The sequence below is a fragment of the Erinaceus europaeus genome, chromosome 18 (genome assembly GCF_950295315.1).
Source record: "Erinaceus europaeus chromosome 18, mEriEur2.1, whole genome shotgun sequence".
Lineage (NCBI taxonomy): Eukaryota > Metazoa > Chordata > Mammalia > Eulipotyphla > Erinaceidae > Erinaceus > Erinaceus europaeus.
In genome coordinates this window covers 39,812,896-39,957,074 of record NC_080179.1, presented here as the reverse complement: position 1 = coordinate 39,957,074, position 144,179 = coordinate 39,812,896, and the positions used below count along the sequence as shown (strand labels likewise).

Genomic DNA, 144,179 nt, shown 5'->3' with positions numbered 1-144,179 from the left:
GGGGTCTCTGTTTTGTAGATAGTTAGGAGACCTATTTTAGGTATATTACAAAGGGCCCATGACTATACTAGTGTTTTTTTTGTTTTTTTTCTCTGATCCTGATATCTGATATGCAGGTGGATCCAAGTTATTGTCTGGGGAGATGATGTTATGGCTGGAAAAAGGATCAGAAAGCTGGATCAGGGAAAAGAGTAGCTCCCAAATATGGGAAAGTTGTATAAATATTGTTGACTGCAAATCCCATCAATTTAATCTGATCTGGGGACCATATTCAGGTTAGGTGGCTATGTGATCTCTGCATCCCTGTAGATCTGAACTTGCATTGTGAGGTCATGAGCAGAAGAAATGTTCCAATCTTCCTCAGGTGGAAGATAGAGTATGTTGTCCACCCTCCTGTTGGAGGATGTAACATTCACTACCATGGTTGATCTATGTTTAGGTCATCGTCCTATGGGGGCCCACAGAAGGGTCTGTTGTATTGTTCCTGATAGAGAACAGTGGAGAGAGGGATTTATTGAGGTATAGGCCCATCATGTCTGTTTGGGAATCTCAGGACCTCCTCAGGGCCCCAGCTGGTGGAATGGCCTGATAGTGACTAAAGAGTCACCATTAAAGTATGCCAGTATCTTGTCCTTATTCAGCTTTTGTAGTACTTACTTTGATAAGGTTAGCTTTGGAGTGACTGAGGGAAGTACCTGAAAAAACACCATAAAGTTCCTAATGAAATAGTGTCTACTTAGAAGTAGATAACCTCCTCACCTACCTCCTATTACATTTCCCTCAGTCACTCCAAAGATTCATTCTTTTGTTGTTGCTGTTGTTGTTCTGTCATCCCATTTAGGGGCAGTGGGAAAAATTAAGTTAAAAATGTTTTCTCAAGGAGTTTGACCTTGTGTGTGTGTGTTTATTGCTACAATTTATATCTCGTATTGAATGACCTTCATTTTTCTTAAAGACAAGTATGGGGTGGTTTTACTCTTGTGCACCATAGAGAGAATTGTAACGTGTATTTGTGAAGATATAAAAGAATTCAAACTGTCTTTGTGAGAACACGGATATTTATCCTTGGGGGATCTGTACCTGTATATATACTACACCTTTATCCAATCATCCATCATCTGATTCTAGTATTGTCTCTTTAACTATACAGAGCAACATTACTGCAAGTATAGCAGTAATTATACATTTATGAATTATTTACTTTATGAGCCTTGGATAAATACCCAGAATAAGAATGTTTTGAGTCATGAGTAATTTTAATTTTGTTGAGGAGACTAGAAGTATGTGGTAATACTCTTGATTATGTTAGAGTGTGCATATACCCTGTGGAGTGTGCCAATTAGTCTAAAAAGAATAATTTCCCAAACAAGTTCTTAATTTCTTCTGACAAAACATATTTTTATAATTATACTGGAATTTATGTATTCCTGTTTTATTTAGGACTGCAGCTACTTTAGGGAAGAAACAGTCCTTAAGAAAAAAAAAAAGTAACTTGCTCAGTTTCTAAATCACAGAGTCATAAAACAACTACCTCCTAAATGTTCGATCAGCAGTGTTATATTCCTTTCTAAAGTAGTAAGTATAATGAAATCTGACTATTATTTGAATACCTTATTTGCTATTCCAGTCTACTTTGATGTGCTGCAATCATCCTTCCAGCATTCTCCAGCTAACAATTGTTGGACCAGCTGTTGGACATCATTATTAATTCCACCATTCTCTTCTAAGAGGTGGAAGGTATGGGCAAGAGTGTCTATTGTGCTCTATTAAATTAAGCCTCAAAAATACCTTAAGTGGTAATAATAACACATCAGTAAGAGTCTATGATTGGTACTTCAAGAAATATTTGACATTTTTATTTTGGCATGTTAAAATAGATGAGGGGAAGCATGCCAACACACTTGCCTGAGCCCTACATATACATATTATACATATACATATACATATACATATACATATACATATACATATACATATACATATACATATACATATACATATACATATACATATACATATACATATACATATACATATACATATACATATACATATACATATACATATACATATACATGCTGAAGTCAAGTTTCATCACCTCCTCTTTTGCTACCCCCAGAGTTGTCCTTAGCAATGCGTTATTTATTGCCAGGTTACTTGCAGGTTGTGTTTTATTTTTCTGTGGCATAGTCCATATTCTTCTTGATTATTTTCTTCCTTCTCCCACAGATGTATATCATACTATTTTTTTTTCTGAGTATGCTCCACACTTTGATTTGATCAAGCTGCCAGTGAAGTGAATTCAGTATCTGCTATCAGTAATGTGCTGAATAAATAACACACAAACCCTGCTTTGAAGGATTCGTTGCTGTATAGCATGCTTGCATGTAGTAGACAAGACAAGACCTCCAAATGTAGTGGAAAGACTGAAAGATGGATCAGATTTCTTCATCCTAACTTAAAAAAAAAAACCTGTCGTGTTACTATGTTTTTATTTTTAGACAACCCTTAGACTTCCAGAAAAAAAAACTGGAAGAAAAGAAAACATGACTGTGAGTCTTCATTAATCAGAAATGTTATTTAATTAGGTTATTTTGCAAGAGAAGTATATTTATTATACATCATCTCTAGGGATGGGATTTTCAGTATTTGGAAATGAAGTCAACTTTCCTATCTTCATTTATTTCACTCCAATCTCTTGATTTCCTCCTTTTCCATGCATTCATTTCTTTACCTCCTTTCTCATGCATTCATTTCCATACATTAATTTCTTTACTACAGTAAGTGTCTTTCACATATCAGCTTTCCTGCATCTCAGCTGAGGATATGATTCTGTCTTCCTCCAGTGAGGTATTTTCGCTGATATAATTCAGTGCTTTTTGTCCTCCTCCACATTGCTTTAGACAGTTATCTTCTTACTGGGTAAAGTGTTCCAAGAATTGAACCTTAGCTTATATGCTTTATATTAATAGATATTTGTTAAACAAATACATAGCATTAACTTCATGAGTGTGTTTTTTTTAATTGCCTCCAGGTATATTACTGGCTCCCTATGTTTGCAAAATGAACCCATTGCTCTTGCTGATAATTTTCTTTATTCTGTTGACTGAGACAGAAATTGAGAAGGGGGTGTGTACACTAATTTATGGAAACACCAGACTGCCAGAAGTCGGGCCTCTTTTCCAGGCTTTCTCTTCCTGTGGGTTCTCTGAGGCTACTCCCCTCCCCAGGACCACCACTGCAGCTTCTACCAGGACCAGTACACATGGAGCCCCACTCTGGTAAAAAAACAAACAAACAAAAAAAGTGAACCTTTGGGGGGCTCTCTCTCTCTGGGACTACCATGTGACCAATAAGAAAGTAAGTCAGTCCTTACTGTAATAATCTGAAAGTAGTAAAGAAAGTTCTGACCATGATATTGCAATGGAGATCAAGTCTTCGTGGTTAACAGCAGCATGGAACTCTATTGTGTATATGTACCATAATTTCCTTAGCCATTCATCTGTCCTTAGGCATCAGGTTGCTTCCAAATTTGGGCTATTAAAAGTCCTGCTGCTATGAATGTTGGATTGCATATGTCTTTTTGGAAAGGAGTTTTAGTTTTTCTTGGATTAAAAATTTACTAGATGGATTACTGGATCATAAGTCAATTTATAGAGTTCTGATATATTTCTAGACTGTTTTCCATACTGGCTAGACCAGCTAAGGCTATGTTGGAAAGATCCCCTTTCCCTCAGTCTGTCTAGCAGTTGAGGTTTTTATATTTCCTAATGTGTAATTTTATCATAGGTATAAAGTGGCATCTCATTGTTTTATTTATATTTCCCTGATCATCAGTGACTTTGGACATTGTATCTGTCCTTGAAATGTCTTCTTTGGAGAAGATTCTGTCTATATACCCCCTTCTCCTAATTTTCCAGTGAAGTTGTATGTCTTTTTATTGTTGAGTTTGGTCAGTTCATTGTTTTTGTTTTTTTTTTTTATCATTCTTCTGTCTGATGTAAGGCACATAATTTTTTTCTCCCATTCTGTCAGGGATATCTTAGTTTTGGTAGTGATTCCCTTTGTCCTGAAAAAGCTTTTAAGTTTTAGGTAGTCACATTGGTCCATGTTTGCTTTTTTTTTCTTTTCAGTTGAATTTGATTCAGTGAAAATGATGCAAAAATGTAAATGGAAAAGAATTGTGTCTATGTTTTCTTCTAAGTATTTGGTACTTTCTAGTCTTTTAAATCTTTGGTTCATTTGGAATTAACTTTACATGATGAAATTCAAATTTTTTTTTTTGCATGCTTCAACTCAAATTTCCCAACACCATTTGTTGAATCAGCTCTCCTTTTTTTTTTTTTCTTTCTAATTTTTTTTTCTTCTTTTGGCTCCCAGGGTTATTTCTGGGGTTCTGTGACTGCACTACCAATACTGCTCCTAGAGATCACACTTCTCCCTTGTTTTTGCCCTTATTATTATTGGACAGGAAAGAGAGAGATTGAGAGAAGAGGGGAAGACAGAGAGGGGGAGAGAAAAATAGACACTTGCAGACCTGTTTCATCTCTTGTGAAGCAACCCCCTTGCAGGTGGGGAGTCAGGGCCCAAACCGGGATCCTTGTGCCAGTCCCTGTGCTTCATGCCATGCGCACTTAGCCCACTGCACTACTGCCCTGCCCACTAAGTCTTCCTTTTTCCATCTGATTTTTGGGTGCTCTAGTAAAAACTAGATGTAACAGCTGATTTGAGGGTTTTCAATTCTATTCTGCTGATTTGTATATATTTTGCTTCCAATGCCAGGATATTTTGATTATGATGGCTCTTTAGTATTTTTTAATTTTATTAGTTATTTAATAATGATTTACAAAATTATAAAATAACAGGGATATAATTCCATACAGTTCCCACCACCAGAAAGCCCTGTGTCACATCACTTCCACTGGAAACTTCCTGATTTTTTTTATCCCTCTGGGAGTATGGACCAAAATTCTATTTTGGGTGAAGAAGGTGAGAGTTCTGGCTTCTGTAATTGATTCTTCAGTGGACATGGATTTAGGCAGGTGGATCTATACCCTGGCCTGTCTCTCTTTTTCCCTAGAGGGGTAGGCTCTGGAGAGATGAAACTTTGGGACACATTCAGTGAGATCATCTGCCCAGGGAAGTCAGGGTGGAATCATAGTAGCATCTGCAACTTGGTAGCTGAAAGGTGATAAGATATAAAGTAGGACGAATTGTTTAATAAGCAAGAACCAAAAGGTAGGTGTAGAGCAGATTAAATTATGTATCTTTAGGTGGGAAGAAGCTAGGAAATTGGGGCCAAGTGGTGACGCACCTGATTAAGTACACACATTACATTGTACAAGGACCCAGGTTCAAGCCCCTGGTCCCCAACTGGGGGAAAGTTTTACAAGTGGAGAAGCAGGGCTGTAGGTATCTCTCTGTCTCCCTCTCTTATCTCCTCCATCCCTCTCAATTTCTCTCTGTCTCAATACAAATAAATAAATAAAATATTTTAAAAAAGAAGCTAGGATGTCTATTTTAGATATGTTTCATGGGGCACATGATGCTTTCCTTTGCAGGTGGGGACTGGGAGCTTGGACCTGGGTCCTTGTGCACTGTAATGTGTACTCAATCATGTCCGCTACCACCTAGACGCAAACATGCATCTTTATTAATCAACTTTACTTCAACAATAATGTTTAATATAAAAGTTTTTGATAACAAACTAACATTGGTCATTAGGAAATTCATGGAACATTTTTGCACAGAAAAATATATCATGAATTTTCTGACAACTCAAGAAGACTAGAAAACTAGACTCATTTTTTTTTTAAATATATCTCTGCTCCACTAGCTGATGTCTGGTAACATTATGATAATGTAAATGTTTGGGAAAGCCTATCTTGTCCAAGTATCTTTACACAGTTCCTCCTTTAATCTTCATATAACAAGGTAATGTCTTAACAAGCCCTATCCTTTTAGAAGGTTGAGAAAACATACATGCAAGGAATTTACTTGCCCAAAGCCATGGAACTATTAAGTTTTAGTGTATGATTCTAGTTTTCTTTCCCATGCATGTCTGTATTCGTTGACTTGTCTTAATATGGTATCTGAGTGACATTAGTACTTATCTTACCTGCCAGTAGTGTTGACCCAGTGCACTGAGATTAAGTGGAGCTTGGGTTGGTGGTGGAACTTGTGCAGGCACCTATTATGGGGAGATAAGAAATTAGATGCATATGTAATCTGCTAAACCATCATTTCCCCAATAAAATTATTATTTTGTTTTTGCCGGATGGTTGGGGGGAAATTCAACTCTCAGTCACAATCAATATACTTTTTAAAGCTACTTCTTACTTATAAACTGCATATGCATTGACTCATTTAATCTAAGGACTAGATAAAGTTGCTACTTTGATCATTGGTAGGTACTCCTTTATTATCTCTATCAGTAGCCATCATTCACCAGGAGAGTAGCATTGTTCTGTTGTAAGTTTATGTATAACAATTGGTATAGTGCTATACGCCTATTAAGTGAAGATTAATATTCTGTGCTGTGAAAGCTATAATGATTAAATCAGGGCAAAAAGCTAGCTAATTACCAAATATCAGTCTTAGTCACAGAAAGGATATCAACAGATGACAATGTATCATATAGAAACTGATCATCCGAACTGGACCACAATCAATTAGGGCTCTCATTATCTAAGTTCATCTCATGTTAATACAGAATGGCCTTGTTGTTTCTAGTCAGTTTGGAAAGCTCACTTGGGAAGTGGGTGTCGGTTATCATATTTTATTAAGTAATTCATTTATCATATTTTATTAAGTCATTAATTTACATTCCCTTAATAACTCTGGTATTTTTATACTTTCTTTCTGCTTCTATTCTGAATAGCAGTAGTGCTCAGTGTTTATTATGCAGGAAAAGCAAGTCAGTCAATTGTGCAGGAAAAATATGAACTTTTTGCAATACTGCTATTATTTATTTCAAGTAGACAGGCAAGTCATTTTCTCTGATATGGACCTGTAGTTAACCTTACACTGTATATATATATATATTTTTTTTTTTTTGTAAAGAGATGAAACAATTCCAGAGAATGGCTAGGAGGGAGCTTCCAGCAATTTTGATGCCTGAATTTCTTGGTTGAAAAGTTGTTGAAGGCTTCTATGAATCTGTTAAGTCAAGCACATTTTGTAAAATTTAGAAAGAAAGCAGAGTGTGCATGACTTATAGTGTGTGAAACTTTGCTCTCAATTTTCTCCCTTTCACTTTCTTATCTTTTAGCTATTTTTTTTCTTAAAGCATAATAAGACTAAGCAGTGGAATATTATCTTTCTAGTCTTGACTGTCCCAAGAAATACTTAATTTCTTCTTCTATACTGAATAGCAAAACATTTTCCTATTTATCTTCTTACTACAGAATTATATATAGACAGTGATTCAAAAACTCCAGTGTACATTAAAATCATATGAAAGCTATTATTATAATCCATATTCCTGAAATTTACTTTAATTTTAATGACCTGATTTAAGATGATATCCAAGGAGCTATTTTTTATTTCTTATTAATAGTTTGTTATAAGATTAAAATATATAGTTCCACACCACACCCACCACCAAAATTCTATATCCCTACCCTTCCTAAAATAACTACCATAGTTTATTTTTATTTTTGCTTCCAGGGTTATTGCTGGGGCTCAGTGCCTGCACCACAAATCCACTGTACCTGGAGGCCATTATTTTTCCCTTTTCTTTGCCCTTGTTGTTTAAGTTTGTTGCAGTTATTATTATTGTTGTTGATGATGATGTTCTTGTCTTTGGATAGGACAGAGAGAAATGGAGAGAGAAGGGGAAGCCAGAGAGGGGGAGAGAAAGATACACACCTGCATAACTGCTTCATCCCCTTGAAGCAACCCCCCTGCAGTTGGCGAGCTGGGGGCTCAAACTGGGATCCTTACACCAGTCCTTGCACTTTGTGCCATATATGCTTTACCCATTGCACTACTGCCCGACCCCCAGCTACTATATTTCTTATGTCTTACAAACAGTTTTCTTGCTTCTGTTGCTTATTTGTTTGTTTTTTGGAAGTCCATGTGAATCAGATCTCTAGATGCCACATATGAGTGAGACCTTCTGGTATAATTCATCTGGAAATATATGATGAGTAAAATATGGTGAATTCATCTGGCATATACCTAAACTAGACCTACTACCTTTTTCTAAAATGGAGATCCCTTAACTTCTTATAGCCAGTCATCTGTTGATGGGCATTTAGGCTACTTCTTTGGCTGTTGTGAATAATGTAGCTATGGATATCAAGGTGCATATGTCTCTTTGAATAATATTTGCATGTGCTTTATTTCAGTGTAATTTTAATCTGAATTTTCCTAATGACAAGTGAAGTGGAACATTTCATGTGTTTGTGGGCCATGTGTCTCTCTTCTTTAGAAAACTGTCTGTTTAGTTATTTGGCCCATTTTTTTTCTTATGTTACTTTCGCTTCTTTTGTTGATCTGTACCAATTGTATATAGATGTTTGATATCAATCACTTGTCTGATGTGTAAATATCTTCTCCCATTTACTCATTGTCTGGTCATATTTGTGTACTTTGCTTTGGATGTGAAGAAACTTTTATTTTCATGTAATCCCATTTATTTGCACTTGTTTTCATTTTCCATATAGAGGTGGTAAAGTTCCCAAGTACATCTTTGATGCTTAAGGTCCTGCAAAGTTTTACCAACATTTTTGTCTATAAATTTTGGAATTTATTATTTAATATAGTATATTTTATGTCTGTTTATCATTGTGCTTTAAAGCTTGTATATGCTTTGGGATAGAGAACATGTTTCATATGTTATTCCATTATTTGACAAAAATTACAAAACACTATACATCTGTCATTATCTGCATTTTATCTCTTTTTTAAAATATTTATTTATTTTTTTATTCCCTTTTGTTGCCCTTGTTGTTTCATTGTTGTAGTCATCATTGATGTCATTGTTGTTGGATAGAACAGAGAGAAAATGGAGAGAGGAGGGGAAGACAGAGAGGGGGAGAGAAAGACAGACACCTGCAGACCTGCTTCACCACTTGTGAATCAACTCCCCTGCAGGTGGGGAGCCAGGGGCTCGAACCGGGATCCTTACGCCAGTCCTTGTGCTTTGGGCCACCTGCGCTTAACCCTCTGCGCTACCACCCAACTCCCCATTATCTGCATTTTAATTTTATCCAGATTAGTTTGTTCAGTTTAACCACTTGAAAATTTAAAATGAATAGCTTTAGGAACAATTGAAAAAATTCAACCATTGTATTGATTTCAAATTTAAATTTAATTAATTGAACTTATTTAATTTAAAAAAGTGCTCATGAAAGTTCTTCTTTCTGCAAAATTATGTCGCTACTAAAATTGAAGGCCACCTAGGCTTAGCGAAAAAAAAAAAGACTATTCTTAGGGTGATCACTAGCCCTGTGGCTGTCATTGAAATGTATGTAACTTTATCTTCTAAAACTCAAACATTGAACCAATTGGGGACTTAGAGATAATGGAATGATATTGCTAACAGCTTCCAAAGTGGCAGATTTACCAAGGTTAACGGAAATCTGTGCAGAATAGCTTAACAGACACACACAGAGCTGAAAACGTATCAAATATGTCCATATCTGAACATCATTTTTCCTTATTTTCAATTATAACAAAATGCTCAAATTCTTATTGAACAAAACCCATCTCTAATATTTGTATCTTATTCCTGAAAGTGTTTAGCATTTTCTGTTACTGTTTACATGAAATGCACTGTAATATAAATGGTTTTCATAAAATTTGCCAACTTCAAACCACCTGCTGTGTGTTGACAGCAGCAGAAACAATTCTGCTCTAGCAAAATAATATTCAATTGCAATATCTACTGTCAGATCCACAAATCGTTCTCTTAGGTTATGTGGTTTGTTGAAATAAGACCATATTTACTAATACTTTTTTGCTGTCTCTCAGTGTTCGCAGCATTATTTGTCTTGATTGATTCCACTGAGGAATGGGACTAGCAGAAATGTGATCTCATTCAGAAGCCTCATTTTCCTGCAGTTTCTATGGGAAGTTGCAATTGAAAAGTGTATGGGTCAGAGAATGTGCCAGTGGAAATAAGTCCTATGACATAAAGTTCAGTGTAAAATGGAAATAGCTGTCTGCCTGTCCTGCCAATCCTGCTGCCATTTTGCCAACACTGACTCAGTACAGCACTTAGCATTGCACTGAAGTGGTAGGCTAGGGGGTCAGAATGAAATGGTTTAGAAGTCCTCCATTGGTAATCTGGTATGAGGAACTACTTTTACAGATAGTCAATCCTTTTTTCTACATATCAAGTCATGTTGTAATTATTTACAGGAAAATTATTTAAGAAAAAGAATAAATGGTATAATTTTTATTCAGTGAAAATTCTAAAATAATAGGTCTATTACTAGTAACTGCATAATAGTACTGCAAGTTTCAAACACTCAAAAGGTTCCCAGGGGCCACTATGAAGAGTTAAGCCAATCAACTCTTTTCCATAATGTTTATAATATTTTATATTCCCAACATAAATAATGATAGTTATTCAACCATTTTTAAAATGATAGACAACAGAAATCACCATCACCATGTTAACTAAAGGAACACCTGTGCTGTATCTCCTATGAGTAGAGTAAGTTAAAAGTTCTTTGTGATGAAATATATCCAATATCTTATGATTTGTTATTTAATTGTTCATAGAGGCAGAGTGAAAGGAGGGCGGATAGAGAAGGACAAAGAGACAGAAAGAGGTCTGCAGAAGCATAGTTTATCCCCCCACACACATGTGGGGACCTGCTGCCTTAGCACAAGTCCTGGCACATATTTGTGTGTACTCAACCTGGTGTACCACCAAACAATTCCCAAAATAAAATTTCATTGTTTTTAAGTTTTAAATGTCTATTTATTTATATGAAATAGCAAGAGAGGAGAGAAAACGAAGACTATAACACTTCTTGGTTCTGGCATGGGACTACAGCATCTGGAGAATCATGCTTGCACAATAGAACAACACCAGCAAACTGGGCTAACTTCAGTGCCCCAAAGAGCTGGTATTTAGCTTCTGTAGGGACCTCAGATAATCTACAACAAAATAGTAATTAAATTAAATAAACTGTGTTCAATTGCACAGTCACCATGTTAAAGAATAAAGGAAGGTAATCCAGCAGAGTGATCAGGTGATGCCTCCCTTGGACTAATAAACAAGCTAGAAAGCAAAACACCTTCTTCCCCATTGGGCAACAGCCTAAAAATCAGAAGAGACTTGAAATTCACCAACTTCCAGATCCCCCAAAATTACCAACTCAAACTTCCAACAAAATATGGTGGCAAAGAAACAGGATGTAAAGCAGGCTAGAATCCTGGGTGTGGTCTGGGGAGACAGCATAATGGTTATACAAAAAGGATTTCATGTCTGAGGCTCCAACGTCCCAGGTTCAATCTGGTGCTTTACCAACTGACCCTCTACCACAATTTTCTTAACCATTTATTTATCTTCCCTTGGTTTTTGGGGGTTGCTTCCAAGTTTGGGTAATTACAAATCATGCTCCTATGAACATAGCTGTGCTTTGATCTCTTTAGATTGGTGTATCTTCCTCTTTTGGATACATTCCCAGAAACTAAATTACCAGGTCATTGGGTAGGACAATTTCTAGAATTCTGAGATGACTCCAGGCTTTTTTCCATAGAGGTTGGATCAGTTTGCATCCCCACTAACAACAACTTGCCTTCTGTAGAAAAGCAGACTGACGTTAGTCTCAGAGACAAGGCTTTGAGACCTCAGTAAATCACTCTGCTTTGGCCTTGCAAACTGTAAGAAAGTGTTTTCCAGAGGCAGGTAGTGGCACACCTGGTTCAGCACACATCTAACCAAGAATGAGAACCCAGGGTCAAGTCTCCAGTCCCTACCTGCAGCAATGAAGAAGAGCTTCAAGTATCTCTCCTTCTCTTGCCTTTAGTCTATGAGCACAAGCTCAAGAGCTTCAGAATCAGGAATATTGTTCTTGCATGACAAACCCACCACTCAGTGGTGATTTCTTTGTCCCCACCCATTTTTTTCTACAACAAATAGAAATTGAGATGAAAGAGGGAGATAAAGAGGGAAAGAAAAAGAAAGACACCTGCATCACTGCATTACTGCCAGTGAAACTTCCCTCCTACAGGCTGGGACCAGGGCCTTGAACCTGCTATGTGTTCTATCTTCTGCACCTCCACAACCCCTGAATTAAAAATATTTAGTTATTGGGGTATTGTACTGTATCTATTATTCAAATCTAATTCAAAAAGGACATGGTTTACAAAGTATCTTTCCATAAATTATTCAGTATTTCTTATTTGTTTGCTCCACTTCAAGCCAGAATTTTTTTTCTCCAAGTAAAAAAAAGATATCATAACAACAAAATGAGAAGGTTAAGAATTGAAGAACACGGCATGGATAGTGGAAATATATCACAGTGGGAAAGAGTCACATAAATCATCCGGATTGCATGCTGACTTCTATTAAGTCTCAAAAATATGATAATTATTAGGCACTTAAAAGAAGCACGCCTTTCTCATTGTGATTGCTTTTGTTCCTGTACCACAACTATTATCTCTCTGTTCTTTAGTAAGTAAATCAAACCTCTGAGGTCTGACTTTGTAATCATCCTCTCTATAACTTTATGAGATTCACAGTTTTGCACCTTTCCTGAAAATGGCACCTTTTAAATATGACGTCTGCTACATACTTAAGATCAAACACAGCGAAACTCTCTGACCTTTGAAAATGTGGGTGTTACAGTGAGTTGGAAGGACAGAAATCAAAGAGGAGGTGGATGAAATAAATTATTCTTTTATGAACAGGGTTGATCGTTTCTGAAGCTACACATTTCCAGGAAAGTTTTCTTGATTTCCAAGGTCAGTAAGCAGCAAGCCAGGAAAAAATCCCACTAATTCACCATTCTGGGCACAGATGAATCTGGTGGCTCAAGTATCTGTGGGGTCTGTGGCTTTGGACAGATCTCTTTTACTTTTCTAGAAATGTGACTGTTTAGCTTGATGATCCCTTTTGGAAGGAGATTTGTATTTCCAGAATTACATGCAGGAGATGCTTATGACTTGAGTTCTAGGGCTGAACTGTATTTATTTGCACATCAGGTACTTATAGGCCAAGAGGAAAGGAGGACATATGGCCAAAGGTGAGCAAAGAGGATTATTGGTACACAGAAACTGATCCATGTTCCCATGCATCCCTGTCTCACAGACTGATCTCATGGTTTATGCATGCTACTTTTTCAAAGGATCTTCACTCCTTTGAATGAACAGAGACTTGTTAGGAGGAAATGACTCCCTACTACACCTCTATCCCCCTGGACACTTATTTTTCATCTTATTTTAATGAAAGATATAGACAGAGAAAGAGGCCAGAGTACAGCTCATCTTTGGTTTATGGTGGTCCTGGGGATTCAACCAGGGACCTCAGGCAAGAAAGATATTAGTACAACCATTGTCTAATCTCCCCAGCCCTCATTTGATAAAGATTTTGATTGGGTAAGATGGAAAAAAATGTATGTATATCTGGATCATTAGTGTGGACAGAGTCTAGGTGTACTAGGTAATGCTTCCAGTGAAATTAAGATATGATGATAAGGACTCCAGCTGTAGCAAACCCAGTTAAGCGAACAGAGTACCAAATGCCAGGACCCACTCAAGGAGCTCAAGGATCCGGGTTCTAACCCCCACTCAGCCCAGCTTCCCACCTTCAGCGGGAACACTTTAAAGTGGTGAAGCTGGTCTGCAGGTTTCTCTCTCTCCTTCTCTCTCTCTCCTGCTCTATCTCTCTCTGTCTCTCTCTGTCTCTTTCTCTCTTTGTCTCCCTTTCCTCTCTCAATTTCTCTCTGCTTGCTCAAGGTAATTAGAGAACTAAAAGCTGAAATAGCTGAACTGAAGAAATAAGCTTTGGGAAGGGAAAGGAGACTAACAGAAGCAGAAAACAGAATTAGCCAGAGGATGAGCTATAGAAAACTAAAAAGAGATGAAAGAGCTCAAAAAGAGATTGAGAGACACTGAAAAAAACAACAGAGACATATGGGATTATCTCAAAAGAAGCAACATTCATATCATTGGCCTGCCAGAAGAAGAAAGAGAGGAAGGGGAAGTAAACATTCTAGAGAAAATTACAGAAGAAAACTTCCCAGACCTGAACAACAGAAAGGACATTAATATTCAAGAGGCCCAGAGAGTTCCAAACAGAATCAACCCAGACCAGAAGACTCCAAGACACATCATAGTCCAATGAAAAGAAGTAAGGATAAATAAAGGATCTTAAAGGCTGCAAGAGAAAAACAAAAAGTCACATACAGGGGAAAACCCATAAGACTGCCATCAGATATCTCCACTATAATACTTGCAATATATCAAAGCAAATAAAAAATTGTTGAATAATGAAACTTAAATACATTAAATACACAATATCAATAAATGTAAATGGCTTAAAATCACCCATCAAAAGGAACAGAGTAGGAGGATGGATCAGAAAACACAACCCAACCATATGTTACTTGAAAGAATCCCATCTTACCCAACAAGATAAACACAGACTTAAAGTAAAAGGATGGAAAACTATCATACAGGCTAATGGACCACAGAAAAGGAAGGAACAGCCAGTCTAATCTCTGACACAATAGATTTTAAATTAAATAATGTATAAAAGATAGGCAAGGCCATTATATAATTAGAGGATCATCAGCCAAGAAGATTTAACAAGTATTATAATCTATGCACCCAATGAGGGACCATGTAAATACATCAAACACCTACTGAGAGAACTAGAAAAATACATCAATAGTAATAAAATAATAGTGGAATATTTTAACACCCCACTCTCACACTAAAGACAGATCAGCGAAGCAGAGTCAACAAAGAAACAAGAGAATTAAATGAAGAGATGGGAGACTAGACCTCCTGGACATTTTCAGAGATCTTCACCCCCCCCAAAAAATGGAATACACATTCTTTTCAAAACCACACAACACATACTCAAGGATAGACCACATGTTAGGCCACAAAGACAGCATCAACAAATTCAAGAGACTTGAAATAATCCCAGGTATCTTCTCAGACCACAGTGGATTAAGGCTAACATTTAACAACAAACAGAAAATTACTAAAAGACACAGAATTTGGAAACTAAAGAAGATACTTCTTAAGAACCACTGCAAGAAATTCAAATGTTCCTGGAAACAAATGAAAATGAAGACACAAGCTATCAAAGTATTTGGGACACAGCTAAAGCAGTATTGAGAGGGACACTCATAGCCATACAAACACATATTAAAGAACAAGAAAAAGCTCAAATAAATGGCCTTACTGCACACCATAAGGTCTTAGAGGAAGAAGAACAAAGAAACCCTAAAGCAACCGGAAGAACAGAAATCACTAAAATTAGAGCAGAAATAAACAACATCAAAAATAAGAGAACCATACCAAAGATCAATGAGGCCAAAGTTGGTTCTTTGAAAAATTAAACAAGATTGACAAACCCCTAGCGAGACTCACTAAAAAACGGGAGAACACTCAAATTAATAGAATTGTAACTATAGAGGAGCTCTCATCACAACTGACACCACAGAAATCCAGAAAATCATGCGAAACTTCTATGAAGAACTATATGACACTAAGCTAGAATATCTTGAAGAAATGGAAGAATTCCAAGGAACATATGCCCTTCCAAAACTGAACCAAGAAAAACCACAAAGCCTAATTATACCAATCACAGACAAAGAAATCAAAACAGTTATTAAGAATTTCCCCAACAACAAAACTCCTGGACTAGATGACTTCACAAAAAGAATTCTACAAAACCTTCAGGAAACAGTTAATACCCATACTTCTAAAGCATTTCCACAAAATCAAAGAAACAGGAAAACTCCCTTTTACCTTTTATGAAGCCAACATCAAGGACATCTTTGATGAAATAAACCCAATTACAAGGAAAACTAAAGCAGAAACAAACCAGTGGGACTACATAAAATTGAAAAGGTTCTGCACAGCCAAAGAAACTATCACACAAAGAGTCCCCTCACAGAATGGGAGAAAATCTTCACATGTCATACATCAGACAAGAGACTAATAACCAAAATATACAAAGAGCTCAGCAAACATAGCACCAAAAAAGCAAATGACCCTATCCAAAAATGGGCAGAGGACATAAAAAATCTACTAACTGCAGAGGAGATCCAAAAGGCTAACAAACTTGAAAAATTGCTCCAGGTCACTGATTGTCAGATAAATGTAAATAAAGACAATACTGAGATATCACCTCACTCCTGTGAGAATGGCATACATCAAAAAGGACAGCAGCAACAAATGTTGGAGAGGCTGTGGGGACAGAGGGTCCTTTCTGCACTGCTGGTGGGAATGTAAATTGGTCCAACGTCTCTGGGGAGCAGTCTGGAGAACTCTCAGAAGGCTAGACATGGGCCTTCCATATGACCCAGTAATTCCTCTCCTGGGGATATACCCCAAGGACTCCATAACACCCAGCCAAAAAGATATTTGTACACCTATGTTCATAGCAGCACAATTCATAATAGCTAAAACTTGGAAGCAAGCCAGATGGCGAACATTAGATGAGTGGCTGAGAAAGCTGGTATATATATACACAATGGAATACTATGCAGCTATTAAGAACAATGAACCCACCTTCTCTGACACAACTTGGATGGAGCTAAAAGGAATTATATTAAATGAGCTAAGTCAGAAAGATAAAGATGAGTATGGGATGATCCCATTTATCAATAGAAGTTGAGAAAGAAGAACAGAAAGGGAAACTAAAAGCAGGATTTGACTAACTCTGGAGTAGGGCACCAAAATAAAAACCCTGTGTGAGGGGGAGGGTGGGCATTTGGCTTCCCAGGGCATCAAGGTGTGGGAGTGGGTGGGAGGGATGGGACACAGTCTTTTATGGTGGGAATAGTGTTTATGTACACTCCTATTAAATTGTAATCATATAAATCACTAATTAATATGAGAGGGGAAAATTGATTGAATATCTCAAACTTTTTAAAGCACAGACTGAGTCTTTTTAATTCATAGGCTGAATCTTTGATATGTTGACTCTCTCAGAGTCAATGTATCAACAGAGACAACAGAAGCAACCGGTGGCACAGCTATATACAAGATGTTGGGTATTATACAGCAAATCCTAATAAAGGGACTTTTCAAAGTTAACCCAATTACCAAATAATGTGATGATAACAATAACTATCCACTGTCTTCTTGAACCCTAAGACAGCAGGAACCTCACATTTCCATTATAGAGCCTAAATTTCCCCCATAGAGCCTATGTTTCCCCCAGTCCTGGTACCTTAGGGTGGGGCACACTTTTCCTGCATGCTTCTCTTGATTCATATCAAATAATATTGCATCCACTGATCACAACCTAATCAAAGCAACGACTGTCACCTCACATGCTTCACTTCAGAGTGTGTCCAGAGACTTCAGGTGTGGTATGACAACTCTTCAGCTTCATTACTCGGGTGAGACCTTTCCTTTCATAGTATTCTCTAATTCCACTCCAGGTGATTCACTTCCTAGCAAGTACAAAAACCTAGATATAGACCAGGTCTCCTGAGATTGAGCATATGTTTGCACGTATCCATAAACTAGGGAAAAATATATACCTGAAAGCAAAAGTACACAATAGTCTGCAGTGAGTACCCCCCAACTCTTCATCTGTATGATTCCATGATTGGTCAACAATTTGTTTGGCTTTCTATGTTAAGTCTCTTTTCAGCCACCAGGTTCCAGATGTTAGCATGATGCCAACCAGACTTCCTTGGACAGACAACTCCACCAATATGTTGTGGAGCTCCACTTCTCCAGAGACCCACCCTACTAGGGAAAGAGAAAGGCAGACTGGGAGTATGGACCAATAATCAATGCCCATGTTCAGTGGGGAAGCAATTACAGAAACCAGACCTTCCATCTTCTGCAACTCACAATGACCTTGGTTCCATACTCCCAGAGGGATAAAGAAAAGCTATCAGTGGAGGGGAGGGATATGGAGTTTTAATGGTGGGAATTATGTGGAGTTGTACCCCTCCTATCCTATGGTTTTGTTGATGTCTCCTTTTTTAAATTAATTAATTAATTTAAAAAATGAGATATGATTGGGCAAGACAAGATAAATTGGATGAAAAAGAGAGTGTAATGATATAGGCCATAGAGAGATCAGTAGTCAATCAAGAATACATAGAGAGGATTATTTGTACAGAATATACATCGAAACTTCTACAACCATATGGATTCTGTTACGTCTTTCAGAATAACTTTGGGTCATGGCTGTCCTGTGAAATGACCCTGAATAACTGAGTAATGCAGTATTTTTATTCACATAGAACTCCAACCTTTGACTTGGTTGTGTGAAGTTTCTCATATGGCAGTCCTTGCTAGAAAAATAATTGGTATCCAGTTTTTATCACTGAACTGACCTTCAGGTTGTCCATTACATATATCTTGTTTTCAAGATTTTTTAAATAAATTATAGATAAGATTAAGGTACTATAGATAAAGAAAAACAGATAATGAGTAATAAAGTAATTTTATTTTATGGTTCACTCCTCCATATATCCTTCAAACACTAATTAACAAAAGGCATAGATTTACCTTGCCTGATGAAACAGTTCAACTAAAATTCTGCTAAACTGAGTTTACATTACACTGAATGGCTTTAGGGTGACATTTTTCTTTCTTTATTTTTTTTTTTCATGATGTGACATCACTTTAATACTGAAAGGCATAGAATAAACTATAGTGGGTCCTGTAGTAGTGCAGCGGGTTGAGGGCACATGGCCAAAGCACTAGGACTAGCATAAGGATCCTGGTTCAAGCTCCAGGCTCCCCACCTGCAGGGGTGTCACCTCACAAATGGTGAAGCAGGAATGCAGATGTCTATCTTTCTCTCCCCCTCTCTGTCTTCCCCTCCTCTTTACATTTCTCTCTGTCCTATCCAACAGCAGCGATATTAGTAACAAAATAATAATAACCACAACAATGATAAAACAACAAGGGCAACAAAAGGTAAAAAAAAAAAAAAAAAATAGCATCCTGACCAGTGGATTTGTGGTGCAGGCACTGAGCTCCAGCAATAATCCTGGAGGCAGAAAGAAAGAAAGAAAGAAAGAAAGAAAGAAAGAAAGAAAGAAAGAAACTATAATTGATTCCCTGCCCTAATGGACTTATTTATAATAGAATTTCAGTGCACCTCACTTCATTGTATCAGTATACTAAGCTAGTAGAAAACTATCATATTTTCTGAAGGGATATTGCAATCATTCACTTCCTTCCAAAACTGTTGTGTATATCAATATATCTAAAATAAGAAGACTCATAAGATAGATTGTAGTAATTGGTCAAAACTCATGTAAACATCTCCATTATTCAATCATCTTGTCATTATGGGTATAGACTATCTACATAAACAAGGACTATTTTGTTCTTCACATACTATAGAAATGTGGAGGACAAAATGTTGTAAATTAACTTAAAAGGAGGTATGGGGGTTGGGGCTGCTTGTGGTGCATATAGAAGAATTCACAGCGGGAGCTGGGAACTGGTTTAATCAATACACAGTTTATTAGGGTGAAACAGGTAAACGGAAAAATAAGCACTTATCAAGGGTTAGGCATGTGTTAAGTCTGAATATGGTTATGAAAGTTGAGTCCCATAAGATAAACAATTATCAGGCCTGGTAAATGTTGCTCATGGCTGTAGAGGGGTCTAAAAGTTTACCAGCTAGCAGAGTCACACGTGTTCAGTTCCCAGGAGAAGCAGCTGTGGTGGATACCTGACCAGAAGAAGCTTCTGACCAGAAGCAGCAGCAGCAGCAGCAGCAACTAAAAAGAGCATCATGTGCTCCAAGTCCCTGCTTTTATACATTCCCTTCTCTGAAGCACCTCCTCAGGGTGACTTCATTTGTATGCTAATAATCTCAAACTCCTGCTGGGGTCACCACAATAAAATAATGTATTGACATTTGAAATATGCAATGTATGTCAAATTTTATGAAATTCTGGAGGTAAAGAGTAGCAGTAATAAAGGACATAGATAGGGCCCGGTGGTGCTGCACCTAGTTGAGTGCACAGGTTACAGTGCACAAGGACCCAGGTCCCCACCTATAGGGAGAAATGTATTTGATTAGTTATGCAGGGCTGCAGGTCTCTCTCTCTCTCTCTCTCTCTCTCTCTCTCTCTCTCTCCTCACTCTCTCTTTCTGTCTGTCTGTCTCCCTCTCTTCCCCTCTCTATCAAGTCCTTCCTTCTTGGCTGTCTCTATCCAATAAATAAATAAAGATAATAAAAAAGGTTAAAATAAGAAATCACATATATGCTTTTAACTGTCACATATATGCTTTTATCACTGGGGCTCAGCTTGCATGACAAATCCATGCTTCTGGCAGGATATTTTTTCTTCCCCTCCCTCCTCCTTTTCTCTCCTCTCCCCTCTCCTTTCTCTATTCCCTTTCCCTCCCCTCCACCTCTGGATCCCTTCTCCTCTTTTGTTTTCTATTATTTTCTCTATTTCATAGGAGAAAGAGTATTTTGTGAGGGCAGGGGAGATGTGGGACAAAGGGAGAGAGAAAGACAGGATTCCAGCACTTGCTCCTCAGCTCCTGAATCTAGCTTCCCCCTGTAGGTGGGAAGCAGGAGCAGGTCTTTGTGTGCAGCAACCTGTGTGCTCAACCAGGTATGCCACCACCCAAAAACCAAGAATGGAAAGTTTAGTAAGTGTGAAAGTGGATTGAATTAGACAACATAGAGCATAGCAGGAGAACCAATTCTTGTTTATCGAGAACCACTTATTAATTCTTGTGTCTTTATTGTGCAGAGACTTTGACATATCTCTGTACAGCATTTATAAAATATCTTTGTTAGATTATGTGATATGTAACAATGCATCATCATATAATGTTATTCTGAACACAAATTATCAAATGTTAAAAAATTGAATAAGTATTATGAATGTCAAAAATTTGCATTGTATTCATCCTATTGCTAAGGATATATTATTTGAAAAGCTTTATGAAATGACGGGTCAGGAAGTCAAATTCTTTTCTCATATTAAAACACTGCTGAATGTACCTAACAGAGTTTCTTTTTGCCTTTCTGGTCTCCCCAGATCACTATGCATGTTGTGTAAAAAAAGAGACAATAAGAAAGATCAAACACTAATCCTTATAGGGAAAGCCTGAAGTGAAATGCTTTCAAAAAAGACCTATATTGCTCTGACCTTCACTCTTAGATTCAGATAATAATTACTCCACCTCAGAAAGCATCTAGGTGGCAATTAATAGAGCTGATCTATCATAGACTTCAGTAGATATGCCATTGAGCATGGTTAGCGAAGGTTATTCCCATCCATGCTGTGGACAGGATTCCATCTCTAGGCATTTTAATCATCATAGTGCAAAGGATGATTCTTACTATTTAAGACAACTTTCATAAACACTGATATTCTGTTTGAAATGTGAAAAATAATCTTGGTTTTGTAGGTGCCAGTTTAGGCACATAAAGCTATATGGGGGGTGGGTGGAGGCAAGATGGAAACTTGGAGCCTTAGCTGCCATGAGCTCTAGGGGACAGCAGTTTGCAACACGTGATCCACTGGATAGGGTAGGATACTGGGCTGTCTGTAAAAGGTGAACACGGGCTGGTCAGAGTGACACCAAAATACTGTCCCATAACTCTCTCCTAGGCTGACAAAGGCAGGTTAGGAGGACAAAGGAAAATCCTTTGATTATTTCTGAGCACACCACTCCACCCCAGTACCAGGCCCCAGGAGCAGAGCAGCTGCTCCTAGCAGGCTCCCAGCTGAGCTATTTTATTTACCAAGATTCCTGGATCAACAGAGGTGCCACTACAAGCCTCTTCCTTTAACTTCTCTCTCTCTCTCTCTGTCTCTCTCTCTTTTTTTAGGTAGTTGGAGCTCGATTTGAGTGACAAAATATGGGATCAATCAGAACCTCATCTCTGCCTGGGAAAGACTACTACCTGGAGGTTTTTTTTCGTTTGTTTGTTTGCTTTTTTTTTTTTTTTTTGGTTTTTTTTTTAAATACTTCTTAAATTGGCCATCTTTGTTCAGGCTACCTGCAGCCAACGGAGCAGTCCAAGCTGCAGACTAACTGTTAGGGGTTTTCTACTCTATTTTATTTATTTTGTTACTACTATTATTATATACACGTGTCCCTTTTCCATTCACCTACTTCAGGTTGACCAAAATTAACCATTGTTGTTTTTCCATTGCTAGGTGACTGGGTGTTCTATCATTGTGAGAGGAACTTGTTTCTTTTTACCTCTTCTCTCCACTCTCCTTTTTTTCCCTCCTCCTAGCTAATTAAAAACAAAAACAAAACAAAAAAAAAACCTCTTTCCTTTGACTGCTCTTCCTTTTTTCTTCTTTCTTTCTTTTTATTATCTTCTTCCTTCCTCTTTCTTTTGTTTTCTGAATTCACTGATACTAAGAAATCTGAATCGGAGTGGATGCTATGTGTGTGTGTCTTCTCTAATTCCCTTTCTTTACTTTCTATCCCTAGAATTTATAGTGGACAGTATTCACATAAAGGTCTATTCTTGCTTTCCCTTTTTGCTGTCTCTTTCTTTTTCTTTTGTTTGTTGCTATTTTTTCTTGGACTGGAGGTGTTGTTTGGCTAAATAGTATTGGTTGAACTGTGTCGTTCCCTGAAGGTTTTGTAAAATTTGTTTGTGAAGCCATCTGGTACAGGGATTTTGTTGTTGGGAAGATTCTTAATAACTGCTTTTATTTTTTCCAAAACTGAACCGAGAACTAAAAATCCTCAATGCAACAATCACAGACAAAGAAATCAAAACAGTTATTAAGTATCTTCCCAACAAAACCTTCAGGAAACAGCTAATATCTACACTTTTAAAGCTCTACCACAAGATGGAAGAAACAGGAACACTCCCTTCCACCTTCTATGAAGCCAACATCATTCTGATACCAAAAGCAGATAGAGACACAACAAAAAAGGAAAACTACAGACCAATATCTCTGATGAACATAGATGCCAAAATATTAAAGAAGATCTTGGCCAACCATATATAGCAGCACATCAAAAAAATTGTTCATCACGACCAAGTGGGATTTATCCCAGGAATGCAAGATTGGTTTAACATATGTAAGTCAATCAATGCCACTCACCACATCAATAAAAACAAAGGCAAAAACCACATGATTATCTCAATAGATGCAGAGAAAGCCTTTGACAAAATCCAACACCCATTCATGCTCAAAACTCTACAAAAAATGAGGATAGACAGGAAATTCCTTAAGATAGTGAATCCATATGTAGCAAACCTACAAACAACATCATACTCAATGGATAGAAGCTGAAAGCATTCCCCCTCAGATCGGGGACTAGACAAGATTGTCCTTTATCACCATTACTATTCAAGGTAGTATTGGAAGTTCTCGCCATAGCAATCAGGCAAGAGAAAGAAATTAAAGGAATACAAATTCAAAGGGAAGTAGTCAAGCTCTCACTATTGCACAGATGATATGATAGTATACATAGAAAAACCTAAAGAATCCAGCAGAAAACTACTGGAAGTTATTAGGCAATATAGCAAGGTGTCAGGCTTCAAAATCAAGGCAAAAATCAGTGGCATATCTCTATGCAAACACTAAATTTGAAGAAGATATCCAGAAATCACTCCCATTCATTGTTGCAGCAAAATCAATAAAATACCTAGGAATCAACCTGACTAAAAAGTGAAAGACTTGTATACTGAAAACTATGAGTCATTATTCAAGTAAATAGAACCTGATTACAAGAAATGGAGACATCCCATGCTCATGGATTGGAAGAATTGATATCATCAAAATGAATATTCTACCCAGAGAGAATACTGGTGGTGAGAATGATGTGTATTTACACACTCCTTTTAATTTGTAGTCATATAAATCACCATTTAATTAATATGAGAGTGGAAAATTTGATTGAATGTCTCAAACCTTTTTAAACACATACCGAGTATTTTTAATACATAGTCTTTGACATGTTGACTCTCTTGAAAGCTTAGATCAGGGAGAACAGAAGCAACTGGTGGCATAGCTATATGCAAATAATATCAAAAGACAAATTCTGGTGATGTTGGGTATTATACAGCAAATCCTAACAATGGGATATTTCAAAGTTAACCCAATTGCCAAATAATGTGGTTATTGCAATAACTATTTATTGTCTTCTTAAACCCCAAGACAGCAGGAAACTCCCACTTCCTCTGTAGAGCCTATATTTCCCCCAGTCCTGGAACCTCTAGGGTGGGGCTCATTTTCCTGCATGTCTCTCTCAATTCATACCACATGATATTGCATCCGCCGATCCCAACCTAATCAACGCAAGGAGTACCACCTCAGCATGCTTCACTTCAGACTGTGTCCAGAGACGTCAGGCATGGAATACCAACCCTTTAGCCTCATAACTCTAGTGAGACCTTTCATTTCATAGTATTCTGTAATTCCATTCCAGGAGGTTCACTTACTAACAAAGTCCCAAAACATAGATATAGACCAGGTCCCATAAGATAGATCATATGTCCACATGTATCCATAAATTAGTGCAAAATATATACCTGAAAGAAAAAATACAGGATAGTCTGTATTGATTCAGTATAAAGTTCATAATGAAATAGTGTCTACTTAGACTTAGATACGCTCCTCACCTACTTCCTATTACAGTTCTCTCATTCATTCCAAACTTAACCTTATCAAAGCAAGAACTACAAAAGCTGAATAAGGGCAAGAGACTGACATATAGTAAAGATGACTCTTTAGTCACTATCAGGCCACCCCATCAGCTGGGACCCTATTCGGGGAGTCTTGACATTCCTAAATAGACCTGATAGACCTAGACCTCGAATAAATCCCTCTCTCCATTTTTACTGGTCATTTCTATCAGGAACAACACAACAGACCCCTTTGTGGCCCCCGTAGGACCTTGCCCTCAACTTGGAACAACAACAGTAGAGAATGTTCCATGATGGACAAATGCTCTATGCTACACCTGAGTAAGATGGGTCCTGATATTGGGGCAGCTTGGAATGTTCCTATACATGACCATAAGAATGTGAGCTTAGATCTAGAGGGATGAACAGGTCACATAGGCTCCTAAGCTGAATATAGGACCCAGTCCAAATCAAATCAATGAGGTTTACAGTCCACAATACATATACCCCTTCCACATATTAGGGAGCTACCTATTCCTTGATCCAGATTTCTGTCCCTTTTTCAGCCATGACATCACCTCCCTAGACAATAACTTGGATCCACCTGCATATCAGATTTTAGGCTCAGAGAGAAGAAAAAAAAAAAAAAACTAGTATAGCTAGCTACAGGCCCTTTGAAATATAACTAAAATATGTCTAATATCTCTCTATAGAATGAAGTTCCCCCAAAACTCTTCAACTGCACTATTCCAGCACTTAGGGCCATGATTGGTCAAAAATTTGTTTGACTTTGTATGTTAACTTTCTTTTCAGCCTCCAGATTCCAGATGCTAGCATAATGCCAAACAGATTTCCCTGGACAGAGGACCCTACCAGTGTGTCCTGGAGCTCTGCTTCCCCAGAGCCCCACCCCACTAGGGAAAGAGAGAGACAGGCAGGGAGTACTGATTGGCCAGTCAACGCCCATGTTCAATGGAGAAAGAATTACAGGAGCCACACCTTCCACCTTCTGCATCCGATAATGTACTTGGGTCCATACTTCCAGAGGGATAAAGAATAGGAAAGCTATCAGGGGAGGGGATATTATATGGAGGGTGGGTACTGTCTGGAGTTGTACCCCTATTATCCTATTTTTTTTAATATCTCCTTTTTTAAATAAATAAATAAATAAACAGGAAAATGTTAAAAAAAAAACTATATCAGGAATAGTTCCACTGAACCTAAATGAAATATGAAGATCTGACTGTTTATCCCTCCACATATCCTCTTGTGACCCCCAGAGATACTCAAACTACTCTGAAAACCAGACGTACATCTAGGAACCCTTTCAAAATTAAAGTCACACTTCCTACTTATAGAATGTTACATACACATAGGAATGCATGTAACTGTAGAAATGCTACATAACTGAATCTATAATTGAGCTACCCATCAACCCAACAGAATATTAAGCCTTCCAAAAAAAAAAAAAACCCACAAAACTTGGAGCTAAGCATTAACCAGTGTCTAAGTCTAGGTATTAAAAAAATAGTTTTGCATATTTGCAAACCAAAAGTTTCCCAAGTTACAAGGATAACAGATTACTATGGTTTAGCCTATAATTTTCATTATAAAAGCAGGTTTCCAGGAAAAACAAACAAACAAACAAACCCTCTCTTGCCCTGCCACTGAAGACCATCGTTTCCCTCCTATATTCTTTTATTGTCTTGCTTGATCATTTATTTTCCTTTATCTTCCACACACGAGTGATATCATGCAGTACTCTTCCTTCACCAGATAATTGTTTCACTTAGCACAATAATTGCAAGAGCTTTTCTTGTTGCAAACGGTAGAATTTCATCTTCCTCTGAAGTTGGAGGTTCATTATTACCATTTCCAATTATTTTACATGACTATTCCTGCTTTGTGTTCCCAGTATATACTCCCTTCTCTGCCAACATATTTTTAAGTAGTTTTATTGTCTTTATTTATTTACTGAATACAGGCAGCCATAAATTGAGAGAGTAGGGGAAGACAGAGAGGAAAAAAGACAGGGAGAAATCTGAAGCCCTGCTTCACCACTTGTGAAACTTTCCCCTTCAGGTGGGGATTGGGGGCTTGAACCCTGGTTCTTGTGCACTGTAATGTGAGACCTTAACCAGGTGCACCACCACATGGACCCTATCAACATACTTTCCTTTCCCCTTTAAAGTCAGTCCTGACTTCCCACTCTGTATTATTATTAATTTCACACACACACACACACACACACACACACACACACACACACACACACACACACGTGTGTTTTTCTTTATTACTCCTTTTTTCTTTATTAATCTTATAGAATGACTTCCAGAGTCTTTTACATATGTGCTACTGCTCAACCATCTCTATTTCCAAATTTTTATTCTCCATTTTCATAGAAAGCAATGTAGATAAACCAAATATTTCACGTTCTTCCCTTCTTTCTTTCCCCTTTCCTTCCTTCTTTCTTGCTTCCTTTATTCCTTTCTTTCTTTCTTTCTTTCCAGAAGTAAATGAAAGAAAGTGAACCAGTTTGATATCCCAAATGTATGCACTGACTAGGTGAAGATGTTGAATTAGTGGTAGGCTTTTCTAATTGCAAAAACAAGACTGCAGGAGAGGAATCCAATCTTAGGAGAGTAGTGTTTTGTGCACAGATGGAGCCCAATACTGTCTAAAATAGAAATAGGAATTCCTTGTGCAACCTCCTTATTTTCATACTTTGGAATACAGAGATTATTAGCTCTTCATTGATTTGTTTCATAATGATAAAAGTTATCAAGGCACCCTGGCTATTCAGGCAATCCAGCATGACCATAAAAAGTACTGAATGGTGTCATCTTATCTGAAGAAAGAAAGCAAATCCAAAGGAAAAAATATAAAACCACAAATTGCCACTCTGTCTTAGAGAAGCCTTGTAATGAAAATGTCCAGAGCTGTCAGTGCTAATGGGTAATCCAATACTACATGGAGCCAGTTTTATTCCTATAGCTTCAATTTTCTCAATTCTATACACCCATAAAATTCCAAGGATTCATATTGTACTTCAATATAAATTTCTAAGAGGCCAGGGAAAATATGAATATCCCTAAATTTTAAAAACATATTTATTAATTTACTTATGATTTTTTCATTTCATAGGACAGTGAGAAAAGAAGGAAGTGGAAGTAGAGAGGGATTAAACAAAGTGACACCTACAGCACTGCTTCACTATTTATCAAGCTTCCTGTGTACAGATGGAAACAATGGATAGATAAGGAAGGGTCCTTGTAGGTGGTAATGTGTGTGCTCAACTGGGTGCACCACTGCACTGTCCTAAAATATTCAGCATCTAGAACAACTGAAGCCATCCACAGTGTCAACTAGCAGTAGCAGTAGGTCCTTTTAATCAAATACAACTCGTTAATTAACACATGCCACTTTGTTGTATCCTGTTAGTTTTTCCTAAGCTACTAGGTCATAAGGATATACTCTTAATATTTATTCTTATGGAAGTTTAAATTTCAAGTCTTAATTTTAGTTATTCCAGAATAAGTTTTATTTTCATGCAAGATAGGAGGTGGAAATCTCTACTCTGGATTTTTTACATGTGAACAGTTAAATATTCCAGCATTGCTTATTGGAAAGTCTACATTTTCTGCTTTCCTTGTGTTTTCAAAATGTCTGTTTGACTACACACAGTATGTCTATCATCTACATACTTGGTTGGATAGCTAGCTACCAACTATGAACATCATCATCATAATTAATCAGTAATGTATCATCAATCATTTCTCATTCTGTTATCAAACTCTTTAGCACTTTTAATTTTTAAGAAATTGGTGTCAACATGTTTTTTTATCACTATTTTAACTGATAGAATTCTTGGGGCAGAGCCAAGATGACGACCTGGAGGCAGCTGCTGGCAGAAGCTCCAACAACAACTGCTGGAAAGGGTAGGATACCTGGCCTTCAGCAGGATGGTGAATAAGGGTTCCTAAGTGTGATACCAAGGAGGTGACTATAGCTCAATTTGGGTTAAAAAAAAACAGAGAAAAAAGAAAGGAAATTTTGTGATTATTTATGAAGTGCACCCCTTTCCCATACCCTATAACCAGACCCCAGGGGCTTGAGAGCTGCTACTAGCAGGCTTCCCACTGAGCTTCTTTCTTTACCAAGATTCCTGGCTCACCAAGGTTCTAATTTCAATCCTTTTCCCTTTCTGATTCCCTTTGCTCTTGTTGTTTTTCTTTTAAGTGGTTTAAGCTCAATTGGAGTGACAAATATCTGACCAATCAGAGCCTTATCCCAGCTAGGAAAGACTACCTGAAGGTTTTTTGTTTGTCTGTTTGTTTTTTAACAATTGGCTATCTTTGCTCAGGCTATCTGAGCCAATCATGAGTCATCAAGCTTCAGACTGACTTGGAGGGGTTTTTAATAGGTTCTATTTTATTATTAATACTATATATACACATGTGTCCCTTTCCCCCCTTCAGGTTGACCAAAATTAAATTTTAGTGCATTTTCCATTGCTAGGTGACTAGGTGTCCTATCCATTGTGAGAGGAACTTGTTTCACTCTACCTACATCCTCTATCCACTCTCCCCCTTCTCCCTCCTACTAGCTAATTAAAACAAAACAAAACAAAACAAAATCTTTCCTTTTATTGCTCTTTTTTTGCTTTTCTTTTTTTGTTTCTCATGCTTGTTTTCTTTTCATTCTTCCTCATTATTCTTCTTTCTGATGTCACTGATACTCGTTTGTGAATTATTTTGGGGAATAAATCTGACTCACAGTGGACTCTCTTTGTGTGTGTCACTTCTCTGATTCCCTTTCTCCTCTTGCTACCCTTAGAATTTACAGTGGACAATAGATTTACATAATTGTCTATTCTTGCTATCCCTTTTTCCTGTCTCTTTCTTGTTCATTTGGATCTGGTTGCTAATTTTTCTTGGACTGGAGGCACAACCTAATCAAAGCAACAGCTGCCACCTCAGCATGTTTCACTTCAGACTGTCTCCAGAGACTTCAGGTGTGGAATGATAACTCTTCACCCTCACTACTCGGGTGAGACCTTTCCTTTCACAGTATTCTCTAATTCCATTCCATGTGGTTCACTTCCTAGCAAAGGCTCAAAACCTATATATAGACCATGTCTCCTGAGATAGAGCATATGGTCACACGTATCCATAAACTAGGGCAAAATATATACCTGAAAGCAAAAGTACACAATAGTCTGCAGTGAGTACCCCCCAACCCTTCATCTGCACTATTCTAGCCTTTAGGTCCATCATTGGTCAACAATTTTTTTGGCTTTCTACGTTAACTCTTTTTTCAGCCACCAGGTTCTAGATGCCAGCATGATGCGGACCAGACTTCCTTGGACAGACAACCCCACCAATGTGTTGTGGATCTCCACTTATCCAGAGACCCATCATACTAGGGAAAGAGAGAGGCAGATTGGTAGTATGGAACCATCACTCAATGCCCATGTTCAGTGGGGAAGCAATTACAGAAGCCAGACTTTCCACTTTCTGCAACCCACAATGACCTTGGTTCCATACTCCCAGAGGGATAAAGAATGGGGAATTTATCAGTAGAGGGGATGGGATATGAATATATGATGGTGGGAATTGTGTGGAGTTGTACCCCTCCTATCCCATGGTTTTCTTAATGTCTCCTTTTGAAAATAAATAAATAAATAAATAAATATTTCTTATTGTTCCTGTGGTGTTTCCTCTTGGTTTTAGATAAAGTTTATTTAATTGATTTTCCAAGTATTTAAGAAATGCTCTCATTGCTTCTATTTTACCTAAGGGGAATTCAGTATTGAATATCTTTAATCATTATTGTTCCTTATAATATAGTTGCATTTTTTTACTTTTACTTTTTTTTTTTAACCAGAGAACTGCTCAACTCTAACATATATGTAGATGTGGTGGATTTTGGAGCCTCAGGTATGAAAGCCTTTTTGCATAACCATTATGCTATCTACCTCCACCCCTGAGTCCAAGACTTTATTCATTGCTATACCTCCTAGGTCACTCTATCAATTTTTTTAATTAAAAAAGATGAGTTTGCCTTATTTAAAAAATAATTTTAAGCTAACTTTTATTTTTCTTTATTACCAAAGCACTGCTCAGCTCTGGCTTATCATGACACAGAGGAATGAACCTGAGACTTTGGTTCCTCAGGGATGAGAGTCTCTTTATATAAACATTATGCTACCTACCTTTTCTCTGCATTATTCTTGAAAGTAGAATATCACATTCTTTATTGTCAAACACAGAACACATTATAAACAAACAATAATAATGTTAATAAATGTGTCAAAGTAGTATGCATATCTTGGAACTATATGAGATAAATAGACATATTTTTTCATGATAAAAACACACTTTCCTTTATTTTATTTATTTACTTTTTTAGTACCCACAACATGTGCTATGCTTGCTTAAAGACAGTGCAAAGTTAGTCATATTGGATGGAAGCTTATAATCATATTATTAATTTTTTAAATTTTCATTTGTTTTTGTCTTGAAATAAATTTAAATAAATATGATTTAATTACACAGGGATACTTCTATGATCCATTAAATTGTATCCTGGGAATCTACCCAAAAGAAGCAAAAATACCTATATTTAGCAGCACAATTTGTAATAGACAAATCTTGAAAACAAAGGCAAATACTGAATCTTTTCACTTGTAAGGGGAACTTAAGAAATAAGCAGTGCCCATGTCTATTCATATTTAGCACACCATCCTGTGTAACCTCTGCATCCCTGTCCACCTGACAGCCATGGTCAAAGCTCTGAACATTCTAGGTTGCACTCATTTCTGGACCAGTCTTCCTTGTGTGGTGGGTATTTTGAACCAAGCCATCTTTGAAAATGGTGCAATCCCTACCATTCTTGCTCCAAATTAAGGGCAAAGTCAGATCTATGAAGTTTACAGTTCCCAGTATTTATATGCTTTCCCTGCTGGGAGTGATTCTCTCCCCTGATCCAGTTTTCTAGCCCTACTCCCAGTTTTGAGGCCATCTTCCCTCTCAATAATTTTAGCCCACCTGCATGCTATCTGTCAGACTCGGGCAAAAATTAGTCAAGTCATGGGCTCCTTGGGATATACTTAAAATTTACTTCCTACCTTCTTCCAACATGAAGACCTCAAATCTCATCTGCTATGTTATTACCTTTATATTCAGGATTATTAGACAGTTTGTTCTGCTCTATATCTTAATACTTTTCAGCCACCAAGCTGTTGCTGGGGCTCACGTGGAGTGACTCCAACCAGGCGGTAAGTCTCCAACCCTCCCTCATGGGCTCTAGAGGCTGGGTGAATTCAGAAAGTTGCGTCGGGGAACATTCTGGTACAAACATTAGTTTATTGGGAGAAGAGTACAGGTCTTTATACTGAGTTAAATGAAGGGCATTTGTCACATATGTCATAAATTACAGGTTCCTCCTTAAAGGTCAGCTTGCCCCTATGGTAGGGGGGCGGCATGACAGAAATTGATGAGATACATAAAGGTCAAGACAATTAGTCTCCATGATGCAGGCAAGTTAATTATCCAAAGGTATTTGAGATAATCATAGGGATTAAACCAGTAAGGTGAAGTAGGGAAGAAGAAAAACAAAACAATGTAAATCACAGATATCAAGGGGCACAAGGAAATGGAATATGAGATCTCACTGCCAGGGTGTATGGTAGCATGTGTTATCCTATATGATCAAAAGGTGAAGTGGATGTGTGAACTTTGAGTGAACCCTAAAGCAGGCAACCATTTGGCCTGCTAGCAATGGGAACTAAGTTTGAGAGGCTTGGAGGATTTCTATGAGCTTGAGAGACTAACAAGGAGAAACTGAGTCTGGGAGACTTTTCCCTCTTGGCTCATCTCTATAAGGAGAGAGGCTAACAAGTGAGGTGTCTTTCCAGACCTCCATCCAAGGATGGGAGAGCTCTCCTAAGCTCTACCAAGCTTCCACATAGTCCCACAAGTTGTAGATGCTACCATGATGCCAAACTGACTTCCCTGGAAGATAACCTCACCAATGTATCCTGGAACCTCACCTTTCCAAAGTCCTACCCTACTAGGGAAAGATAGAAACAGGCTGGGAGTATGAATCAACTTGCCAATACCCATGTCCAGCAGAGAAGCAATTACAGAAGCCAGAACTCCCACCTTCTGCTCCCCATAAAGATTTTTGGTCCATATTCTGAGAGGGATAAGAAATAAGTTAAATTTCAATGGAGAGGATGAAATACAGAACTCTGGTGGTGGTAATTTTATGGAATTGTACCCCTTTTATTCCACAATCTTGTCAATCATTATTAAATCACTAAAAATTAAAAAATAGAAATAAGGAGAATAAAATCACAAATCAAAACTTAAGGTAGGTATGGTATATCACATGAAAGCTAAGGATTCTGGGAAAAGAGAATGAGGCAAGATGGAGAGGAACCTTGAGGTCTTTTTGCATGGCGACCAGTATAACTGTTTTAGTTTCAATTTTTGTAACATATAATAATATTCTTCCTACTTTATGCTGTCTTATAATAAATTTGATAAAGATGCTTCTTATATTTATAGCTATTTTCTTCCCTCCCACTTAAATACTTCAGTTTAGAGCAATTTGATAGATAAAGCAACATATAGAGATAAAGATATTCAGTTTTCCCATCTCTGTCTGGCCCCCACTATACATATGCATGGTCTTTCCTGTTAGCAATGCCATTATCCACAGGGTTACATATTACATACCCAAATTGTGTCTGTTTTGTTCTAGTCTATTAATAAATGTTCAATTATTTGTTGTACAATTTTACAATTTGCTTTAGTTCTATAATTCATTCTAAGTTAACTTTTGTGTAGAAAATATGTAACTAGATGGAGCCAAGCGTAGTGCAGCAGGTTAAGCTCACATGGTGCAAAGTGTAAGGACTGGGTAGGGATCCTGGTTCCAACCCCTGGCTTCCCACCTGTAGACGGTCACTTCACAAGTTTTGAAACAGGTCTGCAGGTTTCTATATTTCTCTCCCCCTCTCTGTCTTCCCCTCCTCTCTCCATTTCTCTCTGTCCTATCCAACAACAAGGACAGCAATGACAACAACAATAACAACAACAAATGATAAACAGCAAGGACAACAAAAGGGAAAATATATGTGACTATATTTTTTCTATTATATTTACTGATGCTTCAAAATGTTAAAGACTGCCTTTTGAACTGAAAATACTTGAAAAACAGGATTAAGATAAAGAATGTAGATGTCACGGACAAGATGGTTCCACCGGTGCAGGTCTCTCCGCTCATCAAGCTTGGCCGCTACTCCGCCCTGTTCCTCGGCGTGGCTTATGGAGCCAAGCGCTACAGCTACCTGAAGCCCAGGGCAGAGGAGGAGCGGAGGGTGGCGGCGGAGGAGAAGAAGCAGCAGGATGAGCTGAAGCGGAGAGAGAGAGAGCTGGCAGAAGCCCGTGACGACAGCATACTCAAGTGAGCCCACCTGCCCCTTCGCCCGTCGCCTCGCCTGTCGCTTCCGCTGAATGAAGCTCCTTGTTGCCAGAAAAAAAAAAAAAATAAAGAATGTTTGTCTTTGAAACACAGAAGAAATATAAGGGATGCCAGTCATACGAGTTGGTTTATATTTCAGGCTCAAGTGAGAGAAAATTCATAACCTTAAGAGTTTTGGAAGATTTAACATTGGCATTTTCAGATATTCTCATGTAGGAAGTTAACAAAAGAAGAAGCTAGTGTGAGTTCTCAGCTCGCCTGGGGGAAAATGTATCCAGTTATGGGGCTTTTTAATTTGTGCTTGTGATTTATCAATACAGCCTAACTAAATGCCTTATTAATTCAAAAGATGTCATGATTTTAATTTGTTTTATATCTTTTATTGCCTAGGTCAAATACTTTACTAATAATCACATGCGTTTTAACGATTGAAGCACACATTAAAATACTTGACAGACTGCCTGTTAATCTGCACATTGTAGCCCACTGTGCAGTTTCTGATGGAATTTCACATTTTATGGTGCCGCCTTTGAATTTTGATGATTTGGTTCAATATTGTTAGCTGATAACTTGCCTTTTTGGGGAATTGAGTGCCCATTAAAAGTGACATGCTAGGGTGTGTTTGGATTTAGCAATTGAGTTTATAATTGTATACACTCCACTAATCAAAAAGGTTTTTTTGCTGAAATGAACTTTGAATTCTATGTGTTTAGGTTGTAAAATAATTTTCTTTCTTCCATCTGTAGAACAAAATCATTCAAAAACCTTAGTGGCAAAATGATTGTTATTTATAGACAATTTAGAAAACATTTTCTTTTGGAAAAGATAATGTCTTGAATAATACTGATATGTATAGAAAGTAAATCAATATTTGTAAATTAGAAGTTATAAAGAAAATTTTCATAATAAAATCTTCAGCATAAACTATAGAAAATTCTAAACACTATAGCAATATAATATTTTGCATTATTAATTATCCTCAATATACAGCCAGCTACCCAATAACACTCTTTTCTAAGATGGGGGGAAGCTAGTTTTTTTTTGCATTATTTATTTATTTTTCTATTATACTTGATAGAACAACGAGAAACTAAGAAAAGAGAGGAGTAATATACCTGCAGAACTGATTCACTACTTGTGAAGCTTCCTCAATGAAAGTAGGAAGTGGGCATGGGGGCTTGAATCTGGATCTTTGATCATGATAATATGTGTATTTAGCCAGGTGCTACTTGCCTGCCCCCTCTTTTCTTTCTTTATAGCAAAATCTATCTATCTATCTATCTATCTATCTATCTATCATCTATCTATCTATCTATCTATTTTTTAAATTTCCTACGTCATTTTACTCTGGGACCAACAAAATTTTAATATTGATAATGGGAAAACAACCTTTCCAATCTACATATCTTGAAGGTTATTTCTTGGGCTCTCTATATACATTAATTATTTGGCAGGATATGCTATCCTTGAGGCTGTGACTGAGACATATGCTTGGTTGAAAAACATGAAAATTTATCAGGTGTCTGAGCAGAAGTTAATCAGAGGATGTATTTTTCAGTAAATTTAGTAAAGTGGAAATTAGTTTCACCAATGAATAACTGAATGTGTAAATTGTAGACTTGAAATTTAGGTTAAGCTCTATGCTGATACTGTACATTGTATGCTTCCTAATTATTGAGTAACAGTATATATCATGATAACTGATGTGGTTTTGTTTACTTTAAAATTATATGATTTCATTAACTCTATTATTAAAATCATGTAGAAAAAGTAAAACTTACAGTATATTAGTATTTACAGATGGCCTATAAGAATGTAGGGAACATCAATGTATGGTGAATATTTTGCAAAGTAAGTTCCTTAGGTTGTTATTTCTATTGTTTTTTTTTTTTTTTTTGGTCACAGAGTATGTTAGTAATTTACGGGTCTCAGAAAAATGATAAAACTTAAATTGTTCATAACAGTTAAAAGTACTGATGTTTGGGGGTATGGTGGTGGCACACTCTACAGAGTCCACAAACCTAGATTCAAGCCCTTGGTCTCCATCTGTTGGTCAGGGATAGAGAAGCTTCATGTGTGGAGAAGCAGTGCTTCAAGTGTCTTTATCTTTTCTTCTCTAACTCCCCTCCTCTATTAATTTCTCTCTGTCCCTGTCATCAAAATAAATGAACAAGAAGAGGGGGCTTGAAAAGCCTATGGGAACAGTACATTTATTATGCAGGCAATAAGCCCTAGTGATGACTCTGGTGCCTAAAGAAAATACAACTACTACTACCACTATCACCACCACCACCAGTACCACCTCTAATACTACTAATAATAATAACTGTCATCTGACACTTTTTATTATCCACTAAATAAATAGGATGACTGGGAGTCAGGTGGTACCGCAGCAGGTTAAGCACAGGTGGCACAAAGCACAAGGACTGGATTAAGGATCCTGGCTACAGCCCCTGGCTCACCAACAGCAAAGGAGTCACTTCACAAGAGCTGAAGCAGGTCTTCAGGTGTCTTACTTTCCTCCTCTCTGTCTTCCCCTCTTCTCTCCATTTCTCTCTGTCCTATCCAACAACGATGACATCAATAATAACTACAACAATAAAACAAGGGCAACAAAATAAAATACATAAATAAATAATTATAATAAATAAATAAATACGAGGATCATGTTAAGGTGTAGTATTGTAATATAATCCTACCAAATCCTTATTGAATTTAGAGCAGAGTTTATAAAGAAAGGGTAAGCCTGGATACTGTCCTTGCTAGACCACCAGGCTCAGGGGATTTCAGTGATGCCCTTCTTGCTCTCTCTCTCTCTCTCTCTGTCTCTCTCTCTCTCTCTCTGAAAAATGTATCCTGGGTAAGTGAAGTCCTTGTGATGACCAAAGAAGGAATCATAGTGCATTTGAATATTGTTGACTTTAGAGAAAGAGATTAGAGCATGGCTGTAGGGATATATTTATTATTAAATTACCTTTCATTTCAATGCCAAGGAAGTGTATTGATTTATTAAAAAAATAAACAGACAAAATTTTCCTCATAGTAATTATCATTGCCACATATGACTGTTTGAAAATAATTTTCTTAAAGAATCATGAGACCTGAATGTACACATAAAAGAAAAATGTCTCACTTTCACTCACCATGTCTTCTGCCATAGAAAAGATATTAAATAGTAAGTCTGACTTATATAGCCTGACAATATATTAAATAGTTATTTATATGAAAAATACTAAATAGGCATTTTCTTTAAGAAACAAAGACATTTTCATTACAATAGTCAGGAACAATATTATGTAAGGATTTCTGACTTTGAAATTTCCCAGACTTCATGCTCATATCTTTCTTTTTTTTAATTTTTTAAATTTTTATATTATTATTATTTTAAGAAAGGATTAATTAACAAAACCATAAGGTAGGAGGGGTACAACTCCACACAATTCCCCCACCCAATCTCCATAACCCACCCCCTCCCCTGATAGCTTTCCCATTCTCTATCCCTCTGGGAGCATGGACCCAGGGTCCTTGTGGGTTGCAGAAGGTAGAAGGTCTGGCTTCTGTAATTGCTTCCCCACTGAACATGGGTGTTGACTGGTCAGTCCATACTCCCAGTCTGCCTCTCTCTTTCCCTAGTAGGGTGTGTCTCTGGGGAAGCTGAGCTCCAGGACATATTGGTGGGGTCTTCAATCCAGGGAATCCTGGCCAGCATCCTGGTGGCATCTGGAACCTGGTGATTGAAAAGAGAGTTAACATATGAAGCCAAACAAATTGTTGAGCACTCATGGACCCAAAGCTTGGAATAGTGGAGAGGAAATGTTAGGGGGGTACTCACTTCAAACTCCAGTGCACTTCTGCTTTCAGGCGTATATTTTGCAGTAGTTTATGGATACGTGTGAACATAAGCTCTCTCTCACAGGAGTAGCATCATTATTTGTCAGTATTTTTTGGTTTATGATATAAATCTTTCCTTTATACTCTTCCATATTAACAATATGTTATAATAACAAAATAGACACATTCACAAATGCATACATGCACATCTCTTTATTTTTAAATCCATCTTTTTCCTTTATTCATATCAAAATAACATATGTCAATATAAAAGGTTCGATACAGACACCCTTCTTTTCAGTTCTGTACTTTTGTCGATTCTATTTTCACTTTTCTCTCCACCATTTTACCTTCATCTATCTTGTTACTGTTTTTCCAAATATAAGTGCATAACTAATTCATACATGTATGAACTTTCATGTGAATGATGCTGTCAGTGCTTAATAAAAGAAAATCTTATGAACTCACAGAAATTCTTATTTTTACTATTTATATTTACATTATTTTTAAAATTTTTTTATTTATAAAAAGGAAACATCGACTAAACCATAGGATAAGAAGGGTACAACTCTTATTATCACTTTTGTAACCAAAACTCATTTCCTATTAAAGAAGTCATAAGTCAATACTTATTTGCATGGACTGACATAACTGATATGTCTACATATATTCCATTCACATTAGTAATTATTTGATGCTTTCTAGTCATACCATAAAAAATTACCAAGTAATATGCCAAATATTTTCTTTTCTTTGGGTGGGTAATTTTTATTCTAGGTTGGACATACCTCCACAATACTCTTCCTATATTTGCTTTCAGCCCATAATAATTCCATATGAATAATACTTAAAAAAAACAGAATAAAAGAAAAACATTTTGAAAACCTTTGGCATATTTATCTATGTTACCTTAGTGATCAAAATAAAGACCACTTAAAACATTCTTTGTAGCTCTGTATATAAAAAGGACTAGTATTTCCAAATTCTGTATCCTTATTTAAATTTCATTACAACTTAAAGGACAACTTAAGTTCACTAACAGACTAAAAAGTTGACTATATTTTATAAAAAATATAATAGGATAGTGAATTCTGTTTTAGCTTCAAGTAGTATCTTTACTATTTTGCTAATACTATCACTTATCATCCCTTTTGAGAATAGCAGTTACATCTCTAAATGTGAGAAATTGATATAGAGTTTAATAAACAAATGCCCAGAAATGCCTGGAGAGCCTTTCCAAACCCATCAGGTGGTGGTACCAATAAATCACTATTTCCTTCCTGGAAAAATATCAAGTGGGATAATAATGTGATGAGGTCAAAATAGAAGTACAACATTGGGTGGGAGGGTGGGAAGCCAGTAGAAATAATACTGACAGAGAGGTTCCCGGAAGATGGTGGACTGAGAAGCTGCTAGTGGCTTGAGCTCTGACCACATCTTCTGGAAACAGTAGGATTTTCTGCCTTTAGTAGGCCAGTCAATAAGGGGTCCTAGCGGTGACAGCAAGGAGGTGACTATAACTTAATTTAGGTTAAGAAATAGAGTAGAAAAAAAGGGAAAATATTTTTTTCCTTTTAATTATTAAGCACACCCTCTCCCCCCACCCCCCGAAACCCCTAGAAGATACAGTGGATGGTAGATTTGCATAGCTGTCTATTCTTGCTATCCCTTCTTTCTTTTCTCTTTCTTCTTCACTGGGATTTGGTTACTATTTTTTCACGGACTGGAGAAATTGTTTGGATAACTGGTAGTGATTAAACTGTTTCAATACATGCTTCAGTTGCTACTGTAATTCCTGAGGTTGGTGAGTGCAATTGTCATAAAGGTATTTAGTACAGTGTTGCATGTACTCAAGATATAACAGCTGAGGAACAATAGAGCATAAAAAAGAAACACATAAATCAAAAAAATGGGTAGATCAAAAACAAATAAAACTGCTACTCCAATGAATGAAGACAAGATACCAGAAGAAACTACAAATCAGCCAGAAGTAACCATAGATAAGAAAAGTATGCAAGCAATAATAAACTTATTAATCACAGAAATGAACACAACATTGGAGGAAAGGAATGGCAGTATTAGGGAAACAACAGTTGAGACCACCAAGGAAAATACTGATAATCTTGAGCCAACATCATACTCAATGGACAGAAGCTGAAAGCATTCCCCCTCAGATCGGGGACTAGACAGGGCTGTCCACTGTCACCGTTATTCTTCAACATAGTATTGGAAGTTCTTGCCATAGCAATCAAGCAAGAGAAAGGAATCAAAGGAATACACATTGGAAGGGAAGAAGTCAAGCTCTCACTATTTGCAGATGATATGATAGTATACATAGAAAAACTAAAGATTCCAGCAGAAAACTACTGAAAGTTATTAGGCAATATAGCAAGATGTCAGGCTACAAAATCAATGTACAAAAATCAGTGGCATTTCTTTATGCAAACACTAAATCTGAAGAAGACATCCAGAAATCACTCCCATTTACTGTTTCAGCAAAATCAATCAAATACCTAGGAATAAAGTTGACCAAAGAATTGAAAGACTTATATACTGAGAACTATGAGTCGCTACTCAAGAGCATAGGAACTGATACGAAGAAATGGAAAGATATCCCATGCTCATGGATTGGAAAAATAAATATCATCAAAATGAATATTCTCCCCAGAGCCATATACAAATTTAATGCAATACCCATCAAAGTTCCACCAAACTTCTTCAAGAGAATACAACAAAAACTACAATAATTTATCTGGAACCTGAAAACACCTAGAATTGCCAAAACCATCTTGAGGAAAAGAAACAGAAATGGAGGCATCACACTCCCAGACCTTAAACTATATTATAAAGCCATCATCATCAAAACAGCATGGTACAGGAACAAAAATAGGCACACAGACCAGTGGAACAGAATTGAAAGCCCAGAAATAAATCCCCACACCTATGGACATCTAATCTTTGATAAGGGGGCCCAAAGGATTAAATGGAAAAAGGAGGCTCTCTTCAATAAATGGTGCTGGGAAAACTGGGTTGAAACATACAGAAGAATGAAATTGAACCACTTTATCTCACCAGAAACAAAAATCAACTCCAAATGGATCAAAGATCTAGACGTCAGACCAGAAACAATGAAATACTTAGAGGAAAACATTGGTAAAACACTTTCCCACCTACACCTCAAGGACATCTTTGATGAATCAAACCCAATTGCTAGGAAGACTAAAGCAGAAACAAGCAATGGGACGACATCAAATTGAAAAGCTTCTGCACATCCAAAGAAACCATTAAACAAACAATGAGACCCCTCACAGAATGGGAGAAGAGCTCACATGCCATACATCAGACAAGATACTAATCACCAAAATATATAAAGAGCTCAGCTAACTTAGCACCAAAAAAGCAAATGACCCCATCCAAAAATGGGCAGAGGATATGAACAAAACATTCACCTCAGAGGAGATCCAAAAGGCTAACAAACATATTAAAAACTGCTCTAGGTCACTGATTGTCAGAGAAATGCAAATTCAGACAAAACTAAGATACTACCTCACCCTGTAAGAATGGCATACATCAAAAAGGACAGCAGTAACAAATGCTGGAGAGGTTGTGGGGACAGAGGAACCCTTTTACATTGCTGGTGGGAATGTAAATTGGTCCAGCCTCTGTGGAGAGCAGTCCGGAAAACTCTCACAAGGCTAGACATGGACCTTCCATATGATCCAGTAATTCCTCTCCTGGGGTTATACCCCAAGGACTCCATAACACCCGACCAAAAAGAGGTGTGTACTCCTATGTTCATAGCAGCACAATTTATAATAGCTAAAACCTGGAAGCAACCCAGTTGCCCAACAACAGATGAGTGGCTGAGAATGCTGTGGTATGTATACACAATGGAATACTATGCAGCTATCAAGAACAATGCACCCACCTTCTCTGACCCATCTTGGACACGCTAGAAGGAATTATGTTAAGTGAGCTATGTCAGAAAGATAAAGATGAATATGGGATGATCCCACTCATCAACAGAAGTTGACTAAGAAGATCTGAAAGGGAAACTAAAAGCAGGACCTGACCAAATTGTAAGTAGGGCACCAAAGTAAAAACCCTGTGGTGAGGGGTAGATATGCAGCTTCCTGGGCCAGTGGGGATGGGAGTTGGTGGGAGGGATGGGTCATAGGCTTTTGGTGGTGGGAATGGTGTTTATGTACACTCCTAGTAAAATGTAGTCATATAAATCACTAGTTAATTAATATGAGAGGGGGAAAATTAATTGTATGTCTCAAAGTTTTTCAAAACACAAACTTAATCTTTTCAATATATAGGCTGTGTAATTGATATGAAGACCCTCTCAAAAGCATAGACCTAGTAGATCAGAAGCAACCAATAGCACAGCTATATACAAGATACTGGGTACTGTACAGCCAACCCTAACAAAAGGACTTTTCAAAATTAACCCAATTACCAAATAATGTGATGATAACATTAATTTTTGATTGTCTTTTTGAACACTAAGACAGCAGGAACCTCACATCTCCACTATAGAGCATCTACTTCCCCCAGTCCTGGAACCCTTGGATAGGGCCCACTTTCCCATATGCCTCTCCTAGTCCATATCAAATAATATTGCATCTGCCGATCACAACCTAACCAACACAATGATTGCCACCTCAACATGCTTCACTTCAGACTGTGTTCAGAGACTTCAAGTGTGGAATGACAACCCTTCAGCTTCATTACTTTGGTGAGACCTTTCCTTTCATAGTATACTCTAATTCCATCTCAGGTGGTTCATTTTCTAACAAAGTCCCCAAACCTAGATATACACCAGTTTCTGTGAGAGAAAGCATATGTTCACACGTATCCATAAACTACTGCAAAATATATACCTAAAAGTAGAAGTACACTAGAGTTTGCAGTGATTACCCCCCTAACACTTCCTCTCTGCTATTCCAAGCTTTGGGTCCATGATTGCTCAACAATTTGTTTGGCTTCGTGTGTTAACTCTCTTTTCAGTTACCAGGTTCCAGATGTATCAGGATGCCGGCCAGGCTTCCCTAGACTGAAGACCCCACCAATATGTCCTGGAACTCCGCTTCCCCAGAGACACACCCTACTAGGGAAAGAGAGAGGCAGACCGGGAGTATGGACCGACCAGTCAATGCCCATGTTCAGCGGGGAAGCAATTACAGAAACTAGACCTTCTACCTTCTGCATCCCACAATGACCCTGGGTCCATGCTCCCAGAGGGATAGAGAATGGGAAAGCTATCAGGGGAGGGGGTGGGAAATGGAGATTGGGTGGTGGGAATTGTTTGGAGTTGTACCCCTCCTACCCTATGGTTTTGTTAATTAATCCTTTCTTAAATAAAATATAAAAAAACTTAAAAAGATAAAAAGAAATAATACTGACATGTTACAAGTAGGAGGACTGACATTCCATTCTTAATTGACTCTCAGTAACAATTCAAAGTTGTACTAGATAGTATAAGTAGTATCTGCATTATGTAATTATTTTTAGTTCCAAAGAGCATTCCCACTTTGTAGCTGAAGAAGCAAAGATATATATAATGAGAGTCGACTTCCTGATGCTTGTTACCATGATAAATTTTGGGTTATTTTATTTCAAACTTACACTTGGGGACTTTGAGAAGTTCTAATATTTTCAGTCTATATTTTTCTATACTCACTAATTAAGGAGAAAAAAAATGTTCTGAAAATGAGATGCTGCTGTCTTCTTAGAATTTATTTTCTGTTTCTTTATTGCTTGCTAATTTCTTCTGTTTTTTAATTTATTATTAGAATTTTAATCCAATGTTACTTTCTAATTTTTTTTTTTTTTTTGCATCCAGGCTTATTGCTGGGACTCTGCCTACATTACTTACAAATACACTGCTCTTTTTGGCCACTTTTTTTCATTTAATGAATAATACAGTGAGAAACTAAGAGAAGAGGGGGAGATAAATAGGGAGAGAGAAAGAGAGACACCTGCAAACCTGTTTCACTACTTGTGAAGTGACCCCCTCACCCACCCAGGGGTGGGGACCTAGGGGCTCCAACCAGAATCTTTGCCTGGGTCCTACAGTTTCTTCCTTATTAATATAGATAACAATACTGAACTTGATAGAATATATTTTTTTGCTCTTTGAAAAAAAAAAAACCTTCTATATGGCCTTGCACATTAATGCCCAAACAGCTGTCTTCACTCTTTTACCTTCTGCCTTATTAATTCATATTAGTATCCTTTGGATTAAAAATAATCATATATTGGCCTTTATCTCATTTTTAAATTTTTATTTATTTCTTTTTAACTCTATTTATAAATTGGAAACCCTGATAAAAAAATAAATAAAGAGGGGTACAACTACACACAATTCACACTACCAAAACTCTGTATCCCATCCCCTCCCTTGATAGTTTTCCTTTTCTTTAACCCTCTGGGAATATGGACTCAAGGTCGTTGTGGGATGCAGAAGGTGGGAGGTCTGGCTTCTGGAATTGCTTCCCCACTGAACATGGGTGTCGACAGGTTGATCTATCCATACTCCCAGCCTGTCTCTTTTCGTAGTGGGGCAGGGCTGTGAGGAAGCAGAGCTCCTAGACACATTGGTGGGGTCATATGCCCAGGGAGGTTCGTTTGGTATCATGGTAACATCTGGAACATGGTGGCTGAAAAAAGAGTTAACATATAAAGACAAACATTTTTTATTATCTTTATTTATTGGATAGAGACAGCCAGAGATCGAGAAGGTAGGGGACATGGGGAGAAACAGAGAGACACCTGTAGCACAACTTCACTGCTTGCAAAGCTTTCCCTCTGTAGGTAGGGATCTGGGACTCAAATCTATGTCTTTGAGCATCGTAATATGTACACTCAACTAGGTGTGCCACCACCCGGTTCCATATATTGGCCTTTCTCTACTGCAGACATACAATGTCTTGATGATTAGATACAACTTATTATGTACTAATTCCCAAAGTATATTTATAAAACTTGAGGCATGAAGTCATAAACTAACTGGTATAAAGTGACTCAATATAACAAAGGTAGAAGCAAAAACTAATATGAAACATCAAATTAACTGGTAATAACGAATTAATTCTCTTATTTAAATCAACAAAAATTGGACTGGGTGGTGACACATTGAGTAGAGGACAAATTCTACAGTGTGAAAAGACCTGAGTTCAAGCTCTCAGATCCTACTTATTGGGATGGAGGTGTTGAGGGGGGACTTCACAAGTAGTAAAACAGTGCTGCAGGACACTCTCTCTCTCCCTCTCTTTCTCTCTATCTCCAATTCCCCCTCCCCTCTCTTCATTCTATGTCAAAAAACGATTATATAAAATGTAATTAAAACACATAAAATATTATAAATTAGTATTTTCTTTCTCAATTCATGCTCTAATTATCATGATTTTTGTTACCATAAGAATATTTATGGAAAAAAAGTAGACATGCAATAAAAGATCTTAATAGTACTTGTGTATCTGATTTATCTCACTTATTATGATGTTCTCAAGAGCCATCTATAAGGTAGAGGGTAGATAGCATAATGGTTATGCAAACAGACTCTCAGGTCTGAGGCTCCAAAATCCTAGGTTCAGTCTCTTGCACTACCAGAAGCCAGAGTTGAACAGTGCTCTGGTTAAAATTAAGTTAAATTTAATTTAATTTAATTTAAAAAAAAGAGTCATCTTTGGTTCTGCATTAACAGAATTCCCTCCCTTCTTATGGGTGAAGCACATCCATAGTATAAGTACACCAGACTATTTTTTCTCTTTTGAAGGAGATATAACTTATCTTCATATCTTGTCTATTGTGAATAGTTACACAGTGAATATAGGAGCATCCTGTTTAGCCTATGTTGAACATATATCCAAATTTCTACAGTGATCATTGGCACATCTGGGGTATCTAGGCAGTTCCTCACCACCTTCTGTCTCCTGCAAAGGAGACAGTTCCCCAGGTGGCCAACAATGTAACCTGGTTAGTGCTGCTCAGGGATGATTTTGGCTAAATTCTTCTACCCAAGATCAACTTTATTCATCTAAGATTGTGGGCTGGTTTATCTCCTCACATTATTGAAAATGAAAAAGAGAGAGAAAAAGAAAGAGAGAAATAGTTATTTACGTAGCCATGCTGACACCACTTGAAAATATGTGACAATAAATGAGTTTTCAAAACTTACCACTGGGTATCCAAAACTGTATATTGTCATTTAGTGAAAGATAACCTATCTTTCTCCTGTGAAGCTTATGTCATTTTGGGCTAAAGATGTCATCTGTCACAAAAAAAAAGTTTCAAGTATTAGGAGCCAAGCTGCAAAATAATTGTAAGATGATTCATCGCCTAAATTATACTTAAAGAAAATTATATTTTTTACTAGATATATCTATAACAAATTCACACATCAGATACAAACTAACCTTTTCTGGGGTACATATCAGACATAAATTAGCTTTTATATTATATATGCAGGGAACATGCTGCCTCTTCTTTTTCTTTTTGTGCTGTATTCAGAACTGTTCCAAAAAAACATGTACAATAAATGTCTTTGTATATAATTTTTTCCTTATTCATTACAAAAAAGAAAAGGGATAGTCACAATATACTTTGGTATAACAAGTTACTTATACAAACACAGGAGTAAAATGTTGACCAAGCTTTTAGATAAACAAGAGTATATAGAGATAATCATAAAATTGAGGTCAAAGGAGGAAATCTCTCCTTTCAACGGAGCTTCTAAATCTTTGTCAGTTCATCAGAGAAGTGTCTAGAATTGTCTTCAAATAACAGAAAGACAAGCTACTACTGAAACTGCACTAACCTACTACTTCCATATTTATGTATCAAAGCATTTCACCTGCCAAACTCAAATACCAAACACACATCAATGCCTGACCTATAAAGTGACATGATTTATCATTGCCCCTGAGTGTTCAGTGTGTCACAGATCCACATATGTGTGTACAAGTGGGATTTGATGTGTTGTCAAAAGTGTGGCTGGTAGGAGAATAAAGATGGGATGTCTGTGCTGTATCTGCCTTATAAAGATTATACAATTTCTGGAGGTGTACAGACCACTTTTCACAAATGGAAGTTACATGAAAACTAATATGTTTTGGAATTACTTGAAAATATCAGTATCAACGTGCAAAGGATGATCTTGTTAATTTATGAGTTTTCCTCTGTAGCCCCATGTTAGTTTGAAAATATTTAACAGAAAAAATAATTTTACTGTGATATATACAGTGAAATTCCAGAAAAATTATAATATTGTAGAAAAAAAGCAAACAACTACTTCAAATGAGAACTCATGTACTTAAAAATACATTATAAAGCACTGGAAAGATTCTGATGAAGACAGCATAATGCCATGAAAAAATAGATTAATGTGAAGCTGAAAAAACGAGATCTATGGCTTTTGTAAGGCATTACAGTATTTTATACAGAATAAATATAAATTGATGATAGTAATATAATCATATTACAAATATACTTTATACTCAATTTTAATTTCCTATATACATATGTAATATGTGAAATAAGAATTAAGATTTTAGTTTTCACCCCCAAAAATTGAAAGCATGCTTATTAGTTTTAAGACTCTCTATAACTGATTTTATATATAACTAATATCTCACTCTTAATTTATTTATTGGATAGAGAAAGCCAGAAAAGGGAAGGGAAGGATAAAATGGGAGAAAGACTGAAAAACACCTGCAGCACTGCTTCACCACTTGTGAATTCATGGAAGCTTTCCCACTGTAGGTGGGGACTTGGGGCTTGAACTTCAGTCCTTGTGCACTCTAACATGTGTGCTTAATCAGGTTCACCACCACCAGGCCCCTGTCTAGCTCTGAAAAAGTCATTACAGAGTAGTGAAACCCATGTGAGAATGTGAGGACAAAAAAAAAGGGGGGGGGGAGAAAAGGAATATATTGGGTTTAGGAATACTAACAAACCACATACTCCTAAAAGGGAAATATAAAGAATAAGCTAACTACATTGCAGATAATTTCCACTATAACATGGGCACAACTGGATCACATTCTCTGAAGCTGCATGGATATGCCAGTGGTGGATGAGAGTGTAAAAAGAGTTCAGAGTTAAGAATATTAAGGAAAGATGCTGGAATTCCAGGAGACTGGAGCTAAAATGGGTGAAAGAGAAAGGAGCTTTGTTAGCATGGACTGAGAACCCAAGTTACCCTGTGGACTGTAGGACTAAAATGGAAATTTAACAATATCTTTATACTATGGTGCAGAAGCAAGCTAAGTAAGCTTCAGGTTACAGAATAAATACGAGTGGTTGTGGTGGTTAGATATTCATCTGGGTTGTGGTCCTCGGAATCTTGTCTTTCAGGAACAGGAATGAAGGAATGGGGAGGCTTACTGGAATTCCTGATGCTGGCATTTGCGTAGGTGGCCTCTCAGCAGAGGTAAGCCTTGTTACTGGCCTCTCTTGTTAACTCTAGTGGCTAACAACAGAAAAAGACCAGGAGACCATTTTAATCACAAATGATCTATTTTTATTATACAGAAGGCAGGGTTTAAGTAGCAGAAGGAAACAAAGGACATTTTTCACATGATGGGTTTTGAAGGTCAGAACATTCATGGTGAAAGTTCTAAGGAATGAAGAGAATTGATAGTGGTAAAGGGGAATTCCGGAATGATTAGTGGCAAGAGAGAAGCAAACAGAAAGGAGCCTTGAAGGCAGAGAGATAAGATAGATGATTTAGACCAAGTGGAGGAGGAGGTGAAGGAAATAGAAAGAAGGGCCTTTTGGTCAAAGCAGAATGGAGTATGTGTGATAAAAAGCAAGTGAACTATCGTGAATTTTAAGCAGGTAAACCATTTGGTTTATAACAAGGAAATGAGTTAAGTGTTACAGGATGTAGGTTCTTGTGATGCTTGGGAGACTGACAAGGGGAAACTGAGTTAGGAAAGCTTTTCCCTGAAAGTTCGACCCCTGAAAGGGAGAGGCTGACAGGTGGGGTATCTTTTCAGATCTCCATATGATGGCAGTTCCCATATGCTCTTACCATGCTTTCACAACTAACCCCACACCCCTGCAGATAATTTTTTCTGAATTATCTTTAGTTTCCCTCTCAAAAACACGGAGCTTATCAGACACCTTTGTTAGCAGGACACACAGCCCCTCACTGATATAAGAGAGACTGTGGGCTCATAAAATCTATCTTGAAGGACTTCTCCAAGTATATTATTATGTTTAACTTCCCACAACAACTTATATTTGAGTCAGACAAAAAAATAAAAAATAAAAATAAAAACCACTTTAAACTGTAAACTGAATCCATTAGAGGGGATAAACTTCTCTTCTCTCCTAGTGAAGGGCCGTTTGGATTAAAGTATTTTCAGTGAGAAATGAATGTGGCCTGAAGACATTGTCAGGGAATTGAGACACTGTGCAATTTCAGAGAACAGTGCTGGCTGATTAGCATCATTTGAAGTATGCAAAAAAGTAAAAGAGCAGTGTGCCCCCCCCCCCCACCAATGAATTTGGTCGCCCTCAAGCCTCCTTAGGTCTCACCAGGAGTGTTTTAGTTACCTTATCTTTTCTCCATTGCCTTTCCCACCAATTAACACCATACAAAAGGAAAACCTGCATTACAGATACAATGCCAATTAAACATAAAGGGCATAAGTGATCTTTGGTGCACAGTTACAGTAAAGCAAAACATCAAACTCATTTTGGAACACAAAGTATAAGTTACATCTTTGCATTTTTCTTGGACCACTCATCAATTGTTAAAAGATCATGAAACTTGATTGAGCTAGTAGATGTTTGCTATTCCTATCATTATGGTTAAGGAAGAGGACTGCACACATAAAATCAACTTTGTTGTATAACTACATATTTTTTGTTGTTGGGAAGATTCTTTTTTTTTTTTTAAACAAGAAGTTTATTTAAACAACAAGACGCTTGACTTGAAGGGAAAACTATCTAGGATTCATTTCTTTTAGAGTAATTTACCCCTACTTAAAGACAGATTGCCCTACATGTAACAGCTACGTACAAAAAAGTTATAAAATTGTCCTTGGTTTTACAATGATAAATGAAAAACATTAAGATTCTCCAATCAAACAAGGTATGCAAGAATTTTTATGTTGTTCTTTTTGTTAAACATTGAGAGCAAAATAACTTACTGGAATATAAAGATAAGAGCTGAATGAGCATGCCACTAATGGAGAAAGGGGGTATTTTCACAGAACCAATATTTTCCCCATCCCATCTCCATTTGATGTCAATCAAAACATACCACTGGCCATTGAGTTAAAAAAAATGCAATATGCTTGTGCACATACACCAGTTACTTTATGTACAATAAAGGAATGGGGAAGGGGAAAATGAAAGAATAGAGAAAAACTATACTGTAGTAGTCAGGATGTGGTGGAACCAAATTGCGGTTTTCTAATTGAGAATGTCTTCTTGGTCTGGAGGAACAGAGAAGATTCTTAATAACTGTTTCAATTTCTTTGTCTGTGATTGGTGCATTTAGGTTTTGTAGTTCTTCTTGGTTCAGTTTTGGAAGGGCATATGATTCTAGGAATTCTTCCATTCTTTCCAGGTTCTCTAGCTTGTTGAGCTATAGTTCTTCATAGAAGTTTTGCATGGTTTTATGGATTTCTCTGGTGTCAGTTGTGATATCTCCTCTATCATTTACAATTCTATTTATTTGAGTTTTCTCCCTTTTGTTTTTAGTGAGTCTGGCAAGGGGTTTGTCAATCATGCTTAATTTTTCAAAGAACCAACATTTGGCTTCATTGATTTTTTGTATGGTTCTCTTATTTTTGATGTTGTTTATTTCTGCTCTAATGTTAATGATTTCTGTCATTCTGGTTGCTTTAGGGTTCCATTGCTCCTCTTCCTCTAAGCCCTTAAGGTGTGCAGTAAGGTTGTTTTTTTGAGCTTTTTCTTGTTCTCTAATATGTGATTGTATATAGATGAGTGTCCCTCTCAGTACTGGTTTAGCTATGTCCCAAATATTTTGATAGCTTGTGTCTTCATTTTAGTTTGTTTCCAGGAACATTTGAATTTCCTGCTTGAGCACTCCTCTGATCCAGTGGTTCTTAAGCAGCATGTTGTTGAATTTCTAAATTTTGTTACTTTTAGTAATTTTCTGTTTGTTGTTGAATGTTATATTTACTCCGCTGTGGTCTGGGATTATTTCAATGATTTTGAATTTGTTGATACTGTCTTTGTGGCTTAACATGTGGTCTATCTTTGAGGATGTTATGTGTGGATTTGAAAAGAATGTATATTCCTTTTTAGGGGGGTGAAGAACACTGAAAATGTCCAGGAGGTCTAGTCTGTCAGTCTCTTCATTTAATTCTCTTGTTTCTTTGTTGATTCTCTGTTTTGTTGATTTGTCTAAGTGTGAGAGTGGGCTGTTAAGGTCTCCCAATATTATTGTATTACAATTGATGTATTTTTGTAATCCTTCAGTAGGTGTTTCATGTATATAGATTATCACTCACTGAGTGCATAGATGTTAATAATTATTAAGTCTTCTTGGCTGATTGATCCTCTAATCATTATGTAATGGCCTTGTCTATTTTTCTTACTTTAATTTAAAGTCTATTTTGTCAGAGATAAAAAAATGGCTGTTCCTGCCTTTTTTTTTCATTTCTTTTATTCTTTTCTTTTCTTTTTTCGTGGTCTATTAGCGTTTATGATAGTTTTCCATCCTTTCACTGTAAGTCGGTGTTTGTCTTGTAGGGTCAGGTGGTATTCTTGCAGGCAGCATATGTTTGGGTTGTGTTTTCTTTTTTTCTTAATTTCTTTATTGGGGAATTAATGTTTTACATTCGAAAGTAACTACAATAGTTTCTACACCCATAAAATTTGCAGTTTTCCATATAATAATACTACCCCCACTAGGTCCTCTATCATCCTTTTTGGACTTGTATTCCCCCCCACTCCCCCAAACCCCAGAGTTTTTTTACTTTCATGCAATATGCCAATTCTAGTTTAGGTTCTACTTGTGTTTTTTGTTTGTTTATTTGTTTGTTTTTCTGATCTGGTTTTTCAACTTCTGCCTGAGAGTGAGATCATCCCATATTCATCCTTCTGTTTCTGACTTGTTTCACTTAACATGAATTTTCAAGGTCTATCCAAGATCAGCTGAAAACGGTGAAGTCACCATTTTTTATAGCTGGGTAGTATTCCATTGTGTATATATACCACAACTTGCTCAGCCACTCATCTGTTGTTGGACACCTGGGTTGTTTCCAGGGTTTGGCTATTACAAATTGTGCTGCTAAGAACATATGTGTACACAGATCTTTTTGGATGTGTGTGTTGGGTTCTTTAGGATACACCCCCAGGAGAGGAAGCATCATAGGGTAGGTCCATTTCTAACCATCTGATAGTTCTCCAGACTGTTCTCCATAGTGGTTGGACCAATTTACATTCCAATCTGCTGTGCAGGAGGGTTCCGTTGAACCCCAGGTTTGTGTTTTCTCATCCATCCTCCCACTCTATGTCTTTTAATGAGTGAGTTTAAGCCACTGACATTTATTCATATCATGGATTTAATGTACTGTAGTGCCATTATTCGACAATTTTTTTATTTGCTCTGATATGTGGCATATATTATGGTCATGCTCTTGTTTATTTACTTTTAAAATGTTTTTTATTATCTTTATTTATTGGATAGAGACAACCAGAAATCTTGAGGGTGATAGAGAGGGAGAGAAACAGAGAGCCACCTGCAGCATTACTTCATCACTCACAAAGCTTTCCTCCTGCAGGTGGGGACCAAAGATTTGAACCTGGGTCTTTGCGCATTGTAATATGTGCACTCAACCAGGTGCTCCACCACCCGGCCCCCATGTTCTTTTTTATAAGAGGTCTTTTAGAACCTCTTTCATGGCAGGCTTGGTGATGATTGACTCCTTTAACTATTGTCTGTCTGAGAAGGTTTTGATTCCTAATCTCGTTTGAATGAAAGTCTAACAGGATATATTATCCTTGGTTGAAACCCTTTTTCATTAAGGGATCAATAGATATCTTGCCATTCTCTTCTGGCTTTTAGAGTTTGAGTGGAGAAGTCTGCTGATAATCTTATGGGTTTTCCCCCGTATGTGACTTTTGTTTTTCTCTTGCAGCCTTTAGGATCCTTTCTTTATCCTTACTTTTTTTCATTGTAACTATGATGTGTCTGGGTGTTTTCAGATCTGGAATGATTCTGTTTGGTACTCTCTGGGCCTCTTGGATCTTAATGTCCTTTCTGTTGTTTAGGTCTGGGAAGTTTTCTTCTATTATTTACTCTAGGATGTTTACTTCCCCTTCCTCTCCTTCTTCCTCTGGTAGGCCAATGATATGGATGTTGCTTCTTTTGAGATCACCCCATATATCTCTGTGTTTGTTTTCAATGACTCTAAATATCTTTTTGAGCTCTTTTACCTCTTTCTTAGTTTTCTCTAGCTCATCATCTGTCTGGTTATTTCTGTTTTCTGCTTCTGTTAGGCTGATTTCCCTTCCCTTAGATTCTTTCTTCAGCTTAGTTATAGTATTAGCTTGTTCTGCTAATTGGCCTTTTATCTCAGCTATTTCAGCTTTCAGTTGCCTAACTACCTCAAGTTAGCTAGTATTTTCCTTGAGGATCTCATCTGTTGTTTCCTTAATTATGAAAGCCATTTACTCCATAGTTGTCTTCATTTCTGTGTTTATTAGGTTTATTATTGCTTGCATACTTTTCTTATCTATGGTTACTTTTGACTGATTTGGAGTTTCTTCTGGGCTCCTGTCCTGATTCATTGTGGTAGCCATTTTATTTGCTCTTGATTTAACCATTTTTTTATGACATGGATTTCATTTTTTTGTTCTTCCATTCTTCAGTTGTTTTTTGAGTACAAAGCATGCTGTACTAAAGACATTTCACAAATGCAGTCTCCACCCTCTGAAATTACAACAATAACAACTGAAGCAAGGATTGATGCAGTTCAACCAATACAAGTTAGCCGAACAACACCTCCAGTATAAGAGAAATAGCAAACAAAACCAAAAGACAAAGAAAGAGAAAGAAGAAAAGGGAGAGCAAAAATAGACAATTACACAAATCTACCGTCTACTATAAATTCTAGGGATAGCAAGAGGAGAAAGGGAAGTATAAAACAGAGGCACATACACAGAGAGTCCACTCCAAGTCAGCTTTCTTCCCCATAATAATTCACAAATGAATATCAGTGAATTCAGAAAGCAAAAGGAGAAGATGGAAGAAAAGAAGAGAGAGATAGAAAAAAAAGAGCAGTGAAAGGTTTTGTTTTTTTTTTAAATTAGCTAGGGGGAGGGAAAAAGGAGAGTGGAGGAGGGAAGAGGGAAAGAGAAACAAGTTCCTCTCACGATGGATAGGGCACCAAGTCACCTATCAATGGAAAAAAACAACAATAGTTAATTTTGGTCAACTTGAATGAAGAGGGAAAAGGGACACGTGTATATAATAACAGTAATAATAAAATAGTAAAAAATTCTGTCAGTCTACTGCTTGGACTACTTCAGGTTGGCTGCAGACAGCCTGAGTAAAGACAGCCAATTGTAAGAAGTATCAAAAAAAAAACCAAAAAAAAAACCTCCATATAGTCTTTCCCAGGCAGGTCTGAGGCTCTGATTGATCAGGTATTTCATCACTAAAATAGAGCTCCAGCCCCTAAAAAAAAAAAAAAGAGAAAGCCTTAGAATGACACACCAGGTGAACCAGTAATTTTGATAAAGAAAATAGCTCAGTGGGAAACCTGCTAGGAGTGGATGCCCAGCCCCTGGAGGCTGGTTCTGGGGTGGGGAAGAGGGGTGAGCTCAGAAATAAACAAGCCAAAGTTTTCCTTTTCTCTCTCCCCCTGGCTTCCATTTGCCAGCCCAAGAGTGGGTTATAAGACTCCTCCTTGGTGTCACCCTGACCACCCCTATTCATCCTCCCACTGATGGCCCAGTATCCTACCCTATCCAGAGAATTCAAGGTCGCAAGCCACTTTTTTTCTGGAGCTCACTCCAGCTGCTGCTTCCAAGTTGTCAGCTTGGCTCTGCCTCCCCTATACTTTTTTTTTAAACTTATTTATTTGAAAAAAACAAACAAACAAAAAAACCTTATTTATTTGTTCTCTTTTGTTGCCCTTGTTTTTTATTGTTGTAGTTATTATTGTTATCATTGTTAGATAGGACAGAGAGAAATCAAGAGAGAAGGGGAAGACAGAGAGTGGGAGAGAAAGATAGACATCTGCAGACCTGCTTCACCACCTGTAAAGCGACTCCCCTGCAGGTGGGGAGCGGGGGCTTGAACCTGGATCCTTACACTGGTTCTTGGGTTTTGAATCACCTGAGCTTTACCTGATGCACTAACACTCAACTCCTATAACTATACTTTTATACAGCATACACGTATTGTAGACAACAGACACAACACATATGGACATACACTTGTATATAGTTACATACATATGTACATGTATAAAGATGCATATGTGTGGATTTACTTCTGGTTTAATTTGTTGAGTATTATTTCTTAGCATATTCTATAACTAAGTGGCTTAAAACTATGTTTTTCTGGGTGTCACTTATTTAAGCTTGAATTAAAATGGCTTTCAGCTCGAAGGACTCCCACAGGTTGCAGTTAAAGTATAAGACAGGGCTGTGATCTCAGTGTCAAGCTCAGCTGGGAGAAAATTTTGTTCCAAGTTCATCTGAGTTTGGCAAGATACAGTTTCCTACAAGACCTCAAACTGCTAACAGTTGCTCAGTGGTTGCTGGTTGGAAATCACCTTTAGTTCTTTCTCATGTGACTTTCTCATGTGACATCCTACTTTATCAAAACTAGCAAGCAAGACCAAGTTGGCTAGTGAGATAGAGTTATATAATCTTTGGAACATAATAAAAAAAGTGATACATCATTTATTCTACCCATATTCTATTAGAACCAAGTTTTCTTAGTAATTTTACTTGCATGTTTCTCATAAAAATCCATTTTTAACATCATTACACCCGTTTTTCTGATGAGGAAGATGAGTTCCATGATTCTAGGAGGTGGCTTAGCAGATAAAGTTAATGTGCAAGACTTTGCAAGTTTAAGACCTTGAGTACTGTTCCTGTCCTTAAATTATAGACAATGTCTGTCTAGCCTCTCTGTCTTTATATCTCTCCCCTCTCTTAAATAAACAAACTTTTAATGAAAAAACTCTAAGTGGTTTAATCAGTTTCACAACATAAATAAAGGACTGAATTAAACATTGACTCCACAGACTTCATAAATTAGATGGTTTCTATTCCAATGCCTCTCACATTCATAGTTCTTTTGAATAACATCCCAAGAACAGTCATCTAATTAAAGATTCCAGGAAATAAAACTTAGATATATTCAGCTAAACTCAATATGGGTACCTTTGAGTTTTTAAAACATATTTGTGCAATGTATTTATTTGATTTTTTATTATTTTTTCCTGAGGGGGATAAGGGTTTACAGTACAGTTATTTGTACATAGGTGCAACTTCTCACCCACCCATGGTGTCTGCCAAACTTTTCCACCCCAGATTGAAGCCCTTTCCATCATCATGCACCAGGACCCCAAAGTCCTCGTCACCATTTCAATTCTCTACTGTCCCCATAGTCCTCTGCTTTAGTCAGTTAGTTTTCTCACTACAGTGTTCATAGAAGACTTGATAAGTCAAAAAGACTTAGTTCTAGATACATTCTAGAGTGTTAGATAAAGGGCAAAAAAATTTTGGAAAAAAATTTCTTTCAACAAATGATTTATTAAAATGTCGTAAGATCCCACCATCCAATCTCCATATTGGTGGGGATTGTGTGGAGTTGAACCCCCCCATCCTATGATTTTGTTAGTCTCCTTTCTTAAATAAATAAATAAATTAAAAAAAATAAAGTGTCATAAGATCCAAAGCACAGTGGAGAGTAGAAATAAATTATGCCATTTATAATGATACATTGGACCTATATAAAGAGTCAATTCATTAAAAAAATACTGCTCACTTAATTTTTTCTAGGTATTGTGTTGAACTTCCAGTGTAAAAAAAATAATGAAAGAATATCTTACCACTGTATCCCTCTTATCCTACGGTTTTGTTAATGTCTCCTTTCTTAAATAAATAAATAAAAAGAAGCACAGCTTATAAATAAAAAGAGAAGTGATTAAGTATTAAAGTGAATATCCAGTTCTATGAACTCCTAACTTCTGAGGCTAATATTAATTGGCCCAGAAAACAGAACTACAGGGGGCAGAGTGGTAGAGCAGCAGGTTAAGTGCACATGGAGTGAAGCACACAGACCAGCTTAAGGAACACAGTTCTAGCCCCCTGCAAAGGGTTCGCTTTATGAGCAGTGAAGCCACTCTTCAGGTGTCTATCTTTCTCTCCCTTCTCTGTTTCCCCCTCCTCTCTCAATTTCTCTCTGTCCTATCCAACAGCAACAGCAATAGCAACAATAATAATAATAACAACAAGGGTAACAAAAATGGGAAAAATGGCCTCCAGGAGCAGTGGATTCATGATGCAGGCACCAAGCCCAGCAATAACCCAGGAGGCAGGAGGAAAAAGAAAAGAAAAAGAAAAAAAGAAAGAGAGCAGAACAACCAAAAGGAAGAAAAAAGCCCTTGTCTTTCTAATTATGAACCTTCTGAATGGAATAGTTGTGCTTAGGTCTTTTTCAGCCTGTCACTGCTCTTGTTCTTCATTTTAGGTAACAGTTTAACCCATCTTCTCTTTCAGACCCAGACACTTGGTGAGAACAGCGATGAAGTTTAAACATTTGATTTTTTTCAAAGCCTCTCAAAGGATATATATATATATATATATATATATATATATATATATATATATATATATATCCAAGAAAATCTGTTTTTAGAAAATCCCAAACAGTTGAGTGTATATATATATATATATATATAGATATAGATATAGATATAGATATAGATATAGATATAAACTTCTGACCACATTGTGGAAGAATTGCTGAAGTTAATTGTGTTTGATGACTGGGGCAGAGTGGATTTCTCAATTGGAATTCTTCAGTTAAAGAAACAGAGTAAATATACAACTATTTGGATTATTACTGTGGTTGTGTTATTCTTTAAACACAATTATTTAATCTTTGCCCTCTGAAGTAGAAATACAAAGACAATGTAATAGGGAAATAAATAATCTCATAATAACCCTTAACTTGATATCCTTAAAAATATATTACAGCATTTGATCTAAACAAATGACATATTTCCTTATATTACAGTACCTTAATGGAATATATACTTCTAAATTATTAGTAATTATTGTTATTAAAGTGAAGTGCTAGAATTAGATAGAAATATGTTTGATCACAAACATTATCATTTTCTATAATGAATTTAAATATGTATTTGATAAAGAAGAAAATAGAATAAAATTATGCATGCTGATTTTTTGGAGTGCTACAAAGGCAAATATAATTAACTGAGTATTTGTTTAAAATCCTACATAGTTCTCTATTTTTTTTTTTGACACCTGCAGACCTGCTTCACTGCCTGTGAAGCGACTTCCCTGTAGGTGGGGAGCCAGGGGATTCAACCGGGATCCTTACGCTGGTCCTTGCGCTTTGTGCCATATGCGCTTAACTGCTGTGCTACCGCCCGACTCCCTGTTCTCTATTTTTTTTAATTATGATAGATTTGGCTTTTATTTGTAAAAATAAAAATTTTGCTAAGGTAACATAATTGAGTAAATTAATATAACTTTTTTTACAAAATTAAATAAAGTTTTTTCACCTTTTGATATTCACTTGGATCTAAATTCTATAATGTGTAGTATCCAAGTCCATTGATTTAGCTAGGTAGAGATAGGAGAAAAACCTTGGACATCTGCTTTCAATAGACAATTGATCATGAAATCATCAGTAATCGTGTCTCTCCCTCTCCCTCTTGCTCTCTGTATCTGAATAAGGAAGTGATCTGGGAGCAGTGACAAGGTACACTTGAAAGCCTCCAGTTCACAAAAAAGAAAAGAGAAGGAAGGAAAAGAAATACAAAGTCAATCTAGTAAATTTAGTCTCTCTCTTTCACACACACACACACACACACACACACACACACACACACACACACACACACACACACAGTAACCGGTTAAGCTTTATCAGTGTAAGAATCCTGGAGAAAGCTATGTTTGCATTTCTGCTGTGATGCTGATGTATACAGCCTGCCATTCTGGTGCTAGTCTGTCCTATGCTCAAACAATCAATTTTCCTTCATGCTAAAAATGCTATATTTTCTCTCAATTGTTTTATTTTTCTATATTATCATAAACATCAGGTATTACTTGGAACTATACTTACATGGAACTCTGTAAAATAGCTCTATCTAGGGGTTGGGCGGTAGCACAGAGGATTAAGCACACATGGCACAAGGACTGATATAAGGAATCCGATTTGAGACCTGGCTCCCCACCTGCAGGGGAGTCACTTCACAGGCGGTGAAGCAGGTCTGCAGGTGTCTATCTTTCTCTCCCCCTCTCTATCTTCCCCTCCTCTCTCCATTTCTCTCTGTCATCTGGCAACGACAACATCAATAACAATAACAACAGTAACTACAAGGGCAACAAAAGGGAAAATAAATAAATATTTTTTAAAAATAGCTCCATCTTCAAAGCTTCTCTCTAATTACTCAAGAAAGATCTACAACATCAAAGTATTGACTGCTTCAACATTGGCAGGTCAGAATGGTCTGGGGCATTATGTCCCATCTATCTTATTAAAATAAATAGATTGAGGGTTTTAAAGGCAAGGGAAGCAGAAGTCCTAAAAAAATGTATGAGTTTGGTTTTATCAGAAGAAAATGACTGAATTTGGAAAATGGCCAAGTTATCAAGGTTAACAATCATATCTGGGCAAAATATGTGTATGCCTTGGGATATTTTTAATGATCACTTTCTTTTGGAATATCATATCCATTTTCACTCTCTAAGTCCCTTAAGTAAAAAGCTACATAGAAGAACTCAGATCAATGGAATTTCAGTGGAGTCTAAAGAGAAGCTGGAAGGTCGTTGAAATATTTCAAGGACAGAGATGCAATGTTCTCCCTCACCATTAAAATGAACATTCCCATCTCATAGTTGAAAGACTTTGTAGAAACAAATATTCATGTGTCGAGGGAAACTTACTGGGAATTTTCATTATTATAAATATGTCCAAGCAAGAAGATGTGTAATATCTCCTTTGAGACTCCCTTGGGCAAAGCTAGCTAGGGAAAGATGTCAAGGAATAACAACAGTGTCATTTTTTACTGTGTTTTAATGTGCATCCAAAGTGGCCTCTAGTTTTCACCGTCACCTTGTCGTGGAGGTCATATGGTGAGACTTTAAAAAGAACACTATGAGGAGTGAAGAAAGGTTATTCATTGTGAGCTGGTATGAAAAGAGTTTTGTAGAACATAATTAAAATTCCTTAGGGACATCTGGGACTGAAATGAAAATTATAATTAATCTGGAAAGTTTGTAGATACATTTTGCTTGGCAATTTATACCGGGGGTGAATGGTACTTAGTAAATCATGACACTGTAATGCGTGCTAAGCACTGAGTATCTACTGTGTGATTCCAGGTGGTTTTGTAATTAATGGCAGAAGAAAAATAATGAGCATTGCCAATGAGCATTGCTAGTCAAAAATATGCAGAAGAAATATTATTTAAATTGTTGTTCTTACTGTTTCAGTGCATTTACTCAACATTTGTATCATACTTTTCAAGATTTTTCTTAAAGGGAATGTGGCAGTTGGTACAGGGATGGTGTTCCAGAGGAGTGAATAGTCACAGAGAACTCTCCACTGAGACAAGTGGAAGCATGCAGTTTAGGAATTAGGAATCTCCAGCTAAGTGTAGAAATCTTCAAGGATCAGGGTGTTAGAAATTGAGAGGGGCCAAAGTAAAGATCATAAAACAGTTTAGAGAGCCAATAATCTGTGCTCTAGTGTGATAACAGTGGTAAAAATGGGAACCAGTTAGAGAAGAAGACTGTTCCTTATGGGACATGATTCTAAAGATCACATGGCCACTGAAGACTCTTTTTGGGGGGAAGATAGGCTTAAAAGCTGCAGACACTGTTTGACTTACTGTTGGAATCCTAGAATAAATTAAGGAAAGATGCTTATTAAACACACTGTGGCATATAAATTAACTAAAAGAATTTGATAAATGATAATAATATTTATTTTCCCCATTTCCCAAAAGTAAAACAATTCAGAAAGTAACAGAGAATTTTAATGACAGTAAATTAAAATTTTACTAGAGCATTTTTTAACAATTGTACAGTAGACAGGAAATTTACTTATTTATTTATTTAAATTTCTTTATTGGGAATTAATGTGTTACATTCCACAGTAAATACAATAGTTTGTATATGCATAACATTTCCCAGTTTTCCATATAACAGTACTAGCCCCACTAGGTCCTATGTCATTCTTTTTGGACCTGTATTCTAACCCAACCACCCACACCAGTCTTTTACTTTGGTGCAATACACCAGTTCCAGTTCAGGTTCTACTTGTAATTTCTCTTCTGATCTTGTTTTTCAACTTCTGCCTGAGAGTGAGATTATCCCTTATTCATCCTTCTGTTTCTGACTTTTTTCACTTGACATGAATTTTTCAAGGTCTATCCAAGATCAGCTGAAAACAGTGAAGTCACCATTTTTTATAGCTGAGTAGTATTCCATTGTGTATATACCACAACTTGCTCAGCCACTCATCTGTTGTTGGACACCTGGGTTGCTTCCAGGGTTTGGCTATTACAAATTGTGCTGCTAAGAACATATGTGTACACAGATATTTTTGGATGGGTATTTTGGGTTCCTTAGGATATATCCCCTGGAGAGGAATTGCAGGGTCATAGGGTAGGTCCATTTCTAGCCTTCTGAGAGTTCGCCAGACTGTTCTACAGAGATGTTGGGCCAATTTACATTCCCACCAGCAGTGCAGGAGGGTTTCTTCATCTCCACAACCTCTCCAACATTTGCTGCTGTTACCTTTTCTGATGTATGCCATTCTCACAGGAGTGAAGTAGTATCTCATTATTGTCTTTTTTTGCATTTCTCTGACAGTCAAAGACTTGGATCATTTTTTCATGTGTTTCTTGGCCATTTGGATCTCTTTTGTGGTGAATATTATATACATGTTCTCTCCTCATTTTTGGATGGGGTTATTTGTTTTCTTGTGGTTGAGTTTGGCAAGCTCTTTATGCATTTTGATTATTAGCCTATTGTCTTATGTATGGCATGTAAAGATCTTCTCCCATTCTGTGAGGGGTCTCTTGGTTTGGGTAGTGGTTTCTTTTGCTGTGCAGAAGCTTTTTAATATGATGTAGTCCCATAGGTTTATGCATGCCTTAGTCTTCTTTGTAATTGGATTCATTTCATTGAAGATGTTTTTAAAATTTATGCGGAAAAGAGTTCTGCCAATATTTTGCTGTAAGTATTTAATAGTTTCTGGTCTCACATCCAAATCCTTGATCCACTTAAAATTTACTTTTGTATTTGGTGAAGTATAGTGGTTCAGTTTCATTCTTCCACATGTTTAAACCCAGTTTTTCCAACACCATTTGGAAAAACCTCAACCATTTGTTGAAGAAACTCTCCTTTCCACATTTAATAGTCTGGGCACTTTTGTCAATGATTAGATGCCCATAGGTGTGGGGGCTTACTTCTGGGCTCTCAGTTCTATTCCACTGGTCAGTGTATCTATTCATGTTGCAGTATCAAGCAGTTTTGCTGCCAATGGCTCTATAATACAATTTGTGATTTGTATTTGGTGAATATAGTGCTTCAGTTTCATTCTTCCTCACGTTTCAACCTAGTTTTTCCACCATTTGTTGAAGAGACTTTGCTTTCCCCTTTAATAATCTGAGCAGCTTTATCAAAGATTAGATGTCCATAGGTGTGGTGGCTTTCTTCCGGCTCTCAATTCTATTCCACTGGTCAGTGAGTGTTATCATGTTCCAGTACCAAGCAGTTTTGGTGACAATGGTTCTGTAATACAATGTGAGATCACAGAGTGTGATGCCTCCAGTTCTGTTCTTTCTTCTCAATATTGTTTTAGCAATTTTAGGTCTTTTCTGGTTCCAGATAAACATTTGTAGCATTTGTTCTATTCTCCTAAAAAATGTGTTTGGGATCTTGATGGAGATAGCATTAAATGTGAATATGGCTCTGGGTAGTATATTCATTTTGATGATCTTAATTCTTCCAACCCATGAACATGGAATATCTTTCCACTTCTTTGTGTCTTTTTCAATTTCCTTAAGTAGTGACTCAAGGAGTATTCAGTATACAAGTATTTCACTTATTTGGTTAAGTTTATTCCTAGATATTTTATTTTTGTTGCTATAGTAAAAGAAATTGATTTCTGGATTTCAACTTCTTCTAACTTAGTGTTTGCATAGAGGAATGCCACTGACTTTTGAATGCTAATTTTGTAGCCTGACACCTTACTGTGTCGCCTGATGATTTCCAAAAGCTTCTTGCTGGATTCCTTAGGTTTTTCTATGTATGCTATCATGTCAGTTGCAAATAGGGGGGTTTGACTTCTTCTCTTCCAATCTGTATCCCCTTTATTCCTTGTTCCTGCCTGATTGCTATGGCAAGAACTTCCAACACTATGTTGAATAGTAATAGTGATAGTGGGCATCTCTGTCTAGTACCTGATCTGAGGGGAAATGCTTCCAGTTTTTCACCACTGACTATGATGTTGGCTGTAGGTTTGCTATATATATAGCCTCCACTATCTTGAGGGATTTCCCGTCTATTTCCATTTTTTGTAGTGTTTTGATCATAAAGGTATGTTGTATTTTATCAAAGGCTTTCTCTGCATCTACTGATATGACCATGTGGTTTTGGTCTTGCTTTTATTGATGTGGTGGATCCCATTGATTGGTTTACATATATAGAACCAACCTTGCATCCCTGGGGTAAACCTCACTTGGTCATGATGAACAATCTTTTTAATATACTGCTGTATAGGTTAGCTACAATTTTGTTCAGTATTTTAGCATCAATTTTCATCAGAGATATTGGTCTATAGTTTTCTTTTTTGGTTGTGTCCCTGTCTGTTTTTGTGTATCAAAGTGATGTTGGCTTCATAGAAGGTGAAAGGGAGTATTCCAGTGTCTTCAATCTTCTGGAGACTTTTAAAAGTAGAGATATTAGTTCTTCTTTGATGGTTTTGTAGAATTCATTGTAAACCCATCTGGTCCATGACTTTTATTTTTAGGAAGGTTTTTGATAACTGTTTCAATTTTATTAGCTGCGATGGACCTGTTCATGTTATCTAGTTCTTCTTTACTTAGTTTTGAAAGTTCGTAGGTATCTAGGAACTCATCCATTTCTTCCAGGTTCAGCAGGAGAGTAATTTAACCATCAGCCAAAAACAGTTTCAAATCTTCATGCTTTTGTTTTCTGGTATAATTAAATCTTGACTATAAACTTTTGTCTTTAGTAAAACTATATTTGTCCACCGTTGTTTATGAAATTGGGGAATACAGTTTCACATTTTTAGTTGTATCTATGGTTTAGTGCTTTTATCAGCAGTCCTAATCCCATCACAAAATCAACTTGACTTTCCACTTCCTCTCATCATTCTTGCCCTTCCCCTTCTGGGAACCACCATACTTTTTATGGTGGTCCAAGAGCTATTTTTGTTGCTTTATGTTACTTCACTTGCTTGTATTATTTATAAAACACATATGAGAGAAACTGTCTATAATTGCCCTTAACTTTCTGATTTATTTTTGCTTAGCTGAATCGTTGTAGGTTCTAATAATGTTGTCATAAAATGCAAGATTCCTTCTTTTAAATAAATCAGTGATTTTCCACTGGTATATAAACCTCAGCTCTTCTATTTGTTTTTCTCTAGAAAGACCATCTTTCCACACCATGACTGTTATGTATAATGTTGCTATGAACATGAAGGTGCAAATATCATTTCAAAGTACTATTTTCATATAAATATCCAGAGGCAACATTTCAGATCATAAGACAAAATTTATACCATTTTCCATAGAATATAGACCAATATACATTCTCATCAATAGTATACAAATTTTCTTCTTCTTCAAACTTTCATTGATGTTGTTAATTCTACTCCTTTCAAATAGCTCACCCCCAAGTGGTTTTTATAAAAATGTGGCTCTACAAAAGACCCTGACTACAATGGGAAAAAATGATCCTTGACATTGTACACCTAAATAATAGTAATCAAAATTGTGTAACACTGGGTCAAATACAGCTTGACAAGCTAAAATAATACAATAGGAGAACATTATCAATACACATATATATGGACAGTTAATTTCTAAAAATGATACAACCATATAAGGCAGAAAGACCATTCCTGAAATGAGTGCAACCTAGCTTTAACCATGGAATGTGAGTTCAGACCAACAGGGATGCAAAGGTTTCACAGGCTTCTGTGCCAAACATGAATAGACATGAACCCTAAGTCAGATCAATGGGGTTTACAGTTAATGGTATTTATATACTTTTCCCATATTTGGGAGCTTCTTTCTGCATCCGATCCAGCTTTTTAATTCTGTTCCCAACTCTGGCATCATCTTCCCAGAAAACATATATATATATTTTGCCTCCAGGGTTATTGCTAGGTAGGGCTCAGTGTCTGCACCATAAATCCACTGCTCCTGGAGACTATTTTTTTCCCCTTTTGTTACCCTGGTTGTTTTACCATTGTTGTAGTTATCATTATTGTTTTTATTGCTGTCGTCATTGTTGGATAGGACAGAGAGAAATGGAGAGGAGGGGAAGACAGAGAGGGGAAGAGAAAGTTAGGCACCTGTAAACCTGCTTCACACCTGTGAAGTGACAGCCCTGCAGGTGGGGAGCTGGGGGCTGAAACTGAAATCCTTCCGCTGGTCTTTGCGCTTTGTGCCACATGAGCTTAACCCACTGTGCTACTGCCGGACTCCCACAGATAATACTTTCAACCTACTTGAATGTTAGTTCTCAGGCTCAGGCAAAATTTAGTAAAGCCTAGGGCCAGGTGTTGGTGCACCTGGTTAAGTGCTCACATTACAGTGCACAGGGACCCAGGTTCAAGGTCCTGGTCCCCACCTGCAGGGGGAAAGCAGTGTTGAAGCAGGGCTGCAGGTATCTGTCTCTCATTCCTCTCTATCTCCTCCTATGCTCTTAATTTCTCTTTGCCTCTATCTCATAATAAATAAATATAGTTTTAAAAAAAGTAGTAAAATCATGAGTTTCTTGGAATATACCTAAAATAGATGTCCTACCTTCTTCCAACATGAAGACCCCAAATCACATCTACTATATTCTCACCTCTAGGATCCTGATTATTAAGTAATATTTTCTGCTCTATACCTTAATGCTTTTCATCTACCAAGTTTCAGATGCTGCCATGATGCCAACATGAGTACCTTAGTCAGATGATCTCACCAGTTTGTCCTGGGAACTTCACCCTCCCAGAGCCCTGCCCCACTAGGGAAAAATAGAAACAGGTTGGAGGTATGGATCCACCTGCCAACATTCGTGTCCAGCAGAGAAGCAATTACAGAAACCAGACCTTCATAAATCCAGAACTACAACCTGGTGGGGGGAGATAGCAAAATGTCTGTGCAAAAGACTCATGCCTTCATGACTGAGGCACTCTCTATCCATCTCTCCCACATTCCATTATATTGTTCTCTCTGTATCAATAATTAAAGTAAGTAAAATATTAATCAATAACATATACATTATAAAAAAGAAGAAAGCCTACTGACTAGACATGATATTTGCATATCTGGAGTATTATAAAGGGCTATTGTGCAAAATATTCTAAAAGCTCATATAACTAAAAAAAGAAGAATCCTATTAAAATTTATGGGAAGATGATCTAAGCAGACACTTCTCCAGAGGAGGTAAAGGTGGCCTATAAGCATAAGAAAAAAGTGTTATATAGTTTAACAATCATAATTTTCATCATTTAAAAAATAAATCAGGTAGCAAATTAAGCAGCTATTGAATTTGTAATTAATCTTTTCCTAACATTATATATTATACTTTATTTTATGAAAACAGTCTGCTTCTTATTCAGTGAAATTAATAGCCATTTTCTGGTTTATAACCTATGGTTTCAAGCCATAGCTGGTTAGTCTAGTCTAGCCAAATCAGGTGGATAAATTGGTTTGAGTGTAGGTTTCCCCCTAAATTAGAGTGAACCCAAGGAGAAAATAATTTATATTCCTTTTTCTTAACTCCATGTATGCAAAAAAGAACAATTCATATTTCAAATCTGAACTAGATATCATTTTTCTTTTTCTTTTCTTTTTTTTAAAGAAAGGATTAATTAACAAAACTATAGGGTTGGAGGGGTACAACTCCACACAATTCCCACCACCCAATCTCCATATCCCACCCCTTCCCCTGATAGCTTTCCCATTCTCCATCCCTCTGAGAGCATGGACCCAGGGTCCTTGTGGGTTGCAGAAGGTGGGAGGTCTGGCTTCTGTAATTGCTTCCCTGCTGAACATGGGCGTTGACTGGTCGGTCCATACTCCCAGTCTGCCTCTCTCTTTCCTAGTAGGGTGTGCCTCTGGGGAAGCGGAGTTCCAGGACACATTGGTGGGGTCTTCAATCCAGGGAAGCCTGGCCAGCATACTGATGGCATCTGGAACCTGGTGACTGAAAAGAGAGTTAAAATACGAAGCCAAACAAATTGTTGAGCAGTCATGGACCCAAAGCTCAGAATAGTGGAGAGGAAGTGTTAGGGAGGTAATCACTGCAAACTCTAGTGTACTTCTGCTTTCAGGTATATATTTTGCAATAGTTTACAGATACGTGTGAAGATATGCTCTCTCTCACAGAAACTGGTGTATATCTAGGTTTTGCGACTTTGTTAGAAAGTGAACCACCTGATGTGAAATTAGAGTATACTATGAAAGAAAAGGTCTCACCCGAGTAATGAAGCTGAAGGGTTGTCATTCCACATGTGAAGTCTCTGGACACAGTATGAAGTGAAGCATGTTGAGGTGGCAATCGTTGCGTTGGTTAGGTTGTGATCCGCGGATGCAATATTATTTGATATGGATTGTGAGAGGCATACGGGAAAGTGGGCCCTATCCAAGGGTTCCAGGACTGGGGGAAGTAGGGGCTCTATAGTGGAGATGTGAGTTTCCTGTTATCTTAGGGTTCAAAAAGACAATCAATAGTTAATGTTATCATCACATTATTTGGTAATTGGGTTAACTTTGAAAAGTCCTTTTGTTAGGGTTTGCTGTACAGTACCCAGTATCTTGTATATAGCTGTGCTATTGGATGCTTCTGATCTACTTGGTCTAGGCTTTTGAGAGAGTCCGCATATCAAATGCACAGCCTATATATTAAAAAGATTCAGTTTGTGTTTTGAAAAACTTTGAGACATACAACTGATTTTCCCCCTCTCAAATTAATTAACTAGTGATTTATATGTCTACATTTTGCTAGGAGTGTACATAAACACCATTCCCACCACCAAAAGACAGTGACCCATCCCTCCCACCCACTCCCACCCCCCCACTGGCCCAGGAAGCTGCATGTCTACCCCTCACCACAGGGTTTTTACTTTGGTGCCCTACTTACAATTTGGTCTGGTCCTGATTTTAGTTTCCCTTTCAGATCTTCTTAGTCAACTTCTGTTGATGAGTGGGATCATCCCATACTCATCTTTATCTTTCTGACTTAGCTCACTTAACATAATTCCTTCTAGCTCTGTCCAAGATGGGTCAGAGAAGGTGGGTTCATTGTTCTTGATAGCTGCATAGTATTCTATTGTGTATATATACCACAGCTTTCTCAGCCACTCATCTGTTGTTGGGCACCTGGGTTGCTTCCAGGTTTTAGCTATTATGAACTGTGCTGCTATGAACATAGGAGTACACACCTCTTTTTGGTTGGGTGTTATGGAGTCCTTGGGGCATAACCCCAGGAGAGGAATTACAGGATCATATGGAAGGTCCATGTCTATCCTTGTGAGAGTTTTCCAGACTGCTCTCCACAGAGGCTGTACCAATTTACATTCCCACCAGCAATGTAAAAGGGTTCCTCTGTCCCCACAACCTCTCCAGCATTTGGTGCTGCTGTCCTTTTTGATGTATGCCATTCTTACAGGAGTGAGGTGGTATCTTAGTTTTGTCTGAATTTGCATTTCTCTGACAATCAGTGACCTACAGCAGTTTTTAATATGTTTGTTAGCCTTTTGGATCTCCTCTGAGGTGAATGTTTTGTTCATATCCTCTGCCCATTTTTGGATGGGGTCATTTGCTCTTTTGGTGCTAAGTTTGCTGAGCTCTTTATATATTTTGGTGATTAGTTTCTTGTCTGATGTATGACATGTGAAGATCTTCTCCCATTATGTGAGGGGTCTCTTTGTTTGTATGATAGTTTCTTTGGATGTGCAGAAGCTTTTCAATTTGATGTAGTCCCATTGGTTTGTTTATGCTTTAGTTTTCCTTGCAATTGGGTTTGATTCATCAAAGATGTCCTTGAGGTGTAGGTGGGAAACTGTTTTACCAACGTTTTCCTCTAAGTATTTGATTGTTTCTCGTCTGACATCTAGGTCTTTGATCCATTTGGAGTTGATTTTTGTTTCTGGTGAGATAAAATGGTTCAATTTCATTCTTCTGCATGTTACAACCCAGTTTTCCCAGCACCATTTATTGAAGAGAGCCTCCTTTTTCTATTTAATGCTTTGGACCCCCTTATCAAAGATTAGATGTCCATAGGTTAGATATCATTTTTCAACAGAGACACCAGATATTGACCAATGTTATAAAAGTGTAGAGTTCTATTTGTATAGGGTAATGGTGATGCAAGTATGCAAGTTCAAGCTCCCGCTTTCCATCTGCAGGGGAAAAGCTTCACAAGTAGTGAAACAGGGCTGCAGGTGTCTCTCTATCTCTTTCCCTCTTATTTCCCCCTCTCAATTTCTCTGTCTCTGTCCAATAATAAGTAAATAAAATTTAAAAATATCAAGTCTACTAATGTTAGAAACCCTGTCTGTCTGCCCCTCCTCTCTTGATTTATTTCTGTCTTGTCCAGTGGAGGGCAATGTCAACAACAGCGATGATGACCACAGAGGGGCTAAAACAACAAGGGCAACAAAGGGGAGAGGAAGGTGGCCTCCAGGAGCGGTGGATTCATGGTGCAGGCACTGAGCTCCAGTGGTGGCCCTGGAGGCAAGAGAAAAAAATAAAGAAAAAAAGAAAAAAAAAGTTGTGATTTGATTACCTCTGTATCATTATTTACACGTGAACAATCTCTGAACTTACTGAAAATAAAAAAGCATCAGTAATATAACTTAGACTATAAGTGCTCAAAATGTTAAGATTAAGGAGTAGTCACTTAAGTATTTCATAGTTTAGAAAGAAATTGAGTAACACGTGGTAGTGCACCTGGTTGAGTGCACACATTCTAATGCTAAAGATCCTGGATTCACACTCCAAGTCCCTACCAAAAGAGGAAATCTTCACAAGTGATGGAGCAATGATGCAGGCATCTCTATATCTCTCCCTCACCTTTCAATTTTCTTTTCTTTTCTTTTTTTGCCACCAGAGTTATTACTGGTGCTGGACAAATCCACTGCTCCTGGAGGCCATTTTTTTCCATCTTTTTTATAGGATATAACAGAAAGAAATTGAGAGAGAAGGGAGAGAAAGAGAAAGGGAGAGAAATAGAGACACCTGTAGACCTACTTCACTACTTGTGAAGTGACCCCCCCATGCAGGTGGGGAGCCGGGGCCTCAAACAGGGATCCTTGAGCTGGTTCTTGTGCTTCATACCATGTGCACTTAATCCAGTGTGCTACCACCCGGTCCCCCACCAACCAGTCCCTCTTTCAGTTTCTAAATAACAGAAGTAACTAGTCACTAGAAAAGAAAGAGGTTTCTATGGGATTTATATATTTAGAATTATGCTTTGCTATTCATTTAACCATAGAAGTGGAGTAGACTTTCCAACATAATGACACAAAAAGAGGCAGTCTGCAATCTCTCCTTTCTGCTAAAATATATCATTGTTGATTCAACCTCATTCTTGACAGAGTATTTAATAAAAAATGGGAATGCATAAGGGTTTTAAACGGCAACAACTTTACTCCACATTATGTCTCAGAACAAGGAGTGGACTAAAGTTGCTGTGTCCCTCAGGTTATGATTGGCTAGAGCTTTGGTATATTATATTGAAATCCTGTACTCATATAGGTATACCATACTTCATTTCATATCCTTCAAAAGAATGCACATCATGGTTTGAATTTATAATGTTTTGTTCTTAAGAGATCCGTTAGGTGAACGCTGAATTGCATTCATTTTGAAAGTTCACTGACTCAACACTCCTTCTTAATGCATTAAGTGCCTTATTTATTAATTCATTACTTAACATTTTTGCCATCCCTGGAGCTTCACCACTTCTCATTTCTGAGCCTTTGAGTTGACACCAGCTAGAAAGAGAGATAGAGGAAAATGGAGAGACAGCACAACACTGAAACACTGCCCAATGTGTAGAAGTCTCCTAAGGTTTACCAGAAGATCCAGCTTGATTATGCTGATGGTAAAGCATGCAGCTTCTCAGCTAAGATATCCCATCAGCCATGAATTATTCATTAACTTTTGGGAGGACAAGGCTCCTGCATATATGGTTTTACTACCCTTTGACTTTTTTCATTCAGAATACATAGGAGAGAGAGAAGAAAAGGCATCCACATATATTGTCAAGGTTCAAACTTGAGATCCTTGAATAACATGGCATGCACCCTATATAATGAGTTAACTCTCTGGCTCAAATGTATCTAGTTTTTTTTTTCTCTCTCTAACAACTGTTTTTTACCACATCCTCCACTCTAACCAAATAAATATAATTTTCTACCATATTATTTCTGTAACGTATCTGTGATCATAAAAAAGAATATTGTGTTTTAATGCATTTTATTGATGTCATCTCCCTATTGTGCATGTTGTATTTCTTTCTACATTTTGACTCAATGAAAAGAAACTTTTTATATAATTCATAAATATTCATGATATTCCATATTCTATAGTAGACTTTTCTTAATTTGTATAAATTTAAAGTCTTGGTCATTTTTTACATCTTAATAGGAACCACACTAGCAAGACATAAGAGTGTAATCAATCTTTTACTAGTCTAAATTTCTAAGACTTAATTTCTGACCTGTATAAAATGATTTTCCTAGAATACTTTGTTGAAAGGTTACTCTTCAAGTAGACATGCCATAAGAAGTTAAACCATAAATATCTCTTCTGTGCCAACATTAAATTATAGAATTTGGATTGATACCATACTAATTTTTATCACCATAGATGCCATCACTGTCAGTATCATACTCTATTTAAACACTGATCTTGAGTTGAATGCTTAGAATTTTTCAAAATCTCTGAACAGGTATGCATATAAAGAGCTCTGTTTGGCTGCCGGAGCAAAACCGGACTGAAGCACAATCATTCAGAAGGATCTCTGTGATTTTTCTTCATTGTTGTGTTTCCTCCTCTGAGTGATAGCCAAATTCCTTTTTCTGTCCAGCCTTACAGCTTTTGTGGCTTTAAAGATTCTCTTGACTGGGAAATCTGTCTTGGGAGACCTAGACTCAATCTTTCCCTGCAGGGTGGGGTTATGCTACAAATTAACTCCACTCCAGTGAGTCCTATGAATCAGAGTCAGTTTCCAGATGTCTGAATTAGGGATCAGACAGTACTTTGTGTCTAGCCTCTACTGTGCTGCTTCTCCTTCCACTCATCCTATCAGTTTGCTTGAGAGTCCAAAGCTTTACCACTGCGCCACCTCCCGGACCACCGTCTTATCAATTTGAAGTCAGTCAAACCCTGAGATTAAATTTATATTTTTTCAAATAAAAGTGCACACTCCTTGAATTTTACTGTGGATTTTATATGTTTTTATACAGTTCAGACTGCCCTTGCCTCTATGATTTACCCTAGTACTGCTGATATTTCTGTACCCCCCAAAAAAGAAAGTATAGAAGTAACTGAAAAAAAAAAAAAACTGGCTTGACATTTATAGCCTTCAGATAAACAAAATTATTAAGACTTTTGTCATGATTTTATTTATAAAGATAATTTATTCTACTCTGGATTTTCTTTCGGCTGATGCTGTATTTTCACTGTTTCCCTGGAATATATATTTTATTATAGTCATATTTCTTTGACCACCTTAAGTTCCTACCACCTTAGAAATAAAATTTTTCATTGAGATGCCCATCAGACAAAACATTTCCCCAAAGACATATATTTACTCTAGTTGCTTTAGAAAAAGTAAATTTGTGTCATATTGTGGACCATAAGAAATGCTAGCAACAATAAATCCATGTCAAGAAGATTGCAGAGGTGTGTGTGTGTGTGTGTGTGTGTGTGTGTGTGTGTATCTGTGTGTGTGCACTAAAAGTTAAGATAGATAACAGGGTACCTCTTATTTGGCTGTGGATAGCCCTGTGAAATAATCCAGTATTAGTTTGCAAGAACAAAAAATAGAATGATATACAGATCACTCTCTGCTTTGTTTATTTTGTAAATCTCTTCTTCTTAAACAATAACATCACTGTAAAGTTTGTTTACTCAATAAAATTGCTTTAAATAATAAATCCAAGTGTAGCTAAAACATTTATTCACATGCACTGAAGGCGATACTAAGTAGTCATACAGTTCTTGACCAAAGAACATAATCTTTTCAATTGTATTTGATCTTTTGATGAGAGCAGGATACAGAGAAGAGCACTTTACTTAAAAAAAAATGATGTTCTACTCTGATTTTGCCTGTCTTGTTGGTAAGTGGTGTAATGATCAAATTCAGAGCCTTGGGCATACAAGGTATGTACTTTAGTACTGAGTCACCTCCCTGGCCCTCTATCTGTTGCTTTTATGAAGGAATATTCTATCTACTTGTATTATATCTAGTTTGCTCTTCTTTAATAAACTAAAATTTCTGACACTTATAAAATGTATTGTGATGAATTAATATTGAATTGTTTTCCCTGAAACAGGGAGACATAAACTGCACAAAATACTTGTTGTTCTAATTAATTTATACACATACTGGTTCAGTATCAATTCATTACAAACACTGGATTTTCAATGCTGCTGTATTATTTTCCTATTTTGGGTATTTATAGATTAAATGTTAAGGTTTAGTAAAAAATAGTTCAGTTGAGTAACACAACTGCCACATCAGGCTTATAAACCTGGCTTGACCCAAGCCCACACAGAACTGAAGAAAACTTTAATCCTGTGGTATCTTTTCAATCTCCTTCTTCTTCATTTTTTTTTTTTTTTTACTTTTATCAGAGCCCTGCTGAGCTCTGGTTTATGGTTATGTGGGAATTAAACCCGAGACTTTGGATCCTCAGGCATGAGAGTCCCTTTGCATAACCATTATGCTATCTATCCCTGCCTATTCTACCTCTCTATATATCTCTGTCTCTGTCTTACTACCTGAAAAAGTTTGGGGAAACAATCTTGTAGAGCATATTACCTTGGTTGCAGACCTGGATTCAAGTTCTTGGTCCCTACTTGTAAGGTACAAGCTTCAGGAGTGATGGAGCAGTGATACAGATGTCTCTCTTTCTACATCCCCCAGTCTCCACCTCTCTCTCCTTTTCTATTTCTCAGTATCTCTATAAGAAAATACAGAAAGGGAAAAAAGCCATCAGAAATGGCAAAGTCACATTTTGTTCCCTAATTGGAAAAAAAATGTAGCTTGGAGGTGAAGTCTCAGTGGTGGAAATATATATATATCCATCAGAATCGATGTTAGTATAGAGCTTAGAGTTTCAGGTTTACATTGCAAATTTGCCGTGCATGATGGTCAAAGTAAAGGCTACTCACCAAAACAAATCTACAAAACCAAAATTCAAGGGCTGGATCTAATGCTGTCACACTCTGGCCTATGTCAATTTTTCAAACTTTTTCTATGACTGTCTTCTTTTTTTAGATAGAAACAGAGAGGCACAGAGAGAATGAGTGAGGCCATAGCTCCTAAGCTTTCTTTTCTTTTTCTTTTTTTTTTTTTTAATATAAAGTCCACTTTGTATTGGGAGACTATGGATGGGCTGAATTTGGGAAACTATGCCCTGCATATTGCATTGATTTTTTTAAAATTTATTTTTTATTTAAGAAAGGATAGATTAACAAAACCATAGGGTAGGAGCGGTATAACTCCACACAATTCCCACCACCCCATCTCCATATCCATCGCCCTCCCCTGATAGATTTCCCATTCTCTATCCCTCTGGGAGCATGGACCCAGGGTCCTTGTGGGTTGCAGAAGGTGGGAGGTCTGGCTTCTGTAATTGCTTCCCTGCTGAACATGGGCGTTGACTGGTCAGTCCATACTCCCAGTCTGCCTCTCTCTTTCCCTAGTAGCGTGGGTCTCTGGGAAAGCAGAGCTCCTAAGCTTTCTTTAATGCAGTGGGAAGGGATCATGCACAGGACAAAGAAGCACATCATCTAAGTGAGCTATTTTGTGGGCCCATTTGATGACTGGTCTTCATGCTATCTGTACTAAAAAACTTTGTTAAAATATCGACATTGTCATACTCTGCCACTGCACATTTCACGTTTTTAGTTTGTTCTCCTGATGTATCTTATCCAACAGATCACTAATGTTCATTCGTATTTTTCTTTCTTTCTTTCTTTCTTTCTTTCTTTCTTTCTTTCTTTCTTTCTTTCTTTCTTTCTTTCTCTCTTTCTTCCTTCCTTTCTTTCTCCCTTTCTTTCTTTCTTTTTTTTTTTTTTTTACCAGAGCTCTGCTCAGCTCGGTCTTATGATGGTATGGGGGATTGAATATGGGGCTTTGGAGCCTCAGGTATAAGAATCTCTTTGCATAACCATTATGCTCCCCCAAAATATTTTTTTATTTGTTACTAGATAGAAACAGAAAGAAACTGAGAGGAGAGAGCATGGTAGAGAGGGAGAGATACAGAGAGACACCAAACACCTGGAGTCCTGCTTCACCATTTATGAAGTTTTCCCTCTGCAGGGGAGGACCAGGGGCTTGAACTTGCATCCTTGTGCACTGTAATGTGTGCTCGTCACCAGGTGTGCCACTGCCTGGTCCCTCATTTCTATTTTTTTCAACTTATATATCAATTCTTCCGTAAAATCATGATATCTTTCAGACTGTTTGGGTGCTCTATTTTTGATTTACCCATAATACTAGGTGGAAACAGCACTTTTAGTAAATATATTTTCTGTCCAGAAAAAGACAATATGTGGGTCTTTATCATCATGATGGATTCAAAACAGGTTTGATTCTGCTACTTTGGGTTATGAAATATAGAGATAAATGAGTTTTGCAGAAAATGTACTATAATGAATCCACTGTGAAGAAATAGACTCTTCTCAGCAGATTACCAATTGCATAGTACAAGGCACAAGACTGCTTAGGAGTCAGTAAGATAGTAGAGCATGGAACAAAAAAAAAAAAAGAAAGAAAAAGAAATGTAGCTAATGTCTGTGGAAAATATTTTTAAATATTTATTTATTCCTTTTGTTGCCCTTGCTTTATTGTTGTAGTTATTATTGTTGTCATCATTCTTTGATAGGACAGAGAGAAATCTAGAGAGGAGGGGAAGACAGAGAAGGGGAGAGAAAGATAGACACCTGCAGACCTGCTTCACCGCTTGTGAAGCAACTCCCCTCAGGGGATGTGGAAATGATTTATTGTGATGACTTAACTCAAAAGAAGGGGTGAGTGAGCAAGAGACTATCACTCTTGTCACTACTGATGTGGTTTCCTATGATTAAACTTGTTGCATTGAAAAGGACTGAGAGCAGGCTGCGTGGAAAAGTTTATCATTTTTGCAAGAGCTGCAGATTATCCTAACCAGAGAGGACATCAAATCTATTTAGTGGTTCATCAATTTTTCTGATTCAGATGTAGCTTGTATTGTGGAAAGAATACTAAATTAAGTCTTCAAGGTTCTAGAAGTCATTTTATCAGATGCTTGAATCACCCTTTATAAATGATCCCAGCGGCCTGTGCCTCAATTTCTTAGTCTAGGGAAATCACAGAAATCAGTTTTCTAGTTGCTCTTAGCAGTTCCATCCTACAATTTATTTAAGCCAAGCATTCATTCACACTTTCATAAGTATCAGGTGCGACAATTTAGTTTAAAGCACTTAACAAAATTACTTCCTGCTGTTACTGTCGCATCACCTTTCACCTCTTTTATTCTTTCTTTCAAGCTGTATCTTTTCCTGGTGCACCTTATCCTCTTAAAAGATGACCAGATGTTGAGCAGTCTTGTTGAGATCATTAGTGTCTTATTGAAACTTTTCCTTGATGCACTCAGAATGAATTAAAAACCATTTAAATAGGAAAGAAGTAGACTGTGCAGCTGTTTAGAGAATGTGTCCTTTGCTGGCAGAGGAAATGGACTTCTTCATCGGGCCCTTCAGAAGTACAACCAATGAATGTAAAACATTTCCCTTAGTTTTGACTTAATAAAGATTCGAGTTAGAAATAAGTTCCTTCTGATTTTACATGTTTTCCTGTCTACATACATTGCTTCTCCACTGATTCTGAAAAATTATCGGTCAGAGAATTAAAATAGAGCTATCCTAGGTCTCAAAATAAAGATTAGGGAAATATAAGATAACAAATTCCTTCTCAACCTACCACATAAATAAATAAATAAACAAACAGACAAAACTATTGGGAGCTGTTTTTTTTTTTTTTTTTTTTGTCCTGAGAAACGCAGGTTACAGACCTGAACATAAGCATTCAAATAGACTAAGACATGTAGATGTATTATTAATACAGATGTATTTGACAACCTGAAGCAGTAAACTAGCTGTTACTGAAAGTCCTGTCTGCAGACTTAATAAATACCTAGAGTTGATCTTGCTTATAAACACAAAGAAATTGAGCAGAGTTGTCAGGAACCTTGGTTCCCTGATCTTTATGCTCAGCATCAAAAATAGATCAAAACTGTATACCAAATAAAGTCACGATGTCCACAAGGTGATTTCAAGACCTCTTATATATCTTCATCTCATTAATAATCTATGTAGTGTCAGTCAATTTCTAATGCAGATGGTGGTATAAACACATAAACTCCATCTGGATCAACCAGATGGACAAATGAGATCAAGGTTATGCAGATGGAAATTATGAGCTTAAAATATTACCCTGACTTGTTTTACTCTTTTCAATGGCAATATAGCTACTTACCAGTGATATCTGTCTTATAATATAAGGATATTACAGTAAATTTAACTCCATTCACTGAACTCAGTCCAAAGTTTTATTATGCTTCTATTCTTTTTTTTTTTTTTTTTTTTTTTGCCTGAGCTTGAAATCTGATATGCAGGTGGATCCTAATTATTGTCTGGGGAGATGGTGTGATGGCTGACAGAAGGACCAGAAAGCTGGAATGAAAAGAGAATAGCTCCCAAATATGGGAAAGGTGTATAGATATTGTTGACTGTAAACCCCATAGATTTGATGTGATCTGGGGCCCATATTCAGCTTAGGAGTCTATGTGACCTCTGCATCCCTGTAGATCCAACCTCACATTCTGTGGTCATGAGTAGGAACGTTCCAAGCTGCCCCAGTATCAGGACCCATCTTCCTCAGGTGTAGCAGAGTATGTTATCCATCCTCCCTTTGGAGGATGGAACATTTTCTATCATTGTTGATCTCAGTTGAGGGCAAGGTCCTATGGGGGCCCACAAATGGGTCTGTTGTGTTGTTCTTGATAGGAATGACCAAGTAACAATGGAGAGAGGGATTTATTTGAGGTCTTGGCCCATCATGTCTGTTTGGGAATCTCAGGACTTTCTGAATAGGGCCCCAGCTGATGGGGTGGAGTGATAGTGACTAAAGAGTCATCATTAAAATATGCTAGTCTCTTGCCCATATTCAGCTTTTTCACTCCTTGCTTTGATGAGGTTAGCTTTGAAGTGAGTGAAAGAACTGTAATAGGAAGTAGGTGAGAAGGGTATCTAATTTTTTTTTAATTTTTTGTATTTATTTATTCCATTTTGTTGTCCTTGTTGTTTTATTGTTGTAGTTATGATTGATGTCATCATTGTTGGATAGGACAGAGAGAAATGGAGAGAGGAGGGGAAGACAGAGAGGGGGAGAGAAAGACAGACAACTACAGACCTGCTTCACCGCCTATGAAGCGACTCCCCTGCAGGTGGGGAGCCAGGGGTTCGAACCAGGATCCTTATGCCAGTCCTTGTACTTTGCGCCGTGTGCGCTTAACCTGCTGTGCTACTGCCCAACTCCTGAGGGTATCTAACTCTAAGTAGACACTATTTCATTATGAACTTTATACTGACTCACTACAGACTATTGTGTATTTTTGCTTTCAGGTATATATTTTGCCCTAATTTATGGATACATGTGAACATATGCTCTGTCTTATGTGACCTGGTCTATATCTAGGTTTTGAGACTTTGTGAGGAAGTGAACCTCCTGGAATGGAATTAGAGAATAGTATGAAAGGAAAGGTCTCACCCGAGTAATGAGGGTGAAGGGTTAACATTACATGCCTGACATCTCTGGACATAGTCTGAAGTGAAGCATGCTGAGGTGGTACTCGTTGCATTCATTAGGTTGGGATCGGGTGATGCAATATCATTTGGTATGAATTGAGAGAAGCATGCAGGAAAGTGAGCCCCACCCTAGAGGTTTCAGGACTGGGGGAAATATAGGCTCTATATTTAAAGAGGAAGTGGGAGGTTTCTGCTATCTTAGGGTTTAAGAAGACAATAGATAGTTATTGCTATAATCACATTATTTGGCAACTGGGTTAACTCTGAAATATCCCTTTGTTGGGATTTGCTGTATAATACACACCATCTCCATAATTTATGTCCTTTGACATTATTTGTATATAGTTGTGCCACTGGTTGCTTCTGTTCTCCCTGGTCTAAGTTTTTAAGAGAGTCAACATACAAAGACTCAGCCTATGTATTAAAAAGACAGTCTGTGATATAAAGGGTTTGAGACATTCAATCAATTTTCCCATCTCATATTAATTCAATAGTGATTTATATGACTGCAAATTGATAGGAGTATACATAAACACCATTCCCAACACCAAAAGACTGTGTCCTATCCCACCGCCCCTCCCCTGCTTCTATTTTTGTTCAGGTTATAGTCTTTGGCTTTTATTTTATTTTTAATATTTTAATGTATATTTATATTTATTTTATGTATTTCATTTTATTTAAGGTGATAGTCTTTAGCTTTTATTTTGAGCACTTAAGGCAGTTACGTTTAATGTAATTATTAATGTGATTTCATTTTCACTTTATATTTATTTTGCCTTATATTCCTTTTTTCTGCTTTTTGTTTCCATTTCCTACCTTGTTTTAATAAATTATGTATTTTATAATTTTGTTATGTTTTCGATTGAATTTTTGTCTTTCCTCAATATTTCTCTCTCCTTTTCTTCTATACCTGAAATTAAAAGAAAAAAGTCCTACAGGGGTGGTGGAAGAATGTAGGTTTGAAACTCCAATGCCTAAAGAAAAATGTGTGTCTGTATGTGTGTGTCTTAAATAATATACTACATTACATTTGGTGTAAAAGCTTAAGCAACTATAAATTTGTTGACCCACATTCATGTTTTCATACCAATTGCCTTAAATTGTATATCTATCAATTTAATATAAAAGTAATATAGAGCTATTATTAATTTTCCCCTCAATTTCTTCAAATATATAGAGTGAGCTATAGGAGAATATTTCATTTATTTTAAAGAATATCTAAATTACATACAGAATTCTAGTCTGACAGCATTTCACTCTCTTGTCAATACAAATATTTCACTCTGTTTAATTCTACACAATTATGTTTTTCATCAGAAATCAAGTGTTACACTCTTCTTTGTAAGTAAGGTACATGTTTTTCCTCTGGAAGATTCAAATATATATTATTCACCATTCCTTTGTATATTTTAAAAATTATTTTCCTAGGTATGATGTTCATTTGCATTAAAACTTTTGTGGCTCACAGGACTTCTTGAATTTATGGGTAGATGGTTTTGTTCAATTTTAAAAATTATTTTACCAATTTCTTCAGATTTTATTTCTATTTTCTTATTTTAAGGATTACAATTATACACATATTTACTTATATATGCATATCTATATTATTAAACTTCAGATAAAAGATTTTCTGTTGCTATTTTTTCATAGTATTCTTGCTGTTTCAATATGGTGGCTGTCTATGGTCATACCACCCTGAACACGCCAGATCTTGTCTGATCTCAATATGGTGGCTACCTTTTAATAATTAAACTTTAATTAATTTTTTTATTTTATGGGACAGATAGAAATTAAGAGAATGCAAGTTACAGTGTGTCGGGTGGGACAGAGAGACAAAGCACTGCTTCACTGCTGCTAATGCTGACCTCTGCAGATGCTAGTATGTACAGTGAATCTGGTGAGTCAATGCCCCATAAGCACTTATATATAAAAAATATATATATATACATATATACACATGTCACTTATTATTATTTTTATTGATTTAATAATATCTATAAGAACGTAGGATAAGAGGGGTGCAGTTCCACAAAATTCCCACCACCAGAGTTCCATGTCTTATCCCATCCAGTGGAAGCTTCCCTATTATTTTTCCCTCTGGGAGTATGGACCAAAATTCTCTACGGGCTGCAGAAGGTAGGAGTTCTGGCTTCTGTAATTGCATCTCCACTGGACATGGGTGTTGGCAGATGGATACACACCTTCAGACTGTTTGTATCTTTCCCTACTGGGACAGGGCTCTGGGGAGGTGAGGACACACTGGTGAGGTAGTCTACCCAGGGAAGTAGGGGTTCTTCCTAGTCACTGATATTTCCCTCTGCTACCATTTATGTATGATACTTTATTTTAATTTCTACTGTCTCTATTTCGATTCTTCTTAAATATTTCATAGAAACATACTTCTTTAGGGAGCCAGGCAGTGGCGAGGCGGGTTAATTGCATGTGTCGCAAAGAGCAAGGACCCATGTAAGGGAGCTTCCAGCTCCCCACCTGCAGAAGAGTCACTTCACAGGCAGTGAAGCAAGTCAGCAGGTGTCTATCTTCCTCTGTCCCTCGCTGTCTTCCCCTACTCTCTCAATTCCTCTCTGTCCTAACAATGACGACATCAATAACAAGAATAACTACAACAATAAAAACAACAAAGGCAACAAAAGGGAATAAATAAATACTAAAAAAATAAATATACCTCTTTATACTAATTGTGACATCTTCTGACAGATTTGTATAAATTATAAGGTATTTGGGGAAAAATTCAAATTTATATATATATATATATTTTAAATATTTTACTTATAAAAAGGAAACGCTGACAAGAACCATAAGATAAGAGAGGTACAATCCCACACAATTCCCACCACCAGAACTCCATATCCCATCCCCTCCCCTGATAGCTTCCCTATTCTTTATCCCTCTGGGATCATGGACCCAGGGTCATTATGGGGAACAGAAGGTCTGGCTTCTGTAATTGCTTCCCTGCTGAACATGGGCATTGACAGGTCAGCCCATACTCCAAGGCTGTCTCTTTCTTTCCCTAGTGGGGCAGGGCTCTGGGGAAGTGTGGCTCCAGGACACATTGATGGGGTCTTCTGTCCAAGTAAGGCCAGTTGGTATCATGGTAGCATCTGGAACCTGGTGTCTAAAAGAAAACTTAACATATAAAGCCAAACAAATTGTTGACTAATTATGAAACTGAAGGCTGGAATATTGCAGATGAAGATTTGGGGGGTCTCCATTTTGTAGATAGCTAGTAGGCCTATTTTAGGTATATTCCAAAGGGCTCATGACTATACTAGTATTTTTTTTTTTCTGAGCCTTACATCAGATATGCAGGTGAATCCAAGTTATTGTATGGGGAGATAATGTCATGGCTGGAGAAAGGACTAGAAAGCTGGATCAAGGAAGAGAGTAGCTCCCAAATATGGGAAAGGTATATAAAAATTGTTGACTGTAAACCCCATAAGTTTGATTTGATCTGGGTCCTTCAGCTTAGGAACCTATATGACTTCTGTATTCCTGTAGATCTGAGCTCACATTCTGTGATCATGAGTAGGAATGTTCCAAGCTGCCCCAATTTCAGAACCCATCTTCCTCAGGTGTAGTATAGAGTATGTTGTTCCCTTTGGGGGATGGAAAATACTCTACCTTTGTTGATCCATGTTGAGGGCAAGGTAATTTATATGTTGTTTTCTGTATTCATCAACTTTTTTTTATGCCTCTTGTGACCTCCTACTAATGATTTGTTCTTTAAAAGTATTTATAAGGCACATGGTGCACAACCTGTGTTCTTTGAAGTTCTGAAAATGCTGGAAAAAGCCTATCATTTCCTTCCCAAGTCATGCTGTTTTTCAGAAATTGAAACACTGATTTCACACTGCCAAGGTAGTCAACTGAGAAGTTTGCCAGGTTTGTGATCCAAGTTCCTGTCTAGTTATCACTGAACTGGGTGAAGATTCAGTGCTATAGTGTTTTTGCTTCTCTCCACATCCCTGTCTATGACCCTCTATGCCTATGCCTGCATACCTATATGAAAATGTTAGCCTGGTGATGTGAATCCATGAAGAAGATAAGAGAGAGAGAGAGGAGTAGAAAGTAGTAGAGGAGGAGCGAGGTAATAATAATAATAATAATAATAATAATAGTAAATAATTAGTAGTAGTAGTAATAGTAGTGGATATCTCAGGCTATCACTTCAGAATTATTGCCCACATTTGATTTTCTTTATTCAAGGCATAAATGTCTCTATTTTTTTTATTTTTCTGTACTTCTATTCTTTTCTAAGAAAAATGTATTATCTTTTATTTATTTATTGGATAAAGACAGCCAGAAATGGAAAGAGAACGGAGAGGTAGAAAGGGAGAGAAACAGAGAGACACCTGCAGATCTGCTTCACCACTTGCAAAGCTTTCCCCCTGAAGATAGGGACCAGAGGACTTGAACCTGGGTCCTTGCACATTGTAACCTGTTGCACCACCACCTGGTCCCTTTTATTCCATTCTTTTAAAAAAAAAATTTTTGTATTTATTTATTCCCTTTTGTTGTCCATGTTGTTTTACTGTTGTAGTTATTGCTATTGTTGTTGTTGGATAGGACAGAGATAAATGGAGAAAGAACGGGAAGACAGAGAGGAGGAGAGAAAAACAGACACCTGCAGACCTGCTTCACCACCTGTGAAACGACTCCCTTGCAGGTGGGGAGCTGGGGGCTCAGACAGGGATCCTTGCTATTTGTGCCACATGCTGTGCTACCGCCTGAATCCCATTCCATTCTTATGTTCTACTTGATACTTCAGAAAGGCTTAGCATGCCTCATTGGAGGGGACTGCCAATTCTTTCAAACAATCCACCTGTTTGACTATCCTCTTCTAAAACATGACTGAAATTTATTGATGAGTATATTTACTCTGAGGGTGGAACTCCTCTGTAATCTAATATGTCACTCCTGTAGACATAGGTCCTTAATATTTAGCCCATATTCCCCAGTTCTCGGGTAGGGCTCACATCCTGCATGCTTTTCTCAATTCATACCAACTAATATTGCATCTGCTGATTCCAACCTAAACAATGCAAAGAGTACCATCTCAGCATGATTCTCTTCACACTGTGTCCAGAGACTTTAGGCATGGAATGAAAACCCTTCAGGCTCATTATTCAGCCACCAGGTTCCAGATGCTACCATGATGCCAATGGCACTTCCCTGGGCAGATGACCCCACCAGTGTGACCTGGAGCCCTGCTTCCCCAAAGCCCTGCCCCACTAAAGAAAGAGAGTGACAGGCTGGGAGTATGGATCGACCTGTTAATGCCCATGATCAGTGGGGAAGCAATTATAGAAGCCAGATCTTCCACCTTCTGCACCCCATAGTGACCCTGGGTCCATACTTTCAGAGGGATAAAGAATAGGAAAGCTATCAGGGGAGGGGATGGGATATGGAGTTCTGGTGGTGGGAATTGTGTGGAGCTGTATCCCTCTTATCCTATGGTTTTTGTCAGTGTTTCTTTTTTTAAATTTTTTATTTATAGAAAGGAAACATTGACAAAACCATAGGATAAGAGTGGTACAGCTTAAAACAATTCCCACCACCAGACCTCCGTATACCAACCCTACCCCTGATAGCTTTCCTACTCTTTAATCCTCTGGGAGTATGGACCCAAGATCATTGTGGGATGCATAAGGTTGAAGGTCTGGCTTCTGTAATTGCTTCCCCACTAAACATGGATGTTGACTGGGCAATCCCATCCTCTCTCTCTCTTTCCCTACAGGGAAAGGGATTTGGGAAAGCAGAGCTCCAAGGCACATTGGTGGGGGTTTATTTCCAGGGAAGTCTTGTCGCATCCTGATAGCATCTGGAACCTGGTGGTTGAAAAGAGAGATAATATACAAAGCCAAGAAACAACAAACTGTTGGACAATTATGGGCCTAAAGGCTGGAATAGTGCAGGTGAAGCGTTGGGGAGTCCTCCATTTTGTAGATAGCTAGTAGGCATATTTTAGTTATATTTCAAAGGGCCTATAGCTATACTAGTATTTATTTTATTTTATTTATTTGCCTGAGCCTGAAATCTGATATGCAGGTGAATCCTAATTGTTGTTTGGGGAGATGATGCCATGGCTGTGAAAAGGAACAGAAAGCTGGATCACAGAAGATAGTATCTCCCTAATATGGGAAAGGGGTATACATATTACCGTAAACCCCATCAATTCAATGAGATATGGGGCCCATAATTAGCTTAGGAGACTGTGTGACCTCTACATCCCTCTAGATCTGAGCTCACACTCTGTGGTCATGAGTAGGAACATTCCATGCTGCCCCAGTATCGACCCATCCTCCTCAGGTGTAGCATAGAGTATATTGTCCATCCTCCCTTCGGAGGATGGAACATTCTCTACCATTGTTGATCCAGGTTGAGGGCAAGGTCCTATGGGGGCCCACAAAGGGGTCTATTTTATTGTTCCTGATAGAGATGATCGGAAATAATGGAGAGAGGGATTTATTTGAGGTCTAGGCCCATCAAGTCTGTTTGGGAGACTCAGAACTCCCTGATTAGGGCCCCAGCTGGTGGAATGGCCTGATAGTGACTAAAGAGTCATCTTCACAGTATGTCAGTCTCTTGCCCTTATTCAGCTTTTGTAGTCCTTGCTTTGCTAAGGTTAGCTTTGGAGTGAGTGAGATAATTATAATAGGAAGTAGGTGAGGAGGGTATATAAGTCTAAGTGGACACTATTTCATTATGAACTGATTTACTTATGACTGTTGTGTATTTTTGCTTTCCGGTATATATTTTGCCCTAATTTATAGATACATGTGAACATATGCTCTATCTTAAGGGACTTGGCCTATATCTAGGTTTTGGGACTTTGTGAAGAAATGAACCTCCTGGAATGGAATTAGAGACTACCATGAAAGGAAAGGTCTCACCCGAGTTATGAGGGTGAAGGGTTGCCAATCCATGCCTGATGTCTCTGTACACAGTCTGAGGTGAAGCATGCTGAGATGGTACCTGTTGCATTGATTTGGTTGGAATCAGTGGATGCAATATCATTTGGCCTAATTTGAGAGAAGCATGCAAGGAAGTGAGCCCCACCCCAGAGGTTCTAGGATTGGGAGAAACATAAGCTCTATAGAGGAAAGCAGGAGATTCCTGTTGTCTTAGGGTTTAAGAAGACAATAGATCGTTATTGCAATAATCACATTGTTTGGCAATTGGGTTAACTTTGAAGAATCCCTTTGTTAGAATTTGCTGTATCATACAAAACCCCACCTATTTCATGTCCTTTGACATTGTTTGCGAATGCTATGCCACCAGTTGCTTTTCTTCTCCCTGGACTAAGCTTAAGAAAGTCAACATATCAAAGACTCAGCCTATGTATTAAAAAGACTCAGTCTGTGCTTTAAAAAGTTTGAGATATTCAATCAATTTTCCCCTCTCATATAAATTAAATAGCAATTTATATGGCCACAGATTGATAGGAGTGTACATAAACACCATTCCGACCACCAAAAAACTGTGTCCTATCACCTCCCCCCAACACCCCCTCCCCATTAAGCTGAGCATTTACCCTCACCCTCCACCAAGGGTTTTTTCTTGGTGCCCTACTCCAAATTCAGTCAACTTCTGCTTTGAATTTCCCTTCTTGTTCTTCTTTCTCAACTTCTGCTGATGAGTGGGATCATCCCATACTCGTCTTTATCTTTCTGTCTTAGCTCACTTAACATAATTTCTTCTACCTCCATCCACGATGGGACAGAGAAGATTGGTTCATTGTTCTTAATAGCTGCATAGTATTACATTGTGTATGTATACCACAGTGTTCTCAGCCACTCATCTGTTGTTAGGCACCTGGGTTGATTCCAGATTTTAGTTATTATGAATTGTGCTGCTATGAACATAGGTGTACACATATATTTTTTAGTTGGATGTTAAGGAGTCCTTGGGGAACATCCCCAGGAGAGGAGTCTAGACCCATGGAAGGTCTATGTCTAGCCTTGTGAGAGTTCTCCAGACTGTTCTCCACAGAGGCTGGACCAATTTACATTCCCACCAGCAGTGCAGAAGGGTTCCTCTGTCCCCACAACCTCTGCAGCATTTGTTGCAGCTGTCCTTTTTGATGTATGCCATTCTCACAGGAGTGAGGTGGTATCTCAGTGTTCTCCTTATTTGCATTTCTCTGACAATCAGTGACCTGGAGCAATTTTTCATATGTTTGCTAGCCTTTTGGATCTCCTCTGAAGTGAATGCTTGTTCATGTCCTCTACCCATTTTTGAATGGGATCATTTGCTTTTTTGGTGCTAAGTTTGCTGAGCTCTTTGTATATTTTGGTGATTAGTATCTTGTCTGATGTATGGCATGTGAAGATCTTCTCCCATTCTGTGAGGGGGCTCTTTGTTTGTGTGATAGTTTCTTTGGCTATGCAGAAGCTTTTCAATTTGATGTTGTCCTACTGGTTTGTTTCCGCTTTAGTCTTCCCTGCAGTTGGGTTTGTTTCATCAAAGATGTCCTTGAGGTTTAGGTGGGAAAGTGTTCCACCAATGTTTTCGTCTAAGTATTTGATAGTTTCTGGTCTAACATCCAGGTCCTTGATCCATTTGGAGTTGATTTTTTGTTTCTGGTGAGATAAGGTGGTTCAGTTTTATTCTTCTGCATGTTTCAACCCAGTTTTCCCAGCACTATTCATTGAAGAGAGCTTCCTTTTTCCATTTAATGCTTTGGGCCCCCTTATCAAAGATTAGATGTCCACAGATGGGGGGGTTTAGTTCTGTGCTTTCAATTCTGTTCCATTTATTTGTGTGCCTATTTTTGTTCCAGTACCAGGCTGTTTTGATGATGATGGCCTTATAATATAGTTTGAAATCTGGCAGTGTTTCTGTTTTGTTTCTGTTCTTCAAGATGGTTTTGGCAAGCCTAGGTGTTTTCTGGTTCCAGATAAATGATTGTAGTTTTGGAACTTTGATGGGTATAGCTTAAATTTGTGTATGTCTCTGGGGAGAATATTCATTTTGATGATGTTTATTCTTCCAATACATGAGCATGAGATGTTTTTCCATTTTTTGATATCAGTTTCTATTTCCTTGAATAGTGACTCATAGTTTTCAGTATACAAATCTTTCACTTCTTTGGTCAGCTTTATTCCTAGGTATTTTATTGATTTGGCTGCAACAGTGAATGGGAGTGATTTTTGGATGTCTTCTTCAGATTTAGTGTTTGCATAGAGAAATGCCACTGATTTTTGTACACTGATTTTGTATCCTGACATGTTGCTATATTGCCTAATAACCTCTAGTAGTTTTCTGCTGGATTCTTTAGGTTTTTCTATGTATACTATCATATCATCTGCAAATAGTTAGAACTTGACTTCTTCCCTTCCGATCTATATTCCTTTGATTTCATTCTCTTGCCTAATTGCTATAGCAAGAATTTCCAATACTATGTTGAAGAGTAATGGTGATAACGGAGATCCCTGTCTAGTCCCCAATCAGAGGGGGAATGCTTTCAGCTTCTGTGCATTGAATACGATGTTGGCTGTAGGTTTGCTATATATGGACTCCACTATCTTGAGGAATTTCCCATATATTCCCATTTTTGTAGTGTTTTGAGCATGAATGGGTGTTGGATTTTGTCAAAGGCTTTCTCTTTTTCTCTCTTGAGATAATCATGTGGTTTTTGGTTTCGCTTTTATTGATGTGGTGAATGACATTGTTTGACTTATGTATGTTAAACCAGTCTTGCATTCCTGGGATAAACCCCACTTGATCATGATGTACACTATTTTTTATATAGTGCTGTATCCAGTTGGCCAGGATCTTGTTTAATATTTTGACATCTATGTTCATCAGAGATATTGGTCTGTAGTTTCCATTTTTTGTTATGTCCCTATCTGCTTTTCATATCAGGGTGAAGTTGGCTTCATAGAAGCTGGAAGTGAGTATTCCTGTTTCTTCAATCTTGTGGGAGAGCTTTAGAAGTATAGGTATTAACTGATTCCTGAAAGTTTTGTAGAATTCATGTGTGAAGCCATCTGGTCCAGGACTTTTGTTGTTGGGGAGGTTCTTAGTAACAATTTGGATTTCTTCATCTGTGCTTTGTGTATTTAGGTTTTGCAGTAATTCTTGGTTCAGTTTTGAAAGGGCATAATTCCTAGGAATTCTTCCATTTCTCTAGCTTGGTGGCATATAGGTTTTCATAGTAGTTTGACATGAATTTCTGGATTTCTTTGGTGCCAGTTGTGATATCTCCTCTATCATTTACAATTCTATTCATTTGAGTCTTTTTTTTTTTAGTGAGTCTGGCTAGGGGTTTGTCAATCTTGTTTACTTTTTCAAAGAACCAGCATTTGGCTACATTGATCTTTGGTATGGTTCTCTTATTTTTTATGTGGTTTATTTCTGCTCTAATTTTAGTGATTTTTGTCCTTCTGGTTGCTTTAAGGTTCCTTTGTTCCTCTTCCTCTAAGTCCTTAAGGTGAGCATTTATTTGGGCATTTTCTTGTTTTTTTAATATGTGACTCTATGGCTATGAGTTTCCCTCTCAGTTCTTCTTTAGCTGTGTCCCAAATATTCTGATAACTTGTTTCTTCATTTTAGTTTGTTTCCAGGAATGTTTGAATTTTTTGCTTGAGTGTCTCTCTGACCCAGTGGTTCTTAAGCAGTATGCTGTTTAGTTTCCAAATTCTGTGTCTTCTAGTAATTTTCTATTTATTGTTAAATGTTAGTTTTACTCCACTGTGGTGTGAGAAGGTACTTGGGATGATTTCAATGCTCTTGAATTTGTTGATGCTGTTTTTGTGGTCTAACATGTGGTCTATCCTTGCCTATGTTTGTGTGGATTTGAAAAGAATGTGTATTCCAGTTTTTTGGGGTGAAGAACTCTGAAAATCTCCAGGTTGTCTAGTCTGCCCATCTCTTCTTTTAATTCTGTTTCTTCATTCATTGATTATCTGCTTTATTGATCTGTCTAAGTTTGAGAGTTCGGTGTTAAACTCTCCCACTATTATTGTATTCATGTATTTTTGTAGTTCTTTTTCTGTAGGTTTTTGATGTATTTAGTTGGTCTCTTACTGGGTGCATATATGATAATAATTGTTAAATCTTCTTGGTTGATTGATCCTCTAATAATTATGTAATGGCCTTGCCTATCTTTTTTTCCTTTATTTAATTTAATGTCTATTGTGTCAGACATGAGAATGGCTGTTCCTGCCTTTTTTTGTGGTCCTTTAGCCTGTATGATATTTTTTCATCCTTTTATATTAAGTTTGTGTTTGTCTTGTTGGGTCAGGTGGGATTCTTGCAAGTAGCATATTATTGGGTTGTGTTTTCTGATCCATTCTCCCACTCTGTGCCTTTTGATGGGTGAATTTAAGTCACTTACATTTATTGATATTATGTATTTAATGTATTGTAGTCCCACTATTCAACAATTTTTTATTTGTTCTGATATATGCTAAGTATTATGGTGATATTCTTGTTTATAAGAGATCTTTTAGAACCTCTTTCAGGCCAGTCTTTGTGATGATTGACTCCTTTAACTATTGTTTGTCTGAGAAGGTTTTGATGACTCCATTTAGTTTGTATGAAAGTCTAGCAGGATATATTATCCTTGGTTGAAACCCTTTTTCATTCAGGGCTCTATAGATACCTTGCCATTTTCTTCTGGCTTTTAGAGTTTGAGTGGAGAAGTTTGTTGGTAATCTTATGGGTTTTCCCCTGTATGTGACTTTTTGTTTTTCTCTTGCAGCCTTTCAGATCCTTTCTTTATCCTTACTTCTTTTCATTGTAATTATGATGTGTCTTGGTGTCTTCATGTCTGGGTTGATTCTGTTTGGGACTCTCTGGGCCTCTTGGATCTTAATGTCCTTTCTGTTTAGGTCTGTAAACTTTTCTTTTATTATTTCCTTTAGAATATGACTTCCCCTTCCTTTCCTTCTTCTTCTTGCAAGCCAATGATATAAATGTTACTTCTTTTGACATCATCACATGTGTCCCTGTTTTTGTTTCCAGTGTCTCTCAATCTCTTTTTGAGCTCTTTTACCTCTTTCTTAGTTTTCTCTAGCTCACCCTCTGTCTGGAAAATTCTGTTTTTTGTTTCTGTTAGCCTGTTTTCCTTTCCCTCAGCTTCTTTCTTCAGTTTAGTTATAGTATTATCTCGTACTGCTAATTGACCTTTTAGTTCAGCTATTTCAGCTTTCAGTTCTCTGAGTAGCTTGAGTTAGCTAGTATTTTGCTTGATGGTCTCATCTGTTGTTTCCCTAATTATGATAGCCCTTTCCTCCATAGTTGTCTTCATTTCTGTGATTATTGAGTTTGCTATTGCTTGCATATTTTTCTTATCTATGGTTACTTCTGACTGATTTGGCGTTTCTTCTGGAATTGTGTCTTGATTCATTGTGGTTGCAGTTTTATTTTCTCTTGATCATTTTTTTATTGGTGTGTTTTTTTTTTATTTTTCTGTTCTGTCGTTCTTCAGCTGTTGTGTTTTGAGTACAAGCCATGCTATGCTAAACACCTTTATAACAAATGCAGTCACCAACCTCTGAAATTACAATAGTTACTGAAGCAAGGATTGATATAGTTTAACCAATACCAGTTAACCAAACAACACCTCTGGTTCAAGAAAACAATAGCAACAAAATCTAAAGGAATGAGAAAGAGAAAGGAAAAAAGGTAAAGCAAATATAGACAATTATGCAAATCTACTGTCCACTGTAAATTCTAGGGATAACAAGAGGAGAAAGGGAAGTAGAGAAGAGAGATATACACACAGAGTCCACTCTGAGTCAGATTTCTTCCCCTAAATAATTCACAAGTGAGTATCACTGAATTCAGAAAGCAGAAGAAGGAGAAGGGGAAAAAAAAGATAAGAACAACAAAAAAGAGCAGTGAAAGGAGTTTGTTTTTTTTTTTAATTAGCTAGGAGGAGGAAAAAAGGGGAGAGTGGATGGAAGAGGTAGAATGAGACAAGTTCTTCTCACAATGGACAGGACATCCTGTCCTAGCAATGGAAAAAACAATACCAGTTAATTTTGGTCAATCTGAAGAAGGAGGGAGGAAAGGGACATGTGTATATATAATAGTAATAATAAAATAAAATAGAGTAAAAAACCCTAACAGTCAGTCTGCAGCTTGCCGGGCTCAGGATTAGCTCAGGCACCCTGAGCAAAGACCACCAAGTATAAAAAAAAATAAAAAAATAAAAAAAAACTTCCAGGTAGTCTTTCCCAGGCAGGGGTGAGGTTCTGATTGGTCAGATATTTTGTTACTCAATTATAGCTCCTTCCACTTAGAAAAAGAGAGAGAGAAAGAGAGAGATAGAGGAGAAGAAGAAGGAGGAGGAGGAGGAAATCAAATAGAAAAAGAAATGGAATGACACCCCTGTTGAGCCAGGAATCTTGGTAAAGAAAAAAGCTCAGCGAGGAGCCTGCTAGTAGCAGCTCTTCAGCACCTTGGGTCTGGTTTTGGGATGGGGGAGTGGGGTGTTAGTCAGGGAAAATCAGAAGATTTCTTTTCTTTTCCCTCCTTTTTCTAACCCGATATTGAGGCAGAGTCACCTCCTTGGTGTCACTTAGGACCCCTTTTTTCCTGTCATGCTGACAGTGTAATATCCTACCTATCCTGCCTCTGTTGTCAGATCTCACTCTAGCAGCTGCCTCCAAGTCACCATCTTGGCTCCTGAGTCCCAGTGTTTCTTTTTTATAAATAAAAATGTGAAAATGTGTCCTCAAAAAAGTTTCAGAAATAAGAACATAAAGGGAAAAATAAAGTAGAAACTATGGTAAAAAAAATGTTTAAAAGATAGATCTTTATTGCCTTTATTCCTCTATTTATCCATCCATTCCTTTATGTAGAAAATGCTTCTTGAGTGTCTTATTTGCCTCAGCATGACTCTGGTGATATAGGAACATGCAAGATGGAAATAACCCTGGACTCTTGAGGCTTAAAGAAAACTGGGGAATGGTAGCTTTCTGACATTTTTTCAAGAAATAGTGAGAAGTGAGTATTCTAAAATTTTCTGTTCATGGCATTGGCTACAACACCTTGTTCCAAGAAATAATAAATAAATATTCATAGATTAATTCTGACTATTTAATCATACATTGTCCATCTCAAATATCATAGTTTGATGTGTGAATGAGTACTCAATTTGATTTTTTAAATGTTTATTTATAAAAAGAGAATGCTGACAAAAAATAGGATAAGAGGGGTACAACTCCACACAATTTCCACCACCAGAACTCTGTATCTCATACCTTCCTCTGATAGTTTTCCTATTCTTTAACTCTCTGGGAGTATGGACACAGGGTCATTATGGGGTTTCAGAAGGTGGAAGGTTTGGCTTTTGTAATTGTTTCTCCACTGAACATGGGCACTGACAGGTCGATCCATACTCCAAAGCTCTCTCTCTCTCTCTTTCCTTAGTGGTGCTGGGCTATGGGGAGGCAGAGCTCCAGATCACATTGGAGGGGTTGTCATCCCAGGGAAGTCCAGTTGGAATCATGTTAGCATATGGAACCTGGTGGCTGAAAGAAGAGTTAACATATAAAAACAAACAAATTGTTGACTAATTATGAAACTAAAGGTTGGAATATTGCAAATGAAGATTCTGAGGTCTCAATTTTGTCCATAGTTAGACATATTTTAGATATATTCCAAAGGGCACATGACTATATTAGTTTTTTTTTTTTTCTGAGCCTTACATCAGATATGAAGGTGAATCCAAGTTATCGTATGGGGAGATGATGTCATGGCTGGAAAAAGGACTAGAAAGCTGGATCAGGGAAAAGAGCAGCTCCCAAATATGGGAAAGGTATACAAAACTTATTGACTGTAAACCCCATCAATTTGATCTGATCTGGGTCCTATATTCAGCTTAGGAGACTATGTGATCTCTGCATGCCTGTAGATCTGAGCTCACATTCTGTGGTCATAAGCAGGAACATTCCAAGCTGCCCCAATTTCAGAGCCCATCTTCCTCAGGTATGGGGAAAGTATGGGTCATTTTTCATAGAGTATGTTGTCTAGCATCCCTTCAGAAAATGGAACATTCTCTACCGTTGTTGATCCACGTTGAGGGTAAGGTCCTATTGGGGTCAACAAAGGGGTTTATTGTGTTGTTCCTGAGAGAGATGACTGATAACAATGGAGAGGGAGATATATTTGAGGTCTAGGACCCTCATGTCTGTTTGGGAATCCCAGGATTCTCTGACTAGGGCCCCAGCTGTTGGGGTGGTCTGATAGTGACTAAAGAGTCTGTTAAAATACACCAGTTTCTTGCTCTTATTCTGTTTTTGCTGTCCTTACTTTGATAAGGTTAGATCTGGAGTAACTGAGGGAAGTATAATAGGAAGTAGGTGAGGAGGGTATCTAAGTCTAAGTAGAAACTATTTCATTAGGAACTTTAAGGTTTCTTTTTAGGTCTTCCTACTTGCTGCTTTTCTTGACTCACTGCAGACTATTGGGCACTTTACTTTCAGGTATATATTTTGCCCTAATTTATGGATACATGTGAACATATGCCCTATCTCATGGGACCTGGTCTATTTCTAGGTTTTGGGACTGTGTTAGAAAGTGAACCATCTGAAATGGAATTAGAGAATCCTAAGAAAAGAAAAGGTCTCATCCGAGTAATGAGGCTGAAGGGTTGGCATTTCACACATGACATCTCTGGACACAGTCTGAAGTGAAGCATAGTGAGGTGATACTCTGTGTTGATTAAGTTGGGATTAGCAGATGCAGTATTATTTGGTATCAATTGAGAGAAGCATACAGGAAAGTGAACACCACCCTAGAGGTTCCAGGACTGACAGAAATATAGGATTTATAGAAGTGGGATTTCCCTGCTATCTTAGGGTTTAAGAAGGCAATAGAGAGTTATTGTTATAATCATATTATTTGGCAATTGGGTTGACTTTGAAAATCCAGTTGTTAGAATTTGCTATTTTATACACAACCTTATTGTAAATTATGTCCTTTGACATTACTTATATATAGCTGTGTCTTATAGAGTAAAGCTACCAGTTGCTTCTGCTCTCCTGGTCTAAGCTTTTGGGAGAGTCAACATTTCAAAGACTCAGACTATGGTCTGTGCATTAAAAAGTTTGAAACATTCAATCAATTTTTCCCCTCTCATATTAATTAAATAATAATTTATATGACTACAAGTTAATACGAGTGTACATAAACACCATTCCTACCACCAAAAGACTGTGTCCCATCCTATCCTATCCATCCCGCCCTCCATCAGTGACGCTGACCATCCACCCTCACCCTCCACCCAGAGAGTTTTTTTACTTTGGTGGCCTACTTAAAACTCAGTCAGATCCTGCTTTGAGTTTCCCTTTATGTTCTTATTTCTCAACTTCTGTTTATGAGTGGGATCATTGCATACTCTTCTTTGTTTTTCTGCCTTAGCTCACTTAACATAATTCCTTCTAGCTCCATCCAAGATGGATCAGAGAAGGTGGGCTCATTTTTCTTAATAGCTGCATAGTATTCCATTATGTATAATATATAATTCAACCTATTTTTATTGTTTCTCAAGAACTTATGTATTTGACAACAATATTATAATAGTTTAGTGTTATTTTTTAAGACGGTCAATATGTAAACCTGGAGTTTTATTTCTTTTTTTGTCTCCAGGGTTATCATTGAGGCTCGATCCCTGCACTACAAATCCAGTGCTCCTGGAGATTATTTTTTCCTCTTTGTTGCCCTTGTTGTTTACCCTTGTCATTATTATCATTGTTGTTGCTGGCATGTTGTTAGATAGGATGGAGAGAAATTGAGAGAGGGAGGGAAGACGGGGGGGGGGGGAGAGAATGATAAACACCTGCAGACCTTCTTCACCACTTGTGAAGCATTCCCCCTGCAGGTGGGGTCTGGAGGCTCAAACTGGGATCCCTGCAACAGTCCTTGCACTACGTGCATTGTATGCTTAACCTGCTGTGCTGCCAGCCATCCCCGGATTGCTTTATTTCTTCTAGTAACAAATATACTTGTATTAGATGGTAACCAAACTGCCCTTGGTCTTTGTGAGAAATGCAATGAGAAGGGGCTGCACAGACCTTTGGTGGAAGGTGTGAAAACTTACACTGACCATACATAGGTGTAAAGTTATACTCCGGAAATCTAGTAATTTTATATAGCACTGACAAACCACTAGTAACAAAGAAGAAAAAAATAATTGCTTTTTGGCCAATGTGTTTTGGATTTTCACAATATGGAATATCAATGGTATAGGGAATCATGACAAGTAGGTAGGTAGACAGAATGATATGAAAATGAGATTTTATTTTTTAGACTAGAGTCCAGTTTGAAATTATAAATCTGGAGGATAAAGATGTACTGCATACACAGAAATATATTTGAGAGAGGATGGCTCAGTTTAAAAAAAGATGTAATCAAGAATATATTTGAACTATTTTTTATAAAAGAACACACTCCTTAACAGATTTTGATTTACTTATACACACAACTTATGAAGTGGAAAGGGGGTGGGGAGTCGGGCTGTAGCCAGCAGGTTAAGTACACATGGCACAAAGTGCAAGGAACAGAGTAAGGATTCTGATTCGAGCTCCTGGGTCCCCACCTGCCAAAGGGTCGCTTCACAGGCAGTGAAGCAGGTCTTCAGGTGTCTCTCTTTCTCTCCCCCTCTCTGTCTTCCCCTCCTCTCTCCATTTTTCTGTCCTATCCAAAAACAATGACATGAATAACAACAATAATAATAACAAGAACAGTAAAGAACAAGGGCAACAAAAGGGAAAATGTAGCCTCCAGGAGCAGTGGATTTATGTTGCAGGCATCAAGCCCCAGGAATAACCCTGGAGGCAAAAAAAGAAAAAAGAATTGGAAAGGGGGTCAGGCGGTAAAAAATAGAGTTAGCCTGTGCAAAGACCCAGGCCCCCCAGCTGCGGGGGCTCACTTCTGAATATAGCAAGTCTGCAGGTGTCTCTCTGTCTCTCTCCCTATCGCTTCCTACTCTCTCAATTTCTTTCTGTCCTATCCAGTAAAATGGGAAAAAAAATGGCCTCAGGAGCAGTAATGGATTTGTAGTACCAGCACTGAGCTTGATAATACTGGATGAAAAAAAAAAATTGAAAGTAGACAGGATGACTACATCTCTGCCTTTTATTTTAATTAGCTGTAAAAGTTAGGATTGGTTAGTTAGTCTCTGTGACTTTCAGCTTCTCCTTACTAAAACTGATGACTTTGTGACATTTAACCTCTTTGGTAAGTGTTCCATTACTAAGGTGCTGCAGGTAGTGAACCTTTCACAGCAGTGATACACAAAAGACATTCCATCTTTGTGCCCCTTGGCCCTCCCTACAGGACAGCTCAACCAGCCTACCAAATGCATGGCTAAACACTGTCTTCTATAGTTAAAGAAAATGTTTTTTGATTAAAAATGATTAAAAACTTAAAATTAGAAAAAAATAACTTTTTTTAATCTTCAAGGGAGGGAAAGGGGTAATGCAGAGATATTGCAGAGTGGGGAAACCCCAACAATGACAAAAATAAATAAATAAATTCATTTATTTTTTATTTTTTTTCTTTTATCTGGTGGCATAAAGGATTTGCACGTGTGCAGTTTGATCACTCCTGATGTGCAGTCAATCATTTCTTTTGGGGATTTTTAAAATTTTCTTGAATTCTTCAAAGATCTTCAATTTTAGAAAGGAATATATAAGCTTCTATTTTCATAGTAATGTATTTTCTTCATGTTAAAAATGTTTATTTTCTTGTTTTATTCATATTAGAAGGAACAAAAATAGGGCATTTTTTTTTCCTTTCTATTCTTTTTCCATTAAGGTAGAGAAACAGAGAGTATAAACATCATAGCAGCAGAACTCTCCCTGGTGCAGTGGCGTTCAAACATGGGACATGGTCTGCACACATGGGGACACATGCACAGTATGTGGCCAACTATCTCTATAGCAAAAAATAAGCTGAAAATACAAAGATTTAAACAAATTGAAATAATGAAGATAATTGAATCTTGACCATGCAGTGAAATAAAAAGATTAGACTGTTATATTAAAAATAAAAATATGTTCAACAGATTAATATAAACTTCCTATATTGATAATAAAAGATAAATTATGAAGATATATAAAATAAATATACTCATTAGTAATTGCTAGATCCTAAAGTAAAAACCATTATACTATTATCACTGGAGATTTTAACTCATATTTTCAGTAATAACCATCCAAGAATGAATCTTTCTTAAACTATGTTTTAAAAACAAAAAAAATTTGAAATTGTAATTTTGATGTTGAGATGTAAGTTATCTATGGTTTAGTAAAAAAATAGAGAAAGTTCTGTTTAACTTGGCTGCCCTTTTCCTGAGACATATTTTTGAGTTCTAAAGTAATCTTACTTCCCAAGTGTCAGGGATTCTATTTGTGCTGTTTCTGTTGCAACCCACACAGAAACTTTAACAATTCAGGTGCAGTCAATTAACTCTTTTTTTGGAATCCTTCAAAGATCATTGACCTCTTCATAGATCTTCAGTTTTAGAAAAATAGTATACATATATGCTTCTGTTGTTATAGTAATTGTTTATTTTCTTGTTTTTTAATTTTTTTAGTTTTTTTAAATATTTATTTATTCATTTCCTTTTTGTTGCCCTTGCTTTTATTGTTGTTGTAGTTATTATTTTTGTTGATGTCATCATTGTTGGATAGGACAGAGAAAAATGGAGAGAGAGAGGAGAGAAAGAGAGGGAATGAGAAAGATAGACACCTGCAGACCTGCTTCACCGCCTGTGAAGGGAACCCCCTACAGGTGGGGAACAGGGGGCTGGAACCAGGATCCTTACTCTATCCTTGCGCTTTGTGCCACAGGCACTTAACCCCCTGTGCTACTGCCGGACTCCCTGTTTTCTTGTTTAAAAGAGAGATAAGACAGAGGTAGCACATGGGATTTGCATATGAAAGGTGCCAGGTGCCAGACTGGATCCCAGAATCATCTAGAAACAGAGCTTGGGGATTCTCTAGTAACAGGCTAATAATAATAATAGTAATAATATAATAAATTTATAACATCTGTGCTAGGGAGACAACATAATGGTTATACAAAAAGAATTTTCATGCCTGAGGTACCAAGCCTCCCAGGTTCAGTCCTCAGCACCGCCAAAAGGCTGTGCTGAGCCGCCATGCACAAGCAGTGAAGCAGGTCTTCAGGTGTTTATCTTTCTCTCCCTGTCTCTGTCTTCCTCTCCTCTCTCCATTTCCCTCTGTCCTATCCAACAATAACAACAAGAATAACCACAGCAACAATAAAAAGCAACATGGGCAACAAAAGGGGAAAAAATAGCCTCCAGGAGCAGTGTATTTGGGGTGCAGGCACTGAGCCCCAGCAATAACCCTGGAGGCAAAAAAAAGCACATTATGAGAGAGTTCTGCATGACACACAGAGAGCTCAGAGATCAACACTGTAGGCTACTTTATTTATGTATTTTTTTTTCAATTCAGAACAAGAGAGAGGAAATAACTCCACCATATGCATAACACAACATGCTCCCTGCCTGGTGAATTATCTCACTGGTCCTCTTCACCAGAGAAGAGAAAAGACAAGGAAAAAAAAAAGACAGGAGAGTCACCCCGCCACTGTTGCACCAGCCACAGAGCCCTCCCAGAGCTGCTTATGGTGCTGGGGCAGGATGGCAGGGACTCTTGCAAATTAGACATGGACTCTACAGGGTTATACATGTGGACTCCAGTTTTCTCCACTTGTAACCTCAACCTATTTCTCAACTATAAAAAGGATGTTTTGCTGGGAGTTGGGCGGTAGTGCAGCGGGTTAAGCGCATGTGGCACAAAGCGCAAGGACCAGTGTAAGGATTCTGGTTCAAGCCTCCAGGTCCCCACCTGAAGGGGGGATCACTTCACAAGCAGTAAAACAGATCTGCAGGTGTCCATCTTTCTCTCACTCTCTCTGTCTTCCCCTCTTCTCTCCATTTCTCTCTGTCCTATCTAATAAGGACATCAATAACAACAATAATAACTATAACTACAACAATAATAACTATGACTACAACTACAATAACTATAACTATAACAAAAAGGGAATGAATAAATAAATAAATAAATAAATAAATAAATATTTTTAAAAAGATATTTTGTCCCAGATGTAGAAAATATGATGTTACCGCAAATTAATACTTTCTTTTTTTTCACCCCAATGGCTAGCAATGGTGATAAGCCGCAGGGAAAACCAGTGTGAAGGTGAACTCAGAGAAAGACACAGATCTCTGGGAGTGCTTCAGAGAGACAGCTCTTTTATTGAGTGTATAGCTGAGCAAATATACCATTAAGCCAAGGGATGGCCTAAGGTCCGTGGTCAATCATAGTGGAACACACTTAGGTGGCAGGTGGTAGGTAGCACAGCAGGTTAAGCAAAGGTGGCCCCAAGTGCAAGGACAGGGAAGTTGCTTCACAAGAGGTGAAGCAGGTCTGCAGGTGTCTATCTTTCTCTCTCCCTCTCTGTCTTCCCCTCCTCTCTCCATTTCTCTCTGACCTATCCAATAACAACATCAACAACAATAATAATAACCACAACAATAATAAAAACAAGGGAAAATAAATAATAAAAATTTAAAAATAAATAAACCGTATTAAATGTTTCCACACACTGTGAGAGATCAGATGGGGACTGACCTATATCCACCCCTTTATATCATGCAGCATTCTCTGCTTTGGTTATCTGACCACATTAGTGCAGTAATACACATTATTTTAACTGCCAATGGATAATACAGTTCCTTAATATACCTTTGCTGTGATTTTTTTTGGATTATAATAATAAATATCTTACTTTGAGCTGCTAGGAAACATAGTCATATATTTAAAAAGTTAAAAATCAAACCATACTCAAACAAAACAAAATACCACAACATATCTTATGTGTACTGCAGGAATAATGGCTGGCTGCAATGCACTTCAATCACACACATAATGCTGCTTCACATTCAGCACTGCTTTTATTAAAAGACATAGCAACAGCTCCAAGGACTGCAGTGGGCAGAAATCATTTATCTTATCTTTAAAACTCTAGAAGTAATGCCCACCTCTTCATTTTCTCTTTGTTGCTGTATATATTTTGTGCTTTTTCTATGAACTTTTTCATCATTGCAAAAGATTGTGAACTTCATGAAAAGGTTTATTAGGTGATTTTTAGTATTTGAGTTGAGATAATCTCATACAAATTATAATAATCATAATGCAGATTCCAAAATCTATGAAATGTATTTGTAAAGTATACAGAACATTATGCTTTATATCCTTAAAAACAAACACCTTAACTGTATAATAATCACATTCAGTCATTGTTAGTTAATACTATGCCATACCAGCCAGGGTAAATTCCAGAAGTTAATGTTACTAGACCATTCTCACATGAATCCATAAATATCACCATACTGAAAAATCACCAGTATGAACAATTTCACTTAAAAATTATTGGGGAATTATTTTTTTATATTCAACAGTAAATACAATAGTTTGTACATGCATAACACCATTTTTATAGCTGAGTAGTATTCCACTGTGTATATGTACCACAACTTGCCCAGCCACTAATCTGTTGTTGGACACCTGGGTTGCTTCCAGGTTTTGGCTATTACAAATTGTGCTGCTAAGAATATGTGTACACAGATCTTTTTGGATGGGTGGGGTTGGGTTCCTTATGATATATTCCCAGGAGAGGAATTGCAGGATCATAAGGTAGGTCCATTTCTAGCCTTCTCAGAGGTCTCCAGACTGTTCTACACAGAAGTTGGTTTCTTTTGCTGTGGAAAAGCTTTTTAATTTGATGTTGTCCCATAGGTTTATGCTTGTCTTAGTCTTCTTTGTAATTGGATTAGTTTCATTGAAGATGTCCTCAGAATTTATGCAGACAAGAGCTCTTCCAATATTTTCCTCTAAGTATCTGACAGTTTCCAGTCTAACATTCAAGTCCTTGATCCACTTGGAATTTACTTTTTTGTTTAGTGAAATATAGTTCAGTTTCGTTCTTCTGCATGTCTCAACCCATTTTTTTCCAACACCATTTGTTGAAGAGACTCTGCTTTCCTCATTTAATAGTCTGAGCACTTTTTCCAAAGATTCGATGCCCACAGTTGTGGGGGCTTATGTCTGGGATCTCAATTCTTTTCCAGTGGTAAGTGTGTCTATTTCTGTTCCAGTACCAAGCAATTTTAATGATAATGGCCCTATAATACAAGTTTAGATTTGGGAGTGTGACGCCTCCAGTTCTGTTCTTTCTTCTCAAGATTGTTTTGGCAATTCAAGGTCTTTTCTGGTTCCAGACAAACATTTGTAGCATTTGTTCTATACTCCTAAAAAATGTGGTTGGGATCTTGATAGGGATAGCATTAAATTTGTAGATGCCTCTGGGTGGTATATTCATTTTGATGATTTTAATTCTTCCAATCCATAAGCATGGAATATGTTTCCACTTCTTTGTGTCTTTTTCAATTTTCTTGAGTAGTGACTCATAATTTTCAGTAAACAAGTCTTTCACTTCTTTGGTTAAGTTTATTCCTAGATATTTAATTTTTTTTTTGCTATAGTAAAAGGAATTTATTTCTGGATTTCAACTTCTTCTAACTTAGTATTTGCATAGAGGAATGCCTCTGACTTTTGAATGTTAATTTTGTAGCCTGACACCTTACTGTATTGCCTGATGATTTCTAAAAGCTTCTTGCTGGATTCCTCAGGTTTTTCTATGTATACTACCATGTTATCTGCAAATAGGGAGAGTTTGACTTCTCTTCCAATCTGTATCCCTTTAATTCCTTGATCCTGCCTGATTGCTAGGACAAGAACTTCCAACACTATGTTGAATAGTTATGGTAATAGTGAGCGGCTCTGTCTAGTACCTGATCTGAGGGGAAATGCTTCCATTTTTTCACCATTGAGTATGATGTTGGCTGTAGGTTTGCTATATATAGCCTCCACTATCTTGAAGAATTTCCCATCTATTCCCATTTTTTGTAGTGTTTTGATCATAAAGGTATTTTGTATATTGTCAAAAGCTTTCTCTGCATCTACTGATATGACCATTGTGGTTTTGCTCTTGCTTTTGTTGATGTGGTGGATCACGATGATCGGTTTATATATATTAAACCAATCTTGCATGCCTGGGATAAACCCCACTTGGTTATGATGAACAGACTTTTTAATATACTGCTGTATCCGGTTAGCTAGAATTTTGTTCAGTATTTTAGCATCTATGTTCATCAGAGATATTGGTCTGTAGTTTTCTTTTTTGGTTGTGTTCCTGTCTGCTTTTGGTATCAAAGTGATGTTGGCTTCATAGAAGCTGGAAGGAAGTATGCCAGTGTCTTCAATCTTCTGGATGACTTTTAAAAGTAGAGGTATTAGTTCTTTAAAGGTTTTGTAGAATTCAGTTATAAAACCTTCTGGTCCAGGGCTTTTATTTTGGGAAGGTTTTTGATAACTGTTTCAATTTCATTAGCTGTAATGAGCCTGTTCATATTATCTAGTTCCTCTTTAGCTTTGGAAGGTATCTAGAAAATTATCCATTTCTTCCAGAAGTTGTGATGGGCCTGTTCATGTTATCTAGTTCCTCTTTACTTTATTTTATAAGTTTGTAGGTATCTAGGATATCGTCCATTTCTTCCAGGTTCTCAAGCTTGGCAGCATATCGCTGTTCATATCAGGCTCACATGGTATGTTGAATTTCTGTGATGTCTGTTGTGATATCTCTTCTTTCATTTATGATCTCATTTATTTGGGTCTTTTTTGTTTTGTGAGTCTGGCTAAAGTTTTCTTGATTTTGTTCACTCTTTCAAAGAACCAACATTTACTTTCATTGATCTTTGTATGGTTTTCTTATTTTCAATGTTATTCATTTCTGCCCTAACTTTGGTGATTTCTGTTCTTCTGCTTGTTTTACGGTTCCTTTGTTCTTCTTTTCCTAGGTCTTTAAGATGTGCAATCAGGTTGTTTATTTGTGCTTTTTCTTGTTTCCTAATGTGTGCTTGTATGGCTATGAACTTCCCTCTCAGTACTGCCTTAGCTGTGTCCCAAATATTTTCATTGGTTGTGTCTTCATTTTCATTAAACTCTCTAAACATTTTGATTTCTCCCTTTATTTCCTCTTTGACCCAGTAGTTGTTAAGGAGTGTACTGTTGAGCTTCCACATTTTGGGACTATTACTAATCTTTTGTTGATTATTAAATGTTAGTTTAATTCCACTGTGGTCTGAGAAGATGCTTGGGATGATTTCAATGCTCTTGAATTTGTTGATGCTGTCTTTGTGGCCTCACATATGGTCTATCCTTAGAATGACCCATGTGGACTTGAGCAGAATGTCTATTCCCGTTTTTTTTTTTTTTTTTTGCATGAATGACTCTGAAAATGTCTAATACTTCTAGTTTATCTATCTTCTCATTTAGCTCCCTCATGTCTTTACTCATTTTCTGCCTGGATGATTTGTCCAGTTGAGATAGTGGGGTGTTGAGGTCCCCTACTATGACTGTGTTGCGTTTAATATATTGCTGTAGCTCTTTCAGTAGATGTTTGATGTATTTAGATGGCTTCTCATTGGGTGCATAGATGTTAATAATTGCTAAGTCCTTTTGGTTGACTGATCTACTGAGCATTAAGAAGTGTCCATCCCTATCTGTTTTAATTTTATTTATTTTAAAGTCTATTGTGTCAGATATGAGAATAGCTGTTCCTGACCTTTTTTGTGGGACATTGGCTTGTATGACAGTTTTACATCCATTCATTTTGAATCTGTGTTTGTCTTGTTGATTTAGGTGGGTTTCCTGTGACAGTATATTGTTGGGTTGTGTTTTCCTATCCATCTTCCTACTCTGTGCATTCAGGACATTGACATTTATTGATATTAAATACTGAAGATATCTTAATGCCATTCTTGTACATTTTTAGAGTGTTCTGATATATGGCCTATTTATGGTGGTCTATTTATAGGAGACCTTTCAGAACTTCTTTCAGGTCAGGCTTGGTGATAATTGATTCTTTCAACTGTTGCTTGTCTGAGAATGTTTTTTGTTGGTATGTTTCATATTGGTTTGCTCCCCTTCCCCCGACCTCTGAGAGAATTGGTTTGGCCCTTGCTAGTTTTGCGCTCTGCTTTCTCCCTGCCCCTGATGCTAAGGACGTCCAGAGTCCCAGCAGCAGCCACGGAGGGAGAATGATGGGGAAGCACATGGTGTGGTGATTTGCCCATTCGTGGATAAAGATTAAACTGCAGCTTCTCAACCCAGCCATGTGTCTCTGGTCATCTCTGTCTACTGCCACGAAGCTATCCCGGCCTGCTGGAGCCCCCAAATGTTAACAACAGTTTTTATGCCTCCATCTAGTCTCAATGACAGTCTAGCAGGATACAGTAGTCTTGCTTGAAAGCCTTTCTCATTGAGCACTTGATAGATATCTTTCCTTTCTCTTCTAGCCTGTAGTGTTTCTGTGGAGAAGTCTGCTGCTAATCTTATGGGTTTTCCTCTGTAGGTGACTCTCTGTTTTTCTCTTGCAGCCTTCAGGATCATTTCTTAATCCTTATTCTTTACCATTTTAAATATGATGTGTCTTGGTGTCTTTAAGTCTGTGTTAATTCTGTTTGGGACCCTCTGGGCTTATTGAACTTTTGTGTATTTGATGTCTAGAATAGTGAAGTTCTCAGCTATTATGGTCTGAAGAATGCTTTCTTTCTCTTCCTCTCTTTCTTCTTCTGTTAAGCCAATAATGCATATAACATTTCTTTTGAAGTCATCCCATAGGTCTCTGATTTTGTTTTCAATATCTCTTAATATCTTTTTGAGATATCTTACTTCTTATTTAGTTGTCTCTAATTTTCCCTCAATCTTGCTAATTCTGTCTTCAGCCTAATTCATTCTATTCTCTCTCCCCTCTACTGTTTTCTGGAGTTCATCTATTTTGTTTCCCTGTCCTTATACTGTTTTATCTTGTTCAGCTAGTTGTGTTCTTAACTCAGCTATTTCAGCTTTCAGCTCTCTGATGACCTTGAGATAATTAGTGTTTTCTTCCAGACTCTCATTTGTTGTTTCTGCATTTCTGATGAAAATTCTTTCAAACTCTTTATTCCCTCCTGTGATTATTTCCTTAATTTGTGTATGGATGTTGACCTCATTATTTTGTGCTTCAACCTTTGGGGGGCTTTTAGCTGGACTCTTGTCCTGGTTCATTTCTCCATTACTTCTTCTTGTTGGTTTAACCATTTTATATAATATGTTATGGTGTCCCTCTCTCAGTATTTTTCAAATTACTGATCACTCTTGCCTGGATTGTCTTGTGTCTAAGTAAAGTAATTAAAGGGTTCACAGTTGTGGAAATTGACAGTTGTTTCAATAGTATTTTAATCCCTGAGTTGGAGATCAGTGGCTTAAAAGCCTCTTTTGTCCTTTATCTTCACTGTAGGCTATGGGAGCCTGAGGGCTTTTAAAGTATAAGTAGGCTTCTTATCTTAATCACTGACTCCTGACCAAGAGATAAAGCAATGTGTGGCAGAGATAATACAGTGGTTATGCAAAGAGACTTTCATAGCCCCACCAATGAGACAAGGAGGTATAGATAGTCTCATGAGTTTCCTCGTTAGTTCTCTGTCCCCTGGTATCAGCACAGGGCCTCCCTGGCACTGCTCCAGATTCTGAGGGCAGTACCAATGGAGAATCATAGTTGCATTTGGTGAGTCTCAGGGGAGTCCTCTCCTCCCTTCAGCCATCCCCTTGGTGGTAAAACAGACTGGAGGTGGTGTCTCAAGTGGTAAACTGCCAGACTGTTACCAGTCACTTACTTTCTCCCTAGGCTCCTCTGACCATGAGCCACACATGTTTGCACTGACCAGTGATTTGGTGGGTTCCTGAAGTCATGCTAGTCCTAGCTTGTTGCAGTCCCAGGTAGTCTCCTTTGGTATTCCTAGTTGACCTGGGAGAGAAGAGGAGAGAAACACAGTTGCTGCTGCTCTATAGCCCTGCCTTTGGAAGTCCTTTGAACAATTTCACTTTTGACATTAAAAACTGAAGATGATGGGGCCAGTGGTGATGCACCTGGTTGAGCACACATCACAATGCACAAGGGGGCAAGCTTTGCAAATGATGAAGCAGGTCTTCCAGTGTCTCTGTCTTCCTCCCTCTCTATTACCCCCTTATCTTGATTTCTGACTGTCTCTTTCCAATAAATTAAGAAAATTAAGAAAATAAATTAAAATTATTTAATTTTTTAATAAGAAGTATCTGTGGAAACTAAAAAATAAATGATTTGTCCTGGAACCATTAGAAAACATAAGCCATACATGTCACCTTTGGGCTGGTGAGACAGATTTCTTGCTTTGTCATTGGCACAGCCTAGCTTTGAAACTATTCCCCACCCCACCCCACTATCTTCAGTGCTATGGTGTCTTTCTCTCTATCTTTGTTCCTGTCTTTCTAAGTCAGTCTAAAAAACTGACATGCCAGATACATACACTTAGTTAATTAAATTAAAATAAACCAGCATATTCAGAAATAGGACTAGACAAGTGTATTCAGAGATAAATAAGATTTGATATTTACTTACCAGGAAGACTTTGATTGACATAGGAATAAGCTGATAGAAATGATCAAAATGTTATTTCCTATTTTTCAGAGGCTGAGTGTGAAATAACTTCAAAGTATAAAACTCCTGAGGATTGTTAACTTCCACCCAGGAACTCTACTGGTTTATCATGATGAATATATGAGAAAGATCACCTTCTGGTCTTAGTAAGGAGAGGGAAGACAAACAACTATATTCTCATCTTCTTTCTCTCTCTTTCTTTCTCTCTCCTTCCCTCCCTCCCTCCCTACCTTTTTTTCTTTTTTTCTTCTATTACTAGAGCAACCCTTAACTCTGGTTTATGGCATACCTGTGGATTAAACTTGAAACCTTTGATGAACATCTCTTTGCCTATCTATTGTGCTCTCTCCCCAGCCTGAGAAGTCATTTGAATGCACACACATAGACACTTTCTTTAAAGAACTAGTGTTTTTGGAGGAAATAATTTAAGAAAGAATAAATCTTAAACTTGATCCTACCTTGGTATTAGAAATGCAATCTATGCTTCTGCTTTCCTTTCTTGCCTCAGGCAAATAAGTAATCAACAGAGCAGGAAGATGAATCAGAAAAAACCCAAATATATGTTGTCTGCAGGAACCCCACCTAACTGAATAGGATAATAACAGACTCAACTTGAAAGAATGGATAAATACTCTACTTAGTGCTGGAAATTCTTGTCATAGCAATTAAGCAAGAGAAAGGAATTTTTTTCATTACCAGCAAGTTTATATCATTGGGAATCTGTGCTTATACAATGAATCTATTGCTTCTGATGGCCTTTTTTTTTTAAATTTGATAGTACAGAGAGAAATTGAGAAGTGAGGGTTAAGTAGGGAGAGATTAAAAAGTAGGGAGAGATAATGAGAGACACCTGCATCCCTGTTTCACCACTTATGAAGCTTTCCCCCGCAGGTGGGGACCAGGTGCTTGACTCGGGTCCTTTTCCATAATAATATGTGCACTTAACTACATGCACAACTACCCAGTCTCCACCCCCAATTTTACTATCTATGTGAAAAATTGAAGTGAATGGACAAACACATATACACACACACACACACACACACACACACACACACACACACACACACACACCCTAAGACTAAGAAGTATTATTAGTCTTGGGAATTATTAGTTTTTTATTTAAGTGAACAGATGCTATCTTCTGTTTGGCTTCATATTGGACACCAATCTTAAATGAAGAAAACTCTCAAGACAGGCGCTCGAGTGAATGAACACTGAACCAAACTCTTTTTATTAATGCTTAATAAAAAGACATATAATAGAAAGCAAAGTTTTCCTTTTTTATTTGTTTCTTTCTTTTTTTAATATCAGTTAACAGCTTTCCAGTTTCACATTGTTGGACTATGTGATAATGACCATGTGGTTATGGTTTCATTTTTTTTTTAATTTATAAAATGGAAACACTGACAAGACCATAGGATAAGAGGGGTACAATTCCACACAATTCCTGCCACCATAACTCCATATCTCATCCCCTGGTAGCTTTCCTATTCCTTAACCCTTTGGGAGCATGGACCCAGGGTCATTATGGGGTGCGGAAAGTGGAAGGTCTGGCTTCTGTAATTGCTTACCCACTGAATATGTGCATTGACAGGTTAATCCATACTCTTAGTCTTTCTCTTTTTCCCTTGTGGGGTAGTGATCTATGGAGGTGAGGCTCCTGAACACATGGTGGGGGCTGTCTGCCCTGGGAAGTCTGGTTGGCATCATGATATCATCTGGAGCCTGGTGGATAAAAAAGTGTTAAGACAGAAAGCAGAAAAAAAAATTCAGAAAGCAGAGTGTATTGTTGATTAATCATGAATCTAAAGACTGGAATATTGCAGATTGTTGGTATGCTTCTAATTCTGCTTTTAAAAACCCCTTCTGTTTCATTTGGTTTAATCTCCCCTGCATTCTATTTACATAACACTGTATTCTATTTACATAACCTCTGTTAACAAGCACCACCCTCCCTCCAGGGCATTGGTGGTTCAGTGGTAGAATTCTTGCCTGCTCTGCCCCCTCTCCTTGTCATACCCTGCTTTTCACCAGTCACTTTTCTCTCCACCCTCTCTGCATCGCATCCTGTTCCCACCCTACTGGGCTAGTATATTTATAAGGACAAGATTGTTTGTAGTTTTTAGTTTAGCTTATCTTGGTATAGATTGCGCTGCATCCTGCATGAATAAAGAGATACTGCGTACAACCCAGCCATGAGTCCCAGGTCATCTGTTACCCACCCATGAAGCCAGCCCGGCGAAAACAACAGCAGATGAATATATGGGATCTCCATTTTGGAAAAAGTTAGTAGGTCTATTTTAGGTATATTGCAAGGGGCCCTGATATCCAATATGCAGATGACCTAAGCTATTGTCTGGGGGAATGGTGTCATAGTTGGAAAAAAGACCAGAAAGCTGGATCAGGGAAGAGAGTAGCTCCCAAATATGGGGAAAGTATATAAATATTGTTAACTGTAAAATCCATTGATCTGCTCTGGGGTCCATAGTTAGAACAGGAGCCTATGTAACCTCTACATCTCTGTAGATCTGAGCTCACACTCTGTGGTCAAGGCTAGGAACATTCTAGGCTGTACCAATTTCAGGACCCATCCTCAGGTGATAGGCAGAGAATGCTATCCAATCTCCATTAGGAGAATGGAACATTCCCTACCATTGTTGATCCACATTGAGGGCCAGGTCTGATAGTGGCCAATAGAGGGGTCTATTATGTTGTTCCTAATGGAGAAGACCAGTGACAGTGGTGAGAGGGATCTATTAGAGGTCTGGGCTACCAGGTTCCAGATGCTAACATGATGCCAACTAGACTTCCCTGGACAGACAACCCCACCAGTGTGTCCTAGAGCTCTGATTCCCCACAACCCCATCCCACAAGGGAAAGAGAGAGGCAGGATGGGAGTATAGATCGACCTGTAAATGCCCATGTTCAGTGAGGAAGCAACTGCAGAAGCCAAACCTTCTACCTTCTGCATCTCACAATGACCTTGGTTTCATACTCCCAGGGGGTTAAAGAATAGGAAAGCTATCTAGGGAGCAGTTGGGATACAAAGTTCTGGTGGTTAGAATTGTGTGGAGTTGTACCCCTCTTATCCTATGGTTTTGTCAGTGTTTCTTTTTTATAAATAAAATAAAAAATTTAAAAAATACACCATAAGTACCTAATGAAATATTTTCTACTTAGACCTAAATACCCTTCTCACCTACCTTCTATTGCATGTCCCTCAATCACTCCTGTCAGACAAAGCAAGGACTACAGAAGCTGAATAAGAGCAAGAGACTGGCATACTTTAATGATGGCTCTTTAGTTACTGCCAAGCCACCCCATCATTTGGGGCCCTAGTCAGGGAGTCCTGGGATTCCCACACAGACATCCATTCAGTTTTTATGACACTTTGCTTAGTGAGGAATCTGAACATCATAAAATACAGCTCAAGCTGTTGCCTACGGGATCTTTGACTTCAGGCTCTCCTTTTTCATAGGTGACACACTCACCTTGCTCTGGATCTCAGAAACTCCAGTGCCACTGACATTCCTTATCATTAATAGTAGCAGATACACAATTCAACATTCCCACAGCCATCCACTCATATGCTATTTTATTTCTAGTTCCTAGCAATCTTCTGCTGAATGAAATCACTACTGAGAAATAATGGTGGGGGTGGGGGCGGCAGATGGTGATGCAACTGGTTGAGCACACATTTCATCATGAGCAAGGACCCGGGTTCAAACACCAGTCCTCCCTGTTAGAGGAAAGCTTTGCAAGAGGTGAAGCAGGTGAGCAGGTGTTACTTTTTCTCTCTACCTCACTACCTCATCACCCCTCTTAATTGCTTTCTGTTTCTATACATTTAAAATAAATACAATATAAAAAACAGAAATGATGACGGATGAGATTTATTTTGATTTTGTTTTGTAGCACTGTATCCTCATTGTTATGTATGTACCATTATGAATTGTATGAAAAGTGAGTGGAAGTTTTATTTATGGAAGAAAAAATATGTATGCCTTACAAAAAAAAAAAAACTTTCTTAGAAAAAGAATATGCAGAAGAATCTCCAAATGACATCATTTCTCTTTCTATACCTATCATAATTATTATTATTTATATTGATTATTTATTTATTTATTTTTGCCACCAGGGTTATTGCTGGAGCTCAGTGGCTGGAGTGAAAAATCACCAATGCCAGTGGCCATTTTTCCTCCCCTCCCCTCCCCTCCTCTTCTCTCCCTTCCATCCTCTTCCCTCCTCTCCTGTCCCCTTCCCTGAGACTATGGAGCCTCAGGCTGGAGTCTATTTACATAACCATTATGTTATTTACCTCACCCTACCCAAGATAATCTTTTTTAACAACATCAGATAATGATAAATCAATATTGATATACCAGATTGGAATTGCCACATCCTCTTTTAGTTTTCCTAAAGAGTAAACTCTTCCTTGTGGAGTTCTCTTTGACAGGAGCAGTTCTCTGCTGATGCAGCTATGTAGGCATGGCCAGCTTGGCATGGCCATTGTACTTTGCACTTGTTTATACACTCATCACATCATAAATCTGTTTATCTCTTTTCACCACTGGAGAACTTGAGCAACAGCAGGACCCAGATGACTTCTGTATTAGCATCCAAGCATTCATCATAGAACCTGAGACACAGGCCTGCAAGCATTTGCTGAACTAAATGGGAGAGAGCACAGACCGATTTCTTTAAGCTTAGTGGACAGTAAACTTTTAGGCAGCTAGAAGGAAAGAAATACTCTACTAACGTGACCTCATGGAGCAGTAAAGCATTTGAGGATAACTGCAGGTCAGGACATCTTTACTTGCTGAGATACATAATTTATGAAATGAAAAAAGGGAAATCATAGCTCTAGCCTCAGATGGATAAAAATAATACATATTTTATGAATATCAATCTTGTAATTTAGATGTGAATGTATTTTTGAAGGAACTCTTTTGTCAGAGGGCCTTTCATCACAACTGTATGAAATATAAACCAAACAGTAGTACTTGTTTCTGTGAATTAAGGTCATCTCTTTGAAAAGTGGCATCTAACAAAGTCTTAACCTGTGTTTTTTAGACAATGCTTTTGGGTACAGTTGATACAAACTTACTTATTCTCAAGTAACGTATGTTTGGATTTCAATAAGAAATACTCAGGTAAGTACAATAAATAAATAAATAAAAGAATTTGCTTGTTCATTGTCATCGAGGCCGATATTCACTCACCGATTTTGTTGTTTGCTTTCTGAACGGCTCAATTCTGAGTAAAACTTGCTGTTAATTTCAAATTAGCACTGTCAGCTTCAGACTTAGACCCTAACCCTTCGTGGAAAAGAGAGATTTTCTTAGACAAAATCCTTCAAAATCCTTCCGTTAGAATTTGCTGATTTACTTTTTGGAATATTTTTTATTAGTGACTTAATAATGATAAACAAGATTGTGGGATAATGGGTAAAATTCCACACAGTTCCCACCACCAAAGTTCCGTATCCCATCCCCTCCACTAGAAAATTCCTATTCTTTATCCCTTTGGAAGTATGGATAAAAATTCTTGATGGGGTGCAGAAGGTGGGAGTTTTGGTTTCTGTAATTTCTTCTCTGCTGGACATGGACCTTGGCAGATGGATCCATACTCCCAGCCTGTTTCTATCTTCCCCTAGTGTGGTAGGGCTCTGGGAAGGTGGGCTTCCAGGACATGTTGGTAAGGTCATCTGCTCAGGGAGGTCAGGATGGCATCATTGTAGCATCCGCATCTTGGTGGCTCAAAGGCAGTAAGATATAAAACAACTTGTTCAATAAACAGGGACCCAAAAGTAAAAATAGAGCAAGTTAAACTAGGGGTCTTTGTGTGGAAAGAAGCTATAAAGTCTATTTGAGTTATATTCTATGTGGCCCATGACTTAACTAATTTTTGCCTGAGCCCAACAGCTAACATGCAGGTGGACTAAAAAAGTATTGTCTGAGAAGATGGAGTCAGAGTTGAGAATAGGACTAGAGAGCTGGATTAGGGCATAGAATAGCTCCCAAATATGAGGAAGGTATATAAACCCCATTGACCCAGGGCCCACATATATGGAGGAGAGACGTTTCTTGGGCAGGTACAGAATCTCCATGACTGAGATAGAGATGGCACAGGTTGAATCAGGACTCTTGGATAAAAGTAGAACTATGTTATAAGAAAAAAGGACAGATGATACTTAAAAAGTAAAATACAAATCAATTTATATCTACAAATCTATCCTACAGATGATAACATTACTAAATAACATTCTTCTAGCAAAAAATGAGTTTGTTAAAGTGACAGTGATGATGCTCATTCCATCACTAGGTTTATGCTCACCAGTTCCTAGACACTTCAATTATCATGACAGGACAGACATATATTTGGACACTTTTGCATACATCTTTCCCTTTCTAACCCCCACATGTCATCCTATATGACTTCTGAAGGCTGTAATAAGTACTTTTCTACTGAATTGTTATCATTAAGCAGACATACCTTTCACCTAATATCACACCTAAAATCATTTCCATTTATGGCACTGATTTTTTTGAAAGCAGCAACTGAACTTAATTTTTCAAAACAACACAAATTCTAACAGATATTTATTCTATTGATTAGTGATAAGGTTATTTCACTTAAAAGAGAACTCTTGAGAAAATAAATATTATACAAATCAAGTGACTTTGTTTGAATTACATGCAAGTCTTTAAAAATGTAGGCTCCAATACCTTCATTATACTAGATCATTTTTATGCATTCTGTGTCTGCAGAATCTAGGTGATTAAAGAATCCAAGAGTGGACACTAGTGGCATCTGTGGATTGGCAGACACCAGTATCAAGGTGTGAGACTGTATACTGAATAGGTTCTAAACCAAGATTAAACTGATATTATTTCCATAAAATGAAGACAAATAAGATAATAAATGCCTTTAACCACCTTATACAATTACCAGAGCTATCCTATGATTGTTAGAACACATTACTAAAAGTTCACAATAGAAATGTTTCCCATAGCTTTTTATTTAAAATTATAGGTAGAGACAGAGGAAAAACTGAGAAGCCAGGGGAAGATAGGGAGAGAGAAAGAGAGACACTTGCAACATTACTTTCTTGTTTGTGAGTCTGTCCCCAGCGGGTGTAGACCAGGGCTTGAGTCTTTACACACAGTGAACTGTGCACTTCACATGCTACACCATGGCTAGGCCCCACCATAGGAATATTTGTTTATTTATTTATTTAATTTGCCACCAGACTTATTACTGGGGCTTGGTACCTGCATAACACCACCACTCCCAGTGGGCATTTATAATCCTGTTTTTGATAAAAGGTAGGAGACAGAAAATTAAAGCAAGAAGCACAGCTCCTTTGTTTGTGAAATTTTCTCCCTACAGATGGAGACCAGGGATCTGAACCTGGATCCTCAGGCATAGAAATGTGTGTATTCTCCCTGATGATCCACTGCTCTGCTGCCTCCCCTACCCCACACTAAGAAATTAAAGAAATATATATATTGCCTCCAGGGTTATTGCTGCACTACGAATCCACTGCTCCTGGAAGCATTTTTTTTTTTACCTTTTGTTGTCCTTGTTGTTTATCTTGTTGATGTTGTTATTACTATTGTTGTTGTTATTGCTATCATTTTGTTGGATAGAACAGAGAAAAATGGAGAGAGGAGGGGAAGACATAGAGGGAGAGAGAAAGATAGACACCTGCAGACCTGCTTCACCACTTGTGAAGCAACTCCCCTGCAGGCGGGGACCCTTATGGGGGTCCTTGCACTTTGTGCCACCTGTACTTAACCCGCTGCGCTACCGCCCACCCCCAGAAATATCATTCTTACATTTTTTTCTGACAAAGAACTAACTGATTTGTGAGAGGAGTCTAAAACTATTAGAATTGTAAATTTAATCCCTACTTGTTCCATGGTTTCCCCTATATCATTTAATATTGAATAAACCTCCATTATTCTATTAGCAAAATAGACATAATGACATAACTTGCTCAACAGGTTATCAAATACACTACAAAATTTAATGATATGCTTATTGCAGTAAGTGTCTTAATGAAATAAAATCACTGGAAGTTACAGTTTGAAAAATACAGAATTAATATTCAGTATCCAGCATTTCTGATTATAGACCTGTGCTCCTAGTTAATAAGCTGCATTGCTTCTTACTTAATATGCAGAAATGACCAGCAGGAATACAATTTTAGGTAGAGGCCAATAGAGTTATCATATTGTAAGTTATATATGTTAATTGTTAGTAGCATCTATGAATGGGTTTTCCAGGTAAGTATTTAGGATTAAATAAAAATATTAATAAATATAACACCGGTATAGATAATCAGTAAAAGAGGGTAAAAAGTTCTGAGGATTAAAGCACATGGAAGAAGAGATAAAAAAGGGATATGAAGATGTCCAAATCATTGTTTTCTTATTATATTTATAGTTGTGTCCATGGATCATTCTGGAATACAGCAATTAGCATCTTCATTTGAAAACCTCCTGATGGCCAGCTTCTATAACCCCCATCTGAATCCTTAGCTGCCTGTCACACCACGCACAAAACATGTCACTAAGATTTTGATCTCACTTTGCTCTCTGATAGGCTTAAATTGCCCTTTATATATAGTAGCTAAAAACAAACAAACAAGAGTCTAGACACTCCTGTCCCTCTCCTGTAGTGCAAGAGCAGTGCTAAATTATGACCTTTATCACGTTGCTTTACATTTCAGTTACCAAAGTAACACATATCATGGGATGCATCTGAGCAGTAGATGTTATTGAAATGTAATCAATGCTCTCTTGCCCCTGGCCTCCCACAGAAACAGAGCTCAGCAAGCCTGCCTAGGGGAGACACAACTCCAAGGAAGGGCTTTAAAATGGCTCATTCCCTTTGCTGTTGAAACAGCATCTATTTCACATCTTACTCACTTCGAGATGTTCAGAATATAGATTAACTCCCCGTGGATAAGGACTTACTCTATTTAACACAAAGCACCTACTAAGAAATCACATTAAGTTACTGAATTAATTATCCATCCAATTTGAGGGTGATAAAATCTTCTACTTGTAAATACGCTTGGGGAAAATATAAATATATACCAACCAGTTTTTTTGTAGTTCCCAGTATTAGTTGCATTTATTTTATAAAGTTCTGATATTTTTCTATATCACACAGTTAAAATAATTTCAATCTTAATATTTTATGAAAATATGGTTTAGGGTTTTGAGTGAGTTATCAAAAAAAAGAGGGGGAAACTTGAGTAACATATTTAAAATATATTTTATTTATTTATTATCAGATAGAGACAGAGAAAAAAAGAGAGGGGCAAGGGAGATAGAGAGGGAGAGAGACAGAAAGACACCCGTAGCCCTGATTCACCACTCATGAAACCTTGCCCCTGCAGGTGGGGACCATTGGCTGGAACCTGGTTCGTGTGTACTGTAACATGTGTGCTCAACTAGGTACACCACCACCTGACCCAAAACTTGAATAACTTCAGCAGTTAAAATGAAATTATTACATTGCTTCTAGTATCACTTTCGAATGTTAATCTGTTTATCCTAAAATCAGACCAAGTGAGAATTCAGATTCAATCTGTTTCATCAACTTCACAAAAATATATAGCATATCAGGAGAATGCTTTCTATGGCTCAGAAAGAATGAAATCATGATTGAAATGTTAGTATTTATATTTACAGTATACAAGTTGGGAAATATGTAAGTTCTTTTGTTTTATTTAATCTAAGCAATTTGATAAAGGTTAATGTTGAATGTCAGGCAGAGAGCTTAGTGCTCTTACAGGAATAGTGTAGAAAAGTAAGCACGAGAGACAGAAGCAGATGGGTAATGTTGCTTGTGTCGGGAGTTAGAGCCATTTAATTTACAGCTAAGGATTGTATCATCATATGTCTATTGCACTGCTGTGGGGCAGGCAGGGGTCTCAAAAGTTCTGAAGTACTTCTATGTTAGAGTCTCTCACTGCTATGTCTGAAGTAAAGTTCTTTTTGCTATCCCTACTGTATTTAAGTATAAATATATCAGATTAGCAGGTCTGGGGAAACAACATATTGGTTATGCAAAAAGACTTTCATGCCTCAGGTTCAATTCCTAGCTATATATATGAATATGTACATGTGTGTGTGTGTGTGTGTGTGTGTGTGTGTATTTATAATGTGATTAGGCAGTGTTTACCATAGTAATTTTTTCTGTTTGTTGTAAATCCAAATAGAACATTTGCTATGGACTTTAACAGCATGCCTGGCACTTTATCCTGAAAGAAATACACTATTATTTCCCCTGGTAGTCTATGAAGAATTGGAAAACACGCAAAAGCTAAATAAATAATTCTAGGAAAGAAAGCTTGAATAGTAAGGTTGGAAGTCCTCCCTATGGGACTCATAGCAGGATCTCATGAGATCTTTTGTAAAGTTATACAAATATTCTCCTCCAGGATATGGTCCAACATTTTTAATTGACTTACAAACTCCCATAATCTCATTTTTGCCTAATATTGTCTAGATGACCATCCTGCTCAGAACAATGTATAGAGGATGACCATCCATCCTGGAATCTTTGAAGACTAAATGCCATCCCCATCAAGGTACTGATGAACTTCTTTAAAGGAATAGAACAAAAATTTATCTGGGACCAAAAGATCCCTAGGATTGCCAAAGAAAACGTGAGAAAGAGGAACAAGACCAGAAGCGTTACACTGCCTGACATCGAGCTATACTACAGAGCTACTGTAATCAAAACTTCTGGGTACTGGAACCAAAATAGATGCACAGACCAGTGGAATAAAATTGAATGTCCAGAAATAAGCCCTCACACCTACAACCATAGTTTTTGACAAAGGGGCTCAAAATGTTATGTGGCAAAAGGAGAATCTCCTCAACAAATGGTTCTGGGGTAATGGGATTTAAACTTGTGAGCAGATTAAACTGAACCATCACTTATCTCCATGCACAAAAGTCAACTCCAAGTGGATCAAGGACATGGACATTACTCCAAAAACTATCAAATACATAGACAAAAACATTGACAGGGCACTTCATGATCTATGCTTCAAAGAATTCTTCAAGGATTCAAATTTAAAAGCAAAGAAAATAAACATGAAAATAAACCAGTGAGACTACATCCAACTGAAGAGCTTCTGCACAGCAAAGGGTATCACCACCAAAACAGAAAGACAACCAATGGCATGGGCAATCTTTATACAGTGCGTATCAGACAAAGAACTAATAACCAAAATGCATAAAGGGCTCAGTAAACAGATACACAAGAAAGTTCACAAAGTCGTTGATCATCAGATAAGTGCAAATAAAGACAACACTGTGATACCACTTTACCCCTGTGAGAATGTCATATATCAGAAAGGACAGGAATGACACATGTTGGAGAGAATGTAGAGAAAAAGGGACACTTCTGCCTTGCTGGTGCGAGTGCCAAATGGTCCAACCACTGTGGAAAGCAGATTCACCCAAAGGAAACAGAACCGAGGTTCTTTAATGTGAGTGCTTAACCAGATGTGCCTCCACCTGGCCCCGAAATGTATTTTTCCATGTTCAGTGCAGTGTTTAGGACAATCTTGCCAATCAATCAATGCTTACTCTAAAAGTTTCATAACCCTCAACAACAGTGCAGTGCTTTAAAATACAGACCAATATATTAGAACTTTAAAAAACACACACTGGGACTTGCCCTTTTTTGGAGATGAATAATAATTTGTCATGATAGACCTATATTTCCTATAAAATCATGTTGTATACTAAGATACCATTGCTCAGAAAGCTGATGGGATCAAAATCCATTGCAATTCTAGGGAACCAGGATCCTTAAGCTGGTCCTTGCGCTTTGTGCCACCTGCGCTTAACCCGCTGTGCTACTGCTCGACTCACTAGGACAGAATTTCTAATCCATTAGAATTAATGAAGAAGTCCATATCAGTTGCTATATGAAAATTAATAAAAATAAAGAAAAATAAAAGAAAATTATCTCTACACAAAAATACAAAGGAAATAAGAGCTTGCCAAAATGAAGTGTTTAAAGCAGTAACCAAATTGTAAAGTAATAAAAAAACAAATATAATAAAATTATTATAGAAAATGATATAATCCATTGAAGAAAATAAAAAACTAAGTAAACAAACATAAATTGGCTGTATACTTGCCTACAGGATGGGGCAGGGGTGGGGGGGGATTATGATCAGTGAAGCAGGGCTACAGGTGTCTCAGGGGAATTAAGAGGAGAAGAGGAGATAGAGAGACACCTGCAGCCCTGCTTCACTATCTCCTCTTCCCTTCTTAATTCCCCTGCCTTATCCAATAATAGAAGAAGAAGGAGGAGGAGGGGGAGGTGGAGGGGGTAGAGGAGGTGGAGGTGAGAAAGAGAAGGAGAAGAAGGAGGAGGAGGGGGAGGGGAGAGGAGGAGGAAGGGGGAGAGGAAAGGGGAAGGGAAGGGGGAGGGGGAGGAGGAGGAAAGAAAAAAAATACATGTTTCCATCAGGAGTGATAGTATCGTCATGCAGTCACTGAACCCCAGTAGTAACCCTGCTGACAAAAAAAAAAAATAGGCTATGCACATGAATAGAAAGACTGGATGTTGGGGGTCTGGCAGCAGCGCAGCAGGTTAAGTGCAGGTGGTGCGGGGGGGGGGGTCACTTCACAAGTGGTGAAGCAAGTCTGCAGGTGTCTATCTTTCTTTCCCCTTCTCTGCCTTCTCCTCCTCTCTCCATTTCTCTCTGTCCTATCCAACAATGATGGCATCAGTAACAACAATAATGACTACAACAATAAAACAAGGGCAACAAAAGAGAATAAATAAATATTAAAAATTTATATTTTTTAAAAAGAAAGACTGGATGCTATAAAAATGCCAAAGTATCTATAATCCTAATGGCATTCAATCCTAATGGCATTCCATTTAAAATCCCAGCAGCATGCGTCCATGGAAGTAGAATAGTTGATCTTTTCATAAATATAAAAACATTTGATCAAGGATTGCTAAGACAGTTTCAAAGTTGAAGACTACAGTAAAGACATATGCTGTCAGATATTTTAAGCCTACAGCAATTAAAACAGTTTGACCTTTGGTTCATAGGATGAGGAGTAGATAAATGCACTCAAACAGATGTGAGAATTTGATATATAATAATAAAAATATATCAAATCAACGAGTGAAATACTATTGTTTTAACTGAGTAAGTCTCATAGATTGTTTTATTTTAAAAAAATATACCAAGATAAGTTCTTGATGCAGATACTGTTGTTGTTCTGTGAGGAAGTCTTAGACTCACTTCTATTATTTTTGCATAGTCTCTCCGAGTGTGCATGCAGTCTGGTTTCCAATAGTTTGCATTTGTGATTTTTTTAGGTGTTCTGATGTTGTTCTCCTAAAACTGTCTGTCTTTTTCACATTTTACTTCTAAAACCAAACTGATATCTCCAGAGATTTCTTCTTTGAGGCAAAAGCAAAACAGAAGCTGTGATCAATCTAAAATCATTTCTACTTAGTTGTTTTTCCTCCATCACTAGCCTTAAGGAAGTACCAGACAAGGATGCCCATTGCCTATGGTGACTGCGTATCATGCAGAATCATCTCAACCAAACCCATGTTGTCTCCTCTGAAGCCTTACTGTGTGAAATCCTTCATAAACATACAGGGGGTGATTTGGGAGAGAGAAAGTGTGTATAGCAAAAACTGGTTTTGTGGGAACATGTACCACTTCATGTTGTTGATGGGTGCCTCATGTCCCTTTCAAGTACCAATGCGCTATGGAGATTATGATGTGGTGAGTCATATAACACCTTATTCATGATGAGCAACTAAGATTACATACTTACTTGGTGATATATGCTTATGTCTTAAACTTTTAATAGGCCCTAGGTTCAACTACAAGCATCATATTAAGCCAGAGCTGAATAGTGCTCTGGTAAAATCTCTCTCTCTCTCTCTCTCTCTCTCTCTCACACACACACACACACACACACACACACACACTCACTCACATGACGCACACACCAAACACAAAGGCTTAAACGAATAAATTTCGGCAGACATAAACGTTTTTTTCTCAAAAGAAAAGGATTCAGGCACAAAGAATTAAGGGTGTGACTTCAAGGCCTTCAAGAGTTTGTACCATGATTCACACCTATAGGAACCTACAAAGCACTTCAAATGATATGCATATACTTTGTGGATACTATAAACTCCATGGGATCTACTGTATCAGATGGTCAAGAAAAGGAAGTCAGCTCTACCAAATATTGGGTCACCACCTGGCATTGTGTGATTAGTTACATCAGAAGGGTCAACTAAGCATTTCTATGTATGATAAGAGTAGACCTTTTTTACTGAGTCACTTGGCATGAAGAATTTATTTCCTATGGGCCACAGGGGAAATAGTCCACATTATTAAAGAATGTAGAATATTTTTAATCTTTTCATCTAGATTATTTTTATGAGAAAGAGTGGATACAGAGGGAAATATACACACACAGAGAGAGACAGAAACAGAGAGAGAGAAAGAGAGACCAAGAACACTGCTCAGTTCTGGCTTACGACAGTGCTGGGGATTGAACCTGGGACCTCAGAGCCTCAGGCTTGAAAGCCATTTGCGTAACCATTATGCTGTCTCCTTAGCACAGAATGCAAAATGTTTTGTTCAAGAGCACTGAAGGCCCTGGAGGGTGAGAAATAGCTCTTTTCCTTGTTTAGTCCTTTGTTTTTCTTTTTTCTTTTTTTTCTTTTCTTTTTTTTTTATTTAAGAAAGGATTAGTGAACAAAAGCATAAGGTAGGAGGGGTACAACTCCACACAATTCCCAACACCCAAACCCCATAACCCACCCCCTCCCCTGATAGCTTTCCCATTCTCTATCCCTCTGGGAGCATGGACCCAGGGTCGTTGAGGGATGCAGAAGGTAGAAGGTCTGGCTTCTGTAATTGCTTCCCCGCTGAACATGGGCGTTGACTGGTCGGTCCATACCCCCAGTCTGCCTCTCTCTTTCCCTAGTAGGGTGTGACTCTGGGGAAGCTGAGCTCCAGGACACATTGGTGGGGTCTTCAATCCAGGGAAGCCTAGCCAGCATCCTGGTGGCATCTGGAACAATTTGATCAGGTCCTGCTTTTAGTTTCCCTTTCAGATCTTCTTAGTCAGCTTCTGTTGATGAGTGGGATCATCCCATACTCATCTTTATCTTTCTGACTTAGTTCACTTAACATAATTCCTTCTAGCTCTGTCCAAGATGGGTCAGAGAAGGTGGGTTCATTGTTCTTGATAGCTGCATAGTATTCCATTGTGTATATATACCCCAGCTTTCTCAGCCACTCATCTGTTGTTGGGCACCTGGGTTGCTTCCAGGTTTTAGCTATTATGAATTGTGCTGCTATGAACATAGGAGTACACACCTCTTTTTGGTTGGGTGTTATGGAGTCCTTGGGGTATAACACCAGGAGAGGAATTATTGGGTCATATGGAAGGTCCATGTCTAGCCTTCTGAGAGTTTTCCAGACTGCTCTCCACAGAGGCTGTACCAATTTACATTCCCACCAGCAATATAAAAGGGTTCCTCTGTCCCCACATCCTCTCCAGCATTTGTTGCTGCTGTCCTTTTTGATGTATGCCATTCTTACAGGAGTGAGGTGGTATCTTAGTGTTGTCTTGATTTGCATTTCTCTGATAATCAGTGACCTAGAGCAGTTTTTCATATGTTTGTTAGCCTTTTGGATCTCCTCTGTGGTGAATGTTTTGTTCATTTCCTCTGCCCATTTTTGGATGGGGTCATTTGCTTTTTTGCGGCTAAGTTTGCTGAGCTCTTTATATATTTTGGTGATTAGTTTCTTGTCAGATGTCTGGCATGTGAAGATCTTCTCCCATTATGTGAGGGGTCTCTCTGTTTGTTTAATAGTTTCTTTGGATGTGCAGAAGCTTTTCAATTTGATGTAGTCCCATTGGTTTGTTTCTGCTTTGGTCTTCCTTGCAATTGGGTTTGATTCATCAAAGATGTCCTTGAGGTGTAGGTGGGAAAGTGTTTTACCAATGTTTTCCTCTAAGTATTTGATTGTTTCTGGTCTGACATCTAGGTCTTTGATCCATTTGGAGTTGATTTTTGTTTCTGGTGAGTTAAAGTGGTTCAATTTCATTCTTCTGCATGTTTCAACCCAGTTTTTCCAGCACCATTTATTGAAGAGAGCCTCCTTTTTCCATTTAATCCTTTGGGCCCCCTTATCAAAGATTAGATGCCCATAGGTGTTGGGATTTACTTCTGGGCTTTCAATTCTGTTCCACTGGTCTGTATGCCTATTTTTGTTCCAGTACCATGCTGTTTTGATGATGATGGCTTTATAATATAGTTTAAGGTCTGGGAGTGTGATGCCTCCATTTCTGTTTCTTTTCCTTAAGATGGTTTTGGCAATTCTAGGTGTTTTCAGGTTCCAGATAAATGATTGTAGCGTTTGTTCTATTCTCTTAAAGAAGCCTGGTGGAACTTTGATGGGTATTGCATTAAATTTGTATATGGCTCTGGGGAGAGTCCTTTGTTTTTCTAGTGATCAAATAACCAGTCATTTTCTTGCCTTGGAAAGATAGGGTTTGCAGGTATCATACAAGAGCACTGTACCAGTGATTGCCTACCTTCTAGCTGGTAGAATCATTTTACTCACAAAAGCTTTAGAAAATGTCCCAAGGAACCCAATAAAAAATGTTCTCTCAGGCGGTAGCAGTGGGTTAAGCACAAGTGACACAAAGTGCAAGGACTGGTTGAAGGATCTGGTTTGAGCTCCGGGCTCCCCACCTGTAGGGGAGTCACTTCACAGGTGGTGAAGCAGGTCTGCAGGTGTCTATCTTCTCTCCCCCTCTCTGTCTTCCCCTCCTCTCTCCATTTCTCTCTGTCCTATTCAACAAAGATGGCATCAACAGCAAAAATAATGATAACTACAACAATAAAAAACAAGGGCAACCAAAAGGAAAATAAATAATTAAAAAATATTATTTCTCTTGTAAAAAAAGAGAAATATTACAAGTATTAGTATCATTTGTTCAACAAACTACAACTTCAATGAAAACATTGTCACATAAGAAGAGGCTTTTAAAAAATTTATTTTCCTTTTTGTTGTTTTTATTATTGTTGTAGTTATTATTGTTGCTATTGATGTCCTCGCTGTTATATAGGACAGAGAGAAATGGAGAGGGGAGGGGAAGACAGAGAGGAGGAAAGAAAGACAGACACCTGCATACCTGCTTCACCACCTGTGAAAAGACTCAGCAGCAGTTGGGGAGCCGGAGGCTTGAACCGGGATCTTTACGCTTGTCCTTGCCCTTCGTGCCACATGAGCTTAACCCGCTGGGCTACCACCTGGCTCCCCGAAAAGAGATTTTTGAATATCTAAGCATTCATGTAGATATTAATATGGGTGTTCTAAAATTATCTAAAACTGCTAAAAGCCTAATGATATTTTGGACCAACTCTGATAATTATTTTATAGTTTAAAATGTCATAAAAATGTACACACTATCATAATCAGAACTTTAATTACGGTCAACATATTTTGCTACTTGCAAAGAATACTATTTAATCTTGCTTTTCAATGTTCTGATTGATAACAGAGAAATTTGGCCAATATTTTAGAATGAAGGTTTAGCATAGAACTTAAGATAAAAAATTGAAGACCTTATATGGAAACAAACATTGTAATTCCTAACAATAGCTTGAGTACAAGTATAGGGTTAGAGAAATTTCTGATTATTAATATTAACTTGACTTTGTTTGAAATAACTTTGGTCTTGCTTTTTGTAGAAAATACTTTCTAAAAAACAACATATGGCCTGTAGTAACCTGCTGACTTATATGTTTCCTGAGCAAAATTTTAAATGTTTGTTTTTGTCTCTGATACCATTAGACTATGAAAACTTTTGGGGAGTATTCTTATTTATCATTCAAATGCATTTGATAGAAAATTCAAACAGCAGTTCTTTTTTTCCCCTTTGCATTAGACAATTTGAAGCATAGTTCTATTACTGATGCTTCCACTGGCATGTCTGTCGTATTTAAAAATTGAGTATTTTCAAGGATTGAAACTACACACACACACACACACACACACACACACACAGAGAGAGAGAGGTTAGATGGTAAAAACTCAATATAAGATTTCTTTTGAATGTTTCTAACAAAATAGATTAGAAAAGCCTATATGGTTATCTGTATAATTATTGTATTTATAAAAGCAAAGGTATACATTTATAAGCCCTACAATAATTTGCAAATAAATTAATTCTACTGTTATTATTTGGTAGAATTAGTGTGCAAAGAGGTGCTAGCCATCTTAAATTGAAGATTTTTGGTTTTTGCCAGTGAACCAGACTAAATTTTTAAAAATATTTTTATATTTATTTATTGTATAGATAGAGAAAGAAATCGAAGGGAAGGGAGTGATAGTGAGGGAGAGAGACTGAGAGACACCTACAATACTGTTTCTCTACTCGCAAAGCTATGACCTTGCAGGTGGGGACCGGAACTCAAACCTGGGTTCTTGAACATTGTAACATTTGTGCTCAACCAGGTGTGCCACTGCCTAACCCCAAAACCAGACTGGATTTTAGTTTTCTTTTTCCTTTTTTAATAAACTATTAAAAGCATTAGTCCTGGAACCCTTGGATAGGGCCCACTTTCCCGTATGCCTCTCCCAATCCATATCAAATAATATTGCATCTGCTGATCACAACCTAATAAACGCAACAATTGCCACCTCAACATGCTTCACTTCAGACTGTGTCCAGAAACTTCACGTGTGGAATGACAACCCTTCAGCTTCATTACTTGGGTGAGACCTTTCCTTTCATAGTATACTCTAATTCCATCTCAGGTGGTTCACTTTCTAACAAAGTCCGCAAACCTAGATATACACCAGTTTCTGTGAGAGAGAGCATATGTTCACAGGTATCCACAAACTACTGCAAAATATATACCTGAAAGCAGAAGTACACTAGAGTTTGCAGTACTCACTAACTTAGTATCCCCCTAACACTTCCTCTCCACTATTCCAAGCTTTGGGTCCATGATTGCTCAACAATTTGTTTGGCTTTGTATGTTAACTCTCTTTTCAGTCACCAGGTTCCAGATGTCATCAGGATGCCGGCCAGGCTTCCCTGGACTGAAGACCCCACCAATGTGTCCTGGAGCTCTGCTTCCCCAGAGACCCACCCTACTAAGGAAAGAGAGAGGTAGACTGGGAGTATGGACCGACCAGTCAACACCCATGTTCAGCAGGGAAGCAATTACAGAAGCCAGACCTTTTACCTTCTACAACCCACAATGACACTGGGTCTATGCTCCCAGAGAGATAGAGAGTGGGAAAGTTATCAGGGGAGGGGGTGGGATATGGAGACTGGGTAGTGGGAATTGTGTGGAGTTGTACCCCTCCTACCCTATGGTTTTGTTAATTTATCCTTTCTTAAATTAAAAAAAAAAGCATTAACTATGGCTTTCCTACTTAATGCCACCCACTTTTCTCTCAGACTTTTTGACTTATGCAAAAAGAGAGAGAGCTGGAGAGTTTATTCTTTCTCTGAAGCTGTGTAAACTTGAAATACAGAATGTGATATACACATCACAGAGGTGAAATGCATCCCAATTAAGCATGAGCAACTCAGAGGGTTGGATTCTTTCTTCCAGAAAGCCTCATGCAAGTGTAGACTCTTTTTTTTTTTTGGTGGGGTGTTACTTGAAAAAGATACACAATAATCCACACAAATGAGAAACATGTTGACTTTGAAATTTAAAGAAATCCTTTTCCTACCTTTTAGAAGCAGCAAGATACAATGACTTATTCTTCCCCTCAGAAAGAGTATCTTGGCATAGCCTATACTCCTGGATTTCTGGGAATTTTGCTAAGGTGGAAGCCCCTGGAATTTATATTTTAAATTTATAGTCTGTGGAATTCACTTATCTATAGGAGAACTACATGTCAGTAAACCTGGAAGAGTTTCTTATTTCTATTCTTCAACTTTAATTATCGTAATGTCAATACCCTGGGTCAACATGATATCTTTCATAGGGGAAAAAGAATCAAGATACCTATGAATTCAAAGATCACATAGGACTATTGAGTTCATATACTCAAAGGCACACTGTTGAAGAGACCCAGAAAGAGAGGGGGAGGGAGGGAGGGAGGGAGGGAGAGAGAGAGAGAGAGAGAGAGAGAGGGAGAGAGAGAAAGAACACACACAGGGTTGAAAAAGAGAAAATTAGGATACATGTTAAGGAATATTATAAATGTTATATAAATGTTAATACATTTATACTGGGTAGGGAAACTGAGTAGAACCACCAAAGGAGAGAAGTGAGAAATTAGAGAAACTAAAGTAAATCTAGGGTAATAATGTATTACAAAAGGCAGAATTAAATCAAAATAACAATGAGGAAAAATCACACATTAATACCAGATTGAAGGGGGTTGTGGGAGGCTAAGAGGATGGAGAAGTAGGGAGACTGGGGTGAAAGTTGGAGATAAATTTAGTAACTAGCAGAACAAAGTCTCAAAGAACCAGCAAGTTTGTTGATAAGCAAATTGCATCATGTTTAGTGAGACAAGGCAGAAAGAGAAATACCAATACCGAATGCTCACTTATAGCTGGAACTTAGAACAAAGAACAATAGAAGACAGGAAGGTGGAAATGGCACACCTAGTTAAGCCTACACATCATGCACAAGGAACCTGGGTTAAAGTCTTGATTCTTCACAACCTGTGAAGTAAATGTGCAGGTGTTTCTCTTTCTGTGTCCCTTTCTTTTTTTTTTTTTTTTAATTTTTTATTTAAGAAAGGATTAGTGAACAAAAGCATAAGGTAGGAGGGGTACAACTCCACACAATTCCCAACACCCAATCCCCATAACCCACCCCCTCCCATGGTAGCTTTCCCATTCTCTATCCCTCTGGGAGCATGGACCCAGGGTCGTTGAGGGTTGCAGAAGGTAGAAGGTCTGGCTTCTGTAATTGCTTCCCCGCTGAACATGGGCATTGACTGGTCGGTCCATACCCCCAGTCTGCCTCTCTCTTTCCCTAGTAGGGTGTGACTCTGGGGAAGCTGAGCTCCAGTTCTGTGTCCCTTTCTATCTCCATGTCCTTTCTCAACTTCTATTTGTCCTATCTAACAAAAACAGAAAGGCAAGGGTGGGATGGGGTGGGTGGAGTGGATTAGTTGTGCAATCACCTAGCCCCAATAATAACCCTGGTGGAAAAAACAAACAAGTAAGTAGAGAAAAAGAACCAACAATAAGGGAACATATAAATTGAAACATGGACTGGGCGTGTCGTATTAATCAAAGCCAAGGACTACTCTGGGGAAAGCAGGAAAGGGGCAGAATGAAGAGACACTGAAACCCTGCTGTGTCTTCTAGACACCAATCAGGGGCTGGTGAGCGATTATGCCTATGTGTTAAAGACTAGACTGGAAGCCATTAACCCTAAAATAAAATAAAGTAGCATAAAATAATAAAAAGAAAATTAAGGAATCATGGTTTTAATTCCTAAAGTTTTCCCATTTGTATTGTTATTTTCATAGCAAGTGATTTTTATTTTATAACAATCTCTTTCTTTTAGTGTATTCTTCACACTAACTAGAATTATTTTATTTTTCTGAAGGCTAAGAGTTTATAGTATAGTCTAAATTTAGCACACAGGCACAACTGCTCATTTCCCCTTTCTGGCATCTAGGAGACAGAGCAGGAGCCCAGTGTCCTTCTTCCTGTCCTTCCCCAGAGTCCTTTGCTGTAGAGCAATATGCCACACCCAGTCTGAGTTTCATCTCACATTTTCCTTTACTGGCCTCTGTTCTTAGAATTTTTTCTTAACACCCTACTATATTCTCTGTGGACTTTATTTATTTATTTATTTATTTATTTTATTTATTTTGCTTTTGATACGTTTGCGTTGCTGTTACTCTACAGCTGAATTTTCATAGCAACCTTTCTGTAGTTATATTTTCAATATACATATTTTAATGTTTTGAAATATAGCATTAGTACTTATGCCTGTTCATGCAATTTATACAACCCTCATTAGAAAAAGTGTTCTTTATATATCTGAATTTCATACCTGAATTACATGTTAGATATTTTAATTCAAAAAAATGTTGTTATAAACAGAGTACTGATCTATGGTGTGATGTAATTATCTTCATGCAGTACTCTAGGGGAACGAGTAGCAGCTTGCCTTGTAGATGACACATATTGCCTTCTTCAAGGAACTAGGTTTAAATGCCTAGTTGTAAGGAAGTTTTATGAACAGTAGAGCAGTACTGTAGGTGTCTCTCTTTTCTCCTTCCTTATGTCTCTGTGTATCTCACTCTCTGGCAGAATAAAAGATGAAAGAAAAGATTGGCTACTGGGAACAGTGGAGTCACAAAGGTAACTGATTCCCAGAGAGAATCTCATAAATAAATTAATCAATTAATTAATACAGATTATCATGACAGATCGGAAAAACAAAACAAACAAAAAAATGACACCACTGAAAATGTTAGTGACTGCAGCATAATTTCTCCCCCCCCCCCCCCCCCCGGCTACTTACAAGCCTTTCTGCACTTCCAGTCATTGTTTCTCAGATTACTATTGCAAGAACTTCCTCCTGTCTTTCTGCCTCAGTCATTTCTCCCTAATATCTCCTTCACTTATTAGATTAACTGTAATTTTAGGCACTGAGTCATGTGGAACTATCTGCTTCAATTTAATAAAAATGTGCCCCAATAAGAGATTAAAAAATCCAGAATTTCATCAATCAGTGTTTCTGGGGCTTTAATTCGATTTTAAGTATAATAGTAGTGAGAGGAATTTCTTTATCCCCAACTCTATGAAGTAACTCTCATCCATATAGCTATAGTCATATTAAGAAATGGCTGAAGCTACACTCTCCTAAAATGTTTCCTAGGTATGGAACTCACAGAGAAATACAGACTTTGGGTATTAATAACAACACTTTTTTGTAGTTATTATTTTTATTGATGTCATCATTGTTAGATAGGGCAGAGAGAAATGGAGAGAGGCGGGGAAGACAGAGAGGAGAGAAAGATAGACACCCGCAGACCTGCTTCACCGCCTGTGAAGTGACTCCCCTGCAGGTGGGGAGCCGGGGGCTCGAACTGGGATCCTTATGCTGGTCCTTGAGCTTCGCGCCATGTACGCTTAACCTAGTGTGCTACCGCCAGAGTCCCAATAACAGCACTTTGAAAGAAAAAATAGTGGATGTTTATTATCCAATCAATATAATAATTTCTATATCCTTAAGTATACAAAGCTATATTTCTATATACATTGTATATATGGAATTTCCTAAATGCATACAAAATAATAACACAAATGAACATTTCTTCAATAACATGCTACTGAAGTTGAAAAGAAAAAAGAAAAAAAAAAGAAATACTGTATGCCTTTTGTGGTCTTTCTAAGAATGCGAAGGTGGTAGTCTTCAAATTTTTTCTTGCTAATGACTCCCTGTTTTTTGTGTTCTGTTACATTGTGAAATTGGCATCCAACTGTAACAGCTCCAATATAATCTACACTACAAAAAACATTAAAAAACCATGTTATATCTACCATTGGGTTCTTAATAGGATGATGATTTGCTCTCCATGATCACCTAGTTAAATCAAATATGGGGCCAGAGAGTTAGGACTGATGGATGGTAGTACACCAAACCTTTGAACCTAGGCTTCCTTCAGACCCCTCAGGTTTAATTTCTAGCACTATCATAAGCCATTGATCAGCAATGTTCTGGTCCCTCACTCTGTTTCTCATTAAAAATAAATAATTATTTGAATAAAATAAAGACTTAAGCTTTAACTCAAATTCTGATAGTATCCTTATAGCTTTAAAATTACATTTCTGTTCTAATTCATACACAGAATATTTAGTCTAGTGCAATGTGTTGTCCCTGAGAAAATTTCATTTTTATATGTCACAAATAAGTTCATTCTCCTGTAAAATGTAATGGATCCCCCTTGATTAACAAAGGAAGTAAAGGTTTCTTACTTTGAAATGACTGATTCTTGAATTGTCAATCAGTGTTTCCATATCTATTATATACTGAATTTATTTGTTCTGAAATGGAACACACAGAATTTTCATTGTGCGTTTATCGTTTTTTTTCAGGTTAGAAAGAAAAGTAAAATTAAGCCTTTGCATTTTTTCCCAGGATACCTACACTTTTATTATACCCACTTAATTTCTGTTTATTGAAATTATGTCTGCCTTTTAAGTTCCAATCAGACACTTTCTAGAAGCTATAAAAAGACCTTAGATAAACTAGGAACAGTATTCCAGCAGATGACATTTTCTTTCACATTTTGAGTGTGTATGTGTTGCCAGTTACAACTGAATATGATTCTTGAAGGCATGGCACATATGATAATTACTTTATTTTCAACACAATATGAGGATTGTGATATTTCTGGATTCAATGAGCAAACATCAAGCTATAGAAGCTGACAATGAGGTATCGATCTATAAAATATTTATCAGTTGTAGTAGGTCTGTTTTAGGTATATTCCAAGGGGCCCATGACTTTACTAGTTTTTGCCTGCACCTGACATCTAATCTGCAGGACTTTATCTCTTCTATACTCAATTTAGCCAACTTGTCTTCAGAGTGCTAGTCCACTCCCCATATTCTTATTTTTTTCCCTGAGATATGAACTGAAAGATCAGTGATATTCAGGGTTTCTTTCCTCATTCTGATGAAAGTAGGAGAGATTTATTTCAAACACACAAGTGCATTTCAAGCCTCAGTTTGTATCAAATCTTGCTAATGCCCTGTAGGGTAAGTCTTGATACATACCTCATAAAATCAAAGAAGTTGAATAATGATATCACGATCAAGGAAAGGCTGGGAAAGAATATCACTGTACCAACAGAGTAATGAATTTCAACCAATAATTTAATTCACTGTGGTCATATATCACTCTATAAGAAAAAATAGAAACGAATGTAAAAAAATAACATTTACTAGGAAAGAAATAAAAATATTTCTCTGAAGGCATTACGTAAGAACTGTTTTTTTTTTTCCTTTAGGATGAACTATCTGCCAGATCTTGTAGGCAAAAGGTAATATGAGTTAGTAATCACAGTACATTGAATTTTTTTTTGAATTAGATTCCCAGAAAAATTGATTTAAAGTTACTACTAATGTTTTTTAATCCTATGAATAGGTATCAATACGCTAATACATATTTTGAATAAAGATGGAAAAGAGTGAAAGAGTCTCTTCACACCTCCCTCCTTGCCCCTTTCTTTGAGTTCTTCCTTTCCTTTTGTGCAGGCAGTCTCTCTAAAAACAGGACTGTGCTCTTTATGAGTTAATGCACAACCGCTATAAGTAATTTATATGGAAATCTAGGTAAATAGTAATGCATAGAAAAGAAATGAAACATTTGCTCAAGCAACAGAAGTAGAATTCTCTCAACCTGTTACATTGCCTCTGATTTTATCCCAGACGATTTATTTTGTAGAACTGCTCTGGACTGGGCTGGCAAGAACACAGAGACACCATCTTTCATTAGGAGGACCTTCAGAATGTCTGTCCCTTGCAACAGCTCTTTTGGGCTCTGGCTAATGTAGCAACAGGAGTCTGAAAATAAGAGCAAAGGCTTCTGGCTTCAGTTTAGTGCTCTACTGCCACCTGTGTCCTGGCAGGGGCTAAAGCATGCACTAGGAAGAGTGAAGTCCCTGGCTGGCCTTGGCAGCCCTTTGAGGGCTGTGGAAGGGAATGCAGACAAAGTAACCAGAACTTTAAAAAGCAGGAAAGCTATCAGGGGAGGGGATGGGATATGGAGATTGGGTGGTGGCAAATGTGTGGAGTTGTACCCCTTCTACCCTATGGTTTTGTTAATTTATACTTTCTTAAATAAAAAATAAATTTAAAAAAAAGCAGGATTCTCCATCACGCACTGCAGATTTTCTTTGTGCACAAATTCAGGAACTTTGGATTTGAGTATCAAGGCAGGAAAATATGTACATTTCCCTACAGCTTTACTAAATATGGAAAATTCCTTTGAGTCCTAGAATAATTCACACTGCAAAGAAATTTGAGGTTATTTAACTAGTTCCAACAAAAAAAGAAAGGGCACTTTTATAAGTAAATGTGCAGGCCTGTGTCTTTATTGAGTCTGAAGTTGTTATGACATATATAGAACTTGGTAAAAAAAAAAATCCTGATTTATCAGAAAAAGAAACTGAGTGCTTCCTGGGCCGGCGGGAGCGGGTGGGTAGGATGCGACACAATCTTTTGGTGATGGGAATGGTGTTTATGTACACACCTATTAAATTGTAGTGATATAAATCTCTATTTAATTAATATTAGGGGGAAAATTGATTGTATTTCTAACAAAGGGACTTTTCAGAGCTAACCCAATTACCAAATAATGTGATGATAACAGTAACTATCCATTGTCTTCTCAAACCCTAAGACAGCAGGAACCTCACGTTTCCACTATAGAGCCTAAACTTCCCCCAGTCCTGGGATCCTAGGGTAGGTAGGGCCCACTTTCCCGTATGCTTCTCCCAGTTCTTATCAAATAATATTGCATCTGCTGATTGCAACCTAATCAATGCAACGAGTGCCACCCCAGCATGCTTCACTTCAGACTGTGTCCAGAGACTTCAAGTGTGGATCAACAACCCTTCAGCTTCATTACTCAGGTGAGACCTTTCCTTTCATAGTATTCTCTAATTCCATCCCAGGTGGTTCACTTCCTAACAAAGTCCCAAAACCTAGATACAGACCAGGTTCTAGGAGATAGAGCATATGTTCACACGTATCCATAAACTACTGCAAAATATATACCTGAAAGCAGAAGTACACTAGAGTTTGCAGTGAGTATCCCCCCCCCAACACTTCCTCTCCACTATTCCAAGCTTTGGGTCCATGATTGCTCAACAAATTGTTTGGCTTTTTATGTTAACTCTCTTTTCAGGCACCAGGTTCCAGATGCCATCAGGATGCTGGCCAGGCTTCCCTGGACTGAAGACCCCACCAATGCGTCCTGGAGCTCCGCTTCCCCAGAGACTTACCCTACTAGGGAAAGAGAGAGGCAGACTGGGAGTATGGACTGACCAGTCAATGACCATGTTCAGTGGGGAAGCAATTACAGAAGCCAGACCTTCCACCTACTGCAACCCACAACGACCCTGGGTCCATGCTCCCAGAGGGATAGAGAATGGGAAAGTTATTGGGGAGGGGATGGGATATGGAGATTGGGTGGAGGGAATCATATGGAGTTGTACCCCCCCATCCTATGATTTTGCTAATGTCTCCTTTCTTAAATAAATTAATTAAAAATTCCAACCACTTAAAAAAAAAGAAACTGAGTCAAATTACTTTTTACAGGAGAGTTCTAACTTCAAGTATCCTGTCTTGGAATCATGCCACATCACACAATATGTTATAATTCTAAACCTAGATTAGCATGTTTATTTTGCTGAACTTATAAACTCACCTTTTAAAGTAGACTACGGAATCCTTATGTAATGCAGATTCTAGGACAAACTGTACATGATACTGCACTTGATGCAGAGGGTTTTGTTAACTAAAAGGAACGATTTGTATTGTTATACTAAACACCTTCTCTCAGACCATTTCCATGTATCATATTTTATTCTCTTTTCTTTATTTCACTATACACACACAGAATGAAAAAATGTCAGAAACCTCCATTTCCCCACATTCCTTTTTACTTCACCACCACCACCATCATTTACCTTATTATTTTCAATTTGAGATGATTTTGTATTTGTAGGAATTATCAGAAATAGTACAGAGAGATGACATGTTCTTTTTAAGAAGTCTACCCAGTGGTAATATTCTGCAAAACTATCTATCATGTGTGTGAGAATTGGTACTGCAAGTCTTCCAATAGCATCCTTTCTCATTAAAGGTTATTTTGTTTAGTGATGATGAGAAAAATAACTCTTTGAGTTCATATTGTGATGAGCAAAATGATAGGAGGGCATTCCGGCTGCAACATTTTACTGATCACCAGGGTTGATTCTGATGGTTTGATTGGCTAGGAGGGTGTCCTCTTCCTCCACCCCTCAAAAGCATGTGCTGGAGGACAGCCTTCCCAGAATAGAGGTGTTACATTCTTAGGTCATGGGTATATGAGTAGCTGATGTCCCCTTTAAGTATCGAGAGAGAGAGAGAGAGAGAGAGAGAAAGAGAGATAGAGAAGGAGGGAGAAGGAGACAGAGAGAGGGGGGAGAGAGGAGAGAGAGAAAGAGAGAAGGAGAGAGGTAGAGAAAAGGAGAGAGAGAAGGGAGAGAGGGAGAGAGGGAGAGAGAGAGAGAGAGAGAGAGAGAGAGAGAGAAAAATGGTACCAAAGCTTCCACCAGTGTAATAGGGGTCAGGGTTGTTTAACCTGGGTTGCCCATTTGCAAAGACAAAAACAAACAAAAATCCTGTAACTGATATTTAAGGGCCAATGTTCCTATAAATGGGTTTGTTTACCATCTCAGGTTCCAAGAACCTAGCCAGCATATGCAGAGAGGATTGACTGCATATTGACACAGTCATAATAGAGAAGTGTTTAGGAACCACAAAGATCCTCCTGAGTCCTTTTATAACCAGATCTGCTTTCCCTCCCTGCTCTCTTCCTCTCTCCTTATGTCCTGGCCATACAAATCTGTCTCTGTTTCTATTGCTGATAATTTCAAGAATATTATATTAACGAATCACACAAGAAGTGCATATTGATGTAGATTTTTACACTCAGCATACTTCCTTATAATTCATATACCGAGGTTTATGAGCATGTCATATTTTTATTCATTTTTATTTTTTAGTTTTATTCCATGGTGTATATGGATTGAACTTTATTTAACCATTTACCCTCTGAAGAACATCTGGATTACTTTGTATTTGATTCTTTGAATATGAAGTTATGGCCTTTCTTGTACAGGTTTATATATTAGTTTTCATTTTCCTAGAATGACTGTCCGAGATTATAGAGTTGTTTCCTACATTCACTATGTAGTGGGTACACAAGAATTTGCCAGACTGTTCTACTGAGAGGCTGTGCGTTTGACATTTCCACCAACAATTAATGAATTATTGAGTTTCTATCCATCAACACTAGTTTTCCCTGCAGTCACTACTTTGATATTTATTTTATCTGATATTATTTTGATTAAAAACTCTTTGGTGATTTTAATTTGATTTTCCCTAGTGACAAACATATAATTTCTATTAAAGTGCTTATTTGTTATTTTTCACCTCTTCGCTGAACTGTCTATTCATATCTTTCACTCCATTTCTAATGAAACTTAGTATTTAGTTTCAAGTTTTTATGTATCCTAGAAATTAATCCTTTGTTAGATATGTGGTTTGCGAATACTTGCTTCTTTACTGTAGCTTGCCTTTTTTTTTCATTGACAAGATTTTACATAGAGCCAAGATGCTAAATTCCAGTTTATTGGTTCATGCCTTGACAGTCAAGTCTTAGACATATTTCTTTTCAGGCCTGTGTTCCAGAGATTTTTCGGTGTGTTTTCTATTATCTAAATAGCTTCTTATTTTATTTTACATTTATGTTCATTGAGATTAGTTAGGCATAAAGTAAGATGTTTAGGCTTAATCTTATTCATTTCAAAAACAGTAATATTTTAACAATAAAATAACATTAATAATTTGCCACCACAAGCTATCCATTGTTCTGAGCTTCTTATAAGATAGAGATAGACAAGGAGAGAGAGAAGGAGAGGGAGAGGGAGAGGGAGAGGGAGAGGGGGAGGGGGAGGGGAGGGGGAGGGGAGAGAGAGAGAGAGAGAGAGAGAGAGAGAGAGAGAGAGAAAGAGAGAGATGCCTCAGCATGAAGCTTTCTCCAGGGCTTGGCTGGAATCAGGGTCATGTATACTACAAAGCAGGCCCACTATCCAGGTGAGCAATCTTGCTGACCCTTAGCTGCTTTTTCTCAGTGTCAAAAATCAAAAATCAGTTGGTCTAAAACGAGGTGGTGATGATAGTAAAATTTGTATATACCTAAAATACTGAGTGATATACTTCAAAATTTAAATTTTACCATCTGTCAATTATACTTCTGTAATGTATGTATAAAATGAAGATGTATGAAAAGAATAAAAGTTAATTTACACACTTGAGTAGGTCTATGGTTTCACAATCTTGCTTCATTGCTCTGTGCATTTTTTAATTTATTTATTTAATCCCTTTTGTTGCCCTTGCTTTATTGTTGTTGTTGTTATTGATGTCATCGTTGTCAGATAGGACAGAGAGAAATGGAGAGAGGAGGGGAAGACAGAGAGGGGGAAAGACACCTGCAAACCTGCTTCACTGCTTGTGAAGCGACTCCGCTGCAGGTAGGGAGCTGAACCAGAATCCTTATGCCTGTCATTGCGCTTTGTGCCACTTACACTTAACCTGCTGCGCTACCGCCCGACTCCCTGCTCTATCTATTTTTATAACTGTTCACATCATACTTCTTTGATAATTACAGGATTATTATTTTCACTTGGGGTGACATCCTTCATCTCGATCTTTTCAAAAATTATTTTGTAAGTGTAGGGGTCTTTTTAATGTTCTTTTTTAACTTGTGTGTGTGTGTGTGTGTGTGTGTGTGTGTGTGTGTGTGTGTGTGTGTGTGTGTGGACAAAGCACTTTATTGAGGGCCAGGCAGAGGGGCTGCGGGCAGGGTGACGTCCTGGTACCACGTAGCCGCAGAAAGACTTTTTTTAAACTTTTTAAAAATTCTATCATCTATCTATCTATCTTGTCTATCTATTTTATTGTTGGATAGAGAGAGAGAGAGAAATAAAGAGGATGGGGAGATAGAAAGAAAAAAACTGAAAGACACCTGCAGCCCTGCTTCACCACTCCTGAAGCTTTCCCGCTACAGGTGGGGAGCCGGGGGCTCGTTCCAGGATCCTTAAACCGGTCCTTTTGCTTTGTGCCATTTACACTTAATCCGCTGCTACTGCTGGACTTCTGATGCCTGGCCCCTTTAGAGTCTCTGTCATACAGATTTTATCATGAGATTGCCAATGTTTCCATCAACCTTGTTAACCTTTTTATTTAATTTTTGCTACTTGGACAAAAATACTTAAAATGACATCGGGATTATAGCAATCATTTAAGTATATAATCCATTTCTGTGAACTACAGGTGAAATACTGCTTAGTAGATCTACACAGCCTATTCAGTAACTTAACAAAAATTGTGTTCACTAAAAGCTCCCCATCTCCACCTTCCCCCAGCCTATCTATTCAGTTTCATTCTTTCACTCTATGACTTTTCTGGTTTTATATACCTCATGTTGGTAGAATCACACGCTATTTCTTTCTCTGTAACATCTTTTCTTTCACTTAGCGTGTCAGTAAAATATATACATTGCAGATTTTTCTTCTTTTCAAAGGCTAGATAGTACTCCATCCTTTGCATGTATTTAATATGTGCTCTTTCTTTCTTTTCCAACTTCAATATCACTTTATTAAGGAAATGTTGATTTACAGAGTAGTTGCTTCAGGGGCGCATTTACCCAATGATAGGCATCAGTGCATCTTGCCCTCTACCAAACTGTCATCCTCCTCCACCACAGGACATAGGTCCCATCCTCTCCTACAGATATGCCTCCCCGCTTTGTGACCCTGGCTTTGATGACAGTCCACAGAAGTCATTGAGGTTTCACTGTGTGTTCACCCTTGTCTCATTTCTTATGCCCCATATGTGCATGTGGTCAATCAGTATTCACCCTTCATCTTCTGGCTTACTTTGGCTAATGTCATTGCTGACAGTTGCATTCATGTCACAGCAAAAGAAAACAAGTGATTCTTGCTTACAGCTGCTCAGTGTACACCTGGCACATGGTGAGATGTGTGCTCTGGTAGGTATTTCATCATCCAGCCCTACTTTGGAGCAATGTATAGATTATAATCTATTTATTTTAATTATTTACATATTTATTGCTTGTATACAGACATGTGATTGATTCACTCTATTTGTTGAAGCTATCAGCCTCATGTTGTTTTGAAAGAGACTTCATGTAGTGTGAAATAAATGTATGTCTACCCTCCTTGATTGCTAAGTTTGGAGTTAAAACACAACAGAACTAGTCTACATTTTCTTTTTTTCTCTCTTCTTTCTCCCTTCCTTTTTTTTTTTTTTCCAACAGGGTTATCATTGGGGCTCAGTGCCTACACTATGAATTCACTGCTTCCGATAGCCATTTTTTCCCTTTCTATTTTTAAAAATTTTTTAATATTTATTTATTTTACCTTTTGTTGCCCTTGTTTTTTATTGTTGTTGTAGTTATTATTGCTGTTGTTACTGATGTTGTCGTTGTTGGGTAGCACAGAGAGAAACGGAGAAAGGAGGGGAAGACAGAGAGGGGGAGAGAAAGACAGACACCTGCAGACCTGCTTTACTGCCTGTGAAGCTACCTCCCTACAGGTGGGGAGCCAGGGGCTCCAACACGGATCCTTGAGTTGATCCTTGTGCTTTGCACCATTAACCCACTGGGATACCTTCGACCCCTCTTTCCTTTCTATTTTTATTTGACAGGACAGAGAGGTAGATAGAGGAGAGAGAAAGATAGATACCTGCAGAGCTGCTTCACAGCTAATAAAGCGACCCTCCTGTAGGTAGGGAGCTCGGGATCTGACCCAGATCCTTGTACATGGTGATATGTGAGCTTAACCAGGTGCACCACTGCCTTGACCCCAGTCCATCTTTCCTCTTGATTAGGACAGTAACAACTCCATTCAGTGTTTTTCTCTTTCAATTCTCAAGCCCCAGGTCTTTCCTTCTCAATCTTCAAACCTCACCATATGTTGCTTGTGGTATTGTACTTAACTGACAGGATCAGGAGATGATGAATTTGGCTTTGGAGAGACCTGCAGCGCTGTGGTGGCTCCCTTGCCCTGACGCCCTCTCAGAGTGAATGCAAAGTAACCCAGAACAGTGAATGTGATGGTGTGAGGCTACAGAACCATATAAGTAAAGACTAACATCAGTAATAATAATAATTTATTTCATGAAGTCTTTTTCAGCATCATTCTCATTGATTACCATATCCCTTTTAAAATTTTTGAGACCTAGTAACAGTATATAAATATCTAAGGTAAAGTATTCTTATCACATATACTTGTTATTAAAAATGTGTTTCTTGGAAGTCGGGCAGTAGCTAAGAGGGTTAAGTGCAGGTGGCACAAAGCACAAGGACCGAAATAAGGATCCTGATTCGAGCCCCCAGCTCCCCACCTACAGTGGAGTTGCTTCACAGATAGTGAAACAGATCTGCAGATGTCTGTCTTTTTCTCCTTCTCTCTGTCTTCCCCTCTTCTCTCCCCTTCTCTTTGTCCTATCCAACAACAGTGACATCAATAACAACAACAATAATAACAACAAAAATAAAACAAGAGCAACAAAAAGGAAAAATAAATAAATATTTTTTAAAAAATGTTTTTTTGTCTCAACTGTGACCCAGTCAGTGACAACACTTATTGTTTATATTTTTACCACAGCTTTCCATACTTTCAGTTTCAAAGTATTTATTTATGTTTTTAAATGAGAGCACTGCTCAGCTCCGGTTTGTAGTGGTGCAGAGGAACTGAACCTGGGACTTCAGAGCCTCAGGCATGAGAGTCTCTTTGTATAACCATTATGCTATCTACCCCTCAAAACATTTTCTATGAGTGAACCAATGGGTAGATAGATGTACAAATGAAGAAGTGGATAAGAGATTTAGTGAATTAGTAAATAGTCCATTTATTGAACTGTGTCTGTGTCAACTTAGATTGCATTAAAAATCATTTTTACCTAAGTAAGAACCTAAAGCTCAGTCATGGAAGTGACTCACAAACTTTATGGGAAAAAAAAAATAACACCTACCACCTTACAAAGGTGAAGAAAAGGCATTCTTTTCTTCAACTATGTGACACACTGTAGGGACATGAATGCAATTAGTATGTGGCTGTCATTAGGCTGAGGGGCACTCTATGGTTTTATGTAATCCTACAAGGGATTGTAGGTGTGTTGGAAGTCATCTGAACTCCAGCCTGTGGGAAATAACTCTCTTTTCCTGCTCCCTTTAAGTGTCTGCTCTCCTTTCCAGACCCTTGCTATGCTGCTTCTCCTGGGAGCTGAATAGGTGTAGCTGAGCTCTGGTAACCCTAGCTTAAAAGATTCATGGCCTTCTGGCCTTAATGACTAGCCAATATTTCTGCCCCATTGCTCATTTTGCTGCATCTAAATAATACCACAGGATACTGCTGTACCACGATGTAAGAAGCTCCCCACTTGTTTAAACCCCAGCCAAAGCTGCACAGAAGTGTTTTAATTTTTAATTACCATATATGGTGCCCAACATGGGGCACAAATCCATGACCATGCAATTAAGACTCTCTTGCTCTACGGACTGAGCTAGCTGGGCTGAAGATGTTACAACACAGCTTCTATATGCTAAGCTAATTCATGATAATAAAGTGATTTTACAGTGTTACAGTAGGAGCAATGCCAAGGTGTTGGTATTAGGAGGAACAGGTTAGGAATCATAATGCCCAGTCTACTTCACCATCACATCTTTATATATCTAAAAGATAATGTGTAACTCAGCATGCAAAGTACCCACAGCATGGATTACATCCTTTTCTCACTTTGTGTATACCAGTGACACAGAGGGCAAAGCTCTGGAATTACAAGTTTCCAAAGTTGATCCCTGCTACATGGGCTAGAGTAAGATCTTTATTCTTCCTTCAATCTCTCTCTCTCTCTCTCTCTCTCTCTCTCTCTCTCTCTCTCTCTCCATCTCTGCCCCCCTCTCTTAAATAATTAAATCCTAAAATAAGACGGAGCCAGATAGCTGCATACTCATTGCATACATACACATTACCATGATTAAGGACCTGGGTTCAAGTCCCTGCTCCCTGCATGCAGGGGTAAGCTTCACAAACAGTGAAACAGGTCTTCAGGTGTCTCTCTTTCTCTCTCTCCCTTTCTACCTTCCCCTCCCCTCTGAATTTCTATCTGTCCTATCTAATAAAAATAGAAAGATAAAAAAAAATGGCCACTGAGATCTGTGGATTTGCAGTGCTGGCACCAAGTCCCAGTGATAAACCTGGTGGGAAAAAAAGAGAAATATATTGACTGGGGTGATCACATACCAATTATGTATAAAACATCCATTCCTGAGTCACCAAGGTCTCAGGTTCAACCCTCAGTGCTAACATAAGCCAGAATTAAACAGAGTTTTGGTTTAAAAAAAAAAAAAGGCAAGCAGTGGATATTAGTTCTCCAGTGGACCAGGAACGAGAAGAGTGGATAGAATAATGAAATCTCAAATTCCTAGTTCAATCACTGACATTTTATGTACTAGAGTGATGCTCTGATAATCTCTGTCTCATACTCCCTTTTATAAATAAATAAATAATATATATCGTGATTACTCCAAAACAAGTTTCATCTCAATAGCCATCATACACTTTCCAATATTCTAAGAATAATCTATTTTATGGATTATAATCTAACTACATTTTTCAGAACTTTACAATAGCTAGGTTGCAGAAGTCTTACCTTTCATATATCCCTCCCCACGTAATTATCAAATTTCAACAAGTAATATTCTCTAAAATAATACATTAATTTTAAGTACTGATAACAATTAACTGTACAAATACTGTTTGGCTAAGTTTACACTGTTTATTCAACACCCACTTATATTTAGAAACAATATTTAAAAATTTTCCATTTTAGTATGAAACAAACATGGTTGTATATTATAAAAACATACACCACTAGAAACACACCATTTTCCAGGTTTATAATACCTTTGAATTGTATTTGCTTTTTTATTCTTTTCTTTTCTTTCCTTTTTTTTTTTTTTTTTTTTTTTTCAGTAAGAATAGTTGGTATGAGGCAGCCAAAAGCTTGACTGTGCTTATATTCAAGGGATGA

The 144,179-nt window shown here is 37.6% G+C and overlaps 1 protein-coding gene across 1 annotated transcript; it reads left to right on the top strand.

The window, feature by feature from the left end:
* The first annotated feature begins 33,996 nt into the window (after window positions 1-33,996).
* On the top strand, window positions 33,997-34,319 carry LOC103123131 (ATP synthase subunit e, mitochondrial). Its single transcript, XM_007533762.3, has one exon. The coding sequence runs from the start codon at window positions 34,020-34,022 to the stop codon at window positions 34,233-34,235; it is 216 nt and encodes a 71-aa protein (XP_007533824.1). The 5' UTR covers window positions 33,997-34,019; the 3' UTR covers window positions 34,236-34,319.
* The last annotated feature ends 109,860 nt before the right edge of the window (window positions 34,320-144,179 follow it).

Coding starts and splice junctions, on each gene's coding strand:
- LOC103123131 (XM_007533762.3), top strand. CDS start 34,020: ATGGTTCCACCGGTGCAGGTCTCTCCGCTCATCAAGCTTGGCCGCTAC.